This window comes from Cannabis sativa, chromosome 6 (genome assembly GCF_029168945.1).
Source record: "Cannabis sativa cultivar Pink pepper isolate KNU-18-1 chromosome 6, ASM2916894v1, whole genome shotgun sequence".
In the NCBI taxonomy this organism is placed as follows: Eukaryota; Viridiplantae; Streptophyta; class Magnoliopsida; order Rosales; family Cannabaceae; genus Cannabis; species Cannabis sativa.
The window spans coordinates 69,637,458-69,781,636 of NC_083606.1; the positions used below are offsets into that span (position 1 = coordinate 69,637,458).

At 33.7% G+C, this 144,179-nt stretch overlaps 10 protein-coding genes and 1 non-coding gene across 11 annotated transcripts; 7 read left to right on the forward strand and 4 right to left on the reverse strand.

The window, feature by feature from the left end:
* The first annotated feature begins 1,082 nt into the window (after window positions 1-1,082).
* Window positions 1,083-6,832, forward strand: LOC115725780 (DNA replication licensing factor MCM4). Its single transcript, XM_030655389.2, has 18 exons — window positions 1,083-1,232; window positions 1,321-2,001; window positions 2,097-2,225; window positions 2,310-2,391; window positions 2,742-2,874; window positions 2,961-3,032; window positions 3,121-3,243; window positions 3,323-3,436; window positions 3,559-3,771; window positions 3,866-3,964; window positions 4,883-5,043; window positions 5,210-5,306; window positions 5,401-5,562; window positions 5,721-5,801; window positions 5,903-5,981; window positions 6,070-6,206; window positions 6,306-6,359; window positions 6,465-6,832. Exons 1-18 carry the CDS (start codon window positions 1,196-1,198, stop codon window positions 6,537-6,539), a joined length of 2,529 nt encoding a protein of 842 aa, XP_030511249.1. The 5' UTR covers window positions 1,083-1,195; the 3' UTR covers window positions 6,540-6,832.
* Window positions 6,833-9,927: 3,095 nt separating this feature from the next.
* On the forward strand, window positions 9,928-18,173 carry LOC115725475 (V-type proton ATPase subunit a3). Its single transcript, XM_030655010.2, has 18 exons — window positions 9,928-10,318; window positions 11,145-11,189; window positions 11,952-12,071; window positions 12,160-12,267; window positions 12,580-12,687; window positions 12,772-12,945; window positions 13,263-13,400; window positions 14,360-14,467; window positions 14,579-14,686; window positions 14,818-14,966; window positions 15,646-15,799; window positions 16,098-16,258; window positions 16,355-16,561; window positions 16,695-16,878; window positions 16,980-17,063; window positions 17,151-17,350; window positions 17,431-17,490; window positions 17,586-18,173. Exons 1-18 carry the CDS (start codon window positions 10,172-10,174, stop codon window positions 17,788-17,790), a joined length of 2,460 nt encoding a protein of 819 aa, XP_030510870.2. The 5' UTR covers window positions 9,928-10,171; the 3' UTR covers window positions 17,791-18,173.
* Window positions 18,174-20,809: 2,636 nt separating this feature from the next.
* Window positions 20,810-22,735, reverse strand: LOC115724523 (cysteine protease RD19A). Its single transcript, XM_030653820.2, has 4 exons — window positions 22,192-22,735; window positions 21,981-22,100; window positions 21,405-21,651; window positions 20,810-21,315 (listed from the first exon to the last, which is right to left on the reverse strand). Exons 1-4 carry the CDS (start codon window positions 22,642-22,644, stop codon window positions 21,041-21,043), a joined length of 1,095 nt encoding a protein of 364 aa, XP_030509680.1. The 5' UTR covers window positions 22,645-22,735; the 3' UTR covers window positions 20,810-21,040.
* Window positions 22,736-38,346: 15,611 nt separating this feature from the next.
* Window positions 38,347-41,702, forward strand: LOC115725121 (purple acid phosphatase 2). Its single transcript, XM_030654551.2, has 8 exons — window positions 38,347-38,878; window positions 39,015-39,215; window positions 39,410-39,521; window positions 39,617-39,846; window positions 40,031-40,169; window positions 40,609-40,829; window positions 40,953-41,074; window positions 41,265-41,702. The coding sequence occupies exons 1-8, from the start codon at window positions 38,681-38,683 to the stop codon at window positions 41,449-41,451; spliced, it is 1,410 nt and encodes a 469-aa protein (XP_030510411.2). The 5' UTR covers window positions 38,347-38,680; the 3' UTR covers window positions 41,452-41,702.
* Window positions 41,703-45,596: 3,894 nt separating this feature from the next.
* Window positions 45,597-50,728, forward strand: LOC115725120 (uncharacterized). Its single transcript, XM_030654550.2, has 12 exons — window positions 45,597-46,107; window positions 46,644-46,753; window positions 47,178-47,244; window positions 47,341-47,488; window positions 47,592-47,729; window positions 48,488-48,627; window positions 49,012-49,059; window positions 49,461-49,571; window positions 49,667-49,848; window positions 49,952-50,073; window positions 50,171-50,247; window positions 50,345-50,728. Exons 1-12 carry the CDS (start codon window positions 45,943-45,945, stop codon window positions 50,453-50,455), a joined length of 1,419 nt encoding a protein of 472 aa, XP_030510410.2. The 5' UTR covers window positions 45,597-45,942; the 3' UTR covers window positions 50,456-50,728.
* A 2,088-nt stretch (window positions 50,729-52,816) lies between these two features.
* On the forward strand, window positions 52,817-52,889 carry TRNAE-CUC (transfer RNA glutamic acid (anticodon CUC)). The gene has a single exon. It is a non-coding gene; the product is annotated as a tRNA-Glu (tRNA).
* Window positions 52,890-56,197: 3,308 nt separating this feature from the next.
* On the reverse strand, window positions 56,198-58,637 carry LOC115695773 (chromatin remodeling protein SHL). Its single transcript, XM_030622848.2, has 5 exons — window positions 58,442-58,637; window positions 57,985-58,330; window positions 57,604-57,672; window positions 56,673-56,808; window positions 56,198-56,587 (listed from the first exon to the last, which is right to left on the reverse strand). Exons 1-5 carry the CDS (start codon window positions 58,512-58,514, stop codon window positions 56,561-56,563), a joined length of 651 nt encoding a protein of 216 aa, XP_030478708.1. The 5' UTR covers window positions 58,515-58,637; the 3' UTR covers window positions 56,198-56,560.
* A 9,420-nt stretch (window positions 58,638-68,057) lies between these two features.
* Window positions 68,058-69,266, forward strand: LOC133039382 (uncharacterized). Its single transcript, XM_061118268.1, has one exon. The coding sequence runs from the start codon at window positions 68,058-68,060 to the stop codon at window positions 69,264-69,266; it is 1,209 nt and encodes a 402-aa protein (XP_060974251.1).
* A 5,092-nt stretch (window positions 69,267-74,358) lies between these two features.
* LOC115695772 (beta-galactosidase 5) lies at window positions 74,359-80,276 on the reverse strand. Its single transcript, XM_030622847.2, has 18 exons — window positions 79,779-80,276; window positions 79,572-79,667; window positions 79,367-79,479; window positions 79,213-79,279; window positions 78,960-79,052; window positions 78,672-78,815; window positions 78,098-78,186; window positions 77,902-78,007; window positions 77,723-77,810; window positions 77,509-77,627; window positions 77,090-77,254; window positions 76,299-76,477; window positions 76,096-76,205; window positions 75,890-75,999; window positions 75,676-75,786; window positions 75,268-75,584; window positions 74,864-75,182; window positions 74,359-74,751 (listed from the first exon to the last, which is right to left on the reverse strand). The coding sequence occupies exons 1-18, from the start codon at window positions 79,953-79,955 to the stop codon at window positions 74,623-74,625; spliced, it is 2,532 nt and encodes an 843-aa protein (XP_030478707.2). The 5' UTR covers window positions 79,956-80,276; the 3' UTR covers window positions 74,359-74,622.
* Window positions 80,277-83,930: 3,654 nt separating this feature from the next.
* Window positions 83,931-84,964, forward strand: LOC133039383 (uncharacterized). Its single transcript, XM_061118269.1, has 2 exons — window positions 83,931-83,966; window positions 84,086-84,964. Exons 1-2 carry the CDS (start codon window positions 83,931-83,933, stop codon window positions 84,962-84,964), a joined length of 915 nt encoding a protein of 304 aa, XP_060974252.1.
* Window positions 84,965-99,418: 14,454 nt separating this feature from the next.
* On the reverse strand, window positions 99,419-108,672 carry LOC115724939 (uncharacterized). The gene is made up of 19 exons (XM_030654313.2): window positions 108,492-108,672; window positions 108,254-108,314; window positions 107,980-108,016; window positions 106,631-106,761; window positions 106,397-106,486; window positions 106,236-106,316; window positions 106,053-106,155; window positions 105,050-105,183; window positions 104,448-104,587; window positions 103,914-103,964; window positions 103,745-103,827; window positions 103,589-103,643; window positions 103,368-103,482; window positions 102,124-102,664; window positions 101,830-102,043; window positions 101,656-101,726; window positions 100,797-100,965; window positions 100,518-100,647; window positions 99,419-100,313 (listed from the first exon to the last, which is right to left on the reverse strand). The coding sequence occupies exons 1-19, from the start codon at window positions 108,597-108,599 to the stop codon at window positions 99,646-99,648; spliced, it is 2,982 nt and encodes a 993-aa protein (XP_030510173.2). The 5' UTR covers window positions 108,600-108,672; the 3' UTR covers window positions 99,419-99,645.
* Between the last annotated feature and the right edge of the window lie 35,507 nt (window positions 108,673-144,179).

Sequence of the window (144,179 nt, forward strand, 5' to 3'; positions counted from 1 at the left end):
TGAGTTGTTCTGCTTTGTGTTTTACTGGTGTTTTATAAAAATACAGTATTTTTGAAAAAAATTCTGTGTGACAGTATTTTTGTAAAAATTAACTCAAATTCCTATGATAAGGTCCATTTCCCGAACATAAAGGCCCAATTTCGTTCATTGAGGCCCAGATTATATAGGTCTTCAATTGAAAAACTTGTAAGGATATTTTCATAAATACCCAAAAATAATAAAAACTTTACAAATATAGGTATCTACAGTTTTTTTAACATTTTTTATGGATTTATTTTTATTTTTAACAAAAATACCCACAACTTCAGGTACATTATATTATATTTGTGCAACATGCAAATAATGTCACTTTTTGTAAAACCTTTTCATTTTTATGTTCAAATATATTTTTTTATATTTTTATGGTGTTTTAAAAAAATAACAAGTAAATAATAAAAAAATTACACAAAAATGATATCTAAATAACAATAAAAATAATAACATGTAAATAACAACAAATTAATAACAGAACAACATAAAAATAAATTAACAGACCGTAATTTCTGTAAATAAAATCATAAAAATAAAAAAAAAATATTTAAAATTTTGTACAAAAGTATTTTTGTATATTTTTTTCGATTGTTTTTGTAAATTTTTGAAATAATCCCAAAGTATAAGGGAAACTTACAAAAATATTGGAATTTGGGTTAATTTTTACAAAAATACTGTCACACGAATTTTTTTTCAAAAATACTGTGTTTTTATAAAACACAGGTAAAACACAAAATAGAACAACTCAAAACAACAGTAGAACAACTAAAAAACACCAGTAGAACACTAGTGAAAACTTAACACAGTATACTGCAGTATGAAACTTATAAAAAACACAGTAAAAAAGTAAAAAATACCACCTAACAGTATTTTTGTAAAAAAATGGTAAAAATTAGTATACCATGTAAATTTCCAAACTATTAAACAGCCGTTTCCAACATGAAAGGCTCAGGGGCTCGGCTAGTTAATTGGTCCTAAAGCAGGCCCAGAATTTATGGGCCTGCAATCTAGACCTGTAGCCCGGCCCATTTAGCCTACACACATTTCTGGCGGGAAACCCTTAGCTTCTTCCCGCCATATTCAACCCAACAAAGCTTTCTCACCTCATTTCTCACTCTCCAAACCCCTCAATTTCTCTCTCACTATCTCGCTCCAGTCTTCGCCCATGGCTTCCGAGTCTTCTCAGGGAAACTTCAACAACGGTAAACCTCTCTTGAATGTTTGATTATCGATTTTGTATTTATTTATTTATCTGTTGAATTAATTTTCAGAGCAATTATCTACACACAGGTCCTTCATCGCCCGATGACTCGTTTACAAGTCAAATCGGGAACACTAACTCGTCCCCCGGGGACGCTTCTCGCCGGAGAAGAAGGGGCCGATCTACCACTCCGGCGGCATCTGCGACTCCAACAGCACCTCCTTCTCGTTTCGCCGCTTCTTCCGAAGCAACTCCGACACCATCGGCTGGAACGCGCCGTAACGGTTCCAATGGCAAGCGGAGAGCTCCCTCAGCTGCTGCAACTCCCACTTCGACCGACGATTTGCCGCCTTCCTCTGAAGGTGGTGATGGTTTTGACATGGATGAGGACCGCCCTACTTTTGTTTGGGGAACGAACATTAGTGTTAATGATGTCAAAGCTGCTATTGTGAGGTTTTTGAAGAATTTTAGGGACCAACAGTCTCAGACTCCTGATTCGGAGTTTCATACTGAAGGAAAGTATATTGAAACTATCAAGAGGGTTCTTGAAATAGAGGGTGACTCACTTGATGTTAATGCACACGATGTGTTTGATTATGATTCTGATCTGTATGCGAAGATGGTTAGGTATCCACTTGAGGTTCTTGCGATTTTTGACATTGTTTTGATGGAAATGGTGCCTTTAATCGAGCCGTTGTTCGAAAAGCACATTCAGACTCGAATATATAATCTCAAAACTTCAACTTCAATGAGAAATCTCAACCCCTGTGGTAAGAATTTTGTGTAATTTTTTAAAAAATGAATTTTTCACAATTTCCCAGTTTGCTGAATATTTGTATTAACTGTATCTAATTTGTCATACTAGACATTGAGAGAATGGTGTCTTTGAAGGGAATGGTTATCCGTTGCAGTTCAATAATTCCGGAAATCAGAGAAGCAATATTTAGATGTCTTGTGTGCGGTTACTACTCTGAACCTGTTGCTGTAGAGAAAGGTAATTAGTTAGGATACCATTCGCATGGGCTAGTTTTTTCTTTTCTATATCACAATGTCATTCTAAATTATTTTCCCTTTTCAGGACGGATAACTGAACCAACAAGATGCTTGAAGGAAGAATGCCAAGCAAGAAACTCCATGACACTTGTTCACAACCGATGCAGGTAACTGTAGCTTAGCTTTGTTTTATGAAAATACATGTTTTTATATGCAATTGTCACTTGCATTTGGTGTTTGATCGGCTATACATGCTATTTTGATTGTTGCTCTTCTGAATTATTCCTTTACAACCCATGCTTTGCTTCATTTTAAACTCATTTTGCCTCTTTGAAGTTTAATTTTATACCTCTAGAGCTAAAATTAGTTTTGGATAGACTAATTTGGTAAAAGGACATGCATTTAGAGATTGTGTATGTAAAAGTTTGTAAATAATGGTTTATTATATTTGGATACTGAAATTTATTGTTGTGAATTCCAACAAATGACTACTAACTAGTTCTCCTTCTGAAATCAGGTTTACTGATAAGCAGATTGTAAGGCTACAGGAGACGCCTGATGAGATTCTTGAGGGAGGGACTCCACATACTGTTAGCTTGTTGATGCATGATAAACTGGTTGATGCTGGAAAACCAGGAGATAGAGTTGAGGTAAAGACAGATCAGATGATGTTGCAGAATCTTATGAAGGATGTGAATTTGTTTGTTCACTTGTTTAATGAATTTCTTTTCAATAGGTCACTGGGATTTACAGGGCCATGACTGTCAGAATTGGACCAGCACACAGAACTGTAAAATCACTCTTCAAGGCATGTGTGATGGTTCCCTTTCTCTATTATTTTTAGGGTTCTTTGATCATGGCAGGGTCGTGATGTGTTTTTCTTCTTTTGAATGCAGACGTACATTGATTGTCTTCATATAAAGAAGACTGACAAGTCGAGAATGCTGGTGGATGATCAAATGGAAATTGATAATCCTTTAGGTGGAAACTCAGATGATATTGTTTTCGATGAGAAGAAGGTATGTCTAATGTGTAATATCTGTCTTTCTTTCGTAAAATGAATTATTCTACAAAATCTTATTTTTGTTTTGATTACAGGTTGAAGAATTGAAAGAATTGTCAAAGCAACCAGATATATATGACCGTTTAATGAGGTCTCTCGCACCAAACATCTGGGAGCTGGATGACGTCAAAAGGGGCCTTCTTTGTCAGGTGTTTTGGATATTTCCACTTCACCAAGTCCTTGATTGTATTTTTGTCTTAGGTTTAAAGGGTAGTTTGTCTTGAATCTCTTTTGACTAGTGTAGTACTAAATGCAACCTTCCTCATTGCAGCTGTTTGGCGGGATCGCTTTGAAGTTGCCATCTGGTGCTAACTTCCGTGGTGATATTAATATCCTTCTTGTTGGTGATCCTGGAACCAGTAAGTCTCAGCTGCTTCAGTACATACACAAGCTATCTCCTCGAGGTATATACACCAGTGGAAGAGGGAGTTCTGCTGTTGGTTTGACTGCTTATGTTACCAAAGATCCTGAAACTGGGGAAACAGTATGACGCTAACTAACTCTTCAATTTTATGTTACTACATATCTTTTCTCCAGTTCTGACATAACCTTAACTACAAATGGTTTGATGCTTTTAGGTTTTGGAGAGTGGAGCATTAGTTTTGAGTGATCGCGGCATTTGCTGCATCGATGAATTTGACAAAATGTCTGACAATGCAAGGAGCATGTTACACGAGGTTGGTTATCCATGTGATCATTCATTTTTTTATCTGACCATAAATATTGTATTTTCTTTGATAAATTCGTGATAGATTTTTTTCCCCTTCAAATATACTGGTATGTAGGGCTGTACATCGGTCGGTTTAGTCGGTTTATACTATATATTTTCCAACCCAACATAAAGATCGGGTTATAAAATTCTGCATGCAAACTGCCCAATTTAAAAAAAAAAAAATCTGGACCCGACCGACGGGTTGGGCGGGTTAACCCGCCCAAACCGAATTAGGAGTTTTTTTTTTCAGATTCAACTAAAATAAAAATTAATAACATTAAATACATAATATTCCAAATCTAAATTCAATTTAGGGATTGGGTTTTTTTTAATATATATTATATATTATTATATATTATATAATATATAATATATATATAAAAAATAAAAAAAAAAAAAAAAAAAAAAAAAACTCTTAATCGGGTTAAATCGGTTTGGGCGGGTTCATTGGGCGGTTTGGGTCAAAATTCAACCCGCCCAATTTACAGATTGGGCGGTTTAGAATTTTGTCAAGTTATGTCGGTTTGTATTTTTTTTCGGTTTTGTCGGTTTGGTTTAGTCGGGTTATTCGGGTTGGGCGGTTTACGAAAATTTCTGTACAGCCCTACTGGTATGCATTAGAAAAGTATCTATTTGAGAGTAAATGTGATGCCCTGTAACTTGCATTGTTAGAGTAGACCTACTTTCATATCGGGTCTACTTTCAGATCTCACGTTGACTAAGTATAGATGGTGGCTTATAACCATTTAGGCATCCTCCACTAATAGGGTAGTTTTGGGGAGTGTATTCTCCCAATTGGGCCACCAGGCAATGATACAACATTCATAATCTTACTCCTATTTCTTGCAATGGTTTTGTTACTAATGATATATGCATTCCCCAGGTGATGGAGCAACAAACTGTTTCAATTGCAAAGGCAGGAATCATTGCCTCTCTTAATGCTAGGGCTTCAGTGTTGGCTTGTGCAAATCCAAGTGGGTCACGCTATAACCCTCGCTTGTCTGTGATTGACAATATACACCTTCCTCCTACTTTATTATCAAGGTAAGCACTGTAATAAAAACTAGGATGTTACAGAAGTCTTAGATACTTCAGTAGCATGACTTTGCCCCTTTAAACTTTAGTATGTAATGTCTTGCTGTAGGACATAATTTTTAGATTTGACAACCTATACTGATGTTTGGATTCTACTCTTTTGATACATTTTCAGGTTTGATCTGATTTACTTAATTCTAGACAAGGCTGATGAACATACTGACAGGCGCCTTGCCAAGCATATAGTTGCATTACATTTTGAGAATCCTGAGGTATGGTGATATATTTGCCAAGTCTCTTGTTTAAGCTCTAATCTTGGGAAATTTATTAATCATGATATCCAAAATTCTATGTCACTCCTTGCAGAGCATAGAGCAGGATGTCTTGGACCTTCCTACATTGATTGCATATGTAAGCTATGCAAGAAAGCATATTCATCCACAATTATCTGATGAAGCTGCCGAAGACTTGACTCGAGGTTATGTTGACTTGAGAAGGAGAGGAAATTTCCCGGGAAGTGGGAAAAAGGTAAAAAGGATTTTACTTTATCAATAGTTACAGAATCGTTGTGCACATGTGTCTATGACATAACAGTCTCTTCAACCCCTAAACACCATTACTGGTTATCCATGAATATTTGATACGTCTTTGTGCCATCAACGGTTTCTGATTTGGTCTATTAACAGGTTATAACCGCAACACCAAGGCAAATTGAAAGTCTGATACGTCTTAGTGAAGCCTTGGCTCGAATTCGATTTTCAGAAGTGGTCAGTAAACTTTTCCACCTTTGGATTCATCTAACAGCACGTAATGGAACACTAACAAGTAGAATGGGGGACTGAACTTATTCTCCTTTTTGCTCGTGCAGGTAGAAAAACGTGATGTAACTGAGGCATTTCGACTCCTGGAAGTTGCAATGCAACAGTCAGCTACAGATCACTCCACCGGTATGTTCTCCAATCAAACTGAACCACTCTTTCTTTCACCTTCTTTACAAAATCTCACAAGTCTCTTTAAATCATTCTGCTATTTAAGGAACAATTGACATGGATCTCATCACAACTGGAGTCTCTGCAAGCGAAAGAATGAGACGGGAGAATCTATTGTCGGCAACTCGCAACTTGATCATGGAAAAAATGCAGCTAGGAGGACCCTCAATGCGCTTGTTAGAGGTACATATAAGTGCTTTAAACTATTAATTAGGAAATGCAAAACCATTTATCTTATCAAGAAACAAACACTTCAATTTACTTTATGTTTGCTCTATCTAGATATTGGAGGAACTGAAGAAACAGAGCTCAGGAACCGAATTTCACCTCAATGATGTTAGTCTCTCTCTCTCTCTCTCTCTATATATATATATATATATATATTTACAGAAATTGGGTTGGAATTGAATGGTGGGTCTAATAAGGGTTGGTTTGGTACAGCTAAGGAATGCAGTTTCCACACTTTCAAGCGAAGGATTTGTATCTGTTCATGGTGACAGTGTAAAAAGAGTATAATTTGAAGAAGAAGAAAGGGAATAACAAGAGACAAACCCAAATCTGAAATTATATTTATGATTATTCTATACCACCGTATTAGCACTAAAATACCATTCAAATCCACTTTTTTTTTTTTTAACTAATTATTTAGTTGAGAGATGTATTAGTTTCTGATTTTATTTTTATTTTTATTTTTAACCGTAGTTTTGGATGGCATGGGCAGACTCTAGGTTTACTATAATCTTTATGATAAAATTTTGTGATGTTGTAAATGCTTTTGTTCTTTTAGTTATTTATATCTAATTTTACTATTTTGAATAACAAATTCACAATTAAGTACGGATGCCAAAGTCGAACTACATAACTTCTGATTTTACATGACTTGGTCTGAGTGTTAGTTTTAGTTTAAGTGGTAATATTGCTATTTGACATTCTATATGGCATTTCAATTAAAATATGGTGTTTGTGACCATAAAGAAGAAACTTGGCACTTGATGTATGGGCATAATTAAAGGAGAAATTTACAAAAATACTAAAATTTGGGTAAATTATCACAAAAATACTGTTACACGATTTTTTTTTTCAAAAATACTATATTTTTATAAAATAATAGTGGAATACAAAACAAAATAGTATAAAAGTAAAAAAGTTTGATTATCCTTAATTACCATTTATTTTTAGATTGATTAGGATTTTTACTTTTAAACTTTAACATATATCAAAATAATGTTCTTTGAATATTTTATATTGTTAATTTTTTTAAAAAACTATTTAGATTTTTGAATTTAAGAATTTTTTGTCCAACATATATACTATTTTGCAATAAATCTTAGCACATAGGGTGTTCAATGATTATTAATTATCAAATATTGAATATTTAATTATGATTGGATACATCTAATATCTAATTTGAATTAGGGGTGTTTGTTATAGAGCATTGGTATTAGGCACCAGTGGTACTTAACACCTTCTCGACATATCGCGTTGCGATTGGCTAGCGATACTCTCTAAAAGTTATTATATTAAATTATATGGGACCCGATACTTATTTGGACCAATAGCGATATTGACACATAGGAGGATGTTAAGCACCACTAGTCCATTTACCATTTCTCTTTGTTATAGGGTAATGTTGGAATGTGAGGGCATTTGAAATGAATCTTTTGGTGCAATTTTTTATGTAAGAATGTAGTGGGTCCTATAGACATTTAATGGGGTGGTTTCATATTTCCCAAAAGTGATTTTTTTGCTCACATTCTTATACAAACTAAAACTTATAACAAACACAACCTTAGTAATTAAATTTTATATTTTTATACTATATGGCATATTTACTTAAATGGAATAGAAATAAATGGTATGGTATTAATTCCTATACAATTATTTACTAAATTTTGGAAAGGGAGAAACTAGTGGGAGCCACACAAATTATGGAGAAAACAAAGGGAAATGTTCTCCCCCATTTTTATAGCGAATGCATTTTCTTTTCCTCACTTAATTTATTTTAATTTTAATTTTATTAACTAAAAATGAAAAAGACAAATATGCCCCTTAAAAATCTATAAACAGAAAATAATTACATATTCTAATAATGACAATTTTGTCAAATTAAAGCATTCTGATTACCTTTTCTAGTTATGTAAACAAAATAATATGATTCTGGTTTTCTTTCCGGACAGTTTAGTAAACATCATAATAAAATATTGTTTCCAATTATTTTCTATTTTAAAACGATACATTTCTTCCATTGATTATTCTGATTCCAATTACAGTTTAGTAAACGCGCCAAAAATATATATATCTATATAAAAATTAGGATTAGAACCTTACTTATTTATTTATTTTGTATCAGATGTATCCAATAACATTTGATGGAATTCAATCCAAAACATTGAATTGGGTCTAATGATGAATTCAATTTGAGCCGAAAATTATTAAGTTTAAAAATATCGGATAAATTTGAACTAATCTAATAGGGAAATTTACATGGTATACTAACTTTTGCCATTTTTTTACAAAAATACTGTCAGACGGTATTTTTTACTTTTTTACTGTGTTTTTTTATAAGTTTCATACTGTAGTACACTGTGTTAAGTTTTCACTGGTGTTTTACTAGTGTTTTACTGTTGTTTTGAGTTGTTCTACTTTGTGTTTTACTAGTGTTTTATAAAACACAGTATTTTTGAAAAAATTTCTGTGTGACAGTATTTTTGTAAAAGTTAACCCAAATTCCAGTATATTTGTAAGTTTCCCATCTAATAAGTATACATGAAATATACTCTATGGATAAAACCGGTCTAATGTTAGATCAGTTCAAATAATTGAAATTAATTGGATAAAAATAGTTGGCAAAATTTAACATTTAATATATAATTGATCAAATTTTAATAGGCTTAAAAGTATTAAATGTGGTCACATAATTCTTAATAAGCTAAAATTAAAATTTAATTGTTGGTACTGAATTATGTGAGAAGAAAATAATAAAGAGCAATTTGCAGCATAAATATCTATTACACAGAAAGATTTAAGTTTAATTTTTGATAGTAATAATAGTTAAAATTTAGGGGTGTTCATCAAACCGTTCAAACTGCCCGTACCGCAAATAAAATATGGTTTGAAATTCCTTGCGGTGCGGTCGCGGTTTGATTTTTCCTAAACCGCGCAGTGCGGTGAAGTTTATGTTTTGAATTGTTAATATGCGGTTCAAACCGCACCACACCGTACTGCACATTATAAAAATACCAATTTTTATATTTATTTAGGTCCAATATGTGAATGTCCAACCCAAAGTCTACTAATTATTGTATTGTTGAAACTTAATTTTTTTTTCATATTTATTTTCAAGCCTTATGGTATTTTTGACAAGTGTTGCTCAAACTTTGTTATATTTGTGATAGTTTAATTATTGGTGATAGTCCAAATCACAAAAACTGCATTACACCATTTTTTGCGTTGCGGTTTTCACAGTTTTTTAGTTTCGCAGTGCGGGTGCGATTTGAGAAATTAGAAAAACTGCATGTGCGGGTTAGTTTAAAAAAATAGTCAAAAACCGCACCACCCACACTGCGAACACCCCTAACTTAAATTATATTTCCCGCAAATTACTCAATAATAAAATAATATTTTAATATTCTTACCCTTACCTGGTTTTTTTTTTTTTTTGTTATAGTACTTTAGCCAAAAAAAAAGTTGTCTACATTATATACAGAGCTAATTTTAATACTTTTTTTTGGGTAATTTTTTATTTTTTATTTTTAAAAAGATTAAGATAAAAAGGAATAATGAGAAATGAGGAAATTTCGTACCCTAATAGAGTTAGAACGAATACAAACAAATCATCCAAACAGATCACAGCAACACCTCAGTAAAATATAAATATAAAAATGTCTAATAATAATAATAATAATAATAATAATATTAATAATCAATTAAATTAATTAAATTATTGAAAGAGAGAGAAAGAGGAGAGAGAAGGACGTGGAGCGAAGCTTGTGGATTGTGGCGACTGATTTCCCCAAACGCCAAATCTCTCTCTCCATTCACTTCTCTCATCGTCATCATCAGAGCTCTCCCACACTCATTTTTATTCATCTCTCTGTGTTATTCTAGAGAGAGACAGAGACAGAGACAGAGACAGAGAAAGCCTAACAATGGCAGAAGGAGGAGGAGGCTGTTGTCCCCCGATGGATCTGTTCAGGTCCGAGCCGATGCAACTCGTTCAACTCATCATTCCAATCGAGTCTGCTCACCTCACTGTCTCTTACCTCGGCGACCTCGGTCTTCTCCAGTTCAAAGATGTATGCTTTCTCTCTATATATGAATACCCTTCTTTTTTCTTACAAAACCCTTCTTTCTTACTTGTTCGATTTCAATTATGGAGTTTTATTGTAGTCTTAGCTTTGGTGGTTTCTGCTTTGACTGGTTTTAGCTTTTTGTAATCGCGATCGGGTTTTTATTTTTGAAAAATTAGGGTTCTAGCTTAGCTATTTTGTGTTGCCGATTGATCGATAATGTGGTTTTTGATTGATGGATTGAGTTAAAGGGGATTCAATTTGGGAGGAATTAGTTGAGAATTTGCTTTCGTAGATCGTGGATTGATATGATCTTGTTGTTAATTTCAAATCAAATGTTGCTGCGATTTGATATTTGGTTCATTAGGTGTTTCAAGTTTTGATTAGTCAGATTTGGGGTCCGTTGCATCTTTGGCTCTGCTTGTAGTAATATAACTGTATGAATGTGGAAGGAGCTAGCTTTTTCGGTTTTCCAGTAGTCAATTGTAGTTTTTCTTTGTGAATCGATGAATTACACTATTTGAAATGGCATATTACTACTTGTATTGTATTTAGGAAAAGTTCACATTTTTAAGTGAGTTCTTATATTTAGTTTTACCAAACAATACTTGCTTGGAGTTGCTGCTGAAGTAAAAGAAGCTAATTTAATATTTAATTTAAAAAAGGTGGAAATTTGGAGCATAAGGGATGATTAGAATGAATAAGAAATACCGTTTTAATGTAGTAAATTTACATGGTTTCTATGTTTCCTCATACTTGTATGATATGTAGCCTTGAATGTTCTCCAGTTTCTCACCGCTTGTATGTTATTCCCCATTGTATTTTCTTGCAGCTCAATTCAGATAAGAGCCCATTTCAGCGAACTTATGCTACTCAGGTGATTTTATGTCCTGTATTTTTTAATTTAAGATTACTGCATTGTAGATCTTAATTTTATTACTATCTGATTAGTGGATTTTCTTTTTGTATACAACTAACAACTCACAATAGAAGCTAGATTAATAAATTTGCAAAAGGTTATGATTCCGTAAAATCTTCAAGGTATATCAAATAGGAAGATATTCATTTGCAGGTGATGGGTTCAAGGGTTTTCTAGGGCTTAAGCTTGCCTTTTGGTTTTATTTACCCAGTTAGCTATACGTAATTAGCACTCTTGTATCCGAAAGATGAACTCGACTCTGTTTAGGATAAGTAGTTAGAAGTTTTCATTGTAACTTAAAGATATCTAGCGTATTTTTGGACTAAGCTGAAAGAAGTATACGGTCATCATTCTAGGTTTTTGCGGGTATATTTTTGTTTAACCCTTTCTGCTGCAGATATAACTTTTATGATATTATAGTATGAAAAATACTCAACTACACCTTTATGGGATCAGATTAAACAGTTTTATTTAGTTTACTGAGGCTTGGCCAATTCTGAGAGTCTGACATCAACAAGCTAGACTCTTTTGTTGCTTTTAATGTAGAAAATCAGAGCGTAAATATGTACATAATATACTTATATTCTGATTATACATATCTTGTATTGATGAAAAATACATTTTTTTGGTAATGTGTACTAATAAAATACTTAACTGCTATCCTTCAAGTTCAAAATATTAGTTTTTGTTATTGTATTTAATATTACTTTTCCAATAAAGATAAAAAGATGTGGAGAGTTGGCACGCAAGTTACGTTTCTTCAAGGAGCAGATGTCAAAGGCAGGATTCTCTCCAAAGACATCTACAACACGAGCTGAGATCAATTTGGATGACCTAGAGGTGAGCTATAAGTTCAAGAATACTAGTACTTTTTTTTCTTTATTTTTCTATTTATGTTGTTTAATTGTTGTGTTTATGTTCATGCTAGGTTAAACTAGGTGAACTTGAGTCAGAGCTGGTTGAAATGAATGCAAATAGCGAGAAGTTGCAACGTTCTTATAATGAACTTGCAGAATATAAGCTAGTCCTGCAGAAGGTACATCTTCTTTTGCATTCTTTTAATTCTCGTTGCAACTCTCCTCGTGAAATATCATGAGATTAGAATGTTTGTATTCTTCAATTCAAACATGATTAAGTTCATTCCTAATGTTGATTCTTCTACTAATGGGAAGCCTTTAATTTAGAGGAGTGGATAGTGTGCCTTCCTTGTTGCCAAGCTGTCATTAAAGGGTTATGCTGTTTGTGAATTGATAATAAAATGGATATATGTGTTCTCAATATTAATGAAAACTTAAACTGAGATGAAGTAATAACACGGTTATTAACTTAATTATTTCCTACTTTTCAGGCAGCTGATTTTTTTCATGCAGCTCATAGCAGTGCCCTGGAGTTGCAGAGAGAATCTGAATCACGTGAAGCAGATGATTCGCTGGAGACCCCTCTTCTACTAGACCAAGTACTAGCGCTAGCTTTGATTTTATTTAGAGCTGTAAATAATCTTTCAAATGAAATAATTGACTCGATTTGGCTGTTCTGCTAGGAAATATCGACTGATCCATCCAAGCAAGTGAAGTTGGGGTATCTTACTGGCCTTGTTCCTAGGGAAAAGTCTATGGCGTTTGAAAGGATTCTATTTCGTGCTACTAGGGGTAATGTTTTTCTGAAGCAGGCCACATTGGAGAATCCTGTTACTGATCCCATATCAGGAGAGAAGGTGATAACACTTCTTTCAATAGAAAAAGTTGAATAGTAAAAATATAGAAATAACTGAAGTGTCAGTCATAACTCGAAGTATTTAAGTACCCCTTTCTCTCTTCTCCCTTTCTCGCTTAAGTTCATAATGTTATTAACATAACTTTTTTTTTTTAAAAAAGATAAAAATAAAAAAATTCATTCCAATTATCTATTTATTTTTGAAAATTTTCTGTTTCATTTGTTAACTACTTCACTTAAGCAAAAGTAAAATATTATGCTAATTGCTTGGTTGTCTTGCATTCCCCCTTTTTTTGACATGTTATTGTTAATGCGCAGGTTGAGAAAAATGTTTTTCTGGTTTTCTACTCTGGAGAAAAAGCAAAGAACAAAATTCTTAAAATATGTGAAGCTTTTGGTGCTAATCGTTATCCTTTTACTGAGGACCTAGGCAGACAAGTTCAATCGATCAATGAGGTAGGGGATGCATGCATGTTTGCATTATTTGTTATCGTGTAATTGAAACTTATATTTTTATCTTGACATGAGTTTCTTCATTTTATTATCTACACCTCGGTGATCTTGCTTCTTTGTTAGTTCAAGCCTTTTAACTTGTCAGAATTTTCTGGTTATGTAATTCTTCAAGCATGAGATTGACTTAGGCTTTCATTTTCTATAAAACTAAGAATTGTTACTGTCGTGGTTATTGGCTGACTTGATTTCTTGGCTTAGAAGGCTTCTATACTTGTTGATGCAATGCTTTCACTGAGAATGCCTTACTACGTTGATTACAATTGAATGAGTTAGTAGGTAAATTGAATAGGCATCAAGCATCAAAAGTATGAGATTATTTTAATTAGAAACATTCTATGTGGTAGTAACAGCCATAAAGGTCTCATCTATAAGTACAATTTGAATTTAGCTCAAAGTTCAGGTTAAATAATTGGACTCAAGAGAGGTTGCTCAAATGGACAGATACATGGTTCGCTCGCGAAGTCTGGAGGTTTAAGTCACTTCTAGGCACCTACATAGAAATTATTATAGTATTAGTTTCCAGATTATAAACGCATACTTATTATTTGTAGTCTTCCCTCAATTGAAATTTGCAAGAGCATAGTTTATTTATGGTGTGAAAAAGTTAACAAAGGTTTATCCCAATGCAAGAGGAGGATTAAGGTTTAGATCACATTACCTGGCAATTACTTTTCCTCCCGGATTTGTTTGTATTGGTTTTTTTTTTTATAAATCACACAAAACATAGCATTTATCCAATTACCATAACCCTATCATGGGGTTAAGGCTTGGTAGCTACTAAGTGTAATATAAACACCACAAATTATTGTTTGTGATTGGTTTATCGCTGTCAATATCACCTGTTCTCTGCAAAGTTCCTTTTACCTCTCTTCTTCCTCATAAATCATTTGCTCAAATTTCAGGTTTCAGCAAGACTCTCAGAGCTGAAGACTACTATAGATGCTGGACTGCTGCATCGTGGCAATTTATTACAGACTATTGGAGATCAATTTGAGCGGTGGAACCTTGTGGTCTGTTTAAGATTCTTCATTTTATAGACTTCAATTTGATCATCAAAGTGGTTTTTTTGCTATGTTGCTATAATGCTTACCTGTTTAATGGGGATTCTTGAACTTGTGAAGGTGAGGAAGGAGAAATCCATATATCACACTCTAAACATGCTCAGCCTTGATGTAACAAAAAAATGTCTTGTCGCAGAGGGGTGGAGTCCAATATTTGCCACAAAGCAGGTAATATTCTTTTTTCCAGCTGCTTTTACAATTTTAACACAGAAAACATAGATGAATTATAGTTCTTAGCTGTGATGGTACAAGTGAAATATATATTTTGAATTCTTATAGCTTGGAGTTGATAATTGCAGATCCAAGATGCGTTAGAGCGGGGTGCCTATGACTCCAACTCACAAGTCGGAGCTATATTCCAGGTTTTGCATACAAAAGAGTCACCGCCAACTTATTTTCGCACAAACAAGTTCACTACTGCTTTTCAGGAAATCGTTGATGCATACGGGTCAGTTTTGCTCTGAACATTGACAATTCTTTTCTTCTTTATTACTATTTGAGGAAAAGTATTGCAGTTAGAGGAGAGACCCTCAACGTCTTTTGATGTCCGTATAAACCCCACATTACGTTCATTTATATGGATGATGATTCATGAAAAATCTGCAGCCAACTTCCTTTAACAAGAGGAATTGGGAAAACTAGCTAAAATATGGCTTAGTTGCTTTGATTCAGTAAAAGTAGCCTGTAACCAAAATTATAGTACACAAGATCCCAAACTACTAAATTTCTTCAATCCAGATATGCTATCACATGTTCAGTAATCACTTCTTTTTTAGAAAAAGAAAAAAAAAGTTCAAAAGATTTGAGAAAGAACTAACATCCATGCCTTTGTCATAATTCTGGAGTAGGATGTGTAAAGATAGTATTATGTTCATCCCAGCCATTCTTCTTGTAGTCTTGACTTTACAAAAATTACTTCCTTTGACATGGTGAACTATTAATTGTCTTCCCTTATGATCTCTGGGATGTGCATCTATAGAAACAATAATTTTAGGTTTGTTAGATTGTATTTGTAGGGTCTGTAAAATTTTAATAGTGCTATGACTTGAAAGAGTCCTTGTTGCTCTTATCTGTATTTTGTCCAAGTCACCTGATTTCCTGAACATCATTATGTAATGTCATTGCAGGGTGGCAAAGTACCAAGAAGCAAATCCTGGTGTATATACAATTGTTACATTTCCATTTCTTTTTGCGGTCATGTTCGGTGATTGGGGCCATGGAATATGCTTGTTACTGGCAACACTGTATTTTATAATCAGGGAAAAGAAACTTTCTAGTCAGGTAATAATTTTGTGGTTTTGAATTGGCTTTACTACTTATATATTAATCCTGGATCATGTCTGTTCTTCACTTAGAACGCGTGGCAATGTTTAATTGCTTCATCACATTACTAAGATTACTGTTGCTTGTAATAATAATCACATTCATTTTTCGTCATCAAGGTCATGCCTTGATGGTTCTGGACTAGGATAGTGTGTTGCTGTAATTTGTTACTATGCAAGTTCATGACTTATTTTATATCGTTAGAATCACTTTCTCTTCGATGGAATCTAATAAAAATGTGATTATGGGTTTACAGAAGCTTGGAGACATCACAGAGATGACCTTTGGTGGTCGATATGTCATTTTGATGATGTCGATTTTCTCGATCTACACAGGTTTGATTTACAATGAGTTCTTCTCTGTCCCATTGGAACTGTTTGGTCGCTCGGCATATGCTTGCCGTGATCTTTCTTGCGGGTATGCTATTTGAAGTTTGTTCATTTATACTATTTATCCCCACCATATGATCCCTCTCCTCTCTCTCTAATTTTTTTGTGTATGCTTCTTTTGTAGAGATTCTACTACAATGGGTTTGATCAAAGTGCGCCCTACATATCCATTTGGGCTTGACCCTGTATGGCATGGTACCCGCAGTGAACTGCCATTTCTCAACTCTTTGAAGATGAAAATGTCTATTCTCATTGGGGTGACTCAAATGAACCTTGGAATTGTAATAAGTTATTTCAATGCCCTGTACTTCAAGAACAGTATAAATGTTTGGTAAGCCATCTTACTCTGAAGTGTTGCTTTTAGAATTCAAACATCTTCGCCACTGCCATAGGGGCCAATATGTTTCTGAAACTGTAGAAATATAATTTTATCTTGAACTGATTGGAGCTGCCCAATATTACAGGTTCCAATTTATTCCCCAGCTGATATTTTTAAACAGTCTTTTCGGCTATCTCTCTGTTCTTATCGTTATGAAGTGGTGTACCGGCTCACAAGCTGATTTATACCATGTAATGATATACATGTTCCTGAGCCCTACAGATGATTTAGGTGAAAATCAGCTCTTCCCTGGGCAGAAACTAGTCCAGGTATTGTTTAATGTCTTGCACACCGATTTCGCACTTTGAAATATATATTTGAGAAGAAAATTATTTGACTAATAACTCACATTCCATGCCTTTTCTTCTAGCTTGTGCTGTTGTTTTTGGCTCTTGTTGCCGTACCTTGGATGCTTATTCCGAAGCCTTTTCTCTTGAAGAAGCAACATGAAGCTGTACGTCGTAAAATCTCTTTTTTAATTTCAACCATAAAAACTTCTCTTTCATTTCATTTCTATAATTCCTAATTTTTGTCACTGCAGAGGCACCAAGGTGAATCCTACGCCTTACTCGAAACCACAGAGGAGAGCTTGCAAGTAGAATCAGCTAATGATTCGCATGGTGGTCATGGTGAAGAGTTCGAGTTCAGTGAAGTTTTTGTCCACCAACTTATACACACAATCGAGTTTGTACTTGGTGCCGTCTCAAACACCGCTTCATACCTTCGTCTTTGGGCACTGAGGTTAGTCTCTACGAACCTTATTATCAGTATATTTATAGGCCAATCGACGACATTAACTTTGCCTTTTCCCCTTTCCTCAGTCTTGCTCACTCAGAGTTGTCTAGTGTCTTCTACGACAAGGTTCTGCTTCTTGCTTGGGGGTAAGTAGATCATTCCTCAATTCTCCTTTCCTTTCCGAATTTCTAATACACGATTTTCGAATGCCCTCTTATTCGTTCTTGAATATTATGCACAGGTTCAACAATGTCTTCATCCTCATAATAGGGATCGTGGTGTTCGTCTTCGCAACAGTCGGGGTATTGCTAGTGATGGAAACTCTTAGCGCTTTCCTACACGCACTTCGTCTTCACTGGGTCGAGTTCCAAAACAAGTTTTACGAAGGAGACGGTTACAAGTTCCAACCTTTCTCGTTCTTGGTCACCGAGGAGGAAGAGGAATGATAGAAAGATCGAAAATGGTATGAAAAAAAAATAAAATATATATATTTAAAAAGTACCTACTACTACTGTCTAGTGAGGTGGATTTTGCGTGTGGATAGGCAAAATGGATGATATGATCTTTGAGTTAATTCTTTGATTTGTAATTTGATGAGTTAAGTGAGGCAATTGGGGGATGTAATTGAATTATTTATAAATTGTTTTTGGGAGAGGAAAGAAGAGATTATTATAGGAAGGCTTTTACTCCCCAACTCCCTTTTTGCTTGTTTATTTAATTATTGAAAAGGAATAAGAAGAGTTGTTAGGGTACATGGCCCTCTATGTATTAATAAAATTATATCCATCCTACTTTATTTATATATAAATAATGTCTTACATTATTAACATTCTTATGAATATTTATTGATTTCTTTTGTTTTTTTTATCCTAAAATAATATTTTTATATAATAATACACAATGGGGTGTTGATCTATTCATTCTATTTTTTGCTCTTATGGAGTTACCCACCTGTCGTAGATTTACTATGACCAATAAGATTTGAGATCTCGGTATCAACCTTTTGGCCTAAAAAAGTAATCTGTCTTGATAAAGTTGTAGTTTTTCAAAGAGTAATTTGCGACATAAATACTTAAGTTTAACTTGTGTTTGTAGATAAATATTTAAGTTTATTTTTGATGATAATAATATTTAAATTATATTTTTAGAACTTTCGTAAGTAGTTGGCTATTAAGTGTAAGTTAACGGTTACGCTTTTGTTCATTAAATTTTGATTTTTTATCTGAAATTAATTTAAATTTACTAAGAAAATAATACGTAGATAATAATTTGATATTTAACGATTAGGTACCTATAGAAGTTCTAAAATTATGATTTATGTATTATTATTGTTAAAAATTAAATTTAGATATTTATCTGCAATTGAGAGTTTAAATATTTATACCACAAATTATTATTTTTTAATTAATTGTTTATTTATAAATATAGTAAATATGCAAAGCAACATAAGATCATTTTGGTTATATATTTTCAAATTAGAAGTGTATGTTGTTTAGGACATAAAATATATTTGGAGGTTTTTTTTTTCCTTTGTTCATGTAAACATTTTGTTATCTTTAAGGAAATAATGTCACTGTCAACAAAAACAAATACATAAAGATAATATGTTGATCATTTGCCAAATTATAGAATCAAATTGAATATAGAAAGTTGTAATGTTTTCTTGTTTAGATGGACCATGCATGGGTATCATTAAATTATTCCTTTTAAGAAGTTTTTTAAGAAAAAACAAAGTGCATGTCTATCTATCTTTTTCCACCATAAAAAAAAAAATAGAAATTATATAATAAATGAGAAAATTATAAAGATTTATTGTTTTATGGCATAAATAAATAATATTATGGGGTTATATTTTTTTTATTTTTTTTTATATTTGTATGAGTTTTTTTATGTCATATTTTTATAATAAAATTTGATAAAACTTGTAATAATAAGTTTCACCGAAAAAGTCTATTAGTTTTGATTGCTTTCTGTAATATTTGGTCAGTATAAATAAAGTGTAAAGTGTAAGGCTAACCAAAGGGAAATGCTTTGCTTTTCACTTAGTTTCCCCATTGTATAGCTTTACAATATCATATATGTTGACACTTTAGAGCAAAAGATTTCTTTGTTAAACACTACACATCATATCTTATAAAGCATTTATTTCTCATACATCAAGAACATTGAGGTATGTGTTTAATTTATGTTTGTTATAAATATTTTTTAATAGTTTATTAAATTAATTACTTTAAGATGTCTCTTTAAAATACTAATGTTTTCTATGAATATTTTTTTTTATTTAATTTCTTATTAGAAAATAGTAGATGTGTTTTATAAGTTTTTAAATAGTATATGTGTTTTAATGATACTAATTTTATTAGGCTAATTAGTAATTTTTTCTCCTGAATTTTGACATGTACTAATTCGTGCCCCTTGAACTTTTTTTGCCGTTAAAAATTCCCCCCGAACTATTGAGATTGTTAAATTTAAGGACTTTTGTCTAATTTTAGTAAAAAATTCTAACATGGATGAAAGTTCAAGAGGCATGATTTACTACATATCAAAATTTGAGGGGCATGATTTGGTAGATATCAATATAACATTCAAACATTCCCAACTCTATATTTCAATATTGTATAGATTAAGATCGGATAACTAATAATTTTCGAACCTCCTAGAAGTTTATTTTAGTATTGATGTTTTTTTATTGTGTATAAATGTCAAATATTTATTGTTTAATATATGCATTGTTATAATAATTTAAATTTATTTGTATTATTTGTATTTTTGGATGAACGACACATATACATCCAAGCTTGTACGATCAGCTTAAAGGGCCTATTCACTAAACTCAAACAAAATGATCGCCCAACCCATGAGCCAAAGACATGCGAAAAGTCTGTATTTAACTATAGCTTTACAATAACTAAATCGGATGTCTAAATCTAGAAGGTCGACACTTGTTCTATTAACAATTATTCAAGAAAAACAAAAACAGATACTCTCACGAGTCATCCAGGAAGGAATAATTAAAAAGGCGAGCCATCCTAGTTGGCTTCCCTCTGACACCAAATCTTGAAAAATTTGTTGCTTTGTCCTCTCGGTCAAGTTTTGGAAAGGCACACAACAAAAAAGAAAGCACATCTTTCCCCAACACACTACTTTGATATCTTTTCCTCACAAATTACAACACATGCCTAATTATCACTAATCAAATAGTACCGTCCCATACAAACGATGGTTAGTTGGTTACACTCAAAATTGAGTCTCACCTACTAAAGTCAGCCCGAACTAACCACATAAAAATTTCTTCATGTCATCTTTCAAATTGATTTTTGAAAAAAATCAATAAACAATTTGTATTTCATAACTTTTAATCTTTTATTATTAATTTTTGTTTTTCTTTTTTATTATGTCTTTATTTTCTTGCATTACACTACAAAGCTTCCCACAATTACTTACACGTTCCAACTTCCACAATAGTGAGAGTAAAAGCAACATCATTTTTATGTTAATAATACATTTAAAGCTCAAACACATGAAAAGGACTCTTCTTTCTTCGGGTCTTTTTAAACAAGAAGAAAACATAATAAAAACAAAGCTGAAAAATCACAATACATGGCATTTGCCTTTTTTCTAAATGAAACAAGATATTTACAGACAATTGGGTCCTCATCCATGACTGACCTAAATGTATAAATATAAGGTCTTTTCTTAATGGTTAGTATGAACAGCAGCAACAGTTGAAACCATAGAATCCACACCACACACATTTCTGCCTCTGCATATTTTGTAGAACCCTTTCTCACCCCAATTCTCTCCCCATGAATTCTTTATAATCCAATATGGCTTGTTTTTCAACCTAGAAGGAGCATAAGCAGAAGCACCATAACCCACCAACAAAACACCATGATCAAGTCTCTTTGAACATATGTATGGGCATGAAACTCCACCTACGTATGTTTGCATGAACACAGCATTGATAGCCACTGCAAATCAAAATCAAACCCAATTAGTAATTCGTAATTAGTCATTAAACAAACAAACAAACCCTTTTGAGTATTTCTTCTTTCTTTACCTGCAAGAGGACCATTCTTAACCAAGTTAGCAGCGATTTGTTCCTCGTCTAGTGAGACAACACTGAAGTTGGCAACTGATGCTGCAATCTTCTTCTTGTCAAATTTGCAGGTACTGCGGTCGGTGCCTGTGTAGGGATAGTCTTTCTCTTTCATTAGTCCACCGGCTTTGAGTGTGTACTCAAAAGCACTGTTCATTAGCCCACCATTACACCCTGAGTCACATGACCCTGCCTCTTCTGGATCACACTGTATAGATAGAGACAAAAATACAAATCAATGAATGAAAAGGAACATCCAAAACATCTTTTCAAATCCTAATTCCTAATTGGGTTTAGCACAGAATCATACTACTGTTATGATTCCAATCAAAAACTCTCTTTTTCTTCTTTTTTAAGGTCGCTTTCAAACTCAATTAACCTAATAATATTAATGTTATAATAAAGTTCCATTGAAACGACAAAAAGTTTTGAAAACCAATCACTTTCCAATTGAATTGACCTAATTATACGATAATAAAATCCAATAAATCTCCATTCTAAGCTAACAAAAAGTAAAATTAGAAAAAAAGATCAAACCTCGTGATCACAATCCACAAGCTGTTGCTCGCTAAGGCTAACAAGCTCTCCCGTGGCGAGGAAGTTAGCACCTTCCAAGGCACCGGTTGTACTGAAACTCCAGCATGATCCGCAAGAACCCTAAAATCCAAAACACAACAAAAATTCAATACAAGACAACACACAAAAGAGTATTCAATACAAATATATATAAATATATATGAAGAAATACCTGATTCTTGACTGGAGTAACGGCACCACGATCTCTCCAATCAAAATCCTCAGGAAGATCTTCAGTAGGAAGAATCGGAGCCTTATTCGCATCAGAGGGGAGTCTAAGTCGGCTCCTGAGTCCAAGAAAGGTACGACGAAACTCAGCCGGAGTAAGGTCAGAGAAACGAGTCACGCCATGGTTAGCCGAGGGGTCAAGCCTCTGGTGACGCCTAGCACGGCGTAGGTTAGCCTTGAAAACCTCGAACCTGTAATCGTGCTCCTCCTGAGAAGCGTAAGACTTTCCAAATTTGTTCTTGAAGAGCGAGAAATGGTGATCGGCACCGAGGCGAATCTCGCCGACATCGTCAACAACCTGTCTGATCAGAGCATCGTCGCCGGAAAGAGCCTCCGCCGCTACGTAAACGGCGAGGAGAGAGAAGAGAATCACCGAGAGAGAGAAACGTTTCGCCATTATCAAAGGTGTTTGGGGTTTGGGTCCCTTAGGCGTGAGTGACCCCTTTTTATAGGTGGAATATCCAGTAAGTTGGGTTACCGTGAATATAATCCTCTACGGTCGGTTTTATCTGTAAAATGAATCTGAACCGTTTATTTTACGTGATCAACGAAATGCTGAGTTTTTAGTGGTTTAGATTTGTCGGTGTTTTGTACCTTGTTGTAGTGGATGATTACGGATTTTGCTTAGGGAATGAGGTTAGTGGAAGGAGCGAATGGGAATTGGACACGTGTCGCGGGTTGAGTGCCTGTGTTGAATGGTAGAAGTAGTTTGTTTTGGTTGCTTTTTTGTTGGGTTTTGTGACTCATGTATTTCGTTTTTTTCTTTATTATTATTATTATTTAAAAAATAAATAATAAAAAATAAAAACAAAAAAATAGTCACGATAAGATTGAGCCTATCCTAGTGAAGCATCTTCTTAAAATAGATTATTTTTTTTTTTTTAAAAAAAAAAGATATATATTTGGATATAGAATGGTAGTTGTTAAAACTTGAATCTCATTATAAAATAGAATGTTAGTTGAATTTTAATTTAACTAATTATGAAGTTGTAAAATTAGTAATGTCTTCAATTAAATTATACAATATTAAAAAAAAATCTTGAAAAGAGGTCGTGGTTGAAACCGACAATCTTACCATTATACAAGTATTATGAAGTTTTATTCATATGGTATTTTATTTTAGGAGTATTATTTTAGATGATAAGATGTTATTAGCAGAGTTAGATGATGTTTCTGTTATTTTTATTAGACGATTTACAAATAGTATTATTTATTTTTTGGTTCGAGCATCTTATTTTATCGTTGATCGTGTTATCAATAATATTTCTCTTGATTTTTTTTTTTCATGTAATCTCTAATAATTACAATTAATAAAAGTTGATGATTTATTTTTTTTTTTAAAAAAAAAATATACAATATTAAACTCATGAGTAGCACCCCTATAAGATTTTATTTAAATTATTTCAATATCAATGTCCTTATCCTAGAATGATTTTTTTTTTTTTGTCTTAAACTTACATCCTATTATTTATTTATTCTAAAGATAATAGTGACAATCAAATAAAAGAACAAAAACAAGAACAAGAAGAGGACCATTTAAGAGGTGAGAGGGAGATCATTTGTATTACTAGTTCTTAGATTTAGAGGTGACACAGTAAAATTAGTTAGCGATATTTTTTTTAAAAGAGAAATGCTAAAAGGTATTGATAGTGTCTAGTACTTTTCTATATGTCAATATCGCTATTGGTCTAACTGTATCGAATCTCATATAATTAAATATAATAACTTAACTAAAGCAATGCTACATGTCTAGAGGTGCTAGACATCACTAATGCTTCTTAAAAATTATTATTTTAAATTATATGAGGTTTAATGCTTAATTACATTAAGAGCAGTGCTATTGGGCACAAGTGGTGCCCAACACCTTTCATAGGTGGTACTTTACAATTAGTTAGCGATATTACTTAAAAATTATTTTCTTAAACTTAATTACACTATTAACAATATGATACCAATACATTTTAGCAATTCTCTTACAGTAATAATGATATCATACTAAAAAGAGTGTTAGGCATTTCTCTTTATTTTTGTTTTTATTATCTATTGGCTATTTTTTTCCTTGAGATTGGACATTGGAAACATAAGGCTCAAATTCCAATGCTTCAATGGAAGAAGCCATATATAATGAACTTGGCCGGGAAGATGCCTCAAAGGGGACATTGGAGTTTCACTCTTCACGAAATATGGCATATCTATCTATAAATATATGGATTGGATGAAAATAATCAAATTCAATACATTCACAAATTTTGTAATAGTAGAGGCAAAGTGAAAAAATTATCTAAAAATGTGTAAATGTGAAGATATAAAAAAAAAAATACATTAAAAAAAATAAAAATATAAAACATGCTAATAAAATTATATGTCACGTTAATAACAGTATAATAAAAATCAAAAGTAAATATTATTCAAAAAGTTAATATAACATATAGCAAAAAATACATATAACATTCACAAAAATATACATCCTAACAATAATAAAAAAAAATATATATTACTAATTTATATATGTATATTATACTATATTATATACCACAATTAAAATATTTATCATAACAACAAAATTATATACCATCATTAGATATAATAAAATAAAAACTAATTAAATATTATTTAAAATAAATAATATATCATACAATTAAAATATATATAAAAATAATATATTTTTTTATATATTTTATGGAACTCGTTCCCTTGAAGCAATAGCAATACGTGCTACTTGCTCTTTAATTTAGGTTTTTGTCAGATCATTACCGAAGGAGAAGATTATTGTATTGATTTTCTTGATTGATGCCAAAGTTTTTCTCATTCCCACATCAACGTCTTCTTTTGTGAGGGGTTCAAGAGCAGTCGTCTGAGAGAGTGGTTCGGTTCGACTCAACGACGTCCTCCGTTTCAGTTTTTTGTTTTCATTTATTAATTTACTATTATTAGTTTAATTTCAATTAATGTTTTTATGGGATTAGAATTATAAGGAGTTCATTCCTTAATTAATTTTAATGTTGTGATCGTGTTTATGTGTTGAAACTAATTTAGTTTTTCCATTAGTTTTGTCTTTTGCCATGGTTCTTTAGTCTTGTCTTTTAATATGGTTTTTTAGTCTTTTCCTTTTAGTTTTTTTTTGGTTCGAGTCTTGTCTTTTGGCGTGGGTTGTGTAGCTCAGAATCATCATGGTGCTATGGTAGAAGCATTCAAGAAGGGGAAGATTGGATGCGTTCAACCCGAAATTGCTGAGATAATAGGCATTAAAGAAGCATTGAGTTGGATTGCAACTCATTCGTGGGATAGAGTCATGTTGGAAACAGATAGCTTGGTGTGTGTCCAATTCAGAGCGGTATTTTATGCCTTCATTATTTGTGTTTTGTAAAACGATCTGCAAATAAGTTGGCTCATTGTTTGGCAAGAGACTCTTGTTTCTCTACAGGTCGTATGCTTCAGTTGGAGGACTGTTCCTCTGAAGTGCGTTCTATTGTTTTGAACGAATTTATTAATTAATAGATCTTATGATTTTTATTCAAAAAAAATATATATAAAAATAATAATTAAATATATATATATAGCATGCTAATAAAATTATATACATACTTAAAATATTTGTGTTATATATGCTAAGAAAATTATATACACTATTATTATAGATAGCAAAATAATAAATAAATATTATCTAAGAATAATAATCTTTATACTAACAACCCAAAACAACTCATAAAAAATTAAAAAAATCTATATAGCTTTAAAATAAAAAAAAAATTAACAAAACTAATATAGATATAACATGATCTTTAAGTAATTTGCTTCTAATTTTAAAAAAAAAAATAAAAATAAATTATAATTTTTTATATGTATCAAAAGGCAATATAAATAATAAATAGTGTGAAATGGTCATTGCTAGATGGAATCGGGATCAATTTGACAAATTGGATACCTGCATTTCTAAACTCCAAAATCAATTACAGGCTATCCAAAGTATGCCTGTTGGTTCAAGATCATGGAATCGGGAAATGGAGATTAGAAAGGAACTCAATGAGACTCTTAGGCGTAAAGCGATTTATTGGCAGCAGAGATCTCGTATTTCTTGGATCCAAGAGGGGGATAAATGCTCCAAATTCTTCTTCCTTACAACAACAATCAGAAACAGAAGGAACTCAGTGGATTGTATCATGGATAAGAATGGGGTTTGGTTAACCAATAGAGAAGAGATTGGTAATGAGTTCACTGATTTCATGAAAGATATCTTTAGCAACCCGGCCCTGGGACCTTTGGAAAGCTTAGACCATTTGATATTGGATCACCTTTCTCCTTCGAAACAAGCTGAGATGGAGGTTATTCCTAGCCGGGAGGAAATTCGGCAGACTTTGTTTTCTATGGGTAGCATGAAGGCGCCGGGCCCTGACGGTATGTCTGTCCTCATCTTCAAACATTACTGGAACTTTGTGGGAAGGATTTTTGTGATGCAGTGGTTGATTTCTTCCAATCGAGGAATATGCACAGAGGGTTTAATGCTACGAATGTGACCCTCATCCCTAAATTGGCCAACCCAAAGAAAGTTTCCCAATTTAGGCTGATTTCCCTGTGCAATGTAATTTACAAGGTAATCTCCAAAATTATTGCAAATAAAATTAGACCTGTGCTCCCAAGAGTGATTTGCCCTACGCAAGCTGCTTTTGTTCCGGACAGGAGTATTCAGGACAACAATGTTTTAATCCAGGAGATTATCCACTCGTTTAAGAGGAAGAAGGGTAAAGAAGGCCTTTTTGCAATAAAAATTGATCTGGTGAAGGCCTATGATAAGTTAAGCTGGTCTTTTATTGATCATGTTCTTTCAAGCTTCAGGGCCCCTGAGAAGTTACGTCTTTGGATCCGGCAATGCCTTACTACGACTTCTTTCAATCTGCTTCTCAATGGTAGAAAGATTAGTAGTTTTGCTCCGAAATGTGGTATCCGACAAGGGGATCCCCTCTCTCCTTACATTTTCATCTGGGCTGCTGAAATTCTGTCGCGAATACTTCAGAATGCCCTGAACCATGGAACTATTAAAGGTATCAAGTTGAGCAGGGAAGGCCCAACTCTGTCCCACTTGTTCTTTGCGGACGACCTAATTTTGATAGGCAGGGCTAATTTGAACGAAGCTAAAGGTGTGTGGCAGTGTTTAGAGAAGTTCTGTGATTGGTTAGGCCAACGAATTAACAAGCTCAAAACACCCATCTTCTTTAGCGGTAACACGAGCAGTGGTATGAAAAGTGCTATTAAGCAAGCCCTAGGACTTAACTGTGCTATTGGTAACATCAATTATCTGGGCATTCCGTTGTTTAGAACTCGCTAGAAAGATGCTGACTTCAACTTCATCCTTGATAACATGGTAAAGAAATTACATGAGTGGAAGTTGAAATCGCTATCAAAGGCATGGCGTGCTACCTTGATCAAATCAGTAGGGCTTGCCTTGCCTGTTTACACGATGCAGATGACGAAGCTTTCCAAAAAACTTACCTCCAAAATTGATGGTATGATAAGAGACTTTCGGTGGGGTTGTGAGCAAGGAAATCGGGGAATCTGTCTTAAAGCCTGGGATCAACTCTGCTTACCTAAATCTCAGGGAGGACTTGGGTTTAGAAAAACTCAAGAGATGAACCAGGCCCTTTTGGCTAAATGGGGCTGGGATCTCCTGAACGAGGAAACGTCTTTATGTTGTCAGGTAGTGAGTGCCAAATATCTTCGTGGAAGAAAGTTTTTTGATTGTACAGTCAGGAATTCTGACTCTTGGTTCTGGAGGAATGTGGTGCGTACAAAAGAAATTTTAAAGAAAGGGGCCTGCAAACATATTGCTAGTGGGAGGGATACAAACATTTGGAACGACCCTTGGATTATCCACGGGAGTGATTTCTTTCCAAAGCCCAATCATAACAACCGAAGGAACCAGAACTTGTGGCAGAACTACTTTTATCGGATGGGAGCTGGGACATCCAGCAGCTTAACAGTCTCTTTGACAGGGAAACAGTTGCTAGTATTTTAAAGGGTGGTAAACCGAATCGCCAGGGTAAAGATAGATGGGTTTGGACGAAAGATTCTAGGGGAGTGTTCTCCACTAAGTCGGCCTACCTCGTTCAAGCACTGGGAAGGGCACCCTTGTGTAATGTCGCTCCGGCCATGTGGAATAAACTGTGGAACTCAAAAATCTTGGAACGACATAAAGTCCTTTGGTGGAGCATATGCGCTACCATTAAGGGCCTTGCTTGCTAGACGAATGGCCATAAACGAGGTCTCCTGCCCCATTTGCGGGGATGGTGATGAGACTATGGAGCACTTGTTCCTTTACTGCAATTTTGCATCCCACCTTTGGCGGTCATCTCCGTGGGGAATCATGCCTAATGTGAACTCTGGAGCTAGAATGTGGGATTGGGTCGGTTTTCTCTGGAACCTTAGGTCTAGAGGAGTGGACACTGATGAGGTGTTCCTTTTTACTTCGATTGTGGTTGACACGATTTGGAGGGCTAGGAATGATAAGGTCCATAACAACACTATGGATAGCTTGATACATTATATTGACTCTATCTCTTATTGCTACGCAGATTACGGTTCTTGTTTGTTCAAGACTTTTCAAGATGATGGTACTACTGCTTGGTCGCCACCGCCGGAGGATTGGATTAAAATTAACTGCGACGTCTGAGTCGGTGGTGATTCTATGTGTGCTGTGGCGATTGCCAGGGACTCTACATGGTCGATTTTCTTGGTGGCGACAAAAATGCTTAACTTCGCTGACTCTATCATCGGGGAAGCAGCGACGTGCCTGTTAGCTTAGGAGACGGCGGTCTCAATGCATCATCCTTTTGTTATGGTGGAGAGTGATTCTGAGAGTGTTATCAAGAACCTTAAAGGTGCTGACGCCTTGTGGGGGATTGAGAACTATATAAGGCAATGTAAACTTCTCTCTACTTTTATGATTTGTTGTAATTTTTCTTTTATTTCCAGAAACTGTAATTTTGCAGTCCATAATGTGGCTAAATGAGCGTTTGCAAACAATTTTAACGGCATGGTAGAAGTATCTACTATCCCGAATGCTATCCTTTGTAATGACCAGGAGGTCTGACTTCTTATTTTATTTATAAAAACGCTTTTATTCAAAAAAAAAATGGTGATTTCTCTATAAATTTTAAAATAAAGATATTTACTTATATAGTTTTATAATTTGAGATATTTACAGTAATTTTCCTATTTTATTTTTTTCTTCTTGAAAGAGAAAAAAAAAATGCTTTTATACTAAACCGTTATAATGCTTTTTGTGTTTTTTGTTCTCAATAAGTACTAAACACTTCTTTTGGATATTTAGCTTAAAGCTAGGACTCACTCTAATAAAATAAAAAAAAATATAAGTAATATATCAAATAACTCCATTTTAATAACTAAGCCTAAAGAAATATAAAATATATAAGCAAAATAAATAAATTATATATAAAAAAAAAAAATAGAATTTAGATATTGCTCCTTCCTTGGTATGTGTTTACAATGTTGTTCCCATAAATACAACTACTAATTTTCTTCTCTTCCGTTAACTTCATTTGAGGTCACTTTTATCAATTTTCATATAGAAGTGATATATATTGTCAAAAAATATAGAAGTGATATATTTTGGAGTCAAAGATATACTTTTTATTTGGGTTTTCATCTAAATATATTTTATATATATATATATATGTTGAAGTTATTTGAATTATTAAAAAAAAAAATTGATATATGCCACACTTTTTATTAAAGGTTATTAACAAGACTTTGTTATACAGATTGTATTTTTAAAATAGGCATTTATGTCTCCATGACCTCTCACTGATATTGTTTTTGGAAGCCCAATTAGGCCTAGAGATTTCTCTTAACAAAATGCCAATGAAAGCCAAGAAGCCCATTGGGCTAAGATATCTCTTTCTCAAACATATGGGAACTTTTCTCTTTTTTTCTTTTTTTGAAAAAAAATATGGGACCTTTGTATGGGGCCATAATAAAGAAAAGTGAGGAAATTACATTTTATACTTATTTTACTTTATTTATTTTAATTTTTACTTTTATTTTTATATTTTTTAAGATATACTTACTTTTATAAATGATTTGCCCATTAGATCTCTTAAGTTGATGTAAATTATATGCTAAATTTAAGTAAAGAGTGAGGGTATACTAGGGAACACACTAAAAAAGTGGGTATATTTTAATAAAATATAAAATAAAAGTATTTTTGATTAATGCATAAAAAAAAAATATTTTTCAACTTACCTCAAAATAATATGACGACTGCTATTTTTTTTGGGGTGTCATGGTCTTTCTTCTCATATGTTAGATTTGGGAGATTCTCAAATTATTATTACTCTTGTGTCGTGTGGTCTTCTACTTTTTTGTGTTGATTGTTTTGGGCATGGTTGATTACTAAGTTATTTTTTATTGGTATATTTAAATTCCAAAACTAAAAATTTATTACCTAAATTAATTAGGAATTGCCACGTGATAATTTACTTAACACTTAGTAGTCAAGTTCCTATAGAAGTTCTAGAATTATAATTTAAGTATTATTACCGGTAAAAAATAAACTTAAATATTTATTTACAATCGAAGATTAAACTTAAATATTTATATCACAAATTACTCTAATTCTTATTAAATTTTTGAAGTATTGCCCGAACTTACGAAAAGAATCCTTAATTAATTAAATTGAATGTGAATCATTCTACTTTAGGTAAAAGTACATATATTATTATAATTAATATTAAATATGCTTAAAATATGAAAAAAGTAAATAAAGATTGGTTTTTATTGGAGTCAACCGAATTTTGTATTGTAACTTTTAACTTTGTAGTATTATTAGCCAGCCACTCTTCGTGCTTTTCTCCTATTCTATTTTTGTTAATAATTTATTTATTTTAAAAAAAATATATTTTAGATATACTAAGTGTACTCTTATATAATGCTGTAAATTCATGCGTATTGTGTTAGCTCGGTATATATTTTTTTTTTTATATTTTTTAAAATATAGATAGTGCCGTGTCGTGTCTTAAAAAATACGGATCGTGTCGGTGTCGTGCTACCATTATCCAATGGGTAGACCCTAGTATTTTCGTGCCAACCTGTTTTTCTTAAATAGGTCAGTCCGTTTTTATATTTGGGTTCAAATTCGTGTTTTACTTTTTTATATTTTATTTTACAATTAATGAATTAATTACTAAACTGTATGTATATAAATTCCCACTTATTTTACTTTAATAAAAATTATAGAAAACCACTAATCAATTATAGGATCCACCTCATAATGGTGCGCTTGACCACTTTGGTGGGTGCCCCATGAGTATCTCCAACGGGGGCAATACCTTACCTATAATTGCCAAAATAAACACATCGTTCTAAAATATTATTTTCATATTTTTTTTCTCATCCACATTAGATTTGTCATCTTCTCTTAAAAAAAAAAAAAACTTCAATAGTTGACAATTTTAAAAGTTGTCCACTATTGTCTCACATCACATTAAATTAATCTTTTTAGATAAAAAATAATATTGGAAAATTCTACTATGCACCCCTTAAAATGGATATATTGATGCACCCCTATCTGTTTTAGCATTTGAAATAATTTTTTAGTCAAATTTTTTCTCATGGTCATGTACGTTATAGTTATTTAAGACATCCTGCAAAATTTTAAGAAATTTGGAAAAGTTTAACATGCCGAAAATTATGTTCAAACAGTGTGTTGCACGCGTGATTATTTTATTTTATACGCGTGTAAAATAGACTGTTTGAACATTGTTTTCTATATCGTAAATTATTCTGAATTTTTCAAAATTTTGTAAGATATCTTAAATAGATATCACGTACATGAATATGAAAAAAAATTAGACTAAAAATTTTTTCTGGATGCCGAAACAAGTTAAGGGTGCACCAGTACATCCCTTTTAAGGGGGTGCATTGTAGAATTACCCAATAATATTTTTCTAATAAAAAAAGAAAAAAAAATCACATGCATTGTCTATATTAAACAACACTTAACATAATATTTTGAAGATGCTCTAACAATGTTTTTAATTAAAAAGAATAATATTAATAAACAAATCTATTAAAAATAAATAAAGAAAAGTCAAAAAGATGATCTGAAAATCAACTAGGATTGGTTGAAATACATAGATGTACTAGTTCTACTTCGACCACACGTTGTGGAATATTTACACTTTAATTTTTTGACTCCTTCTTTTTAACAAACATTTATATTATTTTATTTATTCATACTCATCAATGATTCGAATTACTTTACTTAAAAATAATCCAAAAGTGATGTTCAATGATTGTTATTATTAATAGAAAATATTTACCTTGATCAATTAAAAATACAAAGAAAACTTAGAACAAGTGGAATAATTTACAACAAATTTTTTAATAATATTCCATTTTAACTTATACATATATATTTTTCTTTTACAGCAAATCTTTGAACTTACCAATTAATCACTTAAAATAGTGATGTAATTGTTATTGTAAAAAAGAAAAAAAAAATCATATCTTTTACTCTTTGTTACTAGATTATTAAATAAAACACACATTGTTATTGTTATTGTTATTTTTCAGTTTTTGTTAGGAAATCACTCATTCTTATTTTGATAATTATTTATAAAAAGAATTGAAACTTCCTAAAACATATTTGATTGTGATACACTTAAAAGTATACATATTATTTTATGCACAATAATATGTAATTAATTACAATCACACAATTTTTCTTGTAGTGATTGTAATTAATATGTCAATTTTTGTTTCAAATTGACATTAAATTAATTTATTTATTTACACTAAATCAACTTGTTAAATGATGAAAACCTAATAATTGTACCAAAATTTTCTTTTTAATTTATAATTTTAAAGTTTGATCCTTCCATCATTATTGTTTATAAAAGGTTCACTTTCTTTCTTTGTTAATAATTTATTATATTTTATTTTGGGTTGTTTTCTTTTCTCTTAACAATTTCTTTTTGCAGTCATTAGAAGTTAAGAAAAAGTTTAAAAGGGCAAATAAATGGAAAAAGAGTCACGGGGATACTATTAAAGTCAACTAAAGTGTGATAGTGGTCTAATTCAATGTATAAATTATAAAATATATTGATATATTTATTATTCACTTTTTTTATTTTAAATAATATACGTCATAAATACTTAAATTTAAATTTTAGTTATATTTTAATTTTTGGCGGTAATAATATTTAAGTTATAATTCTATAAATTTTGTAAGTATTTGGCGGTTAGTATTAATTAAGTAAATTACTACGTGTCAATCTCTGATTAGTCTAGGTCATTAAATTTTTATTTTTTATTTTTTTTTAAAAAAATTAAGTTAAATATACAATAAGAAAATGATATGTAAATAATCACTTGACATTTAACGACCGAGTACTTAAGGAGTTTCAAAAATATAACTTAAGTATTATTACTGCTAAAAAGTAAATTTAAGTATTTATTTGCAACCAATAATTAAATTTAAATATTTTTATTGTAAATTATTCTTTTATTTTCTATCTTTTAAAATTTGTGATCTCAAATGCAATTTATGCATACGGTTCTTATTAGACAATATTAGTTCTCAATACTAGCATGAGATATTACTCTGTGAATATGGCTAGCGGTTATATAATAAATATTAAATTAAAATATATAAAAACTTGATACTTAATCATAATGATATCAGTATGATATTTCGTAGTAATATATATATATTTTTTAAACCGTTTGTTAATGATATTAGATACCACTAATATATCTTTTAGTATTTATTATGTATCAATGCATTGACGGAGTCATTCATTAACATAGGGGGCTGTTTGTTACCCCTCCCAAAAAATTATTAACAATTTGTTAATTTGTTAATTTGTTTGTTTACAATATTTGCCCCTTCAATTTCTAATTCCTCCCTCTGCCACTGTATCTATGAAAAGTTAGACCTTTAATTGGATAATATGAGTTTAATTAATTAAATAATTAAGGAAAAAAAATAATATATATATATATTACTATAAGACATTACCCTTTTTTCTATTTATTTTTTTAAAAATATTTAGTCATGATTTCACAATTTATTATTGGATTATATGTGGTGTGGATCTTAAGGTATGTGAATCCATCTACCATAAAATTAAATTTTGTGATTCCTATACAAATAGATTTATCATTATTAAATTGATTTAACTTGAGATGACATTCTATCACTACATATTTTTGTTTAGAAAAAAAGTCTCAACCACCACAACAAAGAGTAATGAAACTCAAAAAAAAGTAGAGACAATAATTTATTAAAAAGTAGCATCAGCTACAAGGTAAGACTGAATATAGTTTTGATAACTTGGCCACCATACATTGTTACAAGTTATAGTTAATGCAAATTTAGCTAAGGTGTAGGCAACAATATTAAAAAATTTAAGACAGTGCTTAAAACAAACATCATTTAAGCTATAATTAATATGACTAATGTAGATAAGACAAGCCCAAACGAAGAATTTAAAAGCAACTTGTTGTGAAGCTTTTGAACAACACTCAAACAGTCCAGCTCAAAAATGATGTGATCATATCCAAAAAGATGGCATTGAACCATAGCTTGTCGAAGAGCTAAAGCCTCTGCCACTTCTGGGTCAAAACAACCTTTCAGACGCCAAACAGCTAAAGCAAGAACAGTTCCACAATAGTCACGAACAACCATATCAAGACCAGAACAAGATCTAGATGCATCTATGGCTGCATCAATGTCAACTTTCAGACAACTTTTTTGGGGGAATGCCCAATTACTAATCATCGACCCAAGAAAAGAGGTAACTGTCGTGCCCAATAAATTTTTGTTCCCAGGTGATTGTCGACCATTCTGGAAGCTCCAAAAATAATCACAAGTCCAATTGACAACCAAATCAGGAGTCAAAGACCATTTTGATGCATTATACTACTATTTATTATTATATATATACTACTAATAATTTTTTATTTTACAATTTTGGAGTTCTTGAACGTTAAGAGCATTTCTAATAATTAAATTTTGGAGGATGCTTGTTTATGTAGATTGCTTATTTGACAAAACATAAAGATATTATATCATTAGAGATAAATATGTGTTATCATAAAAATTCTTTTGATGATGCTACATGACATTAATGTTATATTTTTTTTAAATAAAATAAAAAATTAAAGTTAAATAAGTAGTGTGAGAATATTTATAATTAATACAAATAATATATTAAATAATAACGTGTAATATCATAATTATAGAATTTTTGAAAGTTGTTATACTATTAGAGTATAAAAAATGGTATAAAAAAAAAATAAAATAAAATATTATATTTTTTAAATAATATAAATTTTTAAAATACTACAATTAGAAATGTTCTAATGGTCTAACACACATGCCTTGATGGACTTGCCTGTGTTGTATGGAACACCAATGGATATTGGATAGTGTGAATGAATGGTGAGAAACCCTAGGTTTCTTTTCTTGAACTTTACACTCTCATAGACTATTCACAATTATTGCTCTCCAACTTTGTTATTTGACTTGTGACATAAAAATACAAAACATGATATATGTGTGCCAAAAGAATAGCTAGCATATATTTTTTTTTTGCTAACTTAATATAGAAACTTAATAGTTTTAAAAATAAGCCTAAAACCCTAAACCCTATAATTAAATAAATAAAAATTAATGATGGTGATGTGAAGCTTTGATATTACAAGAAAAGTGAAGGTTTCTTTGAAAAGAAAAAAGGAAAGAAAGTGAAGATTTTTGTGTGGCACACTCTTAGTGAGATTTTACCTACTTGTGCAATCTTGGCCATATGACTTGTCTTTTTCTTTTAGGTGTCCCCTTTATTGGTATATATTCCCTTTTCTCCTTTTTCTTATGATTTTGCTTTGGATTGCCCTTAACTTTTGGTGGGGTAAAATTTCTTCTTTGCTTTAGTGTATGTAGTTTCTAGGATTATGGAAGACTATCTAAATAGTAGTTTGAAGTGTTGGTAGTGGCTATTATGTGAATGGTATGTGTCAAGTTGGAAAAAGAATAAGTGAAAAGCATTGCCAATTTTTAGCATATAAATAGGGATGTCGATTTGACATGGATGGAGATTATTTGTCTAAACGACAAACAAAATGGAGATGAAGAATATTTCATCTTCGAATATTAAATTTGACATGAACAACCATACGAAGGAATCAGAATATAACTACTTTTTTTAAAAAAATAGAATGTTACTTGAAAATTATGGACAAGGATATTTCTTTCTAATTGATTTCTCGCCTCATTCATATCCCAGAGTAGAGTAGGCTTAAACATATTGGTATCAGTCATTTTACTTCGATTTGTTAAAATGTTAAATAGAGACTTTAATCAGTTTAAGGTAAGTTGAATGTTAATGTCTTTATTTTCTCTAAGTTAACAATTAATTCAAAAATTCCATGGTAAGTTATTTTGGGTAATGCTAAAATAATTTGTGGTTATTTTATGTGTAACATACATTTTAACTCTTTATAGAGTTTTGTTATTGGTGGTGTTTTTTTTGTTTCTTTCCTAAATTAGTCATCTTGTGTGGATCCTAATGTAGCCATTGTTTTTCCTTAACAAAAATATCTATAGCATTTTTATTACAAATTAGTTTATTTTATTAATTATGATTTTGTATTACATTCACCAATAATAACTTTATGGATTAATTTATTAGGATATGGAAAGAAATTAATATGCAAAATTCTTGAAATCCAATTGCAACTATAGAATATATTATTAGTAACAATATAGGAAATAAATGATTACAAATACTATGGATCGATTGATTATAACTAAACACAATCTTTTTTTTTCTTTTTCAAAAGACATTTTTGGTAAGTACTTGTTTTTAATCTCTTTCCCTAAATATTTGTTCATTATGTAAAAATAGAAGGAAAATATTATATAGAAAAGTTTTTATCCTATCAATCAACAACAAAAATCTTGTGCAGATTATTTGAATTATATAATATAGCTACATACAAAGCCTAACATAATGATTTTTCATTTGAAGGAAAATATTATTAATTAAATTAATTTTGACATTTTGTTAAGAATCATTTCATGATCCCATTAGAAATGGAAAGTGGCATATGCCTAAATTATTCTCAAACAAACTTGTTTTATTATTATTATTTTGAAAAAATCCCAACAAAATATTCAAATGAAAAACCATAAAATGTGAGAAAAAAAAAAACTATATAAGGCAGCATTACACTATTATTAGCTGTCACCTCCTCATCCAAAACATAGAATTTATAACTTATAACTATAAGTATCATTTCATTGGAGAATACATCTGATTAGAATTAGGAGATGTCTTGTTAAAAAAATTATAATAAAAACATTATTATTAAGTACCAACTTTAATCAATCATATTAAATAATAATTATTAAATTAAAATATATAACCAATTATAATATATGTACACATATATTATAAGTATCACTTAGGGTGCGTTTAGAAGTAATTGTGTAATCACTAAGTAGAGTAATTATTAGGGTGGTAATTACACAGTGTAGTAATTACACTATATTTTAAAATGCAAGGTATGTTTGGATATGAGATGGTAATTACATATGAATTCTTAATATCTTGTTTGGCAAAATAGTTAGTAATTACATGGGAAATTAATATTTTTTAGTAGCTAATGTTTAATATGGAAAGTTTTTAGTAATTACACAGTCTCACGGGGGCATGAGAATTGGAGAGTGTAATTAGAACCCCTCAATTACTTCCAATTACACAGTTACAGTGTAATTACATCGTCAGACAAACATAACAAATTGTGTAATTATTTCAAATTACACACAAATTCAATTACATTGTAACTTTCCAAACGCACGCTTATAAAATTACTGGCAATAACAATACTCTTGTAAATTTGATGTGCATAAGCCAACAAATTTAGACAAAGAGATGCTTTTCCCACTTGTTTTTTAGTAATTAAAAAATTGGATACTTTTTTAAGATTTGTCAATCTTCATTAATACAAAACTTTTTGCACACTTTTCAATCATCATCATTATTATTATATGATCTTTTTATTTTATTCTTGTTTTTGTTACTATATACAGCTTCATAACTAACTCCCCAAGATCAATGACTACAAATTTGACTTTATTTGTTATTTTAATAATAATAAATTAAAAAAAAAATATGAAATAACAATAATGGAGAAAATATTTGAGGTGTGAGCTCTTTCATTCAAACCGTTGACGTTTAATTTTTTTTGTGTATATATATATATATATCCGAATTGTGCTATGAATATTCTCCTTATTTTTAATTTTAAGGTATGAAACTTAGTATAAATATACAAAGAAGAAGATGGGTTTTTCTAACTCGATCCAAGTTTCATGATTTGTGAAGTTTAAGGTTGTTTTAGGGGATAACATCATAATGGGTCAAATGGGTTTATCTTCTTTTTCATTATCAATGGTGTCTTACATAATCCTAATGTTGGGTTTGATTATTGGTCCATTGCTCTGTAATGGAGGCAAAACAAGTACTTTCGTTAGAAAAGTTGAGAAAACAGTTGATATGCCTCTTGATAGTGATGTTTTCAAAGCTCCTCCTGGCTACAATGCCCCTCAACAGGTATATATAATATATATATATATATATTGAGTTTGTTCTATTAGGTTTTCTTTTTGGTGAAAAGGGTTTGGGTTGAAATTTATGAATTTGGTCTTTATGATTCTATTTTTATGTTTTTTATTGTTTGAAATTAAAGGTTCATATTACACAAGGAGACCAAGTTGGTAAGGCAGTGATTGTATCATGGGTCACAGTGAATGAACCAGGTTCAAGTGAAGTGTTGTATTGGAGTGAAATTAGCAAACACAAGAAGGTAGCTAAGGGAAAAGTAGTAACCTATACTTACTTCAATTACACTTCTGGTTACATTCACCATTGCACCATTAGAAATTTGAAGGTGAGAAACCCTTTTTTCTTTATTGTCTCCTTTTGTTCATTTTCGCTCTTCATTGGATAAATGCTATGTTAGGTGTGATTCTATCGAAAAAATTTGTTTTTGCCATCTCAAAACCAATTGGCTGTAAGAGATATTGTAATACATTAACAATGTCGGACTCTCTAACATGATTTGTTTTGTATTAATTGTGGCAGTTCAATACTAAATATTACTATGTGGTTGGGATTGGTCATACTGAAAGGATGTTTTGGTTTTTCACTCCACCAGAAGTTGGTCCTGATGTGCCTTACACATTTGGTCTCATAGGTATTGCATTTGATGATGACCATACATGTTTTCTGTGTTGAATCAAGCTTATGATTTTGTTCTAACATAATAATTGGATTGAAATCTGTTTGTAGGGGATCTTGGTCAGACATTCGATTCGAACAAGACGCTTACTCATTATGAAATGAATCCACAGAAGGGACAGGCAGTACTTTTTGTTGGGGATCTTTCTTATGCAGATAACTATCCTAATCATGATAATAACAGATGGGATTCATGGGCAAGATTTGTTGAGAGAAGTGTTGCTTATCAACCTTGGATATGGACTGCAGGGAATCATGAACTTGATTTTGCACCAGAAATTGTAAGCCTCTCTTAGGAGACATAGCTTAACTTTCACAATTTCGGTTTGGCTCAACTGTTTTGATGATAGGAAGCAATAGAAGAGATTTTCAAGAGAGAACACAATCTCAGTTATTAGGATTAGAATGCTTGATATCTAAGCCTTTTTAAACCAAATATAGAAGGAATAACTTTTTGTTTTGCAGGGAGAAACTAAGCCCTTTAAGCCATTTTCGAAACGGTATCATGTTCCTTATAAAGCATCAGGAAGTACTGCTCCATTTTGGTACTCAATCAAGAGAGCTTCAGCATACATCATAGTGTTATCTTCTTATTCAGCTTATGGTAAGAATATATCTCTCTATATATATATATGTGTGTTTGTGTGTGTATACATGATGTGTTTTGTATTGACAAGAGTTTGCTTTTACTTCATTTAGTTTCTTGTTTGATATGGTTTGTAAATGTTTCTATGAACTTTTCTTGTGTCCTTACAAGTATCAATAAGGTCTTGGTTTGGTTGAATGCAATAAAATGAAATGAAATAGAATAGAAATGAATTGATTTTTATTCCATTCTTTTATTTGGTTACATTTTAAGAAATTTCAATTCAGTGGAAATTTTTTGTACCATTTTACATTTTAATATAGAAGGGAAGATCATTCCAATGCAAGATTTTATTCTTATTTTCATTCTCATTCTTATTCTTTTATCTTCATTCCTATCTACCAAACAATCGAAATTTCTAACTTGTTAAAATTTACAATGATTCTTAAACTTGTAGGGAAATACACTCCTCAGAATGCATGGATTGAAGAAGAGTTCCCTAAAGTTAACAGAAGCGAGACGCCATGGTTGATTGTTCTAATGCATTCGCCGTGGTATAACAGCTACAACTACCACTACATGGAAGGAGAAACCATGAGAGTGATGTATGAGCCTTTGTTTGTAAAGTACAAAGTGGACTTAGTATTTGCCGGCCATGTCCATGCTTATGAGCGCTCGGTATGCCCTCCATATCTCGGTTTTTTCTTCCTCACTCGAATCTCGCCCTCTAAACTCTACAAGGGATAAATGTTTGATGTTTGAATTGCTTAGTTTCCAAGTTTGATTTGTTTATAAACACAGGAACGCGTGTCTAACGTCGCCTATAATATCATCAATGGCGAGTGCATGCCTGTGAAAGATCAATCTGCACCTGTGTACATAACCATTGGAGATGGAGGAAATATTGAAGGCTTAGCCAACAAGTAAGATCATTTACATCTTATATACTATAACACGTTTGTTCAATTTTCATTTCATTCCTCTGTTTGGTTACATATCAGAACGAATCCAAGGCATAATAAAACCTATTTACCATTATCATTTCGATTTTTAGTAGATAGACAATTGACATTGTCAAATCTTTAAAATTCGTTTCCCTTTTTGTTTTCGCAGCATGTCAGAACCGCAGCCAGCGTACTCGGCCTATCGTGAGGCTAGTTTCGGTCATGCCATTCTCGACATCAAGAACCGAACACATGCTTACTACAGCTGGCACCGGAACGATGATGGTTATGCAGTAGAAGCTGATTCATTGTGGTTTTTCAACAGACAATGGTATCCAAAAGATGAGTCTCACTAGTAATTAAGAATGGAGTGGTTTTGAAATTGAACCAAATATTGTTTTGTTATCCCAAATAAACACACAAAAGAAAGAGAGCACATTATTCTTATGCCTCTATTTTAAAAGGCTCTACTCTAGTGTTTAGTTACTAGTTACTACTAGTGTAGGTTTTTGTGAGCTCTACACTACATTGATGTACAAGTGCATTTGTTTTGTAACTCTTGAAGACCATTTTATAATTTATCTCTGGTTTTTGTCTTTTTAATAAATTTGTGCTAAAATAGTAGTGTATTGCAATATTTTAAATTTTTTTTAAAAAATTTAGTGCATGTTTGACATCATAACTAAAAAATTATTTTTTGTTTTTAAAAACAGAAAACTGTTTTTTGAAAACAATTTGGCTTGTTTGGCATTGTTTTTTAAAAACAGTTTTCAGAAAACAAAGTTACAAAAAACAAGAATTTTTAAAACAACAAAATGTTGTTTTCTGTTTTAAAAACCAATTCACTTTTGGTCAATATTATTTTTAAAAAACACTAACCAAACATGACTTATTTTTAAAAACTTCAAAAACTATTTTTTGTTCTCATTTCTAAAAACAATTTTTTGAAAACAAAAAACAGAAAACAATACCAAACATGCTCTTAGTTTTCCAATAACATACTTTCTTGTTTGAATTTAGTACGTGTTAAAAATAGTGATTAAAGAGATAGAATAAGTCTAGATGACTTAATTAGAAAATGTATCGATGACCTAAGTAAATCCAAACAAAAAAATAAGAAAAAATAACTAAAGTCTCCATAATTAGCACGTGATTTTTGAAATTACCTTAAAACCGAAGGAGTTGGGACGGGATCTCCACTACGCAATCCCTTTTTTAGTTATAAAAAGGTTTATATGCAAAAAATAAAAAAAATACTTATAAATGTTTATTAAAAATTTGTTTTTTATTTTTTTTTCAATTTTTTCCTCACAAATTGATCCTTTTTTTTTACAAACTCTCTCCACACAATAATGATTATAGTTTGTGATTAACCATAGGTTTTAATTTTAATACACATATTACGATAATGTCATTAATTATTCATTTTAAATATTTGCTTGTTAATAATATATTACTTTTTGTATTAGTTTACATCTTAACATATTATTGTGCATTTAAGTATAATAAAAAAATTATACTAAATATAGAATTTGTTTTTTTTTTTCCCAAATTTAATATTATATTTAGATCTTAAAAATGGTCTAACATATTTACTATTTTTTTTTTTAACATTTTCATATCTTACTATTGGATAAATAGGGGAAAGTAGCATTTCTCTATGAATATGCAATTTGTTACATTTATAATTATAAATAAAATATATATTGAAGATGAACAATAGTTATATGTAAAATGAACTTAAAATGACTCATACCATGGAAATATATTTGGGATAATTACATAAGGTACTATTTTTCATTAAGAAAAATACATTTTTACGTTTAAAGATATATATTTTTTTTTTACATTTTTACGATTTTTTATAGAAACAACACGAAAACAATAAGAAAACTATATAAAAGTAACATGAAAATAATATCTAAATAACATTAAAATAACAACAAAAAGTAACATACAGATAACAAAAAATCAACAACAAATTAACATGAGTACAATATAAAAAGACCGTATTTTCTGTAAATAAAATCAAAAAAATCGTAAAAATGTTTAAAAATCCGTGTAACCATATTTTTGTAATTTTTTTTTTTTTTTGGTTGTTTTTATGTATTTGTGAAATAATCTCAATATATTTTTACTCATTCTTTTCTTTATTTTAAAGATATTGGTATTTTGAAGCACTTATTAATAATTTGGCTTACTATTTTCATTTATGAGGAACTAGAATATAATTATTTTTCCTTTTTTTTTTAAAAAATAAAAAAGTTAATGAACTAGAATAAATATACCTAAGCAATGTAGGACAAGACCTTAGTGAAAAAAAGGACCCTTGTTAAGAGGAAATATAGTAATTTTGAAAAACATGAGGGATACTCAAATATGATTTTTAGAGGAATGTTAAAGAAATTCTATTTCATATTTTCTCTTGTATAAATACTACAAATTAATAAGTTATTTAGCTTTTAAAATTAAACAAATAAAAAAAATATTCAAATGGGATCTTTGTAGAATAAACTTTTATAAATAATTAATGAAATTATAAGTTAAATGATAAACCGAAAATTATCAATATTAATGATTTATTAATAATATTTTTCAAATTCAAAAAGTTGAATTGTCAACTACAACAAAATATATTGTTCTCAAAAAAAAAAAAAAAAAACAAAAAAAACTAGAACAAAATATATGATGCTACAAAATACATACACCGTTTGTTTAACATTTATTGAAAATATACATCATTGGCTGCTTTTACGTAGAAGCTACCAGAACAACTACTGGAACGATCCAAACCGTAAATTAGAAAAAAAAAATAGTATATATATGGGTAATTTTCCTTATTATTATTAGTTAGGCTAATTAGTATTTTTATACTCTAAACTTTAACATGTATTAGATCATGCCTCCTGAATTTTTAAGGCTGTTAAAAATCTTTCCTAAACTATTAAAATTATTAGATTTAAGTAGAGATAGAATTAGGTCGTTGGCGTTAATGTACGGGGATGCAATCCCCGCCCCCATCTCTGCCAGCTATTTATGTGCCCATTCTCGTTGCATCCCCATCTAATAATCAGCGGATGTGGGATAAGAGAATACCTATCGAATATATATAGAAAATTCATCGGGTATCTATTAAGAAAAAATAGAAAAAAAATTAATAATTTAAAATAATTGAAAAAAACTTTTAAATTTAAATTAAACTAATATTTTCAGAAATATTTATTATACCTTCATAATCTATAGAAAATAAAAGACAAATCTGCCTCATAGTTAAAAAAAGAAGCATAGTCCAATAAAAAAATAAAAAATAAATATGTCTCAAAATTTGAAAAATTAAAAACATAACCCAACCCAAGTATAGTATCATAATCTTATACTTCTCAATCTCAAGTCTCCCAACAAATTAAAAACTAAATAAAGATGAAACTAAGAATCGAGAAAAAAATATCTTTACACTTGTAATCTACAATGATTACTAGTTCATTACCGTTATTAGATCTTCATGATTTAAGCATATGATATGATTATGGATGATAATCAAAATAATTTTAATTATCAATAATATATATATTATAGAAAAATTCTATAATGCACATCCTTAAAAGGGATGCACCGATATATCTCTATCTATTTTAGTATCTGAAATAATTTTTTAGTCAAATTTTTTCTCGTGATTATGTAAATTATAGTTATTTAAGACATCCTGCAAAATTTTAAGAACTTCAGAAAAGTTTTAACACGCCAAAAACTGCGTTCAAACAGTGTGTTGCACGCGTGACTATTTTATTTTATACGCGCGTAAAATAAACTGTTTAAATATTATATTCTATATTATAAATTATTGAGAATCTTTCAAAATTTTGTAAAATATCTTAGATAGCTATAACGTACATGAATATGAAAAAAATTAGACTAAAAAATTCTTCTGAATGCCGAAACAAGTAGAGGGTGCATCAGTACATCTCCTTTAAGGTGGTGCATTGTAGAATAACTCTATTTTATATACCTTCAAAATAAAATGAAATTATATATCTATATCGGGATCGAATACGGTAGTATTATTCTCGATCCTCTCCATCCCCACTTCAGGTATTAAAATTGTTCCTCACCACCGTCTCATTAACTATCAAGACGGAGAATCCTCACACTATTAGGGACGAGTCCCCGCGCTTACCTATTTCTGTGGTATAATTTTTTATCTCTAGATTTAAAGATTTTTTTTTTTCAATTTTAATAATGAAAGCCTAACATGAATGAAAATTCAAGAGACTTGATTTAGTACATGTCAAAGTTCGAATGATATGATTTAGTAGATATTAAAGTCTAAGTAACGTGATTTATTAGTAAAATTGAATGAAACTAGATAAATATATATTTTTTTTTTAAAAAAAAAAAACTAGATAAATATCTTAAATGCTAAAAAAAATTCAAAAATCAAATTAGCCTTTTTTTTGACAAAAGAAAAATGTAAAGAGATGAACATTTTGGGTTTGAAATTGAATTTTGAAGTTTCAACTGCCAAACATTCCCATATTGGAATTTTTTTTTTTTTTATTTTATACAATTTTGGCGCTTAATTAATTTCATTGCATTACATTTGTGAATTGTGAGTTAAAAAGGACAATACAATTTTCTTTCACGATTTTCTCGCCATCCAAACACGCCCTCACCTCCGCTCACTACACCGGTCCACGCCATATAATTCATCAAATCTCGGGTCCTCTCCAATTGTCAGCTTCCCCATACCGACTTATATTCGCCATTGATTCAAATTCAACTGTGTTTGAATTGAAGGAATGTTCTGATCTCTGAATGGGTGGATTCATTCGCCACTTAAGCCTTTGATAATGGCGGACCAGAGTGATCCGGTACAAGTGGCCAAGGAGAATGTAGATCCCGAATTTTTCAGCTGCTTGCTTCAGCCAACAACTTCCGATGCCGATCTTAACTACATCGGAATCCGTCGCTTCCTTCTCCATCGTAAGGCCGAGTCCGGTGTTCTTCGCCGTAGAGTAAGCTTCATTTTTTCACGCCTTGTTTCAAATTGATGAAAATTCAACGTGATCTGAAGATTTCCAAGGAATTTGAGGCGGTAGAAGTTTGATAAGCAAGTTGTGGTGCCATTTATGAAATTTGATTGTAAAAGACTTGGTCTCATTTATGATTGTTGAAGCAAGAAATTTTGATGAAATTTGAAATTAGATTCAACCGATTTTGTTTTTGATAATTTTGTGAAGTTTAAGTGTTCTATATGAATTTTGAATTTCGGAGGCGAAACTAACGAATCAAATAAATTGATTCTCTATTTTTCATTTTTTACAATGTTATGTCGAAATACTGAAGTTTGGAGCATAGTATGAGATGGTGACCACTTTGATTCACTATATTTACTCCTTGGGATGCAATTGACTTTTAATGGATGACTTCTTCAATTTAAATTATATGAACAGTTGATTTATTTATGAGCTTGCTTATTCTTCCATTTTGTGTTTGCTTATTTCATTGATGGTTTATGTTGTCACTTTTCTTACACTGATTTGTGGTGAAGGATTGGAGATGCAATGGAAAAGGTTATGTGGCTTACCGAAATTACATTCGCAGACCAAGGAATTGGGAACATATGCATCAACCAAGCCTCAATAGCACACCAGGGAACAGGTTGCTAAAAATTTACTTTAGATGACTACTTTGATTATTATAATCATCTGCTGTTTACAGTTTGATATTGAGAATCTCTTTCCTTGTTTTCCATTGTTGAGGTTGCGGCTATAATGGGATTGGTTGACTGGTTTTGTAGTGTTTGCAAACTTATTTGATTTTGTGTAAATGTGAACTTGGGAAAAATGTTACCTGCATTTGATTTGAACTTGCATCTTACCCGAAAAAAGAAAAACCTCTCTCAATTAGTGTAAGTGGTGTGCATTTGGTGCCTTTTATTATGTTTATCTGTAGTGCTCAATCATGAAAGGAGAATAAATTAGAGCTTCTATGTAAGATGAGACTACTTAATTTGTGAGTGACATCTTAAATCATGTTTCTATGCAATTCTGATGTTGGAGTAATTTTCTTGTTGATAAATCAGCGGGCGATGGATACCTCCAAGTCCACTATCCCTGTTGTATGAAGCAGAGAGCTGGAGTTCTGTAAGGGTATGTAAACTTCTTTTATGCAATATGTATTTAAATTGGTTGGAAGAGCATCAATAATAACCAGCCCATTAAGTTCATGATTTCGGTTGTGTACAGGACATGCAAAGTGGCAAACCAGCTTCAAGTCACAGAAACAGTTTTAGCTCAACTGCTAGTGATAGTGATCGCCCACGATTTCGGGGTGTTGAACCTCCATACTCGTTCGTGGGAATGCACTGTGTCTTTGATCAAAGCCAGGCCTCCGGTAAGTTTTTTCATTGAAGTAACAACATTGGCCATCTGTGCAATATACGAGTGAGAGATAATGTCTTTTCTAAAAGGATGAAACCTGATTAATTCTATTGCAGTTACGGTCTTGAAGTTTGGACACATGAATTCTGATCTACTTGCATATGGATCGTCGGATGGAACATTGACAGTGTGCACGATCTCTGACCCCCCTTCAGTTATGAAACAGTTGAAAGGCCATTCGAAAGATGTTACAGGTTGGATTACCTGGTATTGCTTCTTTTGTCTCATCTGTGTCAAAGGATGGTATATTTTGTGAATGTTTGCCCATAGCTTTTCATTATTAAGGGAGTTTTATTATTTGTTTGTTTATTTTTTACACTGATATGTGAGTTTCAAATGCAAACTACGCTTACACCCTTGAATGAATTGATGAAGAAGATAAGATCTTATCCTATTTCTGAAACTGGTGTTTGGATTAGGAAAAATTAGAAATGAAAATATACAGTAAATTTGAAGTCTCAACTTGAAGATAAAATGAGGAATTTCACTATGAAGGAGAAATAAGATTAAAGCAGCTACAATGAAAGCAAACTGATTTTATGTGTAAAGTCTCTAGATTTAGTTTGTACCCTTTATTCTTATTATTTATGCATCATTAAAACCTTATTGTTGATTTCTTCTCAGAGAAGGTTAACATACACATATACCAAAACATGTTATCTGTCCTACAAGGTTAATGGTAGAATAGAAGAATGGAGAAAATCAGTGATTAAAAAGGAAAAAAGAAAAACTGTTTCATATGTTACAACTGATCTACAGTCAACGTATCTTGTCTTTCTTCTCCTTTTACAATTATCACTAAATTTTGTTTTCTTTATTTATTTATTTATTGATATCTTATATTGGAGTGCATCTTTTTTATGGTTAAATTTAAATTAGGACAAGCTTCAGAGACATTGAATTCCATCATTCAGGCATGAGCTTTCTCTTAAAGTTTTTGTCCATTCTTCAGATTTCGATTTCTCATCGAACAATCAGTATATTGCATCATCATCATTGGATAAGACTGTGCGAGTATGGGAGATATCACAAGGTCTTTGTATTAGAGTAATATATGGTGTTTCTTCACAATTGTGCATTCGTTTTCACCCTGTAAGTATAATTGTTTAGAACTTTAAATATTTTCTAAGTTCCTATTATGTTAAGTCATCATATTTGTAATGTACGTGTTTAATTTCTTGTGATTCATCCACACAAGCCTGGTCTACTTTACAAGTTTCAGTAGCATAATTCAAATTAACTCCTATGGTGAAATTTGAGTTCTTTTTCATAAGAAATTCTGTCAAAGGTCCCTTTGTTTTCCTATAAGATCTCATTATGCGGCCCCTTTTCATAAAATGGAATGGTAATACCTTATATTTAAGTCATCATTAGTAAACAGCAAAAGGCTTTTTGCTGTTGCATTTCTTGGATCCCTGTCTTTCTATATATTGAAGTGTCATTAACGTTTCCTTTTTTCTTTTAAATTTGATGCAGGTAAATAACAATTTCCTTTCTGTTGGCAATGCTAACAAAGAAATTATGGTAATGGCTAAATTCCATGTCTAATGCCTGCTTGAGTTTAAAAGTTCTCTTAGGCTTAGGAAGTGTTCTATGCTTGAGTTCCGACATTTTCTTCCATTGTAGAAGTGTTTCATTTCAGAGGATACAATATTGCATTTAAACATAAATATATTGAAGACCAGAGTAAATTAAGTTATTTACTCTAACCAGACCTAAATACTTAGTTTTGGAAAATATGCCAAAAGTACAAAGCCAGATTTTCCAAAAAATAAATAAAATCGACAGATATATATTGATTGCAGTAGGTTGTTTCTCTTTACATGTAATGCTCTACATCAAAAATATGCCAATTATACTATTTTGCCTATGTAAGTGAAATTTAGTGGATTTGTTTGACAGCAATTTCTATGTTAATGTATCAGGTGTTCAATTTCAGTACCGGAAGGATTATTAGTAAAGCAGTATTTGATAGTGGAGTTACCTCTATGGATCATGATCACACTGGCCAGCTCATTTTTTGTGGCGATTCGCTGGTGAGTCCATGTACACATGTTCACCTGTTATTTTACCATTTGAATGATTTTCATTTTCCTCTGTTGACAGTCAGTCTCTTGGTGTACTTTTTCAGGGCTCTATATACTCTGTAAGTATGAACTCTCACACAGGAGCATTATCCCGTTCTCATCGCTACCGAGACAGTAGCAGGAAAAAATCTGCAGTCACAACTGTGCAATACCGGAGTTTCTCTCTAATGGCTCGTACCCCAGTGTTGTTGACATGTACTCAAGATGGAAATTTATCTTTCTTCAGGTCTGTCAAGTGTCAAAATAACTTAAATTGTCACTTTTGCTCTTTCTTTCGAACACTGATAATAATGGCCTTTTCCTTTTTCTTCTTTTTTTTTTCCCTGAAGTATTGCTCTAGAAGTTCGAGGCTATTTGACTCTTCGGTGCTCTCTCAAATTAACCCCGCGAGTACACAGCATCAGGGCTTCCTTCTGTCCCCTACTTTCCCCCGAGAAAGGAGAATATATTGGTTTGTATATCCCTAAGTTAATTTCAAAGTAAAATGTATGTATGAATCATTATAGAAAACTGACATTGCGATTCTCTTTGTTGTTTTCTTTACTTAGTGGCGGGAAGTGAGGATTCGAATGTATACTTCTACGATCTAACCCGACCGAAGCATACATGTGTAAACAAGCTACAGGTCCAGTCTTATTTCCTTATAAATTAAGGTTTCGATTAAGCTAATCTTAGTTGATTTTGCGTCTCTGTCAACTGACCGAAACATATGAAACTTGCAGGGTCATAGGTTTCCGGTTATGGATGTTGCCTGGAATCATGGAGCAAACTTATTGGCTTCATCTGATTTTTATGGCACGGTTATTGTGTGGAAGAGATCAAAGACAAGTTAAGTCGAAAATGTATACCGATAACAAGCCATTGACAGATTACAAAACTCAGAAATGGAGTGGTGTGGAGTCTCAAGAAAGACTCCAATTTGCCATTGTAAACCATTGAACTATTTTTACCAAAATGTGTTACATAAAAGTATTTGTATTATTATTGATTGTTGTACCAATTACAGACTCAGTTAGTTACCTACTCATTTTTTGAATCGTATAATCAATATGTTTACTTTATTTTTTCCATTTCAATATTCTCAATGAAGTTTTCATTTTATAAAATTTGAGGATTAATATATATTACGTAATATTATACTTGGTTCTTGTATTTTATTTTAGAGATACATATACCAACATCATATAATAAAAAATTTGTTTACAAGAACAAGAGTTTTGCTCATTGAAACTGTTTATGTGTGGAAGATATATGATTTTTGCATTTACTCATTTTAAATTCATATAATTACAAGTTAATTTTATCCATAAAGTTAAAAGCATTGTTAATTTGTTATGGAATATCAAGATGCCTAACAAGCATTATTATGAGGTGACCCTATAATTAGTTAGCGATTTTTTATAATCTCAATAAATTAGTGATATTACATTTCACAAAAGTGTTAGCACTATAAATGTCCTTTAATATTTCTCTGAAGTTAGTTTATGTGCTATAAAACCTTGCTTGATTTTTTTTTTATTATTATTAGGAAAAAAATATATTATATGCATGTCGATAATGTATATTGTGTTATGTAATTTTTTGTATTTATGCTCTCACTTTAATGTTAATATTTGCATTTACGTTTTCTAGATATTTTTCTTATAGGTATAATTTCTACTTTTATAAATATGATTTGCATAAAACTGGCCAAATAATCAATAATTAAGAAAATTATGTGATTTGTAATGTTATGGTGTTAAATATATATATTTAGATAACCAAACACATACAATAATTCCACTTCTAAACTCTATGTTCATTTTAGAGTTTATATTACTTTAAGAGTAGATGATTTTAGCTAAACAAAATTTGTGTCATTATTTTATTTAAACTAAAGAAGGTAAGAAAGTTGACCTAACATCCACAACATTTCAAATTCAAAGTAGCTTTCTATACCTTTCTTTCCCAACCAAACATACTCCAACACAAGAGATTTTCCCCTATATAAAACCCTAAACAATCCTCAAACACCATAAACACAACATCCCAATCAATCATTACACACAAATCACAACCATTGTGCTTGAAAAATCTTGAGTTTTGATTTAAACAATGGCCTTCAACAATCGTTTCACCTTAGTTTTATTCACTATTGCTTTTGCCTTTATGAGCATTGATAATGGGCTTGCAGCTCGTAATCTTCTCCAATCAACAGGCCCAAATTTACCAAAGCCCAATATCCCTTCCATACCATCTCTACCACAGCCCAATTTGCCAACTTTACCCAATGGGCTAACTATGCCTCCACTTCCAAGCTTGCCCATTGGGCCCACTATCCCAAATCTCCCACCTATGCCAAGTATAACCTCGTTGCCAAACATGCCCAAAATCCCATTCACAATGCCAAACATTCCATTCCTTTCTTCTCCACCACCATCCTAAATTTCAAAATTTTCTAGTCCTTGAAGATGATGAACATGTTTTTTTTATAAAGTCTTAAGTGTTTTCTCTAACTTATAGTTAGTAGAGACCATATTATTATTTTTCTTTGTACTTTTGTCAATTATAGGTATGTTTGTGTCATTATTTAATTACAAGAAAATGTTGGGTTTTTTCTCTTGTACTCTTGTTTGAGGTGTGATTTATTATTGGTCTTGTATTGTCATATACATATGAAAAAGAAATTTGAAATTATTTGGAGTGTTTTGTAAGCATTGTATGCTGTCCCTTGTACTACATCAATATCCATTTATATACATTAAATTGAATAATGCCATTTTTGTAAGTATTTTTATAAATTAAAGAAAAGGAAAAAAAAAATATATCACTATCAAAAATATGACTATCTAAAAATATATCACTGTTTAAATTACAAAAAAAAAAAAAAGATATCACTGTCTAAATTACAAAAAAAGGACAAATATATCACTATCAACATTAGTGGAGGTACATTTGTGGAAAGTGGTGTGGTCTATTTTTATGTGTAAATTACATAAGTATGACCTTTTTGAAAAATATATATATATATTAAAAATTTAAACTTTTGCCAAAATTTATGTAATGGAATTCGTACTCCCATATTAGTAATTAATTAAAAACTTGTGTTATTATATATTACCTGTAACATTTTATTGGTTAAGAATTTCGAAATTCAATGGCAAAAGAACTAAGTATTGTATTTTAATATACACTTATAAGAAAATAAAACAAAATCCGTTGTAGTCTAGTTGGTCAGGATACTCGGCTCTCACCCGAGAGACCCGGGTTCAAGTCCCGGCAACGGAATCTATTTTGATTTTTTGTTAATTTAAAATTTTCAATGTATTTTAACAAATTAATCTGAAATAAATAAGAAAGGTTTCAAAAATTAAGTCTTCTTTTTATCAAAACACCCTTACAAAATACTTTTTTCGCAGGTAAACTCTTTTAACCATTATTTCACTTGCACTTGAAATTTTAACGGTTAAACTTTCAAATTATTGAACTATTATTAAATTTAAGAAGTCATCTACTTTTCACAATTAATTGTCAATTTAGATTATTTATGTGTACACTTTTATACATGTATCAAATTTATATTAGTACATCTACTATTATTATTTAAAAAATATAAAAATTATTTCAAAATTTATAATATATTTTTTTATTTTTTTAAAGTATTTTATTTTATTTTTATAATTTTATTTAATTTTAAAATAAATTTTAAAAATTATTTTTAAATAATAATATAGATGTACCAATATAAATGTATTATATGTATAAGAGTGTACACATAAACAACCCATAGTAACTGTTAACTAAATAACACCTTAAATTTGTGATGAGACCCAAGATTTTTCGCTCAAGAACACAATAAAACAGTAGCAATAATAGGAATAGAACAATAGCAAAACAATAGAAAATGTGTATTGAATGTATGAGAAACCTAATTACAAAATAAGGGAGCCCTTAGGCCCCTTTGGTGCAAATAGAGATCTACTCAAAACATTGCTTACCCCTCAATTCCCCTTAATATTTTATATATACTATTGTATTCCCTCCAAAACACTACCCTCAATACAAAGACTCAATTACCCTTTTATTTAATATATGTTAGCACACCCCTCTAATCCTAGGTCCTAACGTTACCGGCCGCCCGAGTTTCACCTTGTCCTCAAGGTGATTGATGGCACCAAGCGCTACATCCTCTGTGAAATAGCCTTTGAGGTGGAAAAATTCAATTGAAAGGTACCACAAGGAAGAACCAAGCGAGTTGAGAAAATCCTTTGACCGCTCCCATAAACTCCATAAAGACAGTCACCACTCATCGAGTCGACCTCTATCGAAAATCCATTCCAGCCATGTCATTCTAATAACCCCCGCCCGAGAAACCATGATTTTGGTCCACAAAAGAATCTCAAAAAATTTCAATTTTCGTCCCCGATCAAAGACCCAAAACTACACTGACTTTGTCTTGGCCTCCATGAAAATTTTTTCCATGGTACAGGAGAACCAACAAATGGGACGCTCAAAAGAAACTGGTGGGCTCCAAGGCATTTTATTTTTGCCTCTATTAAAATGACATTTTGGGTAGGACATCCATGGTGGCACCCCTTTAAAAATAAATTGGTTTATTTCTTTGTTTAGTTGGGCCATGACCACAACTTGGTCAAAGCAAAATAGCCTTTTGAATGTCTGGGCCCAAGATGGAGTAAGGAAAGGAGTTTGGTTCCCAAAATGACCCTCACTTACTAAACTGGACATGGAAATAAAGTGGGTGGGTTCCAATTTAATTAATTCAAAGTGACCCATTGGGTTAAGTTCACTCTTGTGGACCAAAGCTGAAACAAGGCTTAATGAATTGGGCTTGGGCCTTATTTGGTAGGGTTTGAGTACCTGAAGAGAAGAACACCAACCAACAATGCCCATTTCCTTTTCCCAGTTCAGCGACTTCACTGAGTGAACCCCGTGCGCGACTGAATTGATGGATGGTGGTGGTAATTTTTTCTTCACGACGATCTGCTCCTGCGCCGGCGACAACACTCTCTCCGGCGTCACCACCAGCTGCCTCGAAGACTCCACCAACAGCCACGTCTCCCCCTTCTTCGTCTCTGGCAACGACCTCCGCTGTTGGTTCGGCTCCGTCATTGCCTGCAACGTGATTGACCTCGGCTCCAGCTCCATCCCCGCTGGTGGTGTCTTGGGGTGGGTTTCATCACCAGTGCGTCTTCCTCCTCCGACGCTATCACTAACAGCGTCTTCGTCATCTCTTCCTCGTCCGGCACCACCTCCCACACAGCCTTCTTCTCCGGCGATGGCACCTGGGACGCTATCTCCTTCGACATAACCACCTTCTTCTCTGATGCCGTTCGTTGCCGAGGTGTGAGCGGACTCAATGGAACAACTTCCAGATCTGGTGCCGTTCCCAACAAATCCTTCTGCTCAGAAGACTCCACCAGCAGCCACGCCTCTTCCTTATGCGACCGTTCCTCGTCAACAAAGGATGGCTCCGATTGAACAGGATCTGCAACCGCATCAACCTCCGCCTCTTTATCAGTTACAAGCTTCGATTGTATAACTGCCTCATCACCATCAACATTTGACACCCACTGTGTCACACTTGGAATCGGTGGTGCTACTCCCTGAACTCGCTGGCTGTCGGTTAGAGAACCAGTGACGATTTCTCTGGAGCTGTCGAGTCTAGCAAATGCTCTTTTGTGTTCTCTTATTGCCATTTCCATCTCTTCATCACCTTCAACCTCCGTCTCTAGTGTTGAAGGAGATCCAGAAGTTAGGTTCGGCGTGTAGCAATTTCGGATTCCTTCTTGGTTGCAAACCCAAACAGATTGCACAGCTTGGTGGATCCACTCCTTGAGATCGTTGTCCTCCGATCTTGTTGTGGCATGACTTCGGAGATCGCGGGAGAGGCGGAGTAACCTTACTTGCCCAAGAATTACTTGATCCAAAAGCGAAGCAAGGTCCTCCAGTGTATTAAATTCAGAGGGATAATCATAAGACTCCGATCTCCATTGTTCCTCTAATTTCTCCATTCGAGACGACGACATCCACCGAAATCGCTCGCTCTGATACCAATTGATGAGACCCGAGATCTTCTGCTTAAGAACACAATAAAACAGTAGCAATAATAGGAATAAAACAATATCAAAACAATAGAAAATGTGTATTGAATGTATGAGAAACCTAATTACAAAATAAGGGAGCCCTTAGGCCCCTTTGGTGCAAATAGAGATTTACTCAAAACATTGCATGCCCCTCAATTCCCCTTAATATTCTATATATACTATTGTATTCCCTCCAAAACACTACCCTCAATACAAAGACTCAATTACCCTTTTATTTAATATATGCTAGCACACCCCACTAATCCTAGGTCCTAACAATTTGCTATCAATCCAGTAGTTTAAAAAATTTTACCGCTAAATTTCAACTTAAAGAATTAAATGTAAATAAAACGATAATTAAAAAAAATTTAACCGCCAAACACTCTTAATAATATCCAAATTATTCAGTATACCTATTGCACAAAAAAAATCATTTTCTTATGCCATTTGAGTTTGTTGGTTATGAATTGATTATATCATGAATTGAATCAATTGTGAAAAAACTCTGTTTCTATTACTAATCATAACAAGTAATTTTTACTACTCAGTATTCACAACTTCTAAGAGTATTTACATTCATACACATATTTATATAGATATATAATTCAGGAGAAACCAAATACATCCTCCATGATCATCATCATCACCACCACCTAAACAACCTAACATTTCAACAATTCAGGCAAAAACACCCATAAAAAGGTTTTCAGATACTGTGGCGGCGTGTGTGACGCCTGTTTTTTCTTGAGTTAATTCTACCCACGGAATTAGACAGAGGCACAACCACCACCACCACCACTATCACTTCCACCACCGTAGCGATTCTACATAACTTGGTTGCATTCCCACTTCATATCACCTCCGACGCCGTTTTGTGTCGACCTGATAATATAGAATGCTTTAGATTTTGAGTCATAGTTGTAAAATGGCAAAAACAACTGGGATTTTTGAGTAAAAAAATAAGTACCTTTGTATCTGAAATTCTTGAAGCATTATGGGAATTCTGCAACTTCTTTTGACTCTCTGAGGAACAGCTTTCGCAGAAGAAGTGATCGAGTCGTTTGGCTTCCTCTGGAGTCATTTCTATACAAGCAGGATGAAACCTGAATCAAAAGTAGAATGCTAATGACTCGATTTCTAATATATTATAGACATGTATCAAGAGAAGAAAAAAACATAAATGGATTAACAATTTCGTAAAACATAAGACTATATATGTTAATTTTTATCAATCTCTAAGCTGATCGAAACCATTGTAAGCTAAATCAGCCTTGAACAGTCTTAAGCCAAAATAATTGATATTTTCATCGAAGTACCATCGCATGTCCAAATTTTTTGTTCTACATCTGCGCGAGCCTGCGACTGTGTCTCACCACCATAACCATTTTTTACAGAACAAATACATAAATGTACAGGAGAAAATACTTTTTCAGAATGAATTATTATCTACAATCTCTCAAAGACTGATGGGTCTTTCTTCGAAAACACTTTCCCAATATGTATATAATCCTCAGGTACTGATTGTGTACAAGGGAAAAAAACAGAAAAATGTATTGGAAAAAGTGTTTTAAAATCATACCATCTTAAGTCAAGTTTGATTCTGATCAAATTATTTAAACAAACCTTTCTTTCATGAAATTAGTTTTAACATGCTGCCCCATTCCCTTTAACAAGTAAATATATCTATTAGAAGACAATAAACAAAGACCAAAACTCTGCAATTCAACCATGTTGACAAGTTTCATGGTCCGAAATTCACACACCAACTCAAGAAAATAATGAGAAATTCTAAAGAGTTATCTAAAGGTTTCCATTAACAAATTCATGTATGTTTTACCAACTTTATCTACAACCGAAAACACATATGAATCAAACGAAAACCGAGCAATCTAACTTACCAGTCACTGCAGCCTTCACACTGAACCATTAAGTCATCCGGATTGTAAGGCATCTCACACTTGCAATACCTGTCATATTATATCAAATATCAAACCTTCTGACCAAATTGAATAAGAAAACACACTCAACAAACCAGAAATCAGAAAAAATAAGGCATTTCACAATCATAAAACTCAGAAATTTATCTTCTATAAATTGAATATCCAATTCAGATCACCACAAAAAATGAGGTTCAAACCACCAAAATTTCACATATAACTAAGAAATTTATGGCAAATGAGCCTAAATCATCAACAAAAAAAAGCTTTAGTTTTTCAATTCCTAAACACTAAAAGAACACAAAATCAAAAACATATAGTTTGAGAAATTGAGGAACATACACTGCAACTCGGTCTGGATTAAAAGCACCAGTGGCAGAATTATACTCAAAACGACAGAAGAAATCGTCGTTTCCCACTGCGTCTAGCTTAGTATAACTCTTAAAACTATGAACAGTACACTTTCCTTCAATAGTATCCGCACTCTGAACATCATGATGATCAGAAAGAAAAACCTCTTTAGAACCATGAAATTGACGGCGGCCACCAATTGATTCCTCCGGTCGGTAATACCACCGAACATGAACCTTCACGTTGGCTCCACGGCTGTCCGCTTCGATCCGCTCAATTCTAGCCACGTACGAAGGCTTTCCAGTATCAGAAGGACGCATAAGAACACAATCCCCAGCTAAACACAAAGCTTCACAAATTAGGTTTTTTTTTTCAAAAAAAAAAAAAAAACAACAAAGTCTGCAACTTTCTCGAGAAAATGAAGGAAAGTTCACTAATTTTTACTTACGTTTAACAGTTCGATTGATATGCTTGACTGAGTACGAGTCTAGGGTTCGTCTTGGAGCTTTGGTTTTCGCCATTGAAGACAAGTACTGAAGATTTTTAGAATGACATGTTTTTCGGACCAAAAAAAAAAAAAATCAGTTTGAAAAAAAAAAACACAAATTAAAAAATTAAAAAAAAAACAGAGGAGAAAAGGATTGAGTACGGGCGGGTGTAGGGTTAGGTTTAATTAGTAGTGTTGGGATTGGTGAGGGTATTTTTGTAATTTAATATTGGTTTGGAGGGTATTTTGGGATTGTGAAAAGTAGAGATGGATGGGATTCCACGTCATTGCTTATTTGGATTTGGTTTTATCCGATTCACCCAATTATTTTTAATTATTAAAAACGTGCTTAAATATAGCAAAATGGTAAGTGACCCCTTGAATTATTAGTTTTAAATAATTAAGTCATTAAATTAAATGTAATTAGCAATTAATCCTATTTTTCAAGTTTTCTTTTTGAAAGGGTGTTCCTACTAGTTTATGTGAAGTATAAGGACTATATTGAAAATTTATAAAGAATTCAAGTCAAAATTTTATAAAGATTTCTATAATCAGGGTCGGGCCTGAGCCCATACAGTCTAGGGGCGAAAAAAATTATCTTTATTTAAAATTATACATATTTTTTAGTAGTTTGTTTTAAATAAAGGACTCAATACTTTTTTTTCTCTTAAAGTCCACTTAATCTCATAGCACTACAATTAATGAATTTTGTATTATGGAATTGTGCATGTTTAATGGTTAAATCTAAAAATTTATAAAATTTGGTATAAAGATTATTTTGCTCATTTTGATAAATTTAAGAGGTAGTTGGGCTTCCAATATAAAAAAAAAAAATTCTTATTTTGATAAATTTAAGAGGTGTGTTGCTTGGTTTTAATTTTTTTTTTTGACGTAGTGATTAGAATTACTCATGAATTTACGATGCAGACATCCACAAATAACGTAAGAACTTCATTGAACATGGATAGCCCATCGTCTAAACGAAGAGCATGCTTTGTCAAACTATGAACTGCTAAAGTCAACGAGCAACATGGGACAAAACTGCCCCCAAATATTTAAACAATAAAACTATAACGTCCTGAAACAACACACCCCAAAGAACTAGAGTTATAGCTTATATCATTTCATACTACACACCAACTCATTAACATATCAAGAATGATTCCAAAACATCCACAAAACAAAATAACAATATATCACTACTCTACTAATATGAAATGAAACTATTCCCTCGTAAATATATATATATGAGTCATTTGTGGTATAAATATTTAAAATTGACTCCCAGTTATAAATAAATATTTAAGTTTAATTTTTGGCAGTAATAATATCTAAGTTATAATTCAGAAACTGATGTACGTACATGCATGTTAAGTGTTAAGTAAATTGGCACATAGTAAAGTAATCCCTAATTGGTCCAGGTCATTAAATTTTTATTTTAAAAAAATTATTTAAATATACCAATAAAAAAATGATACGTAGATAATGACTTGACATTTAATGGTTAGGTACCTACGAAGTTTCAGAAATATAATATAGGTATTATTACAGCCAAAAATTAAACTTTAATATTTATTTATAACCGAAAATTAAACTTAAATATTTATTTATAACCAAAAATTAAACTTAAATATATATACCACAAATTTTTATATATATTTATATATGAAATGAAACTATATAAGAGTGATTTCAAAAAAAAAAAAAAAAGAAACTATATAAGAGTAATGCATGGTACCTTAAGAACAATAGTATCATCATGCATCTAATAGTTCTTGCTATGCCAGACATTCCACAACAACATCAAAACAATTCAAACTTCTCTCTTACACATATTTTTTTGGATAATATCCTTTTCACTCTATTCACCATTACACCTACTCCAAAGACCATCAATTTTTAGTCCCCTATAAGAAAGAACACTGTTATAGAATAATCATAAACCCTTTTGTGTAAAGGGATGGAATAGTAATTAATTCCTCGAAAACATGTGAAAAAAAAAATTTAATCGGTAATATCGATAAATTCTCCCGTAGCCACAGAATTCATAAAAAATATTTAACAAGCTTTAGAAGAAATTTTAGGAGGCATATAAAAATATAGAAATCGAGACGTTGATAGAGAAAGAAAGTCAAAATAAAATGATAAGTTGCAAAATTTCCATAAAATTAGAATAATTTGTGGTGTGTGTATTTAAATTTAATTTTTTTGGCTTCCCATAAATACTTAAATTATATTTTTAGAATTTCTGTAAGTACCTGGTTGTTACGTGTCAAATTATTATTCACGTGTCATTTTCTTATTAGTATATTTAAATTAATTTTAATTAAAATTTTAATGACCTAGATCAATCAGAAACTGTCACGTGGATGATGACTTGACACCTAACGACCAAGTACATACAAAAGTTCTAAAAATATAATTTGGATATTATTATCGTCAAAAATTAAACTTAAATATTTATCTATAACCAAAAACTAAATTTAAATATTTATGTCACAAATTACTCTAAATAAATTTTAATTTTTAATAGTATTCTCACACCCAATAAAATTTTTACCAAATCTCAATTTATACCTACTTCTAAGTTCTAACGTTATAGTATTTAACATACCTTCTCAAATATAACAATTGAAACATATAGGAGGTTAAAAATATAACGTTTTTGAGTATTTTCATTATTAAAAAGTTAAGGTAATTTTTATAGTAAACCCCCTTAAGGGTAGTTTTGGCAGACCTTTTATTTATTTGATATTTAGGAGAAATTTTAGTCTACTTTTTTTTTTTTTCATGATCGCATATGTTGTAATTATTTAATACTATTTATAATTTTTTTAAAAAATCGAATAATTTACCGTATTAAAAATTTATAAGTAATTTGGGTTTTTAATGGTGGGTTCCTGATATTGGAAGAATGGCCGAGGTCAGGCAATTGGCGAGATGCAAAATTGGATAAGGTATTCTCTTGGGTTAGGATTCGGGGGTTTCCGCTGAAAGTTTTTACACTCAATAATGTCAAGCGATTCAGTGCAATGGCGGGGGAAGTGGTGGATATCAAATGGAATAGCACTCAGCAGGTTTTTCTCAATAACTATGTGCGAGTCCGAATTGGGTTTCCATTGATGCGAAGTATTTTTGTGGGGAGGTTCATTCCTTCCAATGGTAGTAAAGCTTGGGTCCAAATTAAATTTGAAAAATTACCATTACTCTGTTTTAAGTGTGGTATTTGGGGCCATGAACAAGCTGAATGTGATCAAGAGTTGGTTAGGGAATCTGATGTTGATGGAAGATTGGTGCCTAAGTATGGGTCTTGGCTTAAGGAAGAAGATCCCATGGCTGATGGATTTCGTGCGTTTGAACTCCGGCAGGTTGAAGAAGCTACGAACGTACAGTCCGATGTTGAAGTTGATCGGCGGGGCAGGGCAGCAACGCTTTTTACAGCGGATAGGAATCGGTCTTCTGACGTTCTCTCGTCGGGGGAGGGTGGCGGTAATGGCGGAGCTCCGATGGTAGTGGAGCAAGGGATGGGCAGTTATCCGTTGAAGGAGGTTGAAGAAGTCGTGGGTAGCGTGAATGGGGGTAGTGGGATAAATGGGGGTGATGAGGTGGCTTGGAGTGGGCCTGTGGATAGGCCCAATTTGAATTTAGGAGATGTGGGCCGAACTATTGGAAGGGCTAATGAGGTGGATACTAAAAGAATTGGGCTAGCATTGATTAATGATGGGCTTCCTCATAATCAATTGAGAGAGTCTTGTCCAGGGTCTTCTTCATCGGTGGAACAGAACCACAAAACCAGAAAAGGGGAGTTCTTTGCACGAGAGGTTTATTGTGAGGCTCTTGATGGAGTGCTTGATCAAAAAAAGAGAAAGTGTGGTGGTCAAGAGCTTTCTTCACAAAATTGCGAGGCCGATCTCAGTGGAGGAGTGAGCTCATCCTTGAAAGGGAAGGAGGTGGTGCTTGATGTAGAAAATGGTTTTGCTCATGGGAAGGTGGATATGGCAAAGGCCTCTTCGGTGGGTGGCGTTAGTCACAGGCGGCGGCTTTCTATTAAAAACAAGGCCCGTGGGGCGCATAAGGAGAAAAATCGTGAGGGTGTACTCCATTCACGATCAGTAGCGGGTGAAGGCGCTACTAATGGCTCTGTTTATGGGTCTGAGGTCTTTGCAATAGATGCTATGGCTGAGGTTGGTATTTCTTCTTCTCTTGATTTACCTCCTCTTGTTTTCAATGCTGAAGCGGCGAGCCCTGCGGAGCAGGGCCGCCGAGCCTAATGTATCTACTAAGTTGGAACGTCCAAGGAATTGGGAACCCTTGGACGTTGCGTGCTTTGCAGTCCCATGTTCGGGAATTTAACCCGAGTATTATTTTTCTGATGGAGAGTAAATTGAGTAGGAGTCAAGCGGAGAGAGTTTGTAGTGTGTTACAGTATCCAAATTATTGGGTGGTGGATCGGGTGGGGTTGAGTGGTGGATTGCTTTTAATGTGGAAGGATGACATAAGTATAAGGGTGGACTCTAGCTCACCTGGGCATATTACTTCTGTGGTAACTGGCGAGGGATTTCAACCATGGTATCTCACTTGTTTCTATGGGCATCCGGATAAGCAACAAAGGAAGTTTTCATGGGAATTATTGCAATATATTGCGGGGTTATGCGCAGGGGCGTGGTTGTGTATTGGTGATTTCAATGAGATTGTTAGTCTTTCGGAAAAAGTTGGGGGTCGAATGAAATGTCCTAGGGCCATGGAAGATTTTCGAGAGGTCATTGATACTTGCCAATTAATTGATTTTTGTTCTTGTAAATCGGAACTCACATGGTGTAATGGTCATAGGGACACCGGGGTCATGGAAAGATTGGATAGGGCTCTATGTAATGTGGAATGGTTAGATATGTTTGATGGGGCGGATGTTAACGTACTTGATTGGTGGGAGTCGGACCACCGTGCTTTGGTTGTGAATTTGCCGATTGGATGCATTGTGGGTGATGGTATACGTAGGGGTCGCCGTAGTCGGTTTCATTTTGAGGAAGCTTGGTGTGAGGAGGATGAGTGCAAAGCTATTGTTGATAGTGTTTGGGAAGGGGAGGGTGTTTTGGGTTCGGCTAGTGGATTTAAGAGGAAGTCGGCAAAGTGTGGGGTTAAGTTGAAACAATGGAACTTTAAAAAGAAGAAGGAGTTGAATGAGGAAATGAGTAAGGCAAAAAAGGTTTTGAGTGAATTGTCTAAGGTCCAGCAGCCGAATATATGGCTTGAAATAAAAAAGCAAGAGAGGAGGCTAAATGTGTTGTTGGAGAAGGATGAGGTGTATTGGCGTCAACGGAGTCGGGCTCTTTGGTTGAAGTGTGGGGATCAAAATACGAAGTATTTTCATCGTAAAGCTTCGGGGAGAAAGAAGAAAAATGCACTAGTTGGTTTGTTTGATCGGACGGGGATTTGGAGGGAGGGACAAGGGGCTTTAGAAGGTATTGTATGTGAATATTTTTCTTCTTTGTTCGCCGCCACTGACGTTCAACAGGATGTGATTGAGGAAGTGCTTGAAGCTATTCCTAGGCGAGTTACTGAACCTATGAATGATGAATTATTGGTGCCTTTTACGACTGAGGAAGTGGTTTCTGCGGTGAAGGAAATGACTCCATCTAAAGCGCCGGGTATAGATGGGCTGCCTGCATTGTTTTATCAACGATTTTGGGAGAAATTGAAAGAGGATGTTATTTCCGTGTCTCTTAGTATTTTGAATGATGCGGCGGAGGTGGCAAGTTTGAATGAGACTCTTATCACTTTAATTCCGAAAGTGGAAAAGCCGAAACGTATGGAGGAGTTTAGGCCGATTAGCCTTTGCAATGTTATCTATAAAATCGTTTCGAAGTGCTTGTCTAATCGTCTTCGAAGATCGTTGGGGCTGGTTATTTCAGAATCGCAGAGTGCATTTGTCAAAGGAAGAGTTATTCATGATAATGCTATAGTCGGGTTTGAGGGTTTGCATTGTATGCGAAAGAATAGATTTGGGAATGGAACGAAGGTGGCTTTGAAGCTTGATATGGCTAAAGCATATGATAGAGTTGAATGGTATTTCATAGCGGAAGTCATGAGGAAGCTTGGGTATGCCGAGGCTTGGGTACAAAAGATTTTGAGTTGTTTGACTTCGGTAACGCTTTCCTTTATTATTAATGGGGAAGTGTGTGGCAAGGTTGTTCCTAAGCGAGGTTTAAGGCAGGGTGACCCTCTCTCGCCTTTTATGTTTCTCTTTTGTGCTGAAGCATTTTCTTGTTTAATTAATAAGGAGGAAGTGGCGGGGCGGATCCATGGGCTATCATTTGGTCGTCAAGGGTTGCAAGTCTCTCATCTATTTTTTGCGGATGACAGTTTGGTATTTTTTGATGCCTCTTTGGTGGAGTGTGGTCGTTTCAAGAACCTGTTGGATAAGTATACGACGGCGTCTGGTCAGGCGGTCAATTTTACCAAGTCTGAGATGTGTTTTGGGGCATTGGTTGATAGAAGTCTTCGGAGTCGGTTAGCTGCTTTGTTGGATGTGAAGGTGGTTAATAATTATGGTAAGTATTTGGGACTTCCGTCGTTTGTTGGGAGAAGCAAAAAGGAGCTATTTGAGGTTATTAAGAATAGAGTTTGGCAAAAGGTTCGTGGTTGGAAGGGGTCTATGTTTTCGGTGGCTGGTAAGGAGGTTCTTATTAAAGCTATCCTTCAAGCTATGCCGGCATATACAATGAGTTGTTTTCAGCTACCAAAGAGCACTATAAAGAGCTTGCATAGTATGGCTGCCCGGTTTTGGTGGGGATCATCGGCTCGCCAAAAGAAAGTTCATTGGTGTAAATGGAATTATATGTGTAAACCGAAAGAGAAGGGAGGTTTGGGATTCAGAGACTTGGGGTTGTTTAATCAGGCGCTTTTGGCAAAGCAAGTTTGGCGGTGTTTACGGTCTCCCACATTACTTAGCAGTCGGGTTTTAAAGGCTTGTTATTATCCTGGTGTGAGTGTGTTGGATGCTAAGTGTGGTAGTCATTCCTCGTTTATGTGGCGTAGTATGATGTGGGGGAAAAAACTTCTTTTAAAGGGGTATCGGTGGCGGATTGGGGATGGGAATGGGGTCCGAGTGTTGAATGATCCATGGTTGCCTCGGCCGGTCACATTCTGTGTGTATGATAAGCCGGAGTTTCCACATGAGTTATATGTGGTGGATTTGAAGCTGGCGGATGGGGGTTGGGATGAAGGGTTTATCAAGGCACATTTTAATGAGGAAGATGCTGAGCTGATTTTGAATTTGCCAAGTGGGCCGTGGGGTGTGGAGGATAAAATTATGTGGCATTACTCTAAGAATGGGGAGTATACGGTGCGTAGTGGATATCGGTTGGCCCATGATATGCGAGAGGTTTCTCATCAATCAAATGATAAGGAGAAGGAACGGTGGTGGAAGTTTTTGTGGAAATCGAAGGTGCCACCAAAAGTTAAGCATTTTGTTTGGAAGGTATGTCACTCGTGGCTTCCAACGAATTATGCTTTGTCTAAGCGAGGCATTTCGGTGGTGCCTACATGTCCACGATGTAAGGGAGGATGGCTAGAGGAGGGTGCTCATGTCTTGTGGGATTGTTCATGGAGTAAGGAGGTGTGGAAAACATGTGGTTTATGGGATCAAGTGGTTAAGGTTAGATCCAGTGATGTGATGTTAGCTTTCCAACAGCTTCAAAAGGTTTGTTCCCCTCCCACGTTTGATTTTCTTCTTGTTGTTTCATGGCATCTGTGGTCGGTCCGTAATAAGTATGTTCATGGGGGTTATCCTCCTAAGCCCGGGGACATGGTGGAGTGGTGTGGGAAGTACGTTCAGGATTTTCAGCAAGGTGTTGGGCGGATTCACGGGGGTGGGGCTCGGCAAAACCAGCGTTGGGAGTTGCCTGTTGCTGGGTGTTTTGCCGTGAATGTTGATGGGGGGTTTCCTTGCAAGGGGCTGGTGCGTCAACTGGTGTAGTGGTTCGGGATGAGAGGGGAATGGTTCGTTTTGCCTCTGCTACTGCTGTTCGTTTTGTTGGGTCACCGTTAGTGGCTGAGCTTATGGCCATCCGGGAGGGGCTGTTAGCTGGTATACAATGCCGGCTGCCACGGTTTCATGTGCAGACGGATTGTCTGCAGGCGGTGCGAATTCTGCAGGGTGAGGAGGTGGGTTGTCGAGAGGAAGATGGTCTTCTTATGGAGATCCAATGATTGCTTCAGCATGGTTCTGTTAGTGGGTTGCAATTTGTGTTTAGGGAAGCTAATGTCGTAGCTCATGTATTAGCCAATTATGCTTTGGTTAACAAAGTTAGTGCTATGTGGATTGGGGTTTCTCCCCCTTGTGCTCGTCACGCTATTGATCGTGACTTGCCATTTCCTTGTAATCGGTAGTTTGGTTTAATGAAAGTCCTTGTTCTCAAAAAAAAAAAAAAAATTATAAGTAATTTTAAATAATTATAATGTATATAGAACATAAAAAAAAATTGAACTAAATTTTTTTGAAAATTTATTAAAATAACTCTTTAAATGTTGCAGTGTAAATTTACTCAAAACAAATGTAATAAAGAAAGTAACATGATGTACTAGTAAAACTAAACTATGTGAATTAAAAAAAAAGTAACACGATTTTTACTTAAAATTATCTATATATACGATTAAAAATATTGTTGTATTAAAGATTGAAAAAAGAAAATTGTATAATTTAAGTGTCTATAATTAAAAATCAATGGTTGGTTGGAACTATTGCATGTGAATACACAACAACACATTGGATACTTTCCCCAAAGTTAAGTATATACATTTATACATATTTGTGTAGATACAATATATGCCTTTCATTTATTTTTGTGACTTTAATGAAATTTTATACTAAGAAAGAGTATCAAGTGGGGTTGGCCTGTTGACTTTAAGCTCTTTTTTTGGCACTGAAGATTGAATCACAGCCGTTGGATTTAAAATAATCTAAATAAAGGGCATTTGCTAATTGAAGGAAAATTACTAGCCAAAGAGGGTTTACTATATCTCCTCAATTAAGTCAACAAAAGGTCCCTTTTTGTTTGGTTTCCAAGAAAATGAATGAGATTTCAATGGAAAATTTTGCTCTTATTGCTAACCCATCTTCACATGTTGAGGAATAAAGTTAAACCTATAATAGAATACAAAGTGTGGAAGAATTGGTAGAATAGGGGGACAAAAGTATAAATTTTCTTTTTGTATATAAATTTTATTTATTGTTGATGGCAAATTATTTGACTTTTAGTCAAGAATCAATTAATTTTTAATTTATTTTTATTCGATTAAATTTCCTTAAATAAGTATTTTATTTTATTTTTTATCATATAGACACTACAATGGTAATTTTTGTGCCATGATTCATGGCTAAACACACAAGTTACCTTGAATTATTATTTAGATCCAAAAGTAGATTTTAATGTAATTCTTAATAATTTAATGGAAATAAAAGGAATTATGTTAACCTAATTTTGTCTCTCCCTGTAGAGAGTGTTTTGTCTCTCCCTGTAGAGTGAAGCTTGTTTTTGTCTATTGGTGGTGATTGTTTATTGGTATTTCATTCTCTGTGATGGCCTTTTCCAGTAATGAAGGTTCTTCTCTGTCGAAAAGGTGGGCAGATATATGCTTAGAAGATGAGGAAGAACATGTGGTATCATTGGCTGACGATTGTGAAGAAGTAGAAGACCTGAACTTTGATGATAGATGGTGCCTAATAGGCCGTTTGTTGTCTGGAAAAGTATCTGATTTCCAGATATTTCAAAACATAATGGCTGATCTATGGAAGCCTGGTAAAGGGATTTTTATTAAGAGATTGGAACAGAATAGGTTCCTCTTTCAGTTCTACCATGAGATAGACATTCAAAGAGTGCTTGATGGTAGCCCATGGACGTACGGTCGTAAACAACTTCTTATTGAGAGGCTTAAACCAGGTGAAAATCCAAGGTCGATCAATATAAATACGCTTGACATGTGGGTTCAAATCCATGAATTAAGAACTGGTTTTAAAACTGAATGGGCGATTCGTGAAGCTGCTCGCTATATTGGACAATATGTTGAGTCCGATCCCAATAATTTCCAAGGTGTATGGCGTGATTATCTGAGGGTTCGTGTTCGAGTTAACGTATATGATTCTCTGAAAAGGCGAATGAAATTCCGCAGTCGAAGTGGAGAAGCTTTTTATGCTTATTTCAAATACGAAAGAGTTCCGACCTTTTGTTTCATTTGCGGCGTTATGGGACATACTGAAAGATTCTGTGAAAGGATATACGATACTCCCATTGAGAAAATTGTCAAACCTTACAGCATAGAGATGAAGGCTCCGACTAAGCGGCAGAGCTTCTTGACAGCCTCTCCATGGTTGCGTTCAGGCAAGGAAGGAGCAACACCAGCGAGACAATCGGCACCAGAATCTCCTACAGTTAATGCTTCATCAGAAATCAGGGGAATGAATGTTGCTAATTGTGATCCTCACGGATGTCCACAAATCTCTCATATTAATTCCCCATCCCGTGCTATTGGGAATCAGCAATCAACTTTAAAGGAGCATGTTATCTTGGTCAATGACACCTCAGTTGTATTTAATAGTGAAGAGATTGTTGAAATCTCTGATTTAAAAAGGAAACGTCTGATGACTCTCTCACGTGCTGAGCCTGATACTTTGACAAAAGATTTAATGGAAACAGAGGATGGTAAAAAGCTTGATCATTCAACTTCAGTGGTAATTTCAAAAAACGCAGATATGGTGGGTCTTGGTTTCCAAGCCCACCAAGAGCCATGAGTACCATTAGTTGGAATTGCCGTGGGCTTGGGAACCCACGGGCCCAACAATTCCTTTTTGACTTATGTGTCCAAAAGAAACCCAAATTTTTATTTCTCTGTGAAACTCTATGCACTAAGAATGTTGTGGAAAGGTTTAGATTAAAAGTGGGCTTTGAGGGCTGTTTCTCAGTCGATGTGTGTGGAAGGAAAGGTGGGCTTGCCATGTTTTGGCGTATCTCTAAGGAAGCACATCTCAAAAATTACTCCAATAATCACATTGATATTGAAGTAACAATCCCAGGGACGGCTAAATGGAGACTTTCTGGTTTTTACGGAGAACCAAACAGGAGCTTACGATTTCATTCTTGGAATCAACTTCGTTCTATGGCCGCTAAATCCGGACTCCCATGGTGTGTGATAGGAGACTTCAACAATATTATTAGCAGTGAGGACAAGAAAGGAGGGAGACCTTACCCAGCTTCTTTGATTTCTGGTTTCCAGGAAGCTGTAACCGACTGCCACCTTATTGATTTGGAGCTTCGTGGTTATCAATTTACATGGGAACGCAGCCGAGGGACGTCTAGAAGTGTGGAAATTCGCCTTGACAGAGCCATGGTTACTCAACAATGGTTGGACATGTTTAATGAGGTATCACTTACTAATTTGGCATTTTCATCCTCTGATCATTCCCCTATTTTTCTTGTACCTGCTTCTATGGATAGTGGAAACTCTTTTGCTTTACTTCGTTATGAAAATTCCTGGAATAGAGAACCGTTTTGTGCTCAACTTGTTGCTGATATATGGCACTCAAGTCATCATATTCAGCTTACAGATAAGCTTGCCATTTGCCTAAAGCAGTTAGTTAAATGGGGAAGTTCAATCTCTGGTAATTTTAAATCACGGCTTTCTAAGAGTAAGAAGCTTCTTGCCAATTTGAAACACTCTTCTACTCCAGCCGATGTGGAAAGTTATGTCATTGAAAAAACCAATTACTTTGAAATTCTTGCTCAACAAGAAGTGTATTGGAAGCAGAGATCAAAGCAATATTGGCTTCATTCGGGGGATAAAAATAACAAGTATTTTCATGCCACTGCCAGTGCAAGGAAAAGATCAAATCAGATTCAACAGTTACAAGATGTAAATGGTGTTTGGAGGAATTGGACAACAGGCATTGATCATGTAATCAATGATTATTTTTTCAATCTCTTCCAATCGTCCAATACTTCATCCCAACAGGTCATTGATAACATAAGTGTTTCGGTTTGTGCTTCTCAAAATGATGCTTTGCTACAACCAATTCGAGATGAGGAAGTAAAGTCGGCCGTGTTTTCTATGCATCCTGATAAAGCACCCGGTCCTGATGGTATGTGTCCTGGCTTTTTTCAACATCATTGGCAAGTTATGGGTTCTGATGTAATTCAAGTTGTGAAAGATTTCTTTGTTTCTGGGGTTCTTCCTGCTAGTCTAAATGATACCCATCTTGTTTTGATACCGAAGAACAAGAACTTTGTCACTATGAGTGATCTTAGACCAATCTCCCTCTGCAATGTTCTTTACAAGATCATCTCCAAAGTGCTTGCTAATCGAATGCGGGATCTTATTGACCATATCATCTCTGAAACTCAAAGTGCCTTCATACCTGGTCGGCTTATCTCCGATAATATTATGATAGCTTTTGAGGTGATGCATTATTTGAAGCGCAAAAGAAAAGGCAAGAAAGGTTTCATGGCTCTCAAGCTTGACATGAGCAAAGCCTATGACAGAGTGGAATGGGGCTTTTTAAGAGCGGTTATGGTTCGAATGGGTTTTGCTAGTAGATGGGTTGATTTGATTATGGCTTGTGTTTCAACGGTGCGATACAAAGTGGTTCATGGTGGTCATATCCTTGAATCAATTTGTCCTTCTCGTGGTATTCGTCAAGGCGACCCCCTCTCGACTTATCTGTTTATTATGTGTGCTGAAGGTCTCTCTGCCCTTATTAAAAAGTTTGAAACTGATAGAATCTTACAAGGCTGCCGGGTTGCTAATCGTGCTCCATCAATATCTCATATGTTGTTTGCAGATGATAGTTATTTTTTCTGCCAAGCCAGTGAGAATGCAGCCGTTAACATCAATAATCTCCTTCAGTTGTTTGAAAGTGCTTCTGGCCAAAAGGTTAATCCATCAAAGTCATCAATATTTTTCAGCCCCAATACGGATGGCACAACTAGGCTTCGCATTTGCTCTACTCTCCATATGAATGAAGCTACTGAAGGCAGCCTTTACCTTGGTCTTCCCAATATTATTGGTCGCAACAAAAATGCTATTCTTGGCTTCATTAAAAACAAAGTTCTTTCTCGAGTGAATAGCTGGGATTGGAGATTTTTATCACGGGCAGGGAAGGAAATTCTTCTAAAGACTATTATACAATCACTGCCCACTTACGCTATGAGCGTCTTTTTGATTCCAATTGGCACTTGTAAGGAAATAGAAAAACTTATGGCGAGCTTTTGGTGGAAAACCAAAACTAGTAATGGACGGGGTATTATTTGGATGTCATGGGATCGTCTTGCTAAGCCTAAAGATGAAGGAGGTATGGGGTTCCGGCACTTACATGATTTCAACCTTGCTATGCTCGCAAAACAAGGATGGCGTCTCCTGTGTAATCCAACTTCTCTTGCTGCCAGAATTTACAAAGCAAAATACTTCCCTCACTCCGATTTTCTTTCAGCTGAACTTGGTAATAATCCAAGTTTCGTCTGGCGTAGCATTTGGGGAGCTAAACATGTAGTTCGACTTGGAGCTATTCGCACAATTGGTGATGGTCTAAGTACTCCGATCTTAGGCACTCCTTGGCTACCGAATCTACATGATAAATGCATAATGTCCAATCATCCAAGTCTACACAACCAGTTTGTCAACTCCCTTTTCAAAATTAATGTGCGTGAATGGGATGAAGAGGTTGTGAAAGATCTTTTTCCAACTCAGGAGGCAAACATTATCCTTGGTATTCCATTGAGCCGATCGGCAGGGGCCGATTTCTGGTCATGGACAGCAGACCACAAAGGCTGCTTCACGGTGCGAAGTGCCTACACCTTGCTGCAGAAAGAAAAACCAGCAGCCCCAGCCCTTGATAACTCGGGATTTTGGAGGAAATTATGGCATCTGAAAATCCCACCAAAGGTATTAAATTTTCTGTGGCGTGTCATCTCCGATTCCCTTCCCACTTGTGTAAATCTTGTCACCAAACATGTGCCCATTTCAAGTCAATGTCCTGTTTGCAACATGCATCCTGAAACCGCTATTCACTCGCTTCTTACATGCGATTTTGCCAAAGCTTGTTGGTCCCTTTTCGGTTGGCCAATCAATGTTGCCGCCCCTTCAAGTTTTGGCAATTGGCTTGATAATTTGATGCAAGTTTGTGATTTAGATTTTGTTTGCCGTGCCTCTATGCTTGCTTGGCCTTATGGAAATCCCGGAACCAGGTTGTTTGGAAGAAACGTAAATGCACTATTAATGATGTTCTAGCTTCAGCCTCCACCACACTTGATCATTGGAGAAAAGCTCAAGATACTTTTGCCTTATCATCGCTATCTCTCTATAATGGTGATGATGGGGCTGAGCTTTGGTCTAAACCCGCTATAAATCACATCAAGGTTAACGTGGATGCTGCTCTTTTTCATCATGAGAACTACTATGGGTTCGGTATAGTTGCAAGAAATGATATGGGCAACCTTTTGGAAGCAAAGACGAGCTACAAGGCCGGTTCTTACTCACCTGAAGTTGTGGAAGCTCTGGGAATCAAAGAAGCTCTTAGCTGGATTAAGACCACAAATTGGCACAACGTAGAGCTTGAGATAGATAGCCTTCTCACTGTCCAAGCGATCCGAAGCGGGCAGAGAATGTCTTCCATTTTTGGTTTGATTATTCAGGACTGTTGTCATTTACTGACTTCTCTACCTAATGTTAAAATAAGATTTATTAAACGATCAGCAAATCGAGTTGCTCATGCTATTGCTAGGCATGCTCGATTTTCCTCTGGTTGTAGCATTTTCGTTCATAACGCTTGGGCCGATCTAAAGGCTCTCTTGTATTCAGAATGCTATTAATTCAATGAAGTTGATATTTCATTTCAAAAAAAAAAAAAATAATTTAATGGAAACAAACTAAAATAATTCAAATGTACTATATTTTTAGAAACTTATATTTTAGAAATTATTAGAATCTGATCACAAAAATCACTAAAATAAAGTTAAAAGTCAAGCACAAAAAAAGTACTATTCTTTGTGATGTGATTCAAGGTGTTAGGTTATTTTTTTTAAAAAAAATAATTATCATGCAAAAATACTTTTTATTTTTTAAATTTTTTTTTTTTATAGTAGAACTTCTATTTAAGAATAATTTCTATGAAATAATTATAACTAAAGGTGCAGAATTAAATTATCAAAATTTTAAACAATCAAACAATTAGTCGTGACAAGACTAACAAATCACACACAATAATTGGAAGAAAATAAGAATGTATAGAGTAAGAAAAAAACCAGAAAATAATTAGAACAGAAAAACAAAGAAAATAACACCGAGATATATATTGGTTCAAGTCCAATAAATCGATGTGATCTATAGCCCTACTCCAATTCTGAAACACCACAAATCAAAGCTTAGTAATCGATCAAGAACACGGAATTAAGATTTTTTTCAAGCAAATCTTGAAAAAACTTTGAATGTCATCAATAACGAGATTCGAATTAAAAAAATTCGATAGAATATGAGACTTTGTGCTATAGAGAAAAAGTTTGAAAAGAATCCTAGTGCAAATATTATTTATTGTTATTGTTGTTACATTTGATATTTGATATTTTAAATATTTTAGTGAACCTCTATATAGACTTCTCAATTAGTGTATTCTTAGATAGGGATTTTACAAACAAAAATCCACATTCAACAAAGTCAATTTCAAAAGGGTTGGGGTACTCTTGTATGGTCCTACACCTAATTCTATTCCTCTTACGTTAAAAAAAAAGTATGGACACAAATATTTTGAATGTCATAATGAATTGTGCTCATAAGGGCATTCTTCTTTTCTCAAAAAGATTCAATCTTGATCATGAGAGAGGCATATAACAACATCATGAAAGCTCAAATAGGCTGCAATTTGCATTGTGATTCTTCTCAATGAGTTCAACATGGGAATTTTTCCACATTCAATTTTCATTTACCCTTTTTTTTCTTCATTTTTTTTTTTTTGGGTAATGTAATCTTTCTTGGGTAACAAGAAAGTGTTGGAACCATTAAGTAAAGCAAATCAAACCCTTAGCTTACACATTTTATCTAATGCCTTGATATGTTGTTAATTCCAACTTTTTGGAATTAACTCTCTTGGCTTCTTCATACTCTCATGAATTGATTTCATTAGGAGAACATACAGCTTCAACTGATAATCTCTTTGGTGTATTTGGACAAGGATCTGCACCGAAGTTGGAGCTCGATGCAGTCACCGAACATGTCTGCTGACCAATGCATTTCTGAAAACAAAATACAACAAACAAGAGATTAGGATCCAATTTGCATATGATTTAAGGAATGTGAAAATCCATGATTAGTAGAATTTTAAGACAAAGATAGTTTCTGAATTACCTTTTGTAAGACATCAAGAGAGTTTGGGGCATGACAGGCTCCATTCTGGAAGCTTCCACAGCTTCCAGTTGGAGTACCAAAGCTTGCAAAACTAATGGCGGAAATGGAATATCCAGCATTACAATGTAGGTTGATATTAGGCTCGAATAGCTCATCTTGATCACCATTGCTTTTGGTGTGCCATTTATCAGAAACCTTGGCACAAATAGTTGTCACTGATCTTTTCACAAGAGCTATTTTCGATACATCCCCACCAATTTCCTCGAAGATAATCACCAGATTTTTAGACGGCTTCAACCAAGATCGAGGAACATGGTACCTGAGTTAACATATAAGAAAGAAATACCTTCAAAATTACATGAAAAAGGTATGTGCTATAATCATGTTTTCTAAGAAAAATTTACCATTTTTGAGTTGGTTGGTTACAACCAACCTGACACTTTGGAGGCCGGTATGTACCGGCATAACTGCATTCATTACAATTTCCATTAGCATTTATAGTCCAATATCTTCCAATACTCTGTCCATTAATCCATATTTGACCCTTCTGCATGCTCCTCATGTCCAATGCCAAAGGATCGTCTCCTTTCGGTGCATTAAAATATGCCTTATACCATGTCATTGGTTGTTGCTTCTGTGCTACTAAGGATCCACTCATCCAATCAACAGCAGAGGTTGAATCGGGCGAGCCTAGATTCATTGCTTCTCCTTTTAGCCCAACCTGCATAAAGACATAACCCCATGTTGAGACTTTACTTGTTCTGAGTTCTAAAAACAATGAAAAGTGGATTGAATTATCATTATCATTACACCTTGTATGACCATCTCTGCCATGATATATCCATCTTCCCTTGATCAAGTCCCTGAAGGACTACTGGACCTAGGATCCCTGTGTGTCGTGTCTCGAAATGTGGACCATTGTTCTACAACAACAAGCAGGCAAAACAAAAAATAAACTACCTCAACAAGTAGTGAGTGTCATAAATACTAAATTTGTTGTTGGAAAATTTCGCAGAAATAACTAACCGGCAATCCAACAGCTACACTGAGCAGTGAGATTTTATTAAATCCAGAACGAAGATTGACGTTTCCTGTGAATGAGAATCTCTTGTTCACCCTTGTCCCATGAGCAGATCCTGTCAATAGATTATACAACCAACATTTAACATTTAGGAACTCTATCATTTTTCCTTTCAACAAGTCATATCATAATTGAGTGGTAAGGAATTTACCTTGAAGATGTCCATTGACAAAGACATGCATGGCATCTCCTGATGATTGCACATTAAGAGTTGGACTTTTCCCGTTTCGTAGGAAAGATTCAGATGATTTTATGTCAACACTGTACGCATTATGAAAGTGAATGTTCATACAAGGTTTCATGTACTCAAAATTCAACTTACATTATGAAAGGAAACAGATAATTTGATCTTACCTTGTTGTGTACCATAAGTAATCAGTGGAGTCTCTGGTGACATTTAACTGCTCTAAGAGACCAACTGCTGTGATTTTTGTATCTTCATCCACTGAAGACATGTCTTCACTAAATGTCTCCCATGAGTACAATGCACCTTTCAAGGGCGACATTTGCGTTCGAGTCATTTGTACTCTCACCTGTTACGAAGTGGCAGATGCCCGTTATAGACAATGAGTGAAGTAGCCAATGCATCTTACATATAGTACACGATCAACCCTGTGATAAAGCGGGCTAGCCCTGATATGGTATTATGTTCCTATATCAAGCTCAATAATTAATCGTTTTCTTATGGCCCATTTAGTCTGTCAGTCCTGTTATAGTATTATGTTCTTACACATTATCAGTGTGGTACTGTTAGGCCTTAGGATAAATAAAAAGGGTATATGGGTAATTGTAATTGGAGTTTTGAGATAGTATATATAGGAGAGTAATAGAAGGGTTTTGGGGTGTGAATGATTTAGTTAAGTGAGCTTATAGCTCTTGGGAGAGAGCTGGGTCTCTCGAATACCCAGCAAACTTGTTCTCTTTGTCACTCTAATATCAATATACTTGCTATTTCCTATTGTTTCTACTGTTTGGCTCTATTTTCTTTTATCTTGCTACTGATTATACCCAAAATGATAGGAAATTCCTATCAGGTACTCTCTATGACGAGTAGATTAGAATCAATTCCAAAGAAGCAAAACAAGTATAGAAGTGAAGTTAATTGATAAGCTATGAAACTACTATACATTATCCACATAACTTACTTTGGCTGTGTTGAACACATCAGTTTTACAATCTGGAAGAATGCTGATGGACCAAGGTGGGAGCTTATATAGCTTGTTGTTGAAAGTCACCCTTGTTGCTGACTTCGGATTATAATTCGAGAGAAAAGCTGCACAACCTCCTGACTTGGAAGAGAAAACATATGCCTGAAAATTGAAGTATAGAGTTGCTTTTAGTTTAGAAAAGCAAGGAGTTTAGATAGCTAGAACCGAAATAATTGTTTTCGGTAAAGATTGTGTCTGAGAAACCTCATCAAACAATACCATGAACAATTTGATTGATGGGGTATGATCATAATCACTAATTTCATAAAATGCTGTTAATGGTTAAGGCCTAAGCTGCTGCTAATACATTTTAACTTGATTTTCTCTCTCAATATGTCCTAGAAGAAGCTGCAAACCTTTCCATAATTCCCTAACGATGAGACGGTAGGATCAGCATTGAGTAGAGCTTTTTCGCATAGTTTAACAGCAAAGTGAAGATCCTTTAAGTGACCATACTTTGGCTGCCTTATCAAGCCTATTAAAACAATAATCATGAAGAAACCAATAGTTAGAAAAGTCAAAGGAAGAGAAGAACATTAGATATGAAATTCCAACATAAACATTACTCACCATATTCATCAATTGGAGCATCATAATCATAGCTGGTAGTGATAAAAGGGCCTCCAGCAGTTCTTCCAAAGTTGGTTCCTCCATGGTACTGAAGTAAACATAAACCTAGTAAGTTAAATTCGGTATTACATTAAAAAAAAAGTGACATCTTCCATGAATGTAGTAACTCATCAACTAACCATGTAATAATTCACAAAGGAGCCTCCCCTTTGAATGTACCTAGCAACCGCAAACGCCAAATCTTGAACAGGGCGTCGGTAAATTGGGCCACCAAATTCTGTAAACCTTTACCAGTAAAAACCAATAACATAGTTAAAAACAAATGTGTCTTGTATTGTAGTACAAAATGGTTTGGAAGATGTTAAAACAAATTACCATCCAGTCCAAGCCTCAGTCCAAAGATTCGGTTTGTAAGGCTTGTTTGGAGTGAAATAGTCACAGTAAAAACCATTGCAAGTATTTATCTGTTCACAAAAAGGAAATGCAGTCAAATTAGTTAGTTAGTTAGTTAAAGGAAATTTTAAGAGATATTGAAATTCACCAACCACCAACTTCCATTTCCTTAACTAAACAGTGTTTTCTTTAGCATTAAATATCATATGAATACTTTAGTTGTCAGCTATAAATACATTCACAAGATCAATTTAAAGCTTCATAACTGCTTCCATTGCCAAAAAAGAATGAGAGAACATCATTAAGTTACCTTCCTACGTGTCAATATCGCTATTGGTATAATTAAATATCGAGTCCCATATAGTTTAATGTAATTGATTTTAGATTGTATCGCTAGCCAATCGCAAAGTGACACATCTAGAAGGTGCTAAGCACCACTAGTGCCCAATAGCAACGCTCTATCATTAAGTTGAAATGTTTGAATAACGAGAATCACATCACTTTTAATTGCGTGGTTGAGATTAATTAAACATCATTATTCGATTAAGTTATATACCACTGGGTCAGGAGCATCAGTTTCCTTGCACATCACCCATGGAACACCAGTACCCATTTCAACAGCCATCTTTGCAGCCCAAGTCATATATGCATAGCCAGCAGCCCCAAACTCCTTCCTTTCTGGTTCATATTCATTCTCAATCTGTACAAATAAAGCAAAACACATTAATTATATGGTTATTAATTAATGGTTTTGTTTGCTATAGAAATACAAACTTTAAGGAAAAACAAACAAAAAAAAAAAGGCATTACACAATATTGTTATTATTATTATTATTATTATTACCTGAGAAAGGATTATGGGACCACCTTGAGATTGAAACAACTTCTCATCTTTCATCATTTGGACAATTTTCTGGGTAAATTTCTGCATGGCTGACTGTAAATTGAAAAAATGAGAATAGTTAAAAACTACATATATATATGTATATGTGTTATGTTCTTTAACATTTTATGAAAAAATCAAATGGTCCCATTTTATTTTCTTGTCTCTTCTTATATATGACCAAAACAAACAAAAATAACAGAGTTAGACAAACCTTGAAAGGCTCATTATCTGTCCTGAAGCTAATGCCTGGAACATACTTCAGCCAAACAGGAAATCCCCTAATAAATGGGTTTCAAAAATTATGAACCAAATCAAAATTAAAACTTTGCAATTTATAAAAATAATAATGATAAAAATGTTGTTACCCAAAGTTCCATTCTGAACAAATATAAGGCCCAATACGAAGATGAACATAAAGTCCTGCTTTTTGAACTGTCTTGATGAACCCAACCAAGTCATTTCTTCCCTCAAAATTGTACTACAATGAAAAAAAAACCATATATAAAATTAAGAAAAAATTAAAAATAGAAGAAAGATTTAAGGAAAAAAGTGGATTAATTGATTACATACATTGCCAGGAGAAGGCTCATGAAGATTCCAAAACACATAAGTGTCTATAACATCTAATCCACCATCTTTAGCTTTCTGTATAAGACCACCCCACATCTGCATTTTGAAAAATTTATACATAAAACACATTTTCAAAGCTAATCATCAAAAGGGTACTAATAAAAAATGGTAAAGATTGAAACCCAAAAGAAAAAATTAAAACTTTACCTGAGGAGTACTTCTTGGGTAGTGTATAGAGCCAGAAAATAAAATCTTTCTTTGGCCATTAATGATAAGAGCCTTGTTATCATAGCTAACATTGCTTTGTGTTAGCTCAAAGCTTAGAAAAAAGGCTAATAAACAGAGGAGGAACCAGGTATAGTTAGCTGACTTATTAGTTTCCATTTCTTTTTTCTTTCTTTCTTTCTCTCTCTAGAAAAAGGAGAGAGAAGAAGAAGAAGAAATGGAGAATGTGGTAAGTAATTCACCACTCACAAATCAGAAGAAGAGACCATTTGTGTTGAACCATGCACTGCAGCACTCTCACTCTCTCTCTCTCTTTCTCACTCACTCACTCACTCACAATTGCCTTGTGAAAAGGAAAAAGAAAAAACCTCTCATATGCTGTCATGCACCATAATGAAGACAAAAAACCATGATATTATATGTTATATATATGAATATTATAATGGGCAATGTCCATAAAACACTGAAAAAAAAAAAAAAGTTTAACCACTTGGGACTAGCTCAAGTGGCCATAGGTGGGTGTGTGAGTGTTGGAGGTCCTGGGTTCGAGTCCCAGGTAAAACATGTTGTAATATATAAACGCTTAAATCAAAAAAAAGAAAAAAAAAAGTGAAGTCTCTCTCACTCTCTCATCAGTGTCACCAATGCCACCCAAGTAATAAACTTTTTCTCTTTGACATTAAAATCTAAAGGGTAAATAGGGGTACAATTATGTAAAGTTTTGATTATAGGCAACATAAATTATATAATTTTTTTTTGACGACATAATTATTCAATATTTATAAAATTATATTTTTTTTAGTCTCGTAAGTAAAAATTCTGTTTTAAATTTATTAAAAAAGAAAATTTAGAAGTAATGTTTTAGTCCAAACATAATAATTTAGAATTTGAATCTTTAATATGTTTTGTTTAAGATAATAATAATATAATTTGTACTGGCAAAATAGAAGAAAAAAAATATAATTTTATAAACATTATGTACTTATATAGCTAAAAAATAACATTAAATTTATAGTTTATAAACTTAAATTTTAGATAGTTATGTTGTTATTTTCTCAAAATTCAATAACGAAATGCATAATACAACCTATTATATATATGTACACATTGTAAGAGAGCATGATGTGGACTGGACCATTTTTATGGTGTTTATTATTATGAATGTTATTACTTACTGTATACACAAGTTTTTTGTTTGTTTTTTCCCATGCACTGCACTGCATGCCATGCAATAATCCAACATATATATTGGAAAATTTTTAGTAGGAAAATCCATTTTGTTTTTATTGAAGGAATATTTCTTTTATTTTTTTTAGTACATCAAAAAAAATTATAATCCATATAGCAATAAAGATATTTTATTCGTTATTTAGATATAAAATATTTTTTTAAGAAATTATATTGTATATACATTTTATTTTATCTATTTTAATTTTATTTAAATTAATATAAGTTATGTACTAAATTTAAGTACAAGATACAAATATATTGGACAATACTTTTAATAAAATATAATATAAGAATATAAACAAAAAATAAGTATTCCTCAACTTATTCTTAATTTCTTTGGGTACACAAATTAGAAAATATCACTACTTCAACAAATATTTTATTTGATGTCGCATTTTTTACACATAAATTTTGCAGGTAAAAAATGTGTGTGGCATTTGTCTACTAAAATGTGTAGGTAAGAAATTAATATGAGATATTATAGTCATGAAGAATAGAAATGATAATATTTTACTTTATAGGTATTTTACTATAGTAATCTCAGTCACATTATTTACAAAATCAATTCTCCAATTTAGAGATTTTTTTTTTCTTTTTTAATTTTATTTTCAGCTCCACTTTAAAAATAAAATAATCTGAAAAAAAATATTTTTTTTTCCTAGAGCAAACAACTTTTTTATTTATTTATTTTCTTTTTCATTTCCTCACATTTTTCTTTGCTAGCATAACAAATACAATGATGAAATAGAATGCCTTTTCAAAGTTCATTTTCATATCAAAGTTGACTATATAATTCTCTTGTTACATTATGTCATTCTTCTTCAAATTTTCACCACAATCAAAAAATTAAAAAGAAGAAAGAAAAAAAAAAGAGGGAATTATTTTCAAGTCAAAACAAATTGATGTTGAAGGAGTGAAGTAAATAGACCAAGAATAGTAATTAGAAAATGACATAGGATCCTTGAATTGTTACTTTTAAGGCTTTGTCCATAGAAAGATTTTACCTTTTAGAAAGAAAAAAATGGAGTCTTGTGTAATTGTTAACATACCATGTGATAGTAGTGTACTACTTTGACCCCACAATCTCATTGGACTTAGTGTATTTTTTTTTTAATTATTTTGAGAAAATAAAAAATAAATTTGGAGTATTATTAGTTAGTTACTACCATTATTATTATCTCCCTAATTCTTTCTTACCCATGTGAAAGTGAATCACAATAATATATATATTACTATTTACACTAGTTGTAGTTATCTCTTGATAGTATACATATTAATTGCATTAATCATCAAGTTGTATTTTTTATTGTGTATATAAAAATTTGTTTGACTAATATTTGATTATGAGTAAAAATAGACATATTGATAATTCTTTATTAAGAATAATATTTTGCTTGACAATTTTGTTAAGTGCATTGTTATGCATTAGTGTGGAACATAGTATTTTTATAGGTGACTTACGATTAGTTAATGATATTAAAAATTAGTTTTTTAAGTTATATGAGATCTAATACTTAGTTACACTAATATTGGTATGACACCGAAAAAAGTATTTGACACACCAGTAATATATTTTAGCAATTTTTTTTAATGGTAATATATAAATTATATTGAAGACTTTTTTTTCTTAGTTTAAAATCACAAATTAATTTGATTTATTGTACATAAAAGAATACAAGAATGTAGGTCATGTATTTCATGTGGGTGAAGTAAATACTAAAATAGGGTTGTTTTGTTTTGCATAATTAGTGGAGAAGAGGTGTTTTTCATGTTCCTTCATTAAAACCCCATTCTCTCATTTTGAAACTTCTTATAATTATTTTTGGACAACATGGATTTTTTCACCATATTATATTCATATACATAAATATATTTAATTATAAAATTATGATAACTTGACATTACAGGAGTCTTGGCTTGGAAACATGAAATAATTGTTTTTATTTGAAGTGCCGTTTTTGTTCATTTATCCAAATCCAAACATTTGCTTCTAAAATGAGCAATTGTGTGTTTTATTTTTTATTTTTTACAATTAATTATTGGGGTTTTTTATTTTTATATTTTAAAATATTTTTTTTGGTATTTTTATTGAAATTCATTTAGAACTCACAGCAACTAACAAAGTAATTTAAATTGTAACTAAAATTCATATAACAACTCATATAAAAACTATTAAAGCAACTCAAACTGTAATTTTTTTAAAAAAAAAATAGTATATAAAATAATTTACTTCAATTATTTATAACTTTTTATTTCATCTCTCTCCATTGTTAATGATTCTTTTTTCACTTTTTCTGTGCATTTATTTTGTTTAGTTGTAGTTGTAGACAAAGTATGTTTTACTCTTTCCTAAATTCAAATTAGGGAATGAGCCACATAAATTTAAATTCATTTTGAAATGAAAATGGGAAATAATTAGGAGAAAGCTATAGACCTTTAATTATGTTAATATCAATTTGTCAAAATAATTACTTTTTTTAGAAGATCTTTTTTATTTTCTTTTAATTATTGAGTATTATCCATCACAATATTACTTTATCAAAAGCTTGAAAAATATAAACTTTTGTAGCTTTTTAAAAAAAAAAAAAAGAGTTTATTTTGAGTAAAGCATAAAAGAGCTGTAATTTGTGTATTATTGTTGTCATTTTATGTATAAAAAATAAAAAATAATATTTATATATAGAAGATATTATATAGTGAGGTATGGGGCTAGTCTCTTGGGAGTCCATAATAATTGATGACAGCTTTTATTTTTATTTTATTTTATTTTTCTCAATACACATATTTCTGACATTTGATGATTTTTATTTTTTTATTTATTTAGATAGACAACTCAAATTCTCTTTTACCATTGTTATTTGGGAGTTCTCAACTTTTTGAGCTTCAGTATGAATAGAAGATAATATGTTATATCTTCAAGTAGATTTTGTTATGTTTTTGGTAAGGGTCTGTTTTGAAAGATATTATGTAATTTTGTAATTTAGAGTAATTAAGAGGTTTAATATATTTATTCAACTAATTATGAAATTAGAAGTAATTGTCTTCCAACACTTGCACAGCTTGCAACGAAATGTGTCCCGGTGAATACGAGATGTCCCTTATGTGAGGAGTTTGATGAGTCAATTTCTCACGTGTTACTTACCTGTAGAGTGGTCAAGCAAGTCTGGGAGAGAGTAGGCATCGGGACTTCATCGGCTGCTGCAGGGACAACTTTTCTGAACTGGTGTATCCTCATTTTCAAGACTTTGACAGCAGAAAAACAATGTCTTGTTGCTGCACTGTGCTGGGCAGTTTGGGGAGCTAGGAACGATGTTGTTTGGCAAGGAAAACCGATTAATATTTCAGCAATAGTAGCTTCTGCAAAAAGCTATCTTGATCAATGGCAAAACGCTCAAAAAACTCAAATTGAGTCATCTTGGTCTGAGCTTCAAGACTGTGATGGGACGGAGCGATGGATTAAACCACAGAATAATAGTATCAAGATCAACGTGGATGCGGCTATATTTGAAGGACAAAATCGGTTTGGGGGTGCTATTGTTATTAGAGATCATAATGGTTTTTTAATTGAAGGCCATACTAAATTGCACCAAGGCAACATTGCTCCTTCTGTAGCGGAGGCTTTGAGCTTTCGGGAAACCTTAAGCTGGATCAAAGATCACCAATCATATCCCGTATGGGTGGAGACCGACTGCCTTCTGGTCATTCAAGCTTTAAGGAGCTCGACTAGCTTGACTTCTTATTTTGGTTGTGTGATTCAGGAATGTAAAGCCATGTTGGCTAACTTAAGCAATGTTTATTTTTGTTTTGTTAAGCGGTCAGCTAATAGAGTCGCTCATGAGTTTGCAAGGGCGTCTTTATTTTATCCTGATTGTACTTTCAGTATGGGAAACATCCCTACTGAGCTGTTGCCTATTTTGGTGACAGAGTTTGAAGGTTAATAAAGTTTAATTTTCCTTTCAAAAAAAAAAAATTACACTTTTATTCTTTTGGTCCACATGAAAATGACATAATTACACTACTATTATTATTAGATAATTAATGTTATTTTTTTAATATAATTACAACTCTTTTTTGTTATTTTTTTTTTTGAGCCAAAAAAATTTTATTAAATCAAATTAGCTACCAAAATAGCTTCCAAACCAGCAGGGAAAAAACTCCCACGACAAACACAGCCAGAAATAAAATTTTAAAATAAAAATTTGTATATAATTCATTTAAAAAAATTGTATATTATTATTACAATATTCAAATAGTCCTTATATTTTAAAATATATTAATAGTATTTGAGTGTAGAATTTCTTACAATTTTTGCGCTGAAAAATCTCAAATGCACTAAGAAGAAAATAAAATTTTAATAATCACATAAGGATTCACCATTTAAAATTGAGTATTGCTATTAGGCACCAGTGGTGCCTAGCACCTTCTCGACATGTCGCGTTACGATTGGTTAGCGATACTCCCTAAAAGCTATTATATTAAATTATATGGGACCCGATACTTAGTTAGACCAATAGCGATATTGACACATAAGAGGGTAATAGGAACCATTGATGCCCTTTAGCATTTCTCTTTAAAATTAACGAAAATCATTGTAATGATTACAAAAAATCCCACTTAATAAGACTTGGGCTGACTCATTTAAACTTCTATCGAGAAAACTAAATAGTTCATTTTTTTTAAAAGAGAGAGGACATCGATGTGCCATACGACGAGAAAATAATCAATTGTGCATGCAATCAAGATGAACAGGTAGCCATTCTTCAGAGAAGGACCCTAATGAGATCGACTTGAGAACAAAACCTCATTCTTAAACTAATGATGTTGTTATAGTGAGATTTCTCTCACCTAGAAACTCGAGACAAGACTCCCATTTAAAGGACACGTATATTCAGATTTCCAATGGAAGCTGAAATGTCGATAAGGGGCTCCTCGAAATTTGATCCTCGCTAGGATAGAGCCAGCGAGATCTTGCGAGCACGACCAAAGTCAGATCGCGTAATTCGCGTTATGCAGGAAGAGAGAATGGATCCAACTCGCATGTGTCGGGACATATGCGAGTATCCTCTCTATACTTCTGCGAAAGCATAGAGATCAACTCTCTATGGTGCGATTTGGTCCCAACGACCCAATAGCCTTGATAAACCGCTATAGGCTCGCATGTCTAGGTTCTATCAGCTCGCTATGCGAGGTCTACAAGAGGTGATTGCTTAAGGACTCGGACAGTCCAAACGTAACGATAACCTTGCGGGCTCAACAAACGGAACATGAACAGTCAACTCGCAGATGCGGAAGACGCATACGTTGATGGACTTAGTAACTGTCACTCATTTATTAATGTTAACGTTGTTTGGGTTTAATTATTGCAATTCAATATGTAAATAATGGGTTAACAATGAATGTGATCCTTATGTAACCGATTGGACACCTACTTTGTATATAAAGGGGTGATCCACCATGAAATGGCACCTACGAATCCTTTGCTACAGTGGACTAAGCAGATCACAATCTGACTGAACCACTATAATTCTTTGTCTTATTGATATTTTCTAGCTTTGTTGATTGTTCTTGCATTCCCAGTCGAGTACTCGCCATTCTAGGTCGAATACTCGCACTTGTCACTTCTCTGAAATTCCTCTTTTTATATTAATTAAATAATATATTTTGGTGTTGCGAAATTCACTCGACAACATTTGGCGCCGTCTGTGGGAATCGACTAAAGATTTCATTCACTTCAAAGAACACTAATCATCATGGCTGGAAGTCACGCTAACAGAGCTAACAACGGGTCCATCAATATTGGAATGATGAGTGTACCACTGTCTGGAGCTGGAGTGCCACCTGTGGACGTCATCAACGGCGGAGTAGGGAGGAGCAATATCAGACCTCTCAACCTATTCCCAGAAACGACTGGCCCTCAAGTCGGGGACACATCCACGCCACCAGCAACCATGCATTTTCCCCCCGTCACTCCGGCGGTTGTATCCGAAGGAATGATCCAGCTCACCACTGATCAATATGCTGCGATTCAGGATCAACTGCGGGCACTACAAGCCGAAGTAGATGGACAAAGTCGAGCTCGACGCCCTCCTCGAGTTCCCGCCATTCGCAACGATAACCCTCAGGTAACAACTTCTAGACGTCATACTAACCGTGTACGCAGGGAACGAAGAACTAACCCTGAAGCTCTGGACCTGAACCATCCGATGTCAAGGGATCAATCCGCAAGGTTTCCAAACCAGAGCGCACAAATTGACAAAGATCCTGAGCGCCGTAATCCTCGCAGTCGACCATCGAGAGACAACGACGCAGAATCAGCCTCTTCGTCATCGCATGGTTGCACTCCGAGCAGGTATACAAGGTCCGGCTCTGTACAGACACAACAGGGAGGACGTTATCAAGTACACCGAGGTGATCTACGTGATCATCTCAACGCAGTTTTCAGGGCACACTCCCGTGGCCCATATAATACCGAGACACTCCGTGATCCCCAGGCGGTCGATCAGGGTGTCAACGCAGATAATAACCCGCCTATCGCGCCGATCGCGACCACTGGGATTAATGTCCCAGCAAACCTTGCCGCAGTAATTGCGAGCCCCGCAGTTGCAGCGACTCCAGCCCTTGCGACAGGAGGAATCGACCAAAGCATGCTTCTGCAGGCTTTGAAGATGCTCGAGCAGCAGCGTAAGCCTATATATAAGCTGCATGGCACCTCGCCTTTTACTACAGAGGTGCGGCAGGCTCAACTTCCAAAAGGGTTTCGTCTATCCGAATCCCTCAAATATAAAAGTATTTCTAACCCGATAGACTATTTAGAAAAATTTAATACTATAATGGAAGTAGACCAGGTACCACAACTCGCAAAGTGCCGCATTCTTCTGGCAACACTCGAGGAAAATGCTCATGATTGGTTCACCCAATTACCCGAGGCATCAATATCGACGTGGGAAACCTTCGTCGACCTATTCCTCACGCATTTCCAGGCCACAATGACGTATAGACCACCCTATACGACTTTGGCCAACATCAAACAAGAACCTGGTGAGTCTTTACAAGACTATTTCAAACGTTTTAATGCATAAGTAACAAAGGTCGAGAAGGCCCCCGAGTCTTCGCTTGTTTGCATGTTGATAACAGGTATCTTGCCGAGGACCGACTTTTGGAAGGAACTACAAGCTCGAAGGCCCGAGTCCTTAGTAGAGTTCTTCGCCATGGCCGAACCTCACAAAAGAATTGAGAATTCTCTAGCGGAGTTAGAGAAGGGGAAGGACAAGCGCCGGTCACCCATACCGCGGTCACGATCTCGCAGTCCGCGAGGGAAGAACTCTAGGGGCCGAAGCCCGAGAAGACGCAGCCCGCGAAGACAGCGAAGTCCGAAGCTGGCTAAGTCTCCTCCAAAGAAGGAGTCCTCGCCAAAAAGGAAGGGTGGACCTCGCTTCGTCAATTATACTGAACTCGCAGTTCCCTGAGACCATATCTACGCGATTGAAGAAAGGAACGGAGTCTTCAAGAAGCCGCCCCCCATCAGGGGGAATCGCGACCGGAGGGATCCTAAAAAATTCTGTAAGTACCACAAGGACATTGGTCACACTACTTTATAATGTTGGGTCTTGCAGGATGAAATAGAGGAGATGATCCGGAGAGGGAAATTCGACAAGTATAAAAGAAGCGAGGAAAGTCATCCCCAAGCGGATGACAAAGGAGAAAACCAGAATGCGAGTGGCTCCAGAACACCTCGCAATATCCTGACTATAATCGGAGGACCACACATCGCAGGCGACTCTCACAAATCACAAGAACGGTATGCTAGAGAAGCCAAGGAGAAGCCGCTTACCAATGTGAATAATCTTAGTGAACGGCCCGAGAAGCTCTTTAAGAAAGAATGCGATGACATCATCTTCATGGAGAGTGATGCGAGATGGGTCCATCATCCACATTCTGATGCACTGGTGATAGTCGCTAATATTGGTGGGGACAATGTCCATCGTATACTGGTTGACAATGGGAGTTCAGTGAATCTGCTGAATTTCCAAGCCTTCAAACAAATGGGGTTGCAAGAGAAGGATTTGCGACCCATGACATCGAGCATTTATGGCTTTTCGGGAGATGTCATAGCAATTAAAGGAATGATCAAGCTCCCAATCACTTTGGGAACTGCCCCAGTGACAGCCAAGTCAATGGCCGACTTCGCAGTAATCGACCAATACTCAGCGTATAACGCCGTAATTGGTCGACCAATCCTGAAGGAGATGAAGATCATAACCTCGATCTATCATCTGACGATGAAGTTCCCTACTCCCGCTGGAGTAGGTTCGGTGCGGGGAGTCCAATCCGACTCACGAGAATGTTATAACGTAGCCGTTAAACTCGCAGAAAAAAGGACGGTAAATGGTATATACCTTTTGGAAGCACCACCTCCTCGCTAGGAGATCCTCAGGATCGAGGAGGTACCGCACATAGACGAACCAGACTTGGATCCAAGAATCCTCGATCACACCGCCGCAGCCCAAGCCGCAGAAGACACAATCGAGATATGGTCGGGATATCTCCGCAAGTCATGTGTCATCGCTTAAACATTGACCCCAAAGTGCGAGGTGTCCGACAAAAGCGCCGCAAAATGGACCCCGCGAGGTACCAAGCGCTGAAAGAAGAAGTCGACCGCCTCCTTGCCTGCGGCTTTATACGGGAGTCGTTTTACCCCAACTGGTTAGCAAACCTCGTACTTGTGCCAAAGCCTAATGGCTCATGGCGCACATGCGTTGACTTTCCAGATCTAAACAAAGCCTGTCCCAAAGACAGCTTTCCTCTTCCTAGCATTGACCAGCTTGTCGATGCCACTGCAGGTCACGAACTTTTGAGCTTCATGGATGCATACTCGGGATACAATCAAATCCCGATGTATGAACCAGACCAAGAGCATACCTCGTTCATTACTGATCGAGGATTATACTGTTACAAAGTAATGCCTTTTGGTTTAATAAACGCAGGTGCGACTTATCAAAGGCTAGTGAACATGATGTTCGCAGATCTCATTGGAAAAACCATGGAGGTATATGTTGACGATATGCTCGTAAAATCACAACATGCGAAGGATCATATTGCCCACTTGCAGGCCATGTTCGACATACTGCGACGATACAAGATGCGTCTAAATCCATTGAAATGCGTCTTTGGGGTTGGCTCTGGGAAATTCCTTGGTTTTATGGTTAATCAGCGAGGAATAGAAGCCAATCCTGCGAAGATCAGGGCATTGGTGGAGATGCCATCACCAACCAAGCCAAAGGAGGTTCAAAGCCTCACAGGTAAAGTCGCAGCTTTAAACCGCTTTATATCCAGATCTTCTGATAAGTGCAAGGAGCTTTTTCAGATTTTGAAATGCAACAAAATGTTTCATTGGAACGAAAAATGCGAGCAAGCCTTCCAAGCTTTAAAAACGCATTTGGGACAACCGCCGATCTTGTCGAAGCCATTGTTCGGAGAAGTCTTGTCCATCTATTTGGCCGTCTCAGAATATGCGATTAGTTCAGTACTAATACGCGAGGACCAAGGACGCCAATACCCAGTGTATTACGTCAGTAAGCGATTACTGGATGCCGAGACGTGTTATCCCCAAATGGAGAAATTGGCTTTCGCCTTGATAATATCCTCAAGAAAATTGCGACCCTACTTCCAGGCTCACAGCATTGAAGTTTTGACGAACTTCCCCTTAAGACAAGTTCTAGCGAAACCAGAAGCATCGGGGAGATTGTTAAAATGAGCGATGGAGTTGAGTCAGTTCGACATCAAGTATAAACCAAGAACTGCGATCAAGGGGCAAGCCTTGGCAGATTTTATACTTGAATTCCCCAGCACTGAGGTGGCAGTCGTAGAGGATAGAAGTGACATTGCTATAGCAGGCAGAGAAACATGGACATTGTACGTCGATGGAGCCTCAAATAACGAAGGTTATGGCAGTGGGATCTTGTTAATCAGTCCCAATAATTTCAAGGTACACGCTGCTTTACGTTTTGAATTTTTTGCATCTAACAATGAAGCCGAGTATGAGGCTTTAATCGCAGGATTGAAACTTGCCCTCGAGATGAAAGTCGAGTATCTTCAGGCTTTTAGCGACTCCCAAATCGTGGTATGTCAGGTGAATGGAGAATACCTAGCAAGAGGCGGAAGATTGGTTAAATACTTAGCCATTGTTCGCGAAATAATGCAGAAATTCAAAAATGTAGTTGTATCTCGAGTACCGCGTGCTCAAAATGCCCACGCAGACGCATTGGCCCGTTTGGCCTCAACTAGAGAAGCCGAATTGCTCGATGTGATTCCGGTAGACGTACTGGCTCACCCAACCATAAATCAAGAAGTAATCATGGCGATAGACGACGTTCAGGAGATTACCTGGATGACTCCTATCCTCGCATATCTTGAGAAGGGGCTCTTACCCAATGATAAAGTAGAGGCGAGAAAATTGCGACAGCGAGCAGCCCGTTATGTAATATATGACCAAAGGTTGTATCGCAGAAGTTTTAGTCAACCGCTTCTCAAATGTATCAGTGGAGAGGACTGTGGTTACATACTTCGTGAAGTACACGAGGGGATTTGTGGCAATCATACCGGAGGTAATTCCCTTGCGTTAAAAATTATGCGGCAGTGGTATTACTGGCCAACATTGCGACAAGATGCTCTCGCGTTTGCAAAGAGGTGTGACAGATGTCAGCGAATAGCCATACACCCACCAGCCTCCGAGTAACCTCCATTCTATCACAAGTCCATGGCCCTTTGTAATATGGGGAATTGATTTAATCGGCGAGTTACCCAAAGGAAAAGGCGGAGTCAAATATGCTGTAGTCGCAGTTGATTGCTTCACGAAGTGGGCCGAAGCCAAAGCACTCGCAACCATCACATCAACGAAATTGCGCGAGTTTGTCAATACCTCCATCATTTGTCGTTTTGGCATTCCGCATAAACTCATTTCAGACAATGGAAAACAGTTTGACTGTAAAGAGATGCGACAGCTATGCGACGATTTGGGGATTAAAAAGGCTTTTTCCGCAGTTGCTTACCCGCAGAGTAACGGACAAACTGAAGCCGTTAATAAAATAATATAACACACTATAAAAGGGAAACTAGAAGATCGCAAAGGAGCTTGGCCAGACGAGTTATCGCAAGTCCTATGGTCTTATAATACGACCCCTCGATCTACAACTGGCGAAACACCCTTCTCACTTTCTTACGGGTGCGAGGCCATGTTGCCAGTTGAGGTTGGGGCAGGTTCCCTACGCAGGGATATTTTCAACATCTCGCAGAACAACGAGAATCAGCTATTCTGCCTTGATCTTTTGGAGGAAAAGCGTGACAAAGCGCACTTAAAAAATGCGGCTTACCAACAGCGAACTGCAAGATATTTTAACTCCAAAGTGAAAGTAAAAGCCCTGCGAGCAGGAGACTTGGTCCTTAGAAGAGTAATTCCAAATACCAAAAACCCGTCGCATGGGGTCTTTGGGGATAATTGGGAAGGACCATACCTCATCGCAGAAAAAATTGGTGATGCAACGTATCGGCTCGCAACACTCGATGGAACCGCGATTCCACGAGCATGGAATAGCGAGAGTTTGAAATTTTATTATCAATAGTACTCGCATTATTCGATTATGTTCACTCTTGTACTTATACTTTAGATATTTTTCAAAAGGAAAAAATCCTAAGTATAGGGGGGTATATATGCCCGAATATACTATTGATTATATGAATGAAATTACTTGTTAAATTTTCAAAAGTTTTATCAGCTTTGTAAATACTCCTACTTATTACACCAAGCTGTAATTTAAGTCGCAAATATATATATAAAACGCGAGTACCCATGTACTGCGAAATTGTTAAAGGATAGCTATCCCCGCGAGGATATAAATTTGTCCAAAATAAAAAGTAATTTGTCTAAGTACAAAAGCGCGAGTACCCTTGTACCGCATATATAAAAAAAGAGAATTAAAATTAAAAAACAACATAATATAGAGGATAATTAAGCATCTGGAGCAGCAGGAGTAGTCTCATCCGGAGCAGTCTCATCCGCGACTTTGCTGATGACCTCGTTCTCGACTTCTTCAGCTTTTTGCACCCTCGACCCCATCAAGAAGGTTCCCTCCCCCACCTTGGGTCTGAGTAGGCGACATGGCACGAAAAGCCTCGGCCATCTCAGCGGCTTCTGTTCCGAGAAGAGAGAAGTCGAAATCTGGAACTTTGGAAAGAGTGGTATAAATATAATCAGACACTGCCTGATCATACTGCTTCTTCCCATTCTCTTTCTCAGTCTCCAAATCGCGGGCCATCTCCACGATCGTCGCCTGCGATTTCTTGACCTCAAGCTCCGCCTGCTCCTTCGCCTTGCTGAGTTCTTCGAGCTCTTTCTCCTTAGCCTTGCTGAGTTCCTCGAGCTCCTTCTCCTTCCTCGCCACTTCTTGCTTCAGCTTTTTTATGTTCTCCTGAAACTGAGCATTTTGCCTCTTCAGCGAGTCGGCTTCCTTCGAATGAGTAACAGCAGCTTTTAGGAACAGAGTCATCGACTGCGCGGCCAGCTCGGCAGAGCGCGTAACAAGATCCTCATAAGGAATCTCGGCCAGGAACTTCTCTTGCATGGCTAAGAAGTCGCGAGCTCGAACAGGTGGATCGATTACGACTTTCTTCCCCTTGTCCTGTGCGGTCTTGGCCAGCTTCTTGGAAGAGTCTGTGGCAAGTGCAGCCATCGCATCACTCTTCCTCTTTTGGGGGACAACCGGCGAAGTCGTCGTTGTTCCACCCTTCGGTTTGATCTTCAGGACAGGTGCGGACTTCAGAAAAGTCATATCTACGAAGATAAATGAAAGATAAGTATAAGTCAAACTCTACCTATTAGTTTATAACAAGAGATAAATCACCTGAAATTGGTCAAGGAGTTTGCTTAGAAAGACGTTTGTCTATTCGCTCTTGCTGCCTCTCGGATGGCTCTTTGTATACTGGCTCCCTTTGAAGACTTGCGTTCTCAGGAATCAGCTGATGTTCTCGCAACTTCGCAGTTGTACACAGTAATCGCCAGTCGCGATCTTGTACTGGAAGGCTCCCGAGGATTTCAGCTGTCTCTCTGCTAGTCGCGTCAAGGGCCGGTCGAACTGGTCTATCTGCGATAACAACAAAGAGCGAGTAAGCAAAAGATCTCAAAAGTAATGCAGAAAATGTCTAAGTTAAAAAATACGCGACATACTAGGTCTGCGATTAAAGTCAGTTCTAATCCCAGGGACTTTAAAGACATAAAACCACTTCGATTTCCAATCCCCCATATTCGACACCATTCCTTCGACTCCGTTGATCTCAGAAGTCGCCCATTTGCTAAAGCAGTAGAAGCCATTATGAAGACCTACGCTTTTTATGTCGTAGAAATAGCTGAACTCTTCTACTGAGGGAGCCCTATGGACATACTCCATGTACATCGCATATAAGGCTAAGGCAGTGCGGTAGCTATTTGGAGTTAGCTGAAAAGGCGATACATCATATCGCCTGAGAATAGCTGCGATGAAGGGATGAAAGGGGACCGATACCCCACACCGAAGGATGGGTATTGAGACTACCACATCCTCTGTGGGAATGATCGCAGGGTTAGTAAACGGAAGATGCGCTCTCTGAGATGGCTTAGGTCGCTGAAACGCGAGTCGCAACAAATTTAACCTCACAAAGGTGGTGAAGTCTGATTTGGAAACTCTCGAAATTAAATCCTCACACGCGAAGGGTTCATTCAGCTGGGAATCGTCAACCGAATCTGTCCCACTCCCCTCCGCCTCCTCCTCTTCCTCACCTGACTCGCGAACTAGAGTCGTCCATTCATCGTCCATCTCCTCGACCTCGATGCCAGGAGCATGCCTCGAGTGGATAAGGTAGTCGCGTGCCGACACCGTGGACTCGCTGTCTCGAATATCGATGGTCCCAGGTTCTGCGAGTTCTTGCACCATCTTTTCGATGTCCACAGAAGACATCGGGCCTAGCTCTATTGGAGCGGCCTCCTCTTCGAAAAGCGAAGTGGGGAGAAAGCTGTCCTCCTCCTGGTCAGCTTCACCGTCGAATGCACGACCTCTGGAGCCGAGTTGTTGGCTATCCGACAAGTCGCTCATCTGAAAGATAGAAGATCTTTTCAGCGTGATGGATGTGTGAAAAGCAAAGTAAGTGATCTCACCCGCATTAAACTATAAAGTCGCACTCGATAGAATGGTCAGCCTCCTTGCGAATACTGACCATCCCCTCAATATGCGATAAGAGATAATGCTTTCTTGGGCGAGTAATTCACGCATCCTGGGCCAAGCGGTATACCTCCAGAAACGGCTGGGAGTTTCCCAGTGACTCAAGGGGTATGCATTTTCAAGCATAATCCTGAAGTTACTAGGATACCCCCACCGTTCCGAGACTACCTATCAGCCAAAGAGTACGATCATTTGAATATCATCGCATATTGCAAATGGCTGGGTGTACCTCAGTATCTCAAGGGGCATATAATCGCATATATGACCATTAGAATACTGAGATACACCCACCATTTGGAACGGCGATTGATACCCTCGCAACTCAGCCCGCGACATATAAAAATCCTAAAAGATCTAGCTAACAGTCAAATGAAAGTAAATCTTGGCAATACGCGAGTATTCAAATTGTTCATCTGAATACCAGCGAATATTCGAGTTGTTCATCTGAATATCCGCGAGTATTCAAGACGTAAAACAGTGCCTATATATTGTGTGCGGTTATGTCAGTTTACAGGTCATATTCTATGAATTTACCCAGGTTTCTTACCTAAGACACATAGCCTCATAAACACATACAAGCATACATTCCTAAAAAAGCCTCTAAAATACCAGAACCCAGAAAGTAAAGCATTTTTTCTCCAAACAGAAAACGAAAATGCAATGACTTGAAAACTAACCTTTAGTTTTGATTTCTGCGATTGCTCTCGATCACTTCTGAGATTGAGAATATTGTAGAAAGATTGGTAGAAAATCTGGAAGTGGGTTTTGAAGTCTCTGTAATGGAGGGAAGGAGGAAGTTAAGAACAAGAGGGAAAAATGGAAGTTTTGATTCGTATCAAAGGGTTTAAATACCCATATCCCTCATTAATTGGGATTACGACACGTGGCAACCAGAATGCCTAAGGTCGCCCAATCTAACGGCCAACGATGGCCACGCCTACACGAAAACCGAGGAGTTTTGTGACGTGGCACCATAAATGCAATAAAAAGTAATAATTACAGCCGTCATTTTTCGAAACCCTCGACGGGACAACCAAAAGGTCACCTCCTCGTGACAACCTTTCACCTGTCTCTCGAGTAATAGTTTCCCTCAGTGACCGCATATGTCACGTCGCGAAACTAGGGGCATGTGTTATAGTGAGATTTCTCTCACCTAGAAACTCGAGACAAGACTCCCATTTAAAGGACACGTATATTCAGATTTCCAATGGAAGCTGAAATGTCTATAAGGGGCTCCTCGAAATTTGATCCTCGCTAGGATAGAGCCAGCGAGATCTTGCGAGCACGACCAAAGTCGGATCGCGTAATTTGCGTTATGCAGGAAGAGAGAATGGATCCAACTCGCATGTGTCGGGACATATGCGAGTATCCTCTCTATACTTCTGCAAAAGCATAGAGATCAACTCTCTATGGTGCGATTTGGTCCCAACGACCCAATAGCCTTGATAAACCGCTATAGGCTCGCATGTCTAGGTTCTATCAGCTCGATATGCGAGGTCTACAAGAGGTGATTGCTTAAGGACTCGGACAGTCCAAACGTAACGATAACCTTGCGGGCTCAACAAACGGAACATGAACAGTCAACTCGCAGATGCGGAAGACGCATACGTTGATGGACTTAGTAACTGTCACTCATTTATTAATGTTAACGTTGTTTGGGTTTAACTATTGCAATTCAATATGTAAATAATGGATTAACAATGAATGTGATCCTTATGTAACCGATTGGACACCTACTTTGTATATAAAGGGGTGATCCACCATGAAATGGCACCTACGAATCCTTTGCTACAGTGGACTAAGCAGATCACAATCTGACTGAACCACTATAATTCTTTGTCTTATTGATATTTTCTAGCTTTGTTGATTGTTCTTGCATTCCCAGTCGAGTACTCGCCATTCTAGGTCGAATACTCGCACTTGTCACTTCTCTGAAATTCCTCTTTTTATATTAATTAAATAATATATTTTGGTGTTGCGAAATTCACTCGACAACAGATGTAAACTAAATAGTTTATTCTATCAATTAGAGACAAACAGCTAAAAAAATAAGAGCAAGATGCTACTTTAGAAATTTCCTTAACAATATTACATTTATTAGAGTTAGTCGTACATTGTTAATGTGTAAAAATAAATTGTGATATATAAGATGAATGGACTACTCCTCCCATTGCCAATTAGTTTTGAGATGGAACCTTATTCATCTAATTCCCAAATTCTAATATGGTATCAAAGCCACTTGTGATATGTCGTGAGCCCAAAGTGCCACCAATTCAAAAAGTCGTTTGTGATTCGTTGTGAGCCAATGTGTTGTCGGTCTAAAAAAGATACTTCCGTTAATTCATAAATATGGACACGTGGAGGGGTCAAATGCATTACATTTATTTATCTTATTTTAAAATTTAATATTCTTAATATCAAAAAACTAAATACTACTTAGATGCAATACTATAAATTATCATAGCTGATTGAACCTGTGCAGTATATATTGAATCGAAGTGTCAATGTCACGTGAAAATTGTTATGAGAACTGTTTTTTTTTTTTTAAAACAAGTAGCATTTAGTTTTTGATATTAAGAATATTAAGTTTTAAAATAAAATAAAAATAAATGTAATGCATCTGAACCCTCTACGTGTCTATATTTATGAGTTAACGGAAGTGGTAGTAACGGTATAAGAGAATTGTAACAATAGGTATTTTTGCCTTCAAAAATAAACATTAAGTATTTAAGTGTATAAAATTTAAAACATTGAGTATTTATGCTGCAATTTATCTTTAATTAAACTTCTTCTATGTTATATATGGTGTAACATTTTATTGAGAAAAGCTTTCAAGAATAATAGACAAGCTTTTAATGTGACAAGTCATCTCATGGCCTTTAGTAGAATCACTCAAATAGCAAAACTTTCAAATTTTAAATATGGAAATTTGATAAAGTTTAAAGTAGTGCAATTTAATTAAGAGCAAGAGATTAGCACTAACCTAAATAACAATATAGAGAGCTTTTGTAAGAGAGAAGCTTTTTTTTGTTAGGTTTGTTTTTGCTTTGAAGTACTTTTCCACTATAACTTGTTTGGCATTATTGAAGCTTGCTTTTAATACACTCTTACTTCGGTTTGGGTGTCAAAAATGAGTGCAGACTATGAATAATTTTGACCAATAATAATGTGAAACTCTTTCCCATTTTTTCCTTCTTCCTTGGAATTAAAAATGGAAATAATAAAAAAAAAACTAAACTAACAATGTATTAAATACTACATGTTATTATCACTTGTAAAGTTAAGACATAAATAACATTGATGATGCTGTAATGTTTTTGGTTTAGTAGAAGAAGACTCAACGAAGTGACAATAATGTTGGAACAATTATTACCTTTTAATATAAGTAAGTCCATACTACACTCTTTCAAAAAAAATGTTTCATTAGATTTTTTTATCTGTTTCAGCATTTAGAAGAGTTTAATTATTTTTCATGATCATATATTTATAATAATATAAGATCACTTGTAAATTTTCAAATTTATTTAAATAATTTACAATTACAAAAATAAAATATAAATATTTTGTTACACTCACGATTGTTTTTTCTTATTCGTATGGTAAATAACAGTTAAAATCTTATTTCAGCATTGTAAATTATTCAAAGTTTTTTAAAAATTTACAGGTAACATATAGTTACAACATAGCGATCATAAAAAAAATTAAATTAATTTTTTTTAAATATCAAAATAAATAAAAAGGTCGACTAAAATACCGCTTTAGAGAGTAAACTACCGAATTTTCACATAATATATATTTTGTTACCAATTGTACTTGCAAGTTGAAACCATAAACTGTCATGATAATAAAATAGTAACATTCAATCAAAAAGCTTGTCTAATGGCATCTCATCTCAACCAAAAAACAAAAAATAAACAACCCAAAATGGCATCATTACTCTATAATTGCTTGAACAAGAAGGAGAAGAGTACAAATGAGCTAGTTAATTTAGTCAAAATTGTGTTATGACAAGTCAAAAGTAACATTCACAATCACAACAAGCTTTATCTTTAAATATCCAACAAGGGCTCAGTTGTATTGTACGGCTTCCCTCTCCAACTTAGTTTCTTTCTTTTATACCACATTTAATTGTAAATTAATACAACATTAAATAAAATTGGTTGTGTAAATTTATATTAGTGTACGGCTTAATACCCAACAACCACTGTTGAGCCATGCTAGACCATTTAACTTTTACGACATTTCTCCAATTTAAAAGCAAAATTGTTAAGTTAATTAAAAGCACAAAATTTATGGGCAAATAATTTGCCCTGTTTTCTGTAATCTATTACAAAAAAAGGTGGGATTTAATGTAGACATGTAACAGTATGTGACTAAGACTGGAACCATTTTCTAAGTTTCCCTGAATTAGGCCTCTCACCGTCAGTTTTGTTGGAGCTCGGTTTTGAGTATTTGGATCGATATTGTTCGATAAGCATGTCAAGCTTATCTCCCATGTCTCTCCCTTGTGGATCTTTGTTCTTCTTTGGCCTTTTTCTTCTCTCCATTTCTGTAGGAATTTGCTGCTTCCTCTTTTTAGGCTGCATATTAGTCTCCTCGGAGGATTTAGATCTTCGAGCATCATTGGGTTTTCTCCCTCCTCCTTCCGAGACTTCTGCTTTTGGTTTTTCGCCTCCTGGAATTTCTTTCAATGAAGGCTTTCTCACATTTCCAACTGCTGGATTATTTTTCTGCCTCTTCCACGCTCCCCGTTCTTTGCCAGCAGTAGCTCCATTGGAAGCTACATTTTCAATCTCGTCTTTTTTGTTTACTGCATTATCGTTAGGTTTTTGATACTCACCTCTGGGTTTTCTTTTTCTGGACTTGTTATCATTTGGATGTGAATCTGGTTCGTTCAAATCATTACTTATTTGCTTTACATTTTGTGAATCATCACGGGGCCTGAACTGAGTTCGTTGTTGCTGACTTTTTCTAAGCTTCAATGTTTGAACATTATCAACAGCAAACTCTACGATTGGGCGGTGATCAGGACCAAAAGTTGCTGCAATTCATAAAATACTAAATGAGAAAAGAAAACAGCCACCACTTGTTATAAAGATAAAAATTGTAATCATTCAACTATTTAAGTATTGCAAGAGGGTTGCATCACCCTCAATTCGAATTGACCGGTGACCAAGATTAGATAAGAAAATAGACTCCACTTAGAACCATGTAACAGAAAACTAATTTTACACTAAAAAGTTACCAGGGTTATTATTGAGAACTCTTAGGGCAACTAGTGCATGTTGATGCTCTGAAAACTCGACAAAAGCAACTCCACGAGAGTGATGCTTTGCGACCTCCTTTCCTTTCTTCATATCCTTCATTATCTTTACCTACATGAGCAACAAAGATTAGTGAATATTCAACTAATTGGTAATAAAAATGTGAGAAATTGGGCAAGGGTATTCTTCTCTGCATCTGAATGTATATCAAATGAAACAAGAGAAAGTTGCATAGCCTCGATTTAGAAAGAAAAACTAACCTGTTTAATTACAGGGTTTTGCTTTGTAGCTCGTGATATTACAGCATCTATGCAAAGCTTCTTAAGCTCTTTTTCATTCATTGTCTTAGGCAAATTGTAAATAACAAGTCTAGTCCTCGATACATGGAAATTTGGGGATTGAAGCTTTGTTGTCTTCTTTTTTTCCAACCTACATTGTGTAGAAAACAGCATCAAAACTGTGCCAGTATCAAATATAATGGTAGCACATTATTCAGCATCTGGATTTTTTTTTTTTTTTTTGCATTATTTTTATAAGATACATTTATGGGGGCATGAAACCCGCACCACTCATGTACACACCTGACAACTTGAGCTAGTCTCAATTGGTTTATTTAGCATGTGAATATTAAGATGCATAATCCTCATGTTAAGAAATAAGAAATGGCAAATACTGCAAGAGAAAGTAAATCAAAATAGTCCAACATTTCTCTTCAGAGGTCTCCAGAACCTCATGGTTCTCATTATCCTAACCCCATCATAAAATGGAGATATCTTCTTACGCCTAGACCAAAACAGAATTGCAAGCTCTATTTTAGGTCATTCATAAACAAAACGAATCAGGTTAGCATGAAATACTTGAAGGTTTAACCTGAAACTATGTCTTAACTGGAATTGAATTTTATTTGCAATGTTTGACTATGAAAACATGTCAAACATCATTCGCACTAGATAGAATTCAAGAAAAACGAAACTTGAAACCTACCCGACACAAATTAAGTTGTTTATTTTACCCCAAGAACTCGTACAATCATCCCCAAATTAGTCCTATCATTGTGAGGATCAGACAGAAATATTGCTATCTACAAAAACAACTAAAATACTATTTACAGCAACTTACATTTGGCGTTTTAACATATCACTAGCAGGAACGCCTACTGCAGCTGAAGTTCCCTCGAGAATAAGACCTTCCTAATAAATTGTGGAGGAAATGAAAAAGGTGAGATATTTAGAGGAAGGAAAAGATAGATGTGGTGTTAAAATAATAATAATAAACAATTAAATAAAAAAACACCTTTGCCAGGTAAAGATTGCGTTGATCAAGATCCTCATTCTTGGTCTTGTTTATTTCCTTTTCGTGAGCTGACTTTTTATCCAAAGCCTTCAAGACAGTCAATTGCCTACCTTTCAGGACGATCCCTAAGCCAGATGCAGCATTAGCTGCTGAAACAGCAGCAGTAGCAGCATCCTCTGTTTTGAACTTAAGGAAACCAGTTCCTCTTGGTCGCCTGGCACAAGCAAAAGATGTGTTAAATTAAAATAAATTCCAACAAACAAGTAAGAAATGTGGAATGTGAATAACACGTACTTGGTCACTTGATGAAGAACTGGGACAAAGGATTGCACTGCCCCAAAAGCAGAAAATCGTTCTTTCACTTCTTCTTTGTCAATATCAAATGGGAGGTTGCTTATGAAAAGTGTTTTGTGCAAATCCTCCTTTTCCTCTGTTTGTTTAACTGCTGATCCCTTGCTTTTATCAGAACTTTCAGGCTTAGAAACATCTGATGGTTTCACAGACTCCCGAGGCAACTCATTAAGCACCTCACCAGATGCATCGGATGCATCAGATGCTCCAACATTAACTTCAGCATTTTTCTCTTGAAGTTCAGGATCATCATCCCCAGAAGGAAGGGTTCCTTTAGAAGAGGATGCTATTAAGTTCTGTAAAACCTTTTTTGCTATGTCTGCTTCTTCATCAAAATCAATCTCCGGAGGGTTTTCTTCTTTCTCGATGTCATCAGAAGCCTTATCACCATCAAGGTGCTTTGATTTTCTACTGGACTCCTCAACATCATCATCAGAATCATCACTATCACTTTCTGTTTCCCCACCACTTTCATTTTCTTTTCCTAAGAAGAAATTTATTACAAGTACAAATTAGTGACCATTAACCTAATTATTAATAGACTATCAGGAAACAGAACCACTTGAAATGGAGAGAACATCTCATTCCATAGTGTCAAAAAGTAAGGTGACGTTTGGTTGGAGGTAATGAAATGGAATGGAATGGAAAGGAAATAATTTTCATTCCATTCCTTTGTTTGGTTGCATTTTAAAGTATTGGAATGACATTCCAATGGAATGCTCTTTCCACCATTTTGGTGGAATGGCTATTCCATTTTAAAAAGAAAGGAATGACCATTCCAATATAACAAGAAAAAAAATTTAATTATTTTTTTATCAATTTTTTTTTATGCATTTTAAATTTTATTCCATTCCATTCCTATTTCTATTCCCATTTCCATTCCTATTCCTATATTTTCATTCCTCCCAACCAAACGCCTCCTAATATCTTATATTTTTTTAAGGATTCTAAACATTTAATATAAGTGCCCCTAAAGTCGTAGACACATGAATATGGGCGCATATTCTAATCATGATTCAGCATGCCAACATACAACTAACTAAAATCCCCGACATTTCATTTAAATATACCATTGCACTGCATGTTTGAACTAGAAATAATATCTTCCAGCTATATTTGAAAACTTCTTCAAGATCTGATGTAATGAAAATGTAAAGTTCTGAAAAGTAACAACATTATGCAATTACCATTTTCGGAATCAAGATTCGCATTAGTGTCTTGGCTATACACTTTCTTGGAAACAGCCCAGTCAACTGCTATTGGTCTTTTTTGAAACGTCTGCCCATTGAACTTTTGAATTGCCTGCATAGAAAGAGAAAAACAAATGTTAACATATGTCCGTATTAGAACCTAATTATTCGGCTAAGAATTTGAAATTTAAGCTTAACTATTAGCTAAAAAGCCATACCTTTTCTGCCTCACTTTTAGATGTAAATTTGACAAATGCAAAACCCTTAGAAAGCCTGCAAAAGATAATGAAATCAAAAGGGAGAGAAAGTACTTATAAAAGAACTACCTATAGTTCTGAAGAAAAAAAATATGATAATTGATTATTGGAATATACCCAGTGTCAGAATTTTGTGGAATAAATACATCCCAGACAAACCCTGCTGGTGAAAACATATTCTTTAACTCTTCTGCTTTCACCTGCATAAGTGTTTAGTAAAACTAATTAAAAGTTCAAGTTTCACCCAACAACTAAGTAATTTGGGGTAGCAGTGGTCAGAGCAAACCTGGAAAGGAAGGTTCCTAACAATAAGTTTCCATTTCTGAGTCTTGGAACCCTGGCCAATAAACACAACAGTAAGCTATTAAGATCGATTTGCAGTGATGTAACAAAAAGGGAGACAGATAGAACAACAAAGTCAACGTAACCAACCAACTCCAAAGAAAAAAAAATAGAGTTGATTCTCCACAAGGCAGGGAAAAAATTTATGAAGGGAAAAATGGAGGAAAATGTTTTCCAACCAACTCGAAATACTACAAACAATTCAATATCCTTGACCTTGAACTCTATTTTTGTCTTGAAAAAAAAAACTTTTATTTTTGAGCCTCAAACAATTTCTGTGAAGCATAAAAGAGCTAAACAAAACTTGATATGACAGTTGGTCAGCGTGAAATGCACATAATACCATAGGAGACACAATAACAATAAAAGAAATAAATGGCATACCAACAAATAAATTTTTAAAAAACTTCAAATATGATGTAAATTCTATAACTCCTAATTAAAATTCACTTAAATTTTAATAAATATGAAACTTTACCTCCCCACCCAGCTGACGTGCCCAAAGAACACCCCCTCTAATCTCTTTTTGGTGCAACTTTGCAACAGCAGCACGAGCTGATTTGACACTTGTATAAAGAACTGCTGAAGCATTCACTTTGCATCCATCTTGCATAAGACCTGAAAATGTGTCACACTTTATGCTCTATAGTCCAAAAACAAAACAAATATACCCAACAATATGAGCAAGAGTTCAATTGGCATTTCATATTTCAAGCAAGATAGCATCAATAACGTTAAAGGTAGCCTATATTACAAATCAATATATCCAGATGCTGGTTTCAGTGAGTTTGGGCATCTTTAACCGCATGGTCAATCATACAATACGATCTAATCACATCACAAAATCACACCCACAATCCCTCAAATGTATCAGAAAAGAAATGAAAAAGAACTAAATTGACGTAAAAGAATTTATATTCCGGAAGTGCATGATTTCTGGTACAAGGATCTCAATTTGATGATTACAAGATTAAGCATTACTTGAATAATCGGTCCCAAATTAAAACAAATAAATAAAATTAAACAGCTGAAGAAAAACAGGCAAACATACATATAAAATAGAGTTGAAAAATCACTTACCATGCTTCTCAAGCTCTTCTTGTGGAAGCGGGAATGCTACAGAACATACCGTACCAAACTTTCTAGCTTTGCTGTGGACATTCGCTGCAATCTTGGCATTAGGAAGACCACCTAATATAACAGTCCTAGCAACCCTTCACATTGACAAAAATACGGTAAGTCAGAAATCCTTGTCACGATCAACTAAACTCAACAAATAAGAGCATGCAAACAAGAAGGCAAGAATAAAGAGGCAAAGACAATAGCTTAGTGAAATAAGAAACATAATAACCAAACTGGGAGCCAGAATGAAGTGCGAGAATCTCATATTGCAGGGACAGATGAAAGGAAAGTAAGCAGCAAATTAAAGTCTGTACTCAAACACCTAAAGCATGCTGCCCGCCAGAAAACAATTCAAACTTCAAAGCAGTAGGACCCAAGCATCATGCATGCCTCTTAATCTAGATAGATTTTAACATAATAACTGATGAACTACGATAAGCTACAATAAAAAATATACAAATATCTAATACAGATAGCCTAATTATGATCAAATTCATAATCTACTTGGCGTAGAATCTGTCTAGATTATTTTGTGTTATACTTCAGTTTTCCAATCCCATACCGATTTTCTCTCTATGATCAAATTCATACATGTCACATAATCTACTAGGCGTAGAATCTGTCTAGATTATTTTGTGTTACACTTCAGTTTTCCAATCCCATACCAATTTTCTTTCTATGGGTACGTCAAGAAAGGAAACAAGTTTGCGTAATTAAGAAAACACAATAGCACAAATAATCGAAATAGAATAATATTATGAGGCCCTAAATGCTAAGACTTTTTGTATCCCCAGCTTTCCTCCGCCATAAGTAAGGTTTTCAATATATATCGGGGGAGGCCAATCTAAGACACGTGGCCTCTTTCTCTTTTCAGAAAAATAGAAAAATAAAACCCTTTTATACTTTATATAAAAAGTGAGCCACCGGTAAACTCTATGCAGAGGCAAACATTATTTACTACCTTTGCTTCTCTGAACAGCCAGTTTTATCCTCCAGATCTTTATGAAGTGTTGTAGACTTTCCAACCACCAATTTTTTCACTGGAACTTTTTTAATAGCAACAACTGGAAATAACAAAAGAAAATGAGATCGCAAAAATATAACAGAACATTACAGGTGTAAAGCATAAATAAAGTCTAACAACCTCTCTCCTCCAAGTTCGAAGTAGCTGCTTCAGACTTTCCAACCACCAATTTTTTCTCTGGAACTGTTTTATCAGCAACAACTGGTAATAGCAAAATAAAATGAGATTGCAAAGATATAACAAAACATTACAAGTGTAAGGCATATATAAGGTCTAACAACCTTTCTCCTCCAATTTTGAAGTATCTTCTTCAGATTTGGAAGCAGTAACATCTTTGACATTTACTTCTTCTTTATCATCCGATTTTGGAGCTATAGAAGAGGGGAGGAACAGAATGTGAAAAAACTAAGAATGAAATGAGCCAACAGCAACAAACAAAGCGTATATATGACCTCTACGCAAAGTAGAAGAAAGAATAGTATCTCAAAGTTCAAACTCAAAAGAGGCATTTCAACCTTGACTTGTCTTTGATCGACGCTGCTCAAGGGAAGGTCGGTGCATAGCATGTTTAACGGCAATTTTCCGACTTCCAACAGAAGAGCCATTCTTCACCTCAATAGCACGGTTAGCATCTTCAGTAACAGCACTGCAAACAGAGGCAAAGTGCCCAGAAAATTAATACTATAACTATGACATGAAATGTAACTCTTTATATAATCATTATACACATGGTATATGACTAATGTCATGTTCGTAATGACTATAGTATTGGATTAGATAATTTTATCGTGGGTTTTGTTCATAAAATTAAAGAACATATTGAAATTAAAACTTAATACAACCACCTAATCGATAGCTCTTAAAAATTTGTAACTTTCAATCCATCTTCAATAATGAGTTTTCTCTTACTTTATTGTTTAGTAACTCTCCTTTTATGTTCTTTTCCCTAACATTTTTTGATCTTGTCCAATGCTCTATCACATCCTACCCACCAAACATGGTTGACCAGAATAATAATGTAAAGGTCTCCTCACAACTGAACCCAATCCACACAACAAGATTAAACTAGAAAACTCCTCTATCAAACCCTAGAATTTCTGTCCAGCATTGAACCTGTAGTGTTTGCAATGAAAGTGATTTAAATAATTGATACTTATAACAACTCGAAAGCTTGAACACACAACTAACTCTAATGGTTTTAAAAATATTTAAAAATCGGTCATCAATATAAACAATTATGGTTGGTAGTGTGGAAAATGCAGTATTTTTTTATTTTTTGACACTGGGGAGAAAGGATTCGAACTTAGGACCTACTCTTTGTGAGGAGAAGTGTAAAACTACTAGGCTATGTCAATGACCGTGGAAAGTGCAGTTTAATTACTACGTTACTATGTATGCATACTTCAAGTTCAATGTTGACTGAGCAGACAAAACTTGAAGCCAGACATTCAAGCATGTCTAATCACTGTCTTTTCTTGAAATAAATAATATTGGTCATGTATGAAATGTTCAATAAATAATATTTGACATACGACAAAACTATTTCAAGAAAAGACAGTAACGCATACACAACAGAAAAAAAAAAATCTCATCTCCACACAGCTATTATAACAAGATAAAGAGCTTCAAGAATCTAGAAAAAATAGAGTCATTACAACATGAGTGGAAATCTAGTTATACCAAATACCAATTTCTAGAAAAACATTTACTCTGCTCATTTTAGTTAAGTTAACAACACTATTAGTAGTGATCTAACATTCTACTCCCATGGAATCCCATTACCTTGCAAACTTCGATCCGAGAAAAGAAATCTAAATAAACTTTAACTTGATAGAGGAAAACTAATCACAATGAGTAAACTTACAAATGAACAAAACCAAAGCCCCGGTGCGCAGTTGATCCTATTAAAAAGAAAAAACAGAGAGAGAAGGATTAACAACATTGCTCATGATTGAGCACAAGTATCACAAACTCTTCTATACATAAACCAATAGAGGAAACACAACAAAGATATAGTACATTGGTTAACACCACATTTGTTAAGAATTTGGAATAAAAATATACAATGAAGATTCATTCACCATAAACACCACCATTAATTTTCAATTCAATTCAACTCAGAGCAGAGTTAAGCTTACCCTTTTGTGTAACCATGAAACACCGCCGAACCGGACCAACATCGCTGAAAGTTTCCTCCAACTGATTAACCAAGTCAAAAAATAATCCAAATTAGCCAAAATCTAGCTCCATTAAGCATTCAATACTGATTAAAGCCATAAAATACAGCTGTGAATCCCTAATTTCGTATATACATAAAAATTAGTTCAAGTTTTACGATGCTTTCTCGGGAAACAAACGGAAAAAAGAAAATAGTACCTGAGAGTTAGTGAAGGAATAAGGTAAGTTGGAAACGAAGACGGTAGATGGACTGTGGTCGGTCTTGGCTCTGTCATCGCCACCATCTCTGCTCTTCTTCTTCCCCATGGCGCTTAGAGAGAGAGAGAGAGAGAGAGAGAGAGAGAGAGAGAGAGAAAATAGCTAAAACCCCCGAAAGAGAGAGACGGAGGGTTTTCTTGTGTTTCAGAGAGGAGAAGGGAGCCTGCTATTTGGGCCCTTTCTCGGCCCAAACCCAAATGAGTGGTTGACTGGGCTCAAGCCCAGCCCATTATCTTACAACTCTTTTGGAGAATGAAATGTGTTTAATTTTGAGAAAGTTACAAGTTTTATTATTTATTTTTTTCAATAATGGTTTTTATTTCTGGCAGATTTTTTTTCATATTATGTATCTTTTTTATTAATTGAAAGGGAATTACTTGGTGCAAATGATTTTCCTACTCTTAATTTTTTTTTACAATCTCGGCGATCACGTGTCAGTTACAAGATCTTATACCTCAGTCAGTCTTAATTAGGTCATCCGTATTACTTTTACAAGTCTCTCAATAATTTTATCGGGTGACACATTGTCTCTTTTTTTAAAAAAAAAAATAATCAAATACTTTCTTCTTTTTTTTTTTTGAATATATTTTTTTCAATAAATAAAGACTCAAATATATACTTGACAATTGAAAAAGTAAAAAATCCTATAAATAGGCCAACATGACAAACTTTTGAATGCTTTTCTAACCTGTAAATCCTATTTTGATAAATAATTACATTAAAAACAATATAAATGTTAATATTTAATTGTATAAATTTTTAAATACTCCTAAAAGGTTTTTATGTAAATAAATTGGTTTTTCTTTTTAAATTCTTATATAAAATTTTATTTTTCCTAAATAAGTGTGATTAATTAAATATTTCAGTAACACCCATAAGTTTAATGGTAAGAAATAATTCAAAGCTCATGAGAGCCCTACATTTTTTTCCTATCAAATCAAAGGGCATCATATTGTCATTTATATAGGTGTTATACAATAACCTCTTTGTTAATATTGTTATATATTAACCAAAAAAAAAAAAATATAGGTGTTATACAATAACCTCTTTGTTTATTTATTTGTTTTCAAATGACATTAAAGCTTCATGGGGATCTTCAAAGGGGAAGTCTACAATCCATAAATAGAACAACTTCAATCAATTCAAAAATGGGCAATTCCTAATTTAAGCACCAAACTAGTGACCATAATGATTATGGTATGAGAATTATTGAGAGAGGAGAATTGTTGAGAGAGGCTTTAAAAGCCCCTCAATTTTCCCAACATACTCAAATGTGTGGATATAAAAGGTCTTGGAATGTACATGAAAAGTTTTAAGATGTTTATGCAGCATGGAGCTCCACATAATAATATATATATATGATATAAGAAATGTTAAAAGGCATTAGTAATGTCAAGTACTATCTCATATATTATATTATTATTGGTAGAATTAAGTATTAAGTCTCACATAATTTAATTTAATAATTATTATAAATTATCGTTAACTATGTTGCTAGACACCACCTTACAGCAATACTAGACATTATTGGTATTTAATAACAGTGTTCATATAATGTACATTAATATCTTAAAATTTAGTTTTCATTTTTTTTAGATATTGTGTTTAGCATAATTATTTATTAGGACCTTGTGTTATAAAATTTTTAACTTTTATATTGCTTGTTTTGTGAAAGAAAAAAAAGGGTTAAAAGTGGGCTTTTGGAGCCAATTTTAATTAAAAAAAAAATAAATAAATGGCTAAGAAGCCCACCAGCTCTATTTGAGTTACAAATATGATATTCATAAATATTTTTGTAAGAATTAGGTACAAAAATCTAATTATAATATTTTTACAAAATATATGGTTCCAAAATTATTTTTTTAAAAAAAGATGTCCAACTACATAATCAGAGACAAATTCAAAAAAGTATTGCTATTAGACACTAGTAATGTTTAGTACCTTTTCAACATGTCACTTTTCAATTAGTTGGTGATATTTTCTAAAAATTATTACAGCAATTTATATAAAACTCGATACATAAATACACCAACAATGATATAGTTGCTAGCACTCTGCCTTTTAGCATTTCTCAATCCAAAAATATATAAAGTTTAATATCTAATAACTAATGGGTACCATTCTAAGTTTCTAACTTACCTTCAAATATACTTAAGCAATGATTTAGCTTCAAAAACTTCTTATTAAACTACCCTTAATTTTAATGAAAAGTTAATGTGACAAAGAAAATATATATGTTAAACCACTATTGTATTTATTTAAAGATAATTCTTGTCCAATACTAGTAGCTTTTGACACCATAATTATTATATTTGAATCATGTTTATAGGAAGTAACATATGATTTGGATTGGGTTAAATAATATTTTATCATGTAATTTATTAATAGGGAGTGGACATACGATGTAGTTCAATATTTTTTGTAATTGAGACTTAAAAATTATTATCCAATGTAATTGAGTAATTCTACTTATTCTAATTATTATATACAATTAGGTGGTTTTTAATTGAAATATTTGCACCAACAACTATTATTATTAAATTATTTAAGAATTTACCCTTACTTATTTTAATACTCACAATTTAGGCATTTCTTTTTGATAGGTATACCAATGTATATTTATTGCTTCTCTCTCCTAAACTCTGCCTACATGCTAGTTTTTTATTTTTTCTTTTTCTAAACAGTAGCTTTTTTTTTTCTTTATTTTATTATAAAAATCTTATGTTTTTCAAAATAACAGTAAACTAGGTTGATCAAATTTTTTTTTTTTTACATTCTATTCTTTTTTTTTTATTATTTTACATTCTTTTTTGTTTTTTAATCTAATTAGTAGTTTTAGAAAAAAAAAATAATTATATGTATCAACGTGAATTGTAAATTATTTATGAAATTTTCTTAGACCATTTTATTGTTTTAAATACCGCTACACGCCTACTAAAATTAAAAATTAATCATATGTTTTTCTTTTGCATTTTATTGACTCTCTTAGTTGATATACAATCAGATTTTTTTTAAAAAAAAAAATTATGTGAATAAACGACACAAATTGTTATTATTCTCACTTTCTTTATTTTTTTTTTATTTCAAAAGTTTTTTCAGCCACGCAATTTATTATTTGGACACAAAAATTACACTATTATAATCTATTTTTTAAAATGATCATTTTGACATGTTAGAAGCATATATTTTTGGATTAATTGCACAATACAACGACAATATTAAAATATTTGTAAAATTAGCTTCATCACTTTAATTAATTGAAATACTGCTATCATTTCAATAAGCTTTCAGGCACGTTTACCGAAATAAAAATATATTCCGCTTTTTTAGTTGATAGTCTAGTACGCGATGCACTTCAAAAAATTTCTCTTATTTATTTATTCAATTTATTTTTCTCTCTCTTTTATTATTATTATTATTAAAAAACTGAAATAATGAGCTATTCACATAGTCTCACTTTAATAATTTTAAAATATATTAATTCAGTGCTTGTAGGTTTTTTTTTTTTTTTGCCGGTTACTTTTTTATTTATTATTTTTATATGACTCATGACATATATAGTAAAAATATATATTTTTTAATAATAATAATAAACTTGTCAAACATTCTTTTTTTTTTTTAATTTTTTTTAAAATATTTTAGTCTTTTTTTTATATATTTTGTTAATAAATAAATAATATTTAAATTTAAATAAAATTTAATGTATGAAACAACTGAACAAGTTACTATTTTTTTTATTTTTTATATTTAAAATTACAAAATTAAATAAAAAATAAACTTATTTTTATAAAACTATTTTAATAAGTATATAAATAATTTGTAATTAAATTAAATAGTATCTGAAACATTATATGAGTTACATTTAAAAAAAAAAAAAAAGTAACTTCAGGGTATCTTAAATAATATAATAACATAATATAACTTAAAAATATAAAAAAGTAACAAAAAAATACTTTTAATATTATTCTTCATTTTATGTTTCTCACATATTAAAATGGTTATTTTATTTTATATATGTGTAAAATTTTGAAATAAATTTTTTAATGGAAAAGTAACCAATTGATATCTTATTCACATCAAAAACAACTAAATGGTTGCTTTTTTCAAAACTCCTGAAGAGCGAAAAATTTCTGGAAACGAGATTTTTCCAGTATTTTCTATTTTCGGTAATTGTTTTGAATTTCGGTATATATGCTGACGTGGCAATCGGTATTTATGCAAATAATTTTCTTAAAGGTATTTTTATAAATAAAATCAATTTTAGGTATAATATTAAAAAAAACCCCTTTTTAATTTGTTTTTTATATAAAAATAATCTTTTATCTATCTAATCTAATTAAAATTTAATTATTCAAATCTAGTGTAATATAATACTTTTTTTGAGTTAATTAAATTAAATTAATTCAATATAATTAAATTTATTTGTAGTTTGTTCCCATGATATAACCAAAAAATTACTTATAATTTAACACAAGTGTCCAACAATTAATAAAAAAAATCAAATATCAAAAGCAAAAAAGGAAGCGATGTCATTCATAGAATGTGTGCAAGGTTCTAGTGGGGAGATTCTGATGTGAAAAAGAAGATGTATTAGTGTACTTGAGAAGTTGAGATCATCTTTACAAGCATAAAAATGATGAAGGTATGTGCTTTCAAAATTTTCACCTATTCAATCAAGTCTTATTTTCCAAACAAACGGGTTGTCTCTACCATTTTCCCACTTCCTTGACCGTTCATGTTATTATAGATTTTTACCGAAACAATAAAGAATTTGGGAAAGGTTTCCCCAAGAAGAGAGGCTCTTATGTTTGAAAAAATATTTTATGGGGCAAGAAATTATTTGATCTTCATGTTATTTGGAGGGTGGGTAATGGTAACTTTATCTCAGTTTAGAAGGATCATTGGCTACTGCTGAACTCGAAGCTCATCACTCCTCCGCCTCCTTCCCTTGGAATGGAGGCAGTGGTGTCCTCTTTGGGCAACTCGCATGATGGATGGGATACTGGCTTTGTTCGACAGTTGTTCTCATTTGATGAAGCTTCTGCCATTCTCTCCATACCTTGGCCTTTAGGTAATGTGGTTGATAAACTTACTTGGTAGTATGAGAGACATGGTTTTTATTCGGTTAAAAGTGGTTATTAGCTTGCCATTTGACATGTCACTAAAAACATTGTGTATTTCTCCTTTAATTATACTACTTGGTGGCATCTACTCTAAAGTCTTCATTTACCTCCTAAGGTCAAAAGTTTTGCGTGGAGGTTGTCTTCAAATTGGATCCCTACTATGATCAATCTCTAAAAGCATGACTTCCGCAATGATAATTTGTGTCTGATCCTGTAAAGACCGCCTATGAATAGTACTTTGTATTATTAATTATTTAAGGTTTATGTATTAATAATTATGGAATGCATATTTTAGAAATATATTTTATATATCATATATGTTTTTATGCTATTTTATGTTTAATTATCCAATTCCTGTGTTTGTGTTCGGAAGCGGTGGAAAGCGACGTTGGGGCCTTTAGAGAATTGTATTATATGGTTTAGAATATTTTTCGGGATATCATTGCTAAGTTTTAGCGGAGTTGGAATTTTCGGGGTTTGGAAAATGACCAATTAACCCTTGGGTTGCCTTATTCTTTGTTTCCTTAAGTGAGGGGTATTTAGGTCTTTTATTTTCTTGGCTTTATGTGGGTAGTGGAAGCTGCCAATTTAATTAAGTTTGCTATTAATCTATTTTGGACTAAATGGGAAAGTGAAGCTTAATTTAGAAGAAAAGTCTCAAAAAAACCTTTTTCTCCTCTCCTTCTCTTTTTCGTTCCAGCAAGACCAGCAAAAAGGGAAGAGTTTTCTTATTGAAATCCTTGTTTTCTAGCAGATTTTTATCACTTTAAATCAAGGTATACTTCTCTAGTAACTTTATTCAAGTTTTTCTTAAGTTTTGAGTTATGTTTTGATGTTTTAAGTTCAAATAGGGGTTGTGTGTATAATTTCACTTTGAGTTCAATTGTTGAAGTTGGGTAATGTTTATTCCTACTGTTTTAAGTTAGATTTAAGCCTTAGGTTGTGAATTATTTAAGTTGGAGCTTAGGAAACCTAAGTTAGGTCTTTAATGGTGTTCTTAGATTTTGAGTGAATTGTTGAACTTTAATGCTTGGGATTGGTTTATTATAGTATAAGCAGGTATTCTGGAAGTTTTTAGAAAGTTTGGGATTAAATTGGGTTGTGGGGGTCGGATTTTTGGTTCCCAGTTCAGAACCGGAATTCCGGTTCCTGGGAGCCTGTGTCAACCGGTCGACCGGTTGGTCCCAGGAACCGGACTTCCGGTTGGGAACCGGCCTTCCGGTTGGGACTTTTTCCCGAGCCCTAGTTTTTCCCGTTTTTAAGTAATTTAGAGTATTGGCATCCTTTTTATCGATAGGGTTAAGCTTAGTTTATATTTTTTTATTCCCGATAAGTGTTTTAGCGAGTTTTTCATCGGTTTTTGAACATAATGGTTTAGGGCCCTGTAAAACGTCGAGCTGCACTTCCACTCAGGCTGACCGGCACACTTGAGCACGGAACGAGGTAAGATAGCGTAAGAATATATATATGAATGTTTATGCTTGTTTTGGGTGTTAATATAATTACGGTGTTACCAACACGAGTACCCAGGGTATGTCGTGTTCGTGGTACAACACTTAGTAATTCCCGGGAGTACAGTTAGGGCTCTACCAACACAAGTACAGAGTTGGTACTTTAGTGCATTTGGTATAGTAGTCGTACTACCCTTAAGAACGTTCTTAATCATTTGGTGAGCTTCGTTGTTAAGCTCAGGGCAGCTTAACCATAAAGCTGGTCGCGTGTTATTTTTATATATTTCTTGCATATCTTACTGAGTCTGTTGACTCATCAGTTTGCTACCTTGTGTAGGTAAAGGAAAAGCAAAGCTGGAGGAACAGTGAGGTGGAACTCGGCATGATTGTACATATCGCGGCAGTGCAACCTAGAGGGTTTCGATTTATTAGTATTTTGGAGTCTGTATTTTGATTATGCTTGTCCGCTAAAGTTTAAAAAATATATATATGTACATATTAGTAAAATACTTTTAACTAGTATTTTGTTACTCGGGATCCCGATCCATGTGATTATTAATATATATAAATTATTAAAAAAAAAATAATTTTTCGAGTTTATTATTATTATTATAAAATACGGGCGTTACAGTTTGGTATCAGAGCCACTGGGTTGTCCACTGAAGACCGTCAAGATATGTACAATCAAGGCCAGTGTCGAGTTCAACTCACGGTTCCGTAAGCTTTATTTCTTTTTGCAAACTGTTTTAAGATATGTTGTGTTAAATATATGATTAAATAAGATGTTTTAAATCTTAAGTGCGGTCCTGAAAATATTTTGACCACTGTCTGACCTACGTGCCTTGTGGGTTCGCAGGCTAAGTCCTAAATAATGGACGACCAGCGAAACGTTAGAAGGCAGGGTGAAATGGTTGAGACCGGAGGTGGTCGGGGTGGTAGAAATCCCCAAAACCCCCGTGGACGCGGTCGAGGCCGCGGTCGAGTCCCGAGAGGTGGACAGGAGAATCCACCTCAGGCCCCTGTTGATTGGGAGCAAAGGTTTGCTGAGATGCAAACTAGAATTGAGCAACAAGAAGAAGAGATCCGACGACTCAGGCAACGGGATGCTCCTGTTGAGCCTCCCCCGCAACCACCTGTTGCGGCTCCTGTAGCTCCTGCAGCCCCTGAGGTGCCAGCTAAGCAAAATATTGCTGGTAACCGCATGGAGCCTTTATATGAAAGGTTCAGAAAGCAAGCGCCTCCAGTATTTCTGGGAGGCCCTGATGTTTTAAAAGCTGAGTAGTGGTTGACCGTTATTGAGAAAATATTGAACTTTATGGGAGTAGCTGGAAATGATAGAGTGGCATGTGCCACATTTCAATTTCAGGAGGATGCCCTGATCTGGTGGGAAATGGTATCCCTCACCAGAGATGTGACCAGAATGACCTGGGAGGAGTTCCGGGAATTGTTCAATGCCAAGTATTACAATGAGGCGGTCCGCAGTGCAAAGCGGAAGGAATTTGTTGAGTTGGTACAAGGCGAGGGTATGTCAGTAACCGAATATACAACCAAGTTTGATCGCTTGGCCAAGTTAGCCTTCGGGATTGTACCAACAGACTTCAGTAAGAAAGAAAAGTATTTGGCTGGGCTGAATGCTAAGATCAGGCATGACCTGGTTATTACAACGAATGATACCACAACTTATGCAGAAATGGTTGATAAAGCTCTTCGAGCTGAAGGAGCAGTTAAATTTTTACAAGAAACCCGAGAGTCTTCTGGTGTTGGTGGGATCACTACTCTCCCTATGTCGGGTCCTGAGAAAGAGAGTGGGGGTTCTACCTTTGAACAAAAGAAAAGAACTTTTCCATCTTCGGGAAGTTCAGGGCAAGGAAAAAGGTTTCGAGGAAACCAGAACAGAGGAGGACGTCAGACTTATTCTTATCCTGAGTGCCCGCGTTGCAAGAAACATCATCCCGGGGTTTGTAACCGAATAGCCTGCTTTCAGTGTGGTTCAGTGGGACATCTCAGGAAGGACTGTCCTCAGTTGAAGAAAGAGGAACCAAAGCCCGAGGTCAAACCTGTGCCTGCACCGGCTCGTGTTTTTGCTATAACTCAGGCTGATGCTGCAGCTAGTCCTTCAGTAGTTACAGGTCAGCTTCTAATCAATGGTTTTGCTAATACTGTTTTATTTGATTCGGGTGCTACTCGATCTTATGTGTCATCAAGGGTTCTTGATCAGCTTGATAGACCCAGTGATATTTTTGAGACGGGGTTTGGAACCCTGTTGCCTAATGGTGAGTTAATTGTATCAAGAAAGTGGGTTAGGTCAGTATTAATTAGAATTGAAGATAGAGAATTGAGTGCTGATCTCGTGGAGTTACCATTGGCCGAATTCGATATTATACTTGGTATGGACTTTTTATCCAAATACTCTGCTAGTATTGATTGTAAACGGAAAATGGTAACTTTTGAGCCGGAAAATGAGGAACCTTTTGTTTTTGTTGGTTCGGTCCAAGGTTCTCGTGTTCCAAGAATCTCAGCATTGAAAGCTAGGGATTTAGTACGAGATGGATGTGTTGGGTTTCTGGCAGTGGTGGTAGATTCCAGTAAATCTGTGTTACTTGGACCTGAAGAAGTTAAGGTGGTTAAGGAATTCCTGGATATGTTTCCAGAGGAGTTGCCTGGATTACCACCGCAGCGGGAGATAGATTTCATCATCGATTTAATTCCTGGAGCAGAACACATTTCGAAGGCACCCTACCGAATGGCACCTGCTGAATTAAAAGAACTGAAGATACAACTCCAAGGGATGTTGGATCTAGGGTTCATTCGGCCTAGTGTGTCACCTTGGGGAGCCCCTGTGCTATTTGTGAAGAAGAAAGATGGAACTCTTCGGATGTGTATCGATTATCGGGAGCTGAATAAGTTAACCATTAAGAATAAATATCCTCTGCCCAGAATTGACGATTTGTTTGACCAACTTCAGGGCAAGACAGTATTCTCAAAGATTGACTTGAGATCTGGATATCATCAATTGAGAATCCGAGAAGAAGATATCCCGAAGACAGCTTTCCGAACCAGGTATGGTCACTATGAATTCCTGGTTATGTCTTTTGGGTTAACAAATGCACCTAAGAAATTTTTATGGATCTCATGAATAGGGTATTCAAGGATTTCCTCGATAATTTTGTAATTGTATTTATCGATGATATTCTTGTGTATTCTCGGTCAGAAGCAGAGCATGAGCAACATCTTCGAATGGTTCTGCAGCGGCTTAGAGATCATAAACTCTACGCAAAGTTCAAAAAGTGTGAGTTCTGGCTGTCACAAGTGTCTTTTCTGGGACATATTGTTGGAAAAGACGGAATTATGGTTGATCCAGGGAAGATTGAAGCGGTGAAGAATTGGCCTAGACCTAAAACGATCCGAAATTCGAAGCTTTCTCGGTTTAGCGGGTTATTATCGGCGTTTTGTGGAAGGATTTTCCAAAATTGCGATGCCGTTATCCGAGTTAACTAGGAAAAATCAGCGATTTATATGGTCAGATAAATGTGAAAAGAGTTTTCACGAGCTGAAGCAACGGTTGATTACAGCTCCTGTTCTAGCCTTGCCATCTGATCAAGAAAAGTTTGTGGTGTATTGTGACGCTTCAAGGCAGGGTTTAGGCTGTGTGTTAATGCAAGCAGATAAAGTCATAGCTTATGCCTCTCGGCAATTGAAAGATTATGAGCAGCGTTACCCAACCCACGACCTAGAACTTGCAGCAGTGGTGTTCGCCTTGAAAATTTGGCGACATTACTTGTATGGTGAAAAGTGTGAGATCTATACTGACCACAAGAGTCTCAAGTATTTCTTCACTCAGAAGGATTTGAATATGAGACAGAGAAGGTGGTTAGAATTGGTAAAAGACTATGACTGTGAAATCTTGTATCATCCTGGAAAGGCAAATGTGGTGGCTGATGCCTTAAGCAGAAAAGGACCTGATCAGATATCCAACATGGTTATGATTTCCTCTCAGTTAGCCTCGGAAATGACTAGAGCAAACATTGAGTTGGTGACTGAGAGATTATTTAATCTGACACTTCAGTCAGATTTGTTGGAAAGAATCAGAATGGCCCAGTTAGAAGATCCTGAATTGGTAAAAATTCGAGAAGATGTCTTAGCAGGCAAAGCTAAGGACTTCTCAATTTCTGATAATGGGATGTTGTTGTTTAAAGCTCGGGTGTGTGTCCCTGATATCAGTGAGCTTAAAAAGGAAATTTTAGAAGAAGCTCATACTACCCCTTACTCATTACATCCAGGAACCACCAAAATGTATCAAGATTTGAAGCCCTATTTCTGGTGGTATGGGATGAAGAGGGATGTAGTGGATTATGTCACTAAATGCTTAACCTGTCAGCAAATCAAAGCTGAACATCAACGACCGGCGGGGTTACTTCAGCCATTAACACTTCCAGAGTGGAAGTGGGAAGACATTGCAATGGACTTTGTGGTTGGCTTGCCTAGAACCACAGGAATGTACGACTCAGTTTGGGTCGTGGTGGATCGTTTTACAAAGTCAGCACATTTCTTACCTGTTAAGGTAACCTATACAGTGGATCAGTATGCTGACTTATATGTGAAAGAAATTGTCCGTCTTCATGGAGTACCGAAATCAATCGTTTCAGATAGGGATCCTAAATTTACTTCAAAATTTTGGGTGAGTTTGCAAAAGGCTATGGGAACTAATTTGAAATTCAGCACAGCCTTTCATCCTCAAACAGACGGGCAATCTGAACGAACCATTCAGATACTTGAAGACTTGTTACGAGCTTGTGTCATGGATTTTGGAGGGTCATGGAGTAAGTATTTGCCTCTGATTGAATTCTCCTATAATAATAGCTATCAAAGTACCATAGGAATGGCTCCCTATGAGCTGCTCTATGGAAGAAAGTGTCGTTCCCCAATTCATTGGGACGAAACAGGAGAACGGAAATACTTGGGCCCTGAATTAGTCCAGAAGACGAATGAAGCAATAGACAAGATCAAAGCTCGAATGCTTGCTTCTCAAAGCAGGCAGAAAAGTTATGCAGACCCTAAGCGACGGGATGTTACATTCCAACCTGGTGATCATGTCTTTCTACGAGTCTCCCCGATGAAGGGAATCAGACGTTTTGGAAAGAAAGGTAAATTGAGCCCTAGGTTTATTGGACCTTTTGAAATTCTGGAAAGAGTTGGGCAAGTTGCTTATCGGTTAGCCTTACCTCCAGCATTATCAGCAGTGCATAATGTATTTCATGTTTCCATGCTGAGGAAGTATGTGTCTGATCCAATGCATGTTCTGAGTTACGAAACATTGGAGTTGCAACCTGACTTATCATATGACGAACAACCAGTGCAAATTCTGGATAAAAAGGAAAAAGTTCTCCGAACCAAAACCATATCATTGGTCAAGGTACTTTGGAGAAACAGTAAAGTGGAAGAAGCCACTTGGGAATTGGAATCTGATATGAGGGCCCAGTATCCTGAGTTATTCAGGTAGATTTCGGGGGCGAAATCCTTTTAACGGGGGGATAATTGTAAAGGCCGCCTATGAATAGTACTTTGTATTATTAATTATTTAAGGTTTATGTATTAATAATTATGGAATGCATATTTTAGAAATATATTTTATATATCATATATGTTTTTATGCTATTTTATGTTTAATTATCCAATTCCTGTGTTTGTGTTCGGAAGCGGTGGAAAGCGACGTTGGGGCCTTTAGAGAATTGTATTATATGGTTTAGAATATTTTTCGGGATATCATTGCTAAGTTTTAGCGGAGTTGGAATTTTCGGGGTTTGGAAAATGACCAATTAACCCTTGGGTTGCCTTATTCTTTGTTTCCTTAAGTGAGGGGTATTTAGGTCTTTTATTTTCTTGGCTTTATGTGGGTAGTGGAAGCTGCCAATTTAATTAAGTTTGCTATTAATCTATTTTGGACAAAATGGGAAAGTGAAGCTTAATTTAGAAGAAAAGTCTCAAAAACCTTTTTCTCCTCTCCTTCTCTTTTTCGTTCCAGCAAGACCAGCTAAAAGGGAAGAGTTTTCTTATTGAAATCCTTGTTTCTAGCAGATTTTTATCACTTTAAATCAAGGTATACTTCTCTAGTAACTTTATTCAAGTTTTTCTTAAGTTTTGAGTTATGTTTTGATGTTTTAAGTTCAAATAGGGGCTGTGTGTATAATTTCACTTTGAGTTCAATTGTTGAAGTTGGGTAATGTTTATTCCTACTGTTTTAAGTTAGATTTAAGCCTTAGGTTGTGAATTATTTAAGTTGGAGCTTAGGAAACCTAAGTTAGGTCTTTAATGGTGTTCTTAGATTTTGAGTGAATTGTTGAACTTTAATGCTTGGGATTGGTTTATTATAGTATAAGCAGGTATTCTGGAAGTTTTTAGAAAGTTTGGGATTAAATTGGGTTGTGGGGGTCGGATTTTTGGTTCCCAGTTCAGAACCGGAATTCCGGTTCCTGGGAGCCTGTGTCAACCGGTCGACCGGTTGGTCCCGAAGCAGGACTTCCGGTTGGGAACCGGCCTTCCGGTTGGGACTTTTTCCCGAGCCCTAGTTTTTCCCGTTTTTAAGTAATTTAGAGTATTGGCATCCTTTTTATCGATAGGGTTAAGCTTAGTTTATATTTTTTTTATTCCCGATAAGTGTTTTAGCGAGTTTCTCATCGGTTTTTGAACATAATGGTTTAGGGCCCTGTAAAACGTCGAGCTGCACTTCCACTCAGGCTGACCGGCACACTTGAGCACGGAACGAGGTAAGATAGCGTAAGAATATATATATGAATGTTTATGCTTGTTTTGGGTGTTAATATAATTACGGTGTTACCAACACGAGTACCCAGGGTACGTCGTGTTCGTGGTACAACACTTAGTAATTCCCGGGAGTACAGTTAGGGCTCTACCAACACAAGTACAGAGTTGGTACTTTAGTGCATTTGGTATAGTAGTCGTACTACCCTTAAGAACGTTCTTAATCATTTGGTGAGCTTCGTTGTTAAGCTCAGGGCAGCTTAACCATAAAGCTGGTCGCGTGTTATTTTTATATATTTCTTGCATATCTTACTGAGTCTGTTGACTCATCAGTTTGCTACCTTGTGTAGGTAAAGGAAAAGCAAAGTTGGAGGAACAGTGAGGTGGAACTCGGCATGATTGTACATATCGCGGCAGTGCAACCTAGAGGGTTTCGATTTATTAGTATTTTGGAGTCTGTATTTTGATTATGCTTGTCCGCTAAAGTTTAAAAAATATATATATGTACATATTAGTAAAATACTTTTAACTAGTATTTTGTTACTCGGGATCCCGATCCATGTGATTATTAATATATATAAATTATTAAAAAAAAAAAATTAATTTTTCGAGTTTATTATTATTATTATAAAATACGGGCGTTACAGATCCGCTCTTGTGAGTTGGAGACTACTTTTCATGCTCTTTGGAGTTGTGACAATCTCGCTTAAATTTGAAAACTTTGCACTTTCTAACTTGGCGATCCTTAAACTTTTGTAAGTGATATTTATGGCTTGATTTGCAATGTCATTTAACAACTACCCCAAAGAGATAATGAATTAATTATTGTCGCCTGGTGGCGCATTTGGTATTGTCGTAACAAGGTTGTCCATGATAAGGTTACCATTCCTCCAGAATTAGTAGGTCCTTGGACGGTTAATTTTCTCCACTTTTATCGTCAAGAAAATAGTCAGGTTACTCCCCTTTGTCCACCTTCTCTTGCTTGCTAGCTCAAAGAGCTTTCCCCTCGTTGGACTCTTCCAGCAACCACGGTCTTCAAAGCCAATATTGACGTCGCTCTCGACGTCAACAATGGCTCTTGTGTCCTCAAATTGGTCATTCGAGATTCGAATGGGACAGTATTTGCATCAACGACGTAGAAATGTGAGTCTCTTCCTCAACCCGAGTGGGCAGAGACCCTTGCTATTAAACAAGAGTCTTCACAATGCATATCTCTTAGAATTCACAACATTCATTTTGAATCTAACTGGCAAAGATTGGTTCATAAAATTAAGACGTCTACAGTATTAGATTTGCCTTTGGGTTTAATTCTTGATGATATTAGTGTTTTATGTAAATATCTTAGGGTAAATAGCGGCATAAGTACCCAAAATTTTATGTTTGTAAGCGGCACTTAATATTTATTTTTAACGGCATAAGTACCCAATGATTGTAAAACTGTAATTTTCTTCCAATTTCGTCAGTACAGACTCTGTTTTGAATTTATATAAAGAATATTTTGGAAGTAACTGATACTACATATTTCTATCTAGACACCATGATCAAGAATTTAGGCCTTATATGTGCCCTGTTTAAGACAATAACAGAATCTGTACTGACCAAATTAGAGAAAAATTACAGTTTTACAAACATTTAGTACTTATGCCGCTTAAAATAAACATTAAATTTATGGTTTTCAAACCAATCAAGCCCAGTTTGTTAGTGTAGTCCTTCTTGCTTTTTGGTTTGTAAGAAACAAAACCTTTTATAAAAGTAAATCTCCATTCTTTTGTTTTTTTTTTTTATGCTAAAATTCAATATTGGTTGCAGGTTAGCATTAGCTTCAAATATTCAACCTCATGTTCAAAGATTCGTGCTGATAATTTTCTAATGCAAGACTTAACTGTGAAGTTTCACGTCTCCTCTCCTCTTGAGATTGATGCTTATGCTCTCCTCCATGCAATGTCGAGTGTTTTCTTTTTCACAAATCGCCAAATCCTTCAGTTTGCACTGCAGAGAAAGATCTCATATTGCGAAGTTTGTTCTATTTCTCCCTCTCCCTCTAGCTTGTTGGATTCCAATTCTTTTTTGTTTGTTGAATCCCTAAATTTTCTAATATTATTGCTCATAGGGTGGCAACTTAACTTTTTTTTTTTCTTTCATTTAGTGTTGGGGAGTTAGTATCCCTGTTGCTACTACGCTTGCTTTCTTTTTGTTTTATAAAATTATTTTTTTTTATAAAATATAGATTTATTGTAAAATAAAATAAAAAATTAATGAGTCTTTTCCTTATTTCTCTGTCTTTCTTTGTGTGTTTATGTGGCGCAACCAAAAAAAATTAGAAAAAATAAAATAATTTGACTAAAATTTTGCAAACCAACTCATATATAAAAGCATCTTAATATCACATTTTTTGAGCTACATAACTAGGATTCAATACCTTCTATATGACCACTTTATGAGTTAAGGTCTATAAATTATAGAGAGAAATGAAATATATATAAAATTATGTAAGGTGTTTATGTTATTAACAAAAAGTAGTGGGCTAATTTGAGCATTTGTATTAATTAAAGTAAAGTAAGGGTTAATAAAAGAAGAATTAGAGTAAAAGTAAGGGGTATTTTAGCAAAAATGTAGGTGTGATTAGCTATAAAAGAATAGTAATTAATATAATGATAGGAGAAATCTAATGTACTCTCCTTTCTCTTTACCTCATAGCATAGGGAAGTTAAATGAACCATTAACAATAAAGAAAAAATATTGTATATTTGATATTAATGCACTCTTGTACAGCTGATTTTTTCTTCTTTAAAAAAAAAAAAAAAAAAAAAAAAAAACCTGCTTTATCAAATACAGGCGGCATGATGTTGGGTTTGAGGCTTTGAGCATTTTAAAAATTTCATAATTCAATTATAAGTTATTAGTGACTACAAATTATATATAATATATATAATTTTTTTGAATTAAGGGTTTATTACAATATATAATTTGGGACTCGAATCCAAAACCTCCAACACGCACACACTCTCCTATAACCAGGCCCCAAGCGGTTTAAATATATAATATTTCAATAACAATAATATATATCATGAAAAATTAAGATTATATTAAAGATCTAAAAACACAAAAATATACCAATACTAAGTGTCAAATTACATATTTTAAATTAGAAATACATTTTTTTTTAAAAAAATAATAACATTTTTACCTATAAATTTATGACGTCTACTAAATAATGTCTCCTATGATAACGGATTGTTGTTGTGTTCATCTAATTCAATTCACACTATTTTGCTCATAGATTCGTACTAAGTGTGAATTTATTGGGTCCAATTCAATTTGCACAATAGCTCAAATTCAATCCAATTCAATCAATAAAAATACAGATTGAATCGGTTATTTTAGATTGGTTACTTTTTAATATTAAATTATTTTATATTTATAAAAAGTATTTTTTTTTTCACATTTGATATTTTATATTGATTAATACTATATTAATAGCAAAGTTGGTAACTAAAATTATTTTTGAAAATAAATATCTATATAAAAAAAAAAATTAAACTAATTTTTTAAAAAATAATAATAATTTAAATTAAAAATTAATATTTTTTTTATAAATTATTAATATTATTTTATTTTTAAAATAAATATATTATTAAATATTATTATAATGTATAAAGTTTTAATTGTATACAAGCAGTCTTATCGTAAGAGTATACACCTTATATCATAATAACCACACGATCTAAAATCAATGGTTAAAAAAAGTACCCTACCGGTAGGGAACTTTTGCTAGGTCCTACCATAGTCTTGCCCTATAATGATATTGTAACTAACTACCTTAGGACATTATTTGGTCAGTGTAACGTTGTCAAAGATTCTAACTAATAACCAGGGGAACCTCATGAAAGGGATAATTGTACAATAATTTATTTATTATTTATATTTATATATATACCCACAAACACAAGTTCTCACAATATTACATCATTATACTTGTATAATTGTTTTCATAAATATATATATTTTATTTAATTTTAGTGGTTAAACTATATTAATTACTCCTATTGTCTATAATTTTCAGTTTGAGAAGTTAAAATATATTATTGGTGCTCAGCACTTTTCATGGTATCATACTGCTATTAGTGTAATTAAGTATTAAGTCTCATATAACTTAAGAAAATAACTTTTTTAGAGAATTACTAACCAATCATGAAGCATCATCTATAAAAGGTACTGGACACTACTAATATCCAATAACAATGCTCTTTCGATTCAATGTTTTTTTAACACTACATGTAGGATTAAAATAATAAGATATGTTCAGTAAACAATACTTTTATGTTATGATTAATATCGCTAAATTAATTAAGTATACAAAACCTTCTCAATTGTCGTTTAACTTGCATTTAACCCTCCAAGTTTAAATTTTAGCAGTAAAATTCTCTAAATTACTGAACTAATGGCAAATTTAAAGTGTCATTCGGTTAACTATCACTATGAGATGCTTATGTGTAGACTCTTGTATACATGACACGTTTATATTGGTACACCTAATATTATTATTTTAAAAATTAATTTTAAAATTAAATAAAATAAAAATAAAAAACATTATAAATTTTGAAATAATTTTTATATTTTTAAAATAATAATATTAGATGTACCAATATAAATTTAATACATGTACAAAAGTGTACACATAAGTAGTCTATATTGGAATTAACTGTAAAAAATAGTAAATTTGCAAGCAATTCAGTAGTTTTAAGAGTTTTACCGTCAAAATTTAAGCTTAGATGGTTAAGTGCAAGTGAAGTAATAGTTAAGAGGGTTTAGCTGCAAATAACTTATTAAATATTAGGACATGTAATTATATTCGATAATAAACAAAAATTTAGAGACTATTAGATATTCATGAGTAATAATTAATGCACCCAAATATATTTATGTTGGGTGGTGTAATAGTAAAAATGTTTTTCATAATTTTTTTTATTTAGATTAAGGGTTTGAATCCCACTACAATTTGTGTTACAAGAAAGGTTATGCTTATTATGTTTGAGCTGTTAGGAGGTTATCTTGCTATGTCAGTATTATTTTTAATGGTATGGAAAGTGGAAGGCCTTAAAGTACATTATCAATGACTCAATTAAGTAAGAATAAGGTATAAGTCCCAAATAGCCAGCATGTAATTCTTAAGATATTTAAAATTGAATAAATAGAAAAAGAATCAACACAACATAATTATAAAATTAGAGTATAAATGTAAAGAAAATTAAAAATGAATTAAATTATAAACAAAAACAATTAATATTAGCAAATATTACAACAACACTTATCAATAAGCAAATATTTTAATACAATGATCTTGAGGTCTGATTTTCACAACGCTTTATTTTTTTTAAAAAAAAATAATTTTTAAAAATAATATTTGAAAAAATGTCTCTGTCAAATATTAAGACCATCTCAACTATTAGAGTATATTTTGTGTTCAATCTTAAATTGCTAAAATTATTGATATTAAGGAAGCTTTAAGTTGAGTTACTCGACACTTTTGGGGCAAGTTATTATTGAGACTGATAGTTTGGTTTATGTCTAAGCTATTCAAAGCAATATTTCCATGTCTTCTCAATTTGGTCTTTTAGTTAAAGATGTTCGTATTTTACTTTTGTCTTACAATCATATTGATTTGTGTTTTGTTAAACGATCTGCAAATAAAGTAGTTTTTTGTAAGGAATTCTTACTTCTATACAAGTCGTGCACTTTAATTGGAGAATTATTCTACTAAAGTACAATCCATTATAATGGAAGATTTTAATGGTTAATAAAAGTTACTAATTTATTAAAGAAAAACAAATAATAAGTGTCTATCTACTATAGAAAAAATTACTTTACAAATAATAATGTTTAATTTGCAAAACAAACAAATATATGTTTGTTCTCAAATTAAAAAAATAATAGCATTAGTTCGTCAAATGCGCCGGTAAAAATTGTCGAGGTAAAGCAAAAACTGAAATCCCATTTGCATTTATGCTTTATTTTTGCCGGCGCATTAATGCGCCGGTATAACTTTGTTTTGCCGGCGCAACAATGAATAATGCGCCGGTAAAAGTGATGAAATGAAGCGCCAACAGGCGCGAAAAGTTTGCCGCCTTTCATTTCATTTATTGTGGCGCTTATATACTTTTACCGGCGCAGATATGTGCCGGTAAAAGTCCCAAAAAAAAAAGAGGGAAACTTCCCGCGTGGATTTCCTTGGTAGGTGGGGAAACTTTTACCGGCGCAGACTTGCGCCGGCAAAAGTATTAAACAAAACGTGTGGACTTTGACGTGGCTAGTGGGGATACTTTTACTGGCGCAATTGTGCGCCGGTAAAAGATGTAAATGAAACGCGCGTTTAACTTAGGTCAAACTTTTAGAAGAACTTTTACCGGCGCATCCAAATGCGCCGGTAAAAGTGTATATATGTTTCAGTCGAGCACGAAGCCCCCCCTTCTTCCCCATTTTCATTTTTCATTTCTGAAAATTTTTTTCTCTCAAAACCTCTCTCAATCCCTCTCCGATTCCTCTCAAACCCACTCTCAATCACTCTCTTTCTCTATCAATCTCTCTCAATCCCTCTAAATCACTCTCAATAACCCTTTTTTTTCTTCAAAAAAACCACTACCGCCACTTCGTCGGCCACCACCGCCACCACCACCGGCAGGCACCGTTCCCATCGTCGACGGCCGAGGACAGAAACCACCACCGCAGACCACCTCCTCCAATTTATTTAAGGTATTTTTAATTTTTTTAATTTTAATTTTTTTAATGTGGGTATAAATGTATGTGTATGTATAAATACATGTATGTATGTATATGTATGTGTATATATGTTGGATTATGTATATATATGTGTATGTATGTGTATGTATATGTATATGTGTATGTGTATGTGTATGTGTATGTGGATGTGTATGTGGATGTGTATATATATGTGTGTATATGTATGTATGTGTGTATGTGTGTATGTATTTATGTGTATGTGCATGTGTATGTGGATGTGTATATATATGTGTGTATATGTATGTATGTGTGTATGTGTGTATGTATTTATGTGTATGTGGGTGTGGGTGTGTATATATATATATGTATGCATGTATTTGTATGTGTATATTGGTGTATGTATATATATATATGTATGTATGTTTGTAGGCATATATGTGTATGTATGTATATATGTATATATGTATGTAAATATATATGTATATGTGTGTGTATGTGTGTGTATAAGTGTATGTGAGTGTGTGTGAGTGTGTGTGTATGTGTGTGTATATGTGTAAGTTAGTGTAGGGTAATGGATATGTGATTAAATTTTGAAATTTTTATAGGTATTAATTGAATGTTTGGTTTTACTTTTTTATGGAATTAGGTTCGTGTTCGACCGCTTCGGATTACCGCTAGCTGCAAGCAGTTGTCATTTTTACACTCGATTCAGGTATGTTGTTTTGCTTTCGCTTAGTACATAGTAGGGTTTGTTACTAGTTAATATGTCTATGCATGTTAGAGAAGTAGGTTCTGTGATACAATTGACTGCTGTTGGATGGGTGAATTATTTTTTTGTTTATATATTGTCTGGAAATATTTGTTTGTGTTATTTTTAGGTATTAAAAATTTTGGGTTTACACTTTTTAAGCCGTTATGCTGCCGAAATTTTAGTAGAGAAAATGTAAAATTAATTGAATGTTTAAATAAAATAAAATTGAAATTGAAATTTAAAACATGTAATTAAAAAGTTAGTAAAATAGTACTCATTTTTGTAAAAAAAGAAAAACATTTTTAATTTAAATAATAAATAATTAGGAAAATATTTAATTATGAAATGTAATATATAAATTTAAATATAAATGATTCAAAAATGATTAATAAATTATTAATAATTAATAAATGATTAAAAAAAATTAAAGAATGTAAGATATAATTTAAAATGTAATAAAGTGGTATTAAATTTTTTTTAAAAGGTTAGTACTTTTAATTTAAATAATAAATGATTAAAAAATAATAAAAATGAAAAAAAATGTAATGTATAATTTAAAATATAATAAAGTGATATTATAAATTTGAAAAAGTTAGTAATTTTAATTTAAATAATAAATTATTAAAAAAATAATAAAAGTAAAAAATGTAACATATAATTTAAAATGTAATAAAGTGGTATTAAATTTTTTTTAAAAAGTTAGTATTTTTAATTTAAATAATAAATGATTAAAAAATAATAAAAATGAAAAAAAATGTAATGTATAATTTAAAATATAATAAAGTGATATTATAAATTTGAAAAAGTTAGTAATTTTAATTTAAATAATAAATTATTAAAAAAATAATAAAAGTAAAAAATGTAACATATAATTTAAAATGTAATAAAGTGGTATTAAATTTTTTTAAAAAAGTTAGTATTTTTAATTTAAATAATAAATGATTAAAAAATAATAAAAATGAAAAAAAAAATGTAATGTATAATTTAAAATATAATAAAGTGATATTATAAATTTGAAAAAGTTGGTAATTTTAAATTAAATAATAAATTATTAAAAAAATAATAAAAGTAAAAAATGTAACATATAATTTAAAATGTAATAAAAGTATGTGATAAGATATTGTAAAATAGCATAAAATTAAATTGTTTTTATCTTTTCTTCATCTCTTTGGTTATACACCAAAGATAGGATAGAACAATTGTATTTGTATTATCACATAGTGATAATTTAATTTTTTTTTTCAATTTTACACATGCACGAAATACCTTAGACCCGTTTGGAGAGGCTGAGTCAGTAAGGACTCTTAAATACGCTTCTCCAAATTATCCAGGACTGTTCGTCCGCATGGATAGTTTGGGCTTGTTTTATACTTATAGTATGATCTATTGCTTATTTGATTATTTCATTAGTAGATATTTTGGTACAACGTCTTCTTACACGTTCTTGTAAGTCGGCAAACTTAATTACTACAAGTTTGCTAACTTATAAGAAGCTGTGGGGAAGGTCTTCTGACTTTTTTACAAAAATGAAATAATCTTAAGAGCGTAGATTGCACTATATGTATATTACAAACCTGAATGGGATAGGTTCTTTACCCTTTTAGTAATGGAGTGAGAAGGTGGATTAGGACACTTGCACATTTTTTTGTTTGTTTTTAAATTGTTTTTGTTAAATACTTCGTAGTGGAAGATGCCTGCCAACCGAAGTTGGATGAAGGCGCACCGGCGCTCTGCAGAGTTTCGAAGTGGCGTTGACGAGTTCGCTGCGGTAGCAACGAACCACGTGAACGCTGACGGATTAGCTCGATGCCCATGCATGCGGTGTTTGAATGTGAATTTTCACACACCTGCAACTATAAGGGTTCATTTATTTCTCAGCGGGATCCAACCTTCGTACAACCCCTGGTATTTCCACGGGGAGACTTTCTCTCAGCCCGCAGTTGAACTTCCTGAAAATGACGAAGAGGAAATGGCAGATGTGTTGGCGGACATGTTAAGAGGGGACCACAGGTTTGACGAATCCTGCTAACACTACCGATTCTTTCAATGAACCCCCTATCAACGACAACAACAAGTTCGATGACTTATTTAAGGAGATGGAGGCCGAGTTATATCCGGGTTGCAAAAATCGGCCCTTAATGCCTTTGGTAAAGCTTATGCACTGCAAGGTTTTGAATAGGTGGAGCAACCACTCTTTCGATATGTTGATGTCCATCTTGATTGATCTATTTCCAGAGGGGACAAAATTACTGAAGTCGCATTATGAGTCGAAGATGCGATTGCGCAATCTAGGTTTGGGTTACGACTCAATAGATGTGTGCAAGTATAATTGTGCTATTTTCTGGAAGGAGAATGAGAAGAAGGAGTTTTGCCCTGTATGTGGCGAATCACGATGGGTGAAAAGAAAGGGTAAGGGGAAAAAAGTTCCTCACAAAGTTATGCGTTACTTCCCACTCACACCTAGGCCGAAACGATTATATTGCTCAAGACACACTTTGCGGAGGATATGCGGTGGCATTACTCGCAGAGACCAAAACAAGACGGTGTGCTTAGGCATCCTGCGGATCTTTGAAGAATGGAAGCGGTTTGACCGCCTTCATCCGTCTTTTCTTTGTTGAACCTAGAAATGTCGGTGGGATTGGCGGCGACGGTTTTAATCCATTTGGCAACATGAGCAACTCTTACAGCCTGTGGCCAGTTATTTGTGTCCCCTATAATTTGCCACCGTGGAAGTGTATGAGTTCTGAATCGTTGTTGTTGACCTTATTAATTCCAGGTCCATCATCTCCTGGGAAAGACATAGATGTATTCATGAGACCGTTAATTGATGAACTGAAACAGTTGTGGGAGACGGGTGTTGAAACCCGAGATGCCTACAACGGAGCGTGTTTTCAATGCGTGCGGCGAGTGTTGTGGACAATAAATGACTTTCCTGCTTATGCTCTAATGTCTGGTTGGAGCACAAAAGGGTATATGGCGTGTCCCACTTGCAATGAACATACTCCTTCCATTGGCCTAAATAGTAAGATTGGATATGTTGGCCACAGACGCTTTCTCGAAATGAGTGATCCGAGAAGGAGAAGCAAAAAGTACAATGGTAAGCCTGAGAAGAGAGCACCACCTCCTGTATTGACGGGGGATGATACTTTATCTCAATTAGACCGAATTCCATTGACTTTGCCTGGACAACACAAACAGTTCGGAGGTGTCAAACGGAAGCGTTCTAGTGAAGAGCTCAATTGGTCTAAAAAAAGTATTTTTTTTGAGCTTGAGTACTGGAAGTCAAAGTCCTTACGACATAATCTTGATGTAATGCACATTGAGAAAAATGTGTGTGATAGCTTAGTAGGTACTCTTCTAAGTATCGACGGGAAGTCAAAGAATACCGACAAGGCGAGAATGGATTTGCAAGACTTGCAAATACGACGAGAGTTGTGGTTGTATGAAGACCGGAACGGGAAGTGGAAGAAGCCTCCAGCTAGTTACACACTTAGTGTTCAAGAACGGATTGAATTTGCGTACTTCATAAAGTACGTACGATTTCTGACGGTTTTGCGGCAAACTTAGACAAAAATGTCAACTTGGATACGGGCAAGATTTCCGGCTCAAATCACATGATTGTCATGTGTTGTTACGAGCGTTTACTACGGCAGGTATCCGTAAGTTCTTGAAAAAAGAAATCCGGGACACAATCATTGAGCTGTGTGTGTATTTTAAACAATTATGCTCAAGAACACTTCATGTTTCGGATTTAGAAAAAATGCAAACAAATATTTTAACTATTTTGTGCAAGTTAGAAACAATTTTTCCACCGGCCTTCTTCGACATAATGGTTCACGTAGTTATGCATCTCCCTAAAGAAGCTATACTAGGTGGACCAGTGCAGTACAGGTGGATGTATCCCATTGAGCGCTCAATGTCTGTGTACAAGCAATATGTCAGGAATCGTGCCCGTCCGGAAGGCTCTATTGCTGAATCTTTTGTGGTTAATGAGGCATTAACCTTTTGCTCAATGTACTTTCGGGAAGTGGAAACTCGATTCAACCGTCCTGACCGGAACAATGACATTGTCCAAAACATGCCAACTCGACAATTTTCTATATTCAAGCATGTTGGTCGACCCCTCGGTATGAGGACAGTCGACACCTTACCCATGCAAAGCAAGCGTAAGGCGGAGTGGTACATTTTGAACAATTGCACAGAGGTTGAACCGTATATCAAGTAAGTATAAATTCCATAAACACAAACACACAATAGTCGACTTCATCTAAAAAATTCTTAACTTACTAATAAGTGGATTACATTATATAGTGAGTACAAGGAGTTGCTTCAAGCAAGGGGTGTAGGCAATATTGAGACAGTGCAAGAGACTGAGTTCCCTGAATGGTTCAAAACTCAAGTAAGCCTTGTTGCCTCTCAATACTGTTAATCTTGTTCTCAATAACTGTTCAACTTTTCTTAACTTAATATTTTCCCTGATATGTAGATTAATGAACTACGGTTGACCAACCAGGGTGCAGTGTCAGATGAGTTGTATGCTATCGCTAACCCAGCGAATACATCAATTTATTTTTATCCAGGGTGCATAGTGAACGGTATTAAATTTTTGGTCAAGGAAAGGGATGATAACCGCAAAACACAGAATAGCGGTGTCATGGTCCCCGGTGAAGATGGCCAAAATTTTTACGGCACACTTGAAAAAATTATGGAGTTCACTTATTTGAAAGATTGCAGTGTTCTCTTATTTTTTTGTAAGTGGTTTGACACTAACGGGAGTAGAATGGATAGTGACGGTGTTATTACTAGCATCTGCGTCAACCGACAGTGGTACCAAAATGAACCGTTCATACTTGCATCTCGAAGCAAAATTGATCTACTACATTCCCGATTTAAAGAACGGTAAAAGACCGGCCGATTGTAAATGAGTACATACCGCGCAATGTTTGGGACTTCCCGGACACGGATGGGGAGACACCCTTTGTACGGGAAAACAATTCGAGCGAAACCGAGTTCGTTGTTCAACTTCCACGAGTTGGATGATGTTGACTATGTTCGCCATGATGTCGACCCAACTGAAGTTGCAAACATCCATCGTGTGAATTCACAGCCTCAACAATTAGATGATTTCATTGTCGATGATGACAACGAGGGTCTAAATACCGAAGAAGACAACTCCTTAGAATTAGAGAGTGACAGTGATGATAATGCTGTATATGTAACTGATGATGAGGATGATGAATTGTAATTGACATAGTGTTTTAAATAAAATAAAAATTACAACCCTTCTTCTTTAATATGTTTGCAATATGTTAGTTTATTTTAAATAAACAATATGTGTTGTATATGTAGTATGTCTACACCAGGTGGCAGCAGTTCGAAAAAGAAAGGCGTCAGAGGTAAATACAAGGGCAAGAATGTTGAGGAGGAGCTCTCCAAAACACAATCTGCCAAGTTACCGATTGAGGTGCACGCAGACTGGCACCCCCGTAGGCAAAAACGGTAAAAAATTCAACAATATGGCCAAATGGATGACTCGGATGTCTATCCCCATTAATAAATTCAAATGGGAAGATGTCGGTAAGTGACATCAACGCACTACGGGATAGACTTGAGGTATGCCTTACTAATTTTTTTAATTTCTAAATTACTATACTCTTATTAAATTGTAATTAATGTATTAATGTGTAACTTTTTGCAGACCAAGTTTATCCTCCCACGAGATAACCCTACATTCGTAGACTACGGTGAGTACGAGATGTCAAAGTGGTTTACGTGACCTGGAGGGCGATCGCAAGAAGAAGTGGATACAAAACATTGAGGAGCTTGGACGGAGAGGGCGAGCATGTCACCTCCCGAGGGAGTAACTCGAGAGGTGTGGAGTGAGCGCATTGCTTATTGGAGCACGTACAAACAAAAGGTACATTTTTTAAAATTTGAAATTTTGGTAATGTTTAATTTATATAGTCAATAATAAATAATTAATTGTTAGAAAAATTATTAATTTCGGGCGAGAAGCGTGAAAAATAAAGAAAGTCGGGGTAAGATGAAATTTCTAGGAGGCTGGGGCTCCAAGCCCATTGTTTCACATGTTGTCGAAGGGGTAAGTTTATATTTAACTATCATTCATTTAACTTTTTCTAGTAAAATAACAGTACTAATATATTTTCTCTTGAAAATAGGCTAACCCCGACACGGGAGAGCGCAAGCTGCGGTGGAAACTTTTCAAAAGTTTCACCATAAAGGCAACGATTGGCGCAACGAGTTCGCGCAACAAGCTTACGTAAGTTTACGTTTTAATTCAATTTTTATTTATTTCTTTCAATTTATTTTGTGTTAAAATTAACCATTTAACTTACTTGTTTAATTGTTTTAGGAGCAAATGGTTGAAATAGCGGCAACTCAACCAGCGCCCACTGCAGATGAGCCCGAAGAGCCTACTGTCGATCCTACACAGTACCCCCGAGACTTACCTGTTATGACGCAAGTACTCGGGGAACGATCTCGGCATCTTAGAGGCTTTGGCCATCTCCCAGGGCCCCGAAGGGAGTTGGGGCCAAAGAGCACTGCCACGCATCCTTCGGCCCAATCGGCGTTACAATGGAACGGTACGAGGCTTTACGAGAAAAAGTGGAGGAAGCGGAGCGGACAACTCGACATACGAGGCGGCGGTATGAGACACACGACAACTCTACCTCGGACGATTCCAAGATCGGTTTGAGTATCTTTCTCGAGCCGTGCCGGTTTCAACTTGCCTCCCATGGATCTTCCACCATTGCCCACTCACAGTGCCGGATCATCGGCTGCTGGTGCCGGATCGTCATCGCGGCCTCCCGAGACTCGGAGAAACAACGATGACGACATTACCCGCCTATAGAGCGTACTTTTTATTATCTAGTTCGAACATTTAACATTTTGTTTATATACTGATTTTAGTAGTAATTAATGTTGGTTTATCTTGTAATGTAAATTATGTTGGTTTATTTTGTTAATATAATATTATAATTATTTAAAAAAATATAATTAATTATATTTAATTAATTAATATTAAAAATTAATTATATTAATTAAATATAATTAATTAAATTTTTTTAAAAATAAAATTTAATACTTTTGCCGGCGCAATAGTGCGCCGGTAAAAAGTGGCAAAAATAATTGGCGCCAACAGTCAGATTGGCGCCAATAGTTTTGCCGGCGCATGTAGTGCGCCGGTAAAACTATTGGCGCCAATCTGACTGTTGGCGCCAATTGTTTTGCCGGCGCACTATTGCGCCGCAAAACCTAATCATAGCGAGTTCAAGGCGGATAAGGGCATTTTTTAACACCGGCGCTTATTTTTTGCCGGCGTTATTCCTCGCCGGTAAAAGGACGTTTTACGGCGCGGTTAATATACGCGCGGTAAAGTCCTTTACCGACCAAGCTTCCCAGATAAGCTTTGCGGCGCACAAGCTGGCCGGCAAAGCTTCTTGCCGATCGGGGTACTTTTGCCGGCGCAACAATGCGCCGGTAAAAGCTGGTTTTCTTGTAGTGTATTGAGACTGATAGTTTGGTTTATGTCTAAGCTATTCAAAGCAATATTTCCATGTCTTCTCAATTTGGTCTTTTAGTTAAAGATGTTCGTATTTTACTTTTGTCTTACAATCATATTGATTTGTGTTTTGTTAAACGATCTGCAAATAAAGTAGTTTTTTGTAAGGAATTCTTACTTCTATACAAGTCGTGCACTTTAATTGGAGAATTATTCTACTAAAGTACAATCCATTATAATGGAAGATTTTAATGGTTAATAAAAGTTACTAATTTATTAAAGAAAAACAAATAATAAGTGTCTATCTACTATAGAAAAAATTACTTTACAAATAATAATGTTTAATTTGCAAAACAAACAAATATATGTTTGTTCTCAAATTAAAAAAATAATAGCATTAATTAGTCAATTATGTTAAACATCAGCAAGATTGTCTCTATAGCTTTAAAAATTTAATTTTTTTTTTTTATAATAAAAAATTTAACTTTGTTGGATTGGAGGATCTTGGATTTTGTCCATATAAATTTTATATTTTATTATTATATATACATATATTTAATTTAAATTAGTGGGTCATATGAACTAACAAGATAAACTCTCACGTAACATAATGAGCCATATGTGAATTGAATCCTTAGTAAGGTCCACCTAAATAAATGTTCTTTTTCCATATAGCATTAATTCTACATTTTCTTAATTTTCACAAGAAAATATCTTATTATGCTCATTAAAACAAAATCTTGGTAAAACTGAAAACTTACAATATACCTTTTTAATTTTTTTTTTCAAAAAAATACCCCATGTTTGGTAAGTTAATACTTTTTTTTTTTAAAAAAAACTTGGTTTGCAATTTGAGTTATTTGGTGGGTTTGTAATGTGGTAGAGATAAGTTGAGAATTTTTTTTTTTATATATATCTATTAATTAGAAATATCCTTATATTAAATTTCATTAAAATGTACCTACTTTTGTAGGTGAGTTGCTTAATATATATTTACCTTCTACTTAAAAATTTATATTAGCCTACAGATCATCTTAAATAATATAAAAATAAAGGTAAAAATTAAAATAGTGTTATAAAATAATATAAAATAATATAAAGTAGAAGAGAAGAAAGAAGAAGAAGATGAAGAGAGAAAGAGAAAGTGAATGAGAATTTCTGAGGTGTTTATTCCAATGGGGTGAACCCCTATTTATACAAATACAAGAGTGAGATATTAAGAAACTAAGAAAAAGGGAAACTAAGGAAAAGAGGAATGTTGATTACAATTAATGACAATAAATAAAAGATTTGGACATCCACATAATTATTAATATTTATAACAAATAGGTATATTATATAATTTTCTCATGCATATTTTGATTTGAGTTGAGTTATGATTTGGGTTGCAATATAAAGTATGAATTGAGTTTGATTGTCATTTGATTGCTGTGTGAGTTGTGATTTGGGCATTTATATTTGTAATTTTTATTAAAAATTAAATGAAAAAATATATATTAAAATGTATAAATGAGAAAAATAATATTTGAGATATTTATTTATTTTTAGCAAAAAAAAAAAAAACAAGAAACACAAGAGTAGTATTTAATTTTTCTTTTTTGTAAGGTGAAGAGAAGACAGAAGAGTATTTAATTTTAGTGTCAAGTCATAGTCATTGTTCTTGTTGTTATTATTACTATTAAAATTATAAATTTTTACACCATAAATACAAAATAGAATTTTTATTACATATATACTTACACACGGTTACTTAAACATTTTTACCTTTTCTCTTTATTTTATTACATATATACCACATGCACACTCCCCCATGCATATGACACGTGCATCTCCCTTATCCCTCTTCAATCAACCATCAATCACATCCCTCTCTTTTTTTTCATTTTTTCCTTTGATTTTTTATTTCTTTTCAGTTTTTTTTTTAATATCTTGTAACCTCCATTGATGACTTATATCAATCATACCTTACATCATTTCCCTCTCTTTTTCTCTCTCTCTTTTTTTTTTTATTATTTTCAATTTCTTTTCAGTTTTTTTTTTTTAAAAAAATAAAACCTCCATAGCTGAATTCTTCTCCTTCCCCTGTGCCAAAGAAAAGTTCTAAAATGGGATTGAAATCTGTACCTAATAGGAATAAGGGCAAACGTCCTGTTGTTCAAGACGATGACTCCGATTTTGCTCCTCATTTGTCGAAACGTGAGCGAGCTCCTCCTAAAAATAAATCAAAGGTTACTGCCCATGAAAAAATTTCTCATGCTCCTGCTCAAAAAAATGATTAGGATGGTGCTCCTCTTCGATCGCAGGTTTGTTTTCGGTTTCTTTTTGGTTTTCCCCCATTTTTAAAATTTTTTCATATTCAACTTTTGTGGGTTTGTGTTTATTGATTTCTCATTTTGTAATAGTTTTTTAATAGTGTAAACACCTTCTGTATGTATTTTTTTTAATATGTTTTTTATCTAGTTGTTTCCTGTCCATTTTTATATCATCAATGGGTAACAATGAGATTTATCATGGATGTTGATGTTCAAAGAGTTTTTCCTGTATTTTAGTTTGTATACAGTTGTTTTGTAGTTTTATTATAGTTTTGCTACTTGCATATGTTATTTCATTATAAAACTAATATGCAACTATTTGCACAAAACGTACTGTGTATAACTACTATTTCTTAGTCCCCATCAAATTAAATTCCTGCATAATATATAAACTATCATAAAACGATAATGCAACCGAAACAAAAAATAAACAGACTTATACGTAACTGGTTGTACCTTAATTCCAATTTACTCTTCTTATTGTGTTTTTAAGTAAATATATTTATATTGGAAACCAGTAATCAATCAAAATGCAACTGTATATAACGTAGATGTATTATTCATGAGGTTTTTTTTTTAAATTTTTCACATCATACATTGTTTTGGATTTGGTGGGAGCTCCAGATCTGTTTGTTACAGATCTACATTTCATGAATATGGATTTTGATATTAGGGGGAGTTGTTTTGATCGAATAAAACAAAAAATAAATGTATAATTTCAGTTTCTTCACAGTTTTTCTGATTTTTTTTCGTCATTTTCTGTTTAGATCATTGCAGGTCTTCTTTTCCAGTTGATTTCGCCATAATTAGTGGTTGTATTTTCCTCGTTTTGGTTTCATTTTGATTGTTTTGCGGTTTTGAAACGATCGAGGTATGTTCATCTTCATTGTTCGCTCTGTATAGCTGAAGGCTTAGTGCATGTGGTATTTTTGTAAATATTTGTATGTGGACTGTATAAATATTTAATGGGCCGACCCATAGTATTTATTTAATTTTTTTCCTTTTTTATATTTTTCTGTTTTTTTCCCTTAATATTATCATACTGTTTTTACATAGCAACACATATATAAATTAATTATTAAATAGTAAATGTTAATGTGGTAAATATCACAACATATATAATAACTATTAAATATGTATTTCTATCTCACTTTCCTTGTCTCCAAACATAAAAAAATAAATAAAAGAAAAGAAAACAAAGGTACAAGAATCCTGTGAAGAAAAATGTCAGAAACACAAAGCCCCAAGCAGTAGTAGAAAGAAAGTACCAATTATTTACTCTCATTCACAATAATCATATATAATAAATGCAACAAATAAATAACCTAATAAATGTGTATGAGTTTTGATATTTACTATAATTGTATTCGTGTATATCCTACTTATTTAAGATAATTTGTATGTTTTTAAAAATTTATAAATAATTAATTGTATCGAAAATAAAATTTAAATAATTATTTATTATGTTTATAAAAAAAATAGTATTACATGTAATAAATATTTTGACATTATTGTCAGTAGTATAAAATACATTTTATAAAATTTATATTTTATCTTAAATAATTACAACATACACTATTTTAAAAAATTAAATTAAAAACTTTTCTAAATGCCAAATGATAAATATGGAGTCAGGGACGATCCCATTAATATTGATGTGCCCCAACTAATAAAAATACTGTCTTTAAAAAAAATAAATATAAATTTTTTAATTTAATAATTATAAACTAAAATAGTGAAAAAGCTTCTATAAAATTAGATAAATTTAATAAGAGTAATTATAATGTAGCTAAAAATATAATTTTATAATAAATAAGTCCTCACAAAATAAAAATTCTAAGTACGAGTATAATATATCGATGCATCTTTTGAGAATGTAAATTTAATAATCGTATTTGTTTGTTTAACATCAGCTTGCTTTTTCTAAGCATTGCATTATTTTTGGTTTTTATTTATTTGATATTTTAAGTTTGTTATCCAATTTTTTTTGAGGTAACACTACTTTATGTCATTTATAAATTATTTATGCATACAATCAAAGTAGATTAAAAACTTACTTTGATGAATATTTTTTCATGTTTTTTGATGTATTAAAATCATATTGTTAGTAATGAAGAGTTTATTTTCAAAATAAATAAATAAATAAATAAAGTAATAACCTAAATAAATTTAATAGTTTATTAAAAGATAATTGGCGGCAAAATTTCTTATATTTTAATTTGTGTACACTTAGCCTTGTTATTATTTTTGGCAAAACCTTTTTAAATTTACTTTTCTTTATGAAGTTGAGGTGCTAATTAAATATTACTGCTAAATACTAATTAGATGATCAATGTGTATACTTATGTATATGACAGTTAACCTCTAAGCCTATACAATAGCCAGAAACTTGCTTGAGTGAGGGCTTGAATAAATATTAAGTCAAAACTAATAAAAATAACTGATAAATATATCATTTCAAATTTTCATCTTCAACAAAATAAAATAAAAACATTATCAATAGTATTATTTTATTTTTAAAAAAGTGTTATTTTTTTTATTATTTGTATTGAGCTACTTTTAAAATGGGCTTGATTAGAATGAGAGTAGGCTCATGAATCTTGATTAAGATATTGAGTAAGGGCTTTTGTGAATTGGGCTTTAATAAATTGAGTGAAGTGAATTAATATATGTATATATCTATATGTAAAAAATTTAATGTATATATTTGAGTGAGGGCTTAAGCCTACATATAGGCTAAAGTCCCTCCGTCCCTGTATACAATAGTCATCAAACTGTATTTAACGGTAATGTTTAACTGACGTTTCAATTTTTTTAAAAAAAAAACTTAAGGAAGTTTTGCTATATATAAAAAAAAATAAAGAGATTAAGTATATAAAATCAAATCGTAAGGGGTTTCGACGCTAATTACCTTTTATTAAAGGCTAATTTAGATTTTGTCCTTTAAACTTTCACATGTACTAAATCATTTCCTTGAACTTTTCAGGTCATTAAAAATTTCTCTTCAATTATTGAGATTGTTGAATTTAAAGATTTTTATCTAAATTACTAAAAAAATTCTGACGTAGATAAAAGTTAGGGGTACAATTTGATACATATTGAAGTTCAAATACATAATTTAATAGATATTAAAGTTCGAAGAGCATAATTTAATACATGAATAATTGTCACAATTGCAAAACTGAATAAAATTAAACAAAAATCTTTAAATTTAAAAATTTAAATATTTCAAAAAACAAATATTAATAACTTAAAAAATTTAAAGAATTTGGGAAAATTTTAATTAGCTTTGTTAAATTATGACATTTTTTTTTTCCTGAAAATGATTCCTTTTTTCATTTCAGACCCTTTGGCCAATCAAATTCAACCTATTCCTTCCCCTTAGATACAACACTTTTTGGGAATCCCAATAACATAATTTGTTTTTTATTTTTTTAATATAAAAAAAAAAAAGTCATATGTACTACCATTTTTTGGGTTTTTACTCAATAAGGGCATCCTCACCTACCCTTCGGCTGAGCCTTCATGCAATTTTTTTTTTACAAATTATTTCTGATTTCTTTTCTTTGTCTGGGTCCTTAAAGGGTCAGCTTTTTTGACCATTGAGGCACTTTTTAAAGACTGAAATTTAATTCACCTATCTTAGAAAGAGAAATGTTAAAAGTTTTTACAATATTATTATTGGTTTAAATAAATATTTAATTTCATATAGTTTAATATATTAATTTTTAGAGAGTATCGTTAGCCAATCACTATGTGACATATCTAAAAATATTAAACACTATTGGTACTCAATAGTAATACTCATTTTGAAATAAAATAACTTCATAACATAAAATTATTGCATTTTTTTTTTCTATTCATATTCACCAACTTCTGTTTACTTGAAAATTGAGCCAAAATGAAAGGTTGTTAGGGTCTTTGAGTTTTGCAAGTTACAATTATTGCATTTTTGTTTTTGTTTATTTATTTATTTCTTTGGGGGGAAGGGTTTATTTTATCTTGTAAGCAAACCCAATTTGATTTTTGTTATATTAGATTTTTAATTAATATTTTTTTTGCTTAATTAAAATTATATTTTGGTGGGTTGAGACATGACTTTGATAATTTATTTAATTAGTGATTATACTTAATATTTTGATTAGTTAGTAAGTTGTTACTAGGTCAAAATAAATTTGTTGAATAGATAATGTTTTATTTTATGGGGTTAGAATTTGCAATTTTATTATTTATGTTAAAACATAGAAATTTATTGAATATTATGGAGTTCTAGAATTGACTTTCAAATAAATAATCCATTCATACTTGTAATAATTAATAAAAAAAATATAAAAACCCAAATTTTTAATTTATGTCTCATTGAAAAAAAAGGTTAGTGCTATTGTTGTATATACTTTCAAATAAATAATACATTTATACTTGTAATAAATAATAATAATAACCCAAATCTTTATTTTATGTCTATTGGAAAAATTGTTAGTGCTAGCTATTGTTGTATTAATTTATAATAACACTTCAATTAAGTAAATACTAAATTCTAGTGTTTCAAACTAAATATTATGGTTTTTCAAATGTTTTAATTTTTCTCATAAGAAAATAAACCAATAACAGCATATTATTATTATTATTATTATTATTATTATTATTATTATTATTAATCAATTTTTAATATAAATTCATTTCATATAGCTTTTTATGTCAGAATACAGAGAACCATAATGAATGTCAATAAGGCACATTTTTTAAATATTCTATAATATCTTTTGTTAAGAATATATTCCACAAAATAATTTAAATTTTGCTTATAATGTTCAAAATAAAAATATATAGAAAATTTTATGGTGTGCCTTTGTACGTATTTTTGATTTATAGATAGTTCACTTTTATTTTTATTTTTTTTTTTATAAAAGAGTGTACATTATAGTTATATAAAATATTTTATAAATTTTTGAGAAATAAATTGTTTAAA

What these genes read in the sequence shown, in the direction of transcription:
- LOC115725780 (XM_030655389.2), top strand. Translation starts at nt 1,196, where the DNA reads ATGGCTTCCGAGTCTTCTCAGGGAAACTTCAACAACG. An exon ending in TACATTTTGAGAATCCTGAG is followed by an intron (nt 5,307 to 5,400) that starts GTATGGTGATAT and finishes CACTCCTTGCAG; the next exon opens with AGCATAGAGCAGGATGTCTT. An exon ending in CCGAATTTCACCTCAATGAT is followed by an intron (nt 6,360 to 6,464) that starts GTTAGTCTCTCT and finishes GGTTTGGTACAG; the next exon opens with CTAAGGAATGCAGTTTCCAC.
- LOC115725475 (XM_030655010.2), top strand. Translation starts at nt 10,172, where the DNA reads ATGGCAGAAGGAGGAGGAGGCTGTTGTCCCCCGATGGATCTGTTCAGG. An exon ending in TCAATTTGGATGACCTAGAG is followed by an intron (nt 12,072 to 12,159) that starts GTGAGCTATAAG and finishes TGTTCATGCTAG; the next exon opens with GTTAAACTAGGTGAACTTGA. An exon ending in GTTCTGCTTCTTGCTTGGGG is followed by an intron (nt 17,491 to 17,585) that starts GTAAGTAGATCA and finishes TATTATGCACAG; the next exon opens with GTTCAACAATGTCTTCATCC.
- LOC115724523 (XM_030653820.2), bottom strand. Translation starts at nt 22,644, where the DNA reads ATGGCGAAACGTTTCTCTCTCTCGGTGATTCTCTTCTCTCTCCTCGCC. An exon ending in TTACTCCAGTCAAGAATCAG is followed by an intron (nt 22,101 to 22,191) that starts GTATTTCTTCAT and finishes TTTGGATTTTAG; the next exon opens with GGTTCTTGCGGATCATGCTG. An exon ending in TTGTGGATTGTGATCACGAG is followed by an intron (nt 21,652 to 21,980) that starts GTTTGATCTTTT and finishes CTATCTATACAG; the next exon opens with TGTGATCCAGAAGAGGCAGG.
- LOC115725121 (XM_030654551.2), top strand. Translation starts at nt 38,681, where the DNA reads ATGGGTCAAATGGGTTTATCTTCTTTTTCATTATCAATGGTGTCTTAC. An exon ending in TTGATTTTGCACCAGAAATT is followed by an intron (nt 39,847 to 40,030) that starts GTAAGCCTCTCT and finishes TTTGTTTTGCAG; the next exon opens with GGAGAAACTAAGCCCTTTAA. An exon ending in TCCATGCTTATGAGCGCTCG is followed by an intron (nt 40,830 to 40,952) that starts GTATGCCCTCCA and finishes TTATAAACACAG; the next exon opens with GAACGCGTGTCTAACGTCGC.
- LOC115725120 (XM_030654550.2), top strand. Translation starts at nt 45,943, where the DNA reads ATGGCGGACCAGAGTGATCCGGTACAAGTGGCCAAGGAGAATGTAGAT. An exon ending in AATAGCACACCAGGGAACAG is followed by an intron (nt 46,754 to 47,177) that starts GTTGCTAAAAAT and finishes TTGATAAATCAG; the next exon opens with CGGGCGATGGATACCTCCAA. An exon ending in GGAAATTTATCTTTCTTCAG is followed by an intron (nt 49,849 to 49,951) that starts GTCTGTCAAGTG and finishes TTTTCCCTGAAG; the next exon opens with TATTGCTCTAGAAGTTCGAG.
- LOC115695773 (XM_030622848.2), bottom strand. Translation starts at nt 58,514, where the DNA reads ATGGCGAAAACCAAAGCTCCAAGACGAACCCTAGACTCGTACTCAGTC. An exon ending in TGTGAAGGCTGCAGTGACTG is followed by an intron (nt 56,809 to 57,603) that starts GTAAGTTAGATT and finishes CTTTTGATTCAG; the next exon opens with GTTTCATCCTGCTTGTATAG. An exon ending in CAAGAATTTCAGATACAAAG is followed by an intron (nt 56,588 to 56,672) that starts GTACTTATTTTT and finishes CTATATTATCAG; the next exon opens with GTCGACACAAAACGGCGTCG.
- LOC133039382 (XM_061118268.1), top strand. Translation starts at nt 68,058, where the DNA reads ATGGCCTTTTCCAGTAATGAAGGTTCTTCTCTGTCGAAAAGGTGGGCA.
- LOC115695772 (XM_030622847.2), bottom strand. Translation starts at nt 79,955, where the DNA reads ATGGAAACTAATAAGTCAGCTAACTATACCTGGTTCCTCCTCTGTTTA. An exon ending in ATGAGCCTTCTCCTGGCAAT is followed by an intron (nt 79,480 to 79,571) that starts GTATGTAATCAA and finishes TTTTCATTGTAG; the next exon opens with TACAATTTTGAGGGAAGAAA. An exon ending in TACTTATGGTACACAACAAG is followed by an intron (nt 76,206 to 76,298) that starts GTAAGATCAAAT and finishes TAATGCGTACAG; the next exon opens with TGTTGACATAAAATCATCTG.
- LOC133039383 (XM_061118269.1), top strand. Translation starts at nt 83,931, where the DNA reads ATGTTATATCTTCAAGTAGATTTTGTTATGTTTTTG. An exon ending in TAGATTTTGTTATGTTTTTG is followed by an intron (nt 83,967 to 84,085) that starts GTAAGGGTCTGT and finishes ACACTTGCACAG; the next exon opens with CTTGCAACGAAATGTGTCCC.
- LOC115724939 (XM_030654313.2), bottom strand. Translation starts at nt 108,599, where the DNA reads ATGGGGAAGAAGAAGAGCAGAGATGGTGGCGATGACAGAGCCAAGACC. An exon ending in TTCGAACTTGGAGGAGAGAG is followed by an intron (nt 106,156 to 106,235) that starts GTTGTTAGACTT and finishes TGTTATTTCCAG; the next exon opens with TTGTTGCTATTAAAAAAGTT. An exon ending in GGCTGTTCAGAGAAGCAAAG is followed by an intron (nt 105,184 to 106,052) that starts GTAGTAAATAAT and finishes GTCAATGTGAAG; the next exon opens with GGTTGCTAGGACTGTTATAT.